The sequence below is a fragment of the Ranitomeya imitator genome, chromosome 2, assembly GCF_032444005.1.
Source record: "Ranitomeya imitator isolate aRanImi1 chromosome 2, aRanImi1.pri, whole genome shotgun sequence".
Lineage (NCBI taxonomy): Eukaryota > Metazoa > Chordata > Amphibia > Anura > Dendrobatidae > Ranitomeya > Ranitomeya imitator.
In genome coordinates, this window is record NC_091283.1 from 21,326,236 (window position 1) to 21,470,414 (window position 144,179).

General features: G+C 45.6%; 1 protein-coding gene across 3 annotated transcripts; it reads left to right on the top strand.

The window, feature by feature from the left end:
- Nucleotides 1-16,407: 16,407 nt before the first annotated feature.
- RPS6KA6 (ribosomal protein S6 kinase A6) lies at nt 16,408-75,678 on the top strand. Of its 3 annotated transcripts, none has more exons than XM_069746119.1 (22): nt 16,408-16,691; nt 30,629-30,688; nt 36,020-36,136; nt 36,472-36,553; nt 38,594-38,674; nt 38,788-38,867; nt 50,082-50,188; nt 50,434-50,471; nt 55,031-55,173; nt 59,177-59,247; nt 66,766-66,854; nt 67,496-67,560; nt 68,067-68,169; nt 69,764-69,888; nt 69,969-70,094; nt 70,196-70,285; nt 70,374-70,535; nt 70,755-70,916; nt 71,370-71,446; nt 71,660-71,777; nt 71,857-71,997; nt 72,955-75,678. In XM_069746119.1, the coding sequence occupies exons 1-22, from the start codon at nt 16,620-16,622 to the stop codon at nt 73,078-73,080; spliced, it is 2,235 nt and encodes a 744-aa protein (XP_069602220.1). In that variant the 5' UTR covers nt 16,408-16,619; the 3' UTR covers nt 73,081-75,678. The 3 variants fall into 3 exon arrangements, with proteins under 3 accessions (XP_069602220.1, XP_069602221.1, XP_069602222.1); XM_069746120.1 differs by having other exon boundaries at nt 69,764-69,882; XM_069746121.1 differs by lacking the exon at nt 16,408-16,691 and adding an exon at nt 24,421-24,482.
- Nucleotides 75,679-144,179: the final 68,501 nt, after the last annotated feature.

Here is a 144,179-nt window from a genome sequence, read left to right on the forward strand (position 1 = left end):
CCTTAAAAACATCTTATTGAAATGGCCAAAATTGACTGTATGCCCACTTTGATGCCAGTTCTGATGCCCAGAACCCATTTGGGCCAGGCTGGAGATAACTGGTTTTGATGTGGGGCGCCCTGTTCTATATATCTGCAGTGTGAGATCAGTGGCTCAAAGGTATTTAAAGGGAACCTGTCACCCCCAAAATCGAAGATAAGCTAAGCCCACCAGCATCAGGGGCTTATCTACAGAATTCTGTAATGCATTCTGTAGATAAACCCCTGATGTATCCTGAAAGATGAGAAAAAGAGGTTAGATTATACTCACCCAGGGGAGGTCCGATGCGGTCTGGTCCGATGGGCGTTGCGGTCCGGCGTCTCCCATCTTCTTACGATGACTTCCTCTTCTTGTCTTCACGCTGCAGCTCCGGCGCAGGTGTACTTTGTCTCCCTGTTGAGCGCAGAGCAAAGTACTGCAGTGCACAGGCGTCGGGAAAGGTCAGAGGGCCAGCGCCTGTGCACTGCAGTACTTTGCTCTGCCCTCAACGGGGAGACAAAGTACACCTGTGCCGGAGCCACAGCATGAAGACAAGAAGAGGACGTCATCGTAGAAAGATGGGAGGCCCCGGACCGCTATGCCCATCTGACCAGGACCGGACCGGGACCACTCCTGGGTGGGTATAATCTAACCTCTTTTTCTCATCTTTCAGGATACATCGGGGGCTTATCTACAACATTACGGAATGCATTACACAATGCTGTAGATAAGCCCCTGATGCCGGTGGGCTTAGCTCACCTTCCATTTTGGGGGTGACAGGTTCCCTTTAACCCTTTCTTCAACGCTCTTTGGTGCCCACTTTGATGCCCATTTTTGTGCCAGTTTTATTGTTTTGAAGCTGTTTTTAATTGTATTCACATCAGGGCACCTCGCTGCATTGTAGGTTATTATTGTGATGATTATTTTTTGTTGTTAAACCTATAAAAAACAGAAAAGAAAAAATTGCTGAATAAGAAACTGAACTAATCAGAAACCAACTTCAGCCTCGCGTTTGGGTGATTTTCCGGTGTATTAGTATTATATATAGTGTGAGGTGATATTTCGGGTGTATTAGCAGTATATATAGTGTGAGGTGATATTTCGGGTGTATTAGCGGTATATAAACTTACGGGTGAGATTTTGTGGTGTTTTAGCAGTATATATAGTGTGAGGTGATATTTTGGGCGTATTAGCGGTATATATACTTACGGGTGAGATTTCGGGTGTATTAGCAGTATATTTGTAGATTGTGAGCCTTCGCGGGCAGGGTCCTCATTCCTCCTGTACCAGTTATGACTTGTATTGTTTAAGATTATTGTACTTGTTTTTATGTATACCCCTCCTCACATGTAAAGCGCCAAGGAATAAATGGCGCTATAACAATAAATAATAATAATAATATATAGTGTGAGGTGATATTTCTGGGTGTATTAGTGGTGTATATACTTACGGGTGAGATTTTGGGTGTATTAGTATTATATATAGTGTGATGTGATATTTTTGGGTGTATTAGCGGTATATATACTTACGGGTGAGATTTCGGGTGTATTAGCAGTATATATAGTGTGAGGTGATATTTCTGGGTGTATTAGCGGTATATATACTTACGGGTGAGATTTTGTGGTGTATTAGCAGTATATATAGTAGTGTGAGGTGATATTTTTGGGTGTATTAGTGGTATATATACTTACGGGTGAAATTGTGGGGTTTATTAGCAGTATATATAGTAGTGTGAGGTGATATTTTTGGGTGTATTAGCGGTATATATACTTACAGGTGAGATTTCGGGTGTATTAGCGGTATATATACTTACAGGTGAGATTTCGGGTGTATTAGCGGTATATAAACTTACGGGTTATATTTCTGGGTGTATTAGTATTATATATAGTGTGAGGCATACCTCCCAACCGTCCCTCATTGTGCGGGACTGCCCCGGATTTGATGCTTGCCCCGGCTGTCCTGCACGGGACGCAGAGCTTCCCGCAGACAGAACAGTTGAAGCTGCTGTCACACGCCCCCTTTTGTTAGGCCACTCCCCTTCCCCGTCGGTATGTTCCTGAGTCTTCCAGTGTGCCTCACAGTTCAGAGAGAGAGGGGACACCTGAGGTGAACATAACAGCCGAACACAGCCTGGGTGCCGGCGGCAATGTAAGCAGCAGACCATGAGTGGACTGGAGGCTGCTAATGGGACAGATGCAGATCAGTGAGTAGTGGATGTCACAGAGATGATTCACTCCGTCCAGTGCATTGTGGAGGAGGAGCAGCTGCAGCTCCCTGGGAGAGAGTGACAACACTAATCAATGTGGCTGCTTTATTTTCCCAGGCATAAAAGGGTTAAGCCTAAACCCCTATGACAGTCAGTCACTGTATCATCATGTGCTAATTACAAGCTGCAGCTCCGCTCGGTACACACACACGCGGCTAAGGCTCCGCTCAGTACACTTCGTACACAGACACACACACGCGGCTCCACTCGGTGCACCTCGTACACACACGCGGCTCCGCTCAGTGCACCTCATACACGCACGCGGCTCCGCTCAGTGCACCTCGTACTGTGAAAGGTGTACGGAGCGGAGTCGTGTGTAAGAGGTGTACGGAGCCATGTGTACGAGGTGTACGGAGCACAGCCGCGTGTGTACGGAGCACAGCCGCGTGTGTACAAGGTGTACAGAGCACAGCCGCGTGTGTACGAGGCAGGGTGGATAAAAATCAATGTTTTTTTAAAAAAAATAAAAATTAAAAAAATCGGATTTTTTTAATTTAAATTGGATTTTTTTTATTTAAATCGGATTTTTTTGATTTAAATCGGATTTTTTTGTATTTAAATCGGATTTTTTTTTCAATAAACTGCTTTTTGATGAAAATATTTTACCATCCAAAGGTTCTTCCATCATGAGATAAAGCTGAGTTGTTCAACTCAGTAGAATAAAGGCTGTATATGTGTAACATTCACAATGCCATGCTCTTCCAGAGGTTTCTGTAGGATTAGTGGGCAGTTTCTCTCCTATATTATCACAGACGCTCGCTTTACTTATGCAGTTCTCAAAACTGAATTTGACTCCGCAGAGGTCCCAGCCTCTTCTTCACGGCAAAAATGTTACAACATGAACAGAGTTGAGAAAAAGACCTTAATCCTATTGTTTTACAAACCTATGAATACAGAATCAACCCCTTCAGTGCCAAGTCCAAGAAGTTAGACAATATGTTTCTGATTGTTTGGAGTGGAATAGATCTGCACAACACAAGAAGAATGTGAATCTAAGTGTGAGGAGGAGGAAGGGCAAGCAGACAAGAAAATGAAAGTGAAACTTTGAGCACAATACTGCAGCATAGCCACAGACAGACAAGTCTGGATCTGTTTGTGTGTACGATCTGAGGTTTATTACATTCTTTCCTTATAATGGCAGCAGGCCGTAAAAGAGACCCAGTTTGGGAATATTTTAATGAAGCTCCTTCGCCTATCGGTAAGGCAGGCATGCGTGCAAAATGCAAACGATGCAACAAAGAGATGCAAGGCCTGGTGGCGCGAATGAGGCAACATCATGAGAAGTGCGGTGATGAAGATGACCAAAGAAACACTTCTGAACAGGCAGGATCTTCAGGTTGGTAAACATTTTTATTGAATCCTATTTCTAAAGACTGAACTGTCATGTGTGAGAAAAATTATATTTCTTATTATTACTGCATGTTACTGTCATTTGGTACAGTTATGAAGAAAAACAAATATTCCTTTTGGGGCAGGGGCAGTGATGTGTTGTGTACAATAAGCAGAAATTGTATAAAAAATAAAATAACAGCATTGACTTTTTTGTTTAGGGGAATTCATGGATTCTGGAAACTATCCACCTCCAAGATCACCATCATCCTGTTCTACAGTTTCAGAGTTATCCATCCAGGATAGTGCTTCATTAGCAGCAGCATCATCATCAGACACCCACAGCCACATATCACCATCACCCAAAAGGAAGAAAAAACCTTTACCTCCTGGAACCACCATAGATAGGTTTGTGATAAGAACTAGCAGATTAGAAAAAGTTGATTGATGAAAAAATTACCCAGTTTATTTATGCAACGAAATCTTCTTTCCGTCTGACTGAGAACCCACATTTCATTAATATGGTTCAGTCACTGAGACCAGGATACAGTCCACCCAGCAGAGCTGATGTTGCAGGGAAACTGCTGCATCAAGTGTATGACAGAGAAATGGAGCAATGTGCAACAGCTCTGGAGGGTAAAATTGTTAACCTAAGTATTGATGGGTGGAGTAATGTCCACAATGTTCCTATTGTATGTGCTTGTATAACAACAGAAGAAGGTAAAGTCTTCCTTGCACAAACAACTGATACGTCAGGAAATGCACACACAGCAGAATACTTACAAGTGGCAGTAAAAGCTATAACGACATGTGAACAAAAATTCAAATGTCTAGTACGCAGTTTGGTCACTGACAATGCTGCAAACGTATCCAAGATGAGAAGAGATTTAGAAGAGCAGGGAGGGAATACAAAGCTGCTAATAACATATGGTTGCAGTGCTCATTTGCTGCACCTCTTAGCCAAAGACTTAAGTGTTCCAGAAATAAAGGCTAATGTTGTTGAAATTGCTAAATACTTCCGTAATAATCATTTTGCTGCAGCAGCTCTGAAAAGGATGGGTGGAACCAAGCTAACGCTCCCACAAGATGTTAGATGGAACTCTGTGGTGGACTGTTTTGAGCAGTATATCAAAAACTGGCCTATTCTGATGACACTTTGTGAAGAAAATCGAGATAAAATAGATGGCACTGTCACGGCCAAAATCCTCAACATTGGGCTTAAGAGAAATGTTGAACATATGCTGAGCTTCCTGAAACCCATCTCTCAAGCTTTAAACAAAATACAGAAAAATAGCTGTTTTATTGCGGATGCTGTTGAAATTTGGAAGGAACTGAGTGAACACTTAAAAACAGAACTACACATGGACAGAATTAAATTACAAGCAGTAAACAAACGAATGGGACAAGCACTGACTCCAGCTCATTTTTGGCAAATATTGTCAATATCCAATATCAGGGTCAAAACCTAAGTGCTGAGGAAGAGGAGTTAGCTATGACATGGGTATCCAGCAATCATCCATCTTTAATGCCAACTATAATAAACTTCAGAGCTAAGGGGGAACCATTCAAGAAATATATGTTTGCTGAAGATATTTTAAGGAAGGTCACACCAGTAAACTGGTGGAAGTCACTTAAGCGCTTGGATTTAGAGACTGTTCAAGTAATGATTTCACTTTTAACAGCAGTAGCTTCTTCTGCAGGCGTTGAAAGAATATTCTCTTCCTTTGGACTCATTCATTCTAAATTGAGAAATCGGTTGGGACCCAATAAAGCAGGAAAGCTTGTTTTTCTTTTCCAGATTATGAATAGGAACAAAGAAGAAGATGATGATGAAGATGACGACAAGTGAGCTACAGAGGACAGCAGGGACAGTAGTATTTAAGTTTTTCATGTGTCGGCTGGGCTGACAGTCTAAGTTTCTTATAATATATATATATTTTGTTTAGCCAAATTAGTTAACAAACATGGATGTTTGTTTAAGCAAATAACTTATGCTGTAATGTTGTTATTGTTTCAGTTGAATAAATCTATTTAAATTGTTATTAAGGTCAGGATTATTTTTCTCCTTCCTAAGTACAACAGAACAGTGGTGTCCAAATATGAATAATTAACCCATTAAACTGGGGAGAAAAAAGTAATATAAAAAGTGATTCTAAAAATCTTCATCTACTTGCATGTTAAAGTAGCAAGAACTAGTTTAGGTAGAAATTTTGATTTAAATCAAGCCTTACTGACTAGTGATTTAAATCGTGATTTAAATCAGTTAGATTTAAATCAAATCCACCCTGGTACGAGGTGTACGGAGCGGAGCAGTATGTGAAAGGTGTACGGAGCGGAGTCGCGTGTGTACGAGGTGTACGGAGCGGAGCAGCATGTGAAAGGTGTACGGAGTGGAGTCGTGTGTAAGAGGTATACGGAGCCGTGTGTACGAGGTGTACGGAGCACAGCCGCGTGTGTACGAGGTGTACGGAGCACAGCCGCATGTGTACGAGGTGTACGGAGCACAGCCGCGTGTGTACGAGGTGTACGGAGCACAGCCGCGTGTGTACGAGGTGTACGGAGCACAGCCGCGTGTGTACGAGGTGTACGGAGCACAGCCGCGTGTGTACGAGGTGTACGGAGCACAGCCGCATGTGTACGAGGTGTACGGAGCACAGCCGCGTGTGTACGAGGTGTACGGAGCACAGCCGCGTGTGTACGAGGTGTACGGAGCACAGCCGCGTGTGTACGAGGTGTACGGAGCACAGCCGCGTGTGTACGAGGTGTACGGAGCACAGCCGCGTGTGTACGAGGTGTACGGAGCACAGCCGCGTGTGTACGAGGTGTACGGAGCACAGCCGCGTGTGTACGAGGTGTACGGAGCACAGCCGCGTGTGTACGAGGTGTACGGAGCACAGCCGCGTGTGTACGAGGTGTACGGAGCGGAGCAGCATGTGAAAGGTGTACGGAGAGGAGTCGTGTGTACGAGGTGTACGGAGCACAGCCGCGTGTGTACGAGGTGTACGGAGCGGAGCAGCATGTGAAAGGTATACGGAGCGGAGTCATGTTTAAGAGGTGTACGGAGCCGTGTGTACGGAGCACAGCCGTGTGTGTACGAGGTGTACGGAGTAGAGCCGTGTGTGTACGAGATGTATGGAGAGGAGCCGTATGTGTATGAGGTGTACGCAGCAGAGCCGTGTGTGTGCAAGGTATACGGAGCAGCGTGTGCAATGTGTATAGAGCGGAGCCGTGTGTGTACAAGGTGTACAGCAGCGCCACGCGTGTATGAGGTGTGTGGAGCAGAGCCATGCGTGCACAAAGTATACGGAGCGTGTGCAATGTGTATAGGGCGGAGTGTACACGCTCTACTGAGTGTGTACGGGGGTGTACGAGATGTATGGAGAGGAGCCGTATGTGTATGAGGTGTACGCAGCAGAGCCGTGTGCGCAAGGTATACGGAGCGGAGCAGCGTGTGCAATGTGTATGGAGCGGAGCGGTGTGTGTACGAGGTGTACGGAGTAGTGCCGTGTGTGTATGAGGTGTATGGAGCGGATCGGTGTGTGTACGAGGTGTACGGAGTAGTGCCGTGTGTACGAGATGTATGGAGCGGAGCCGTGTGTGTATGAGGTGTATGGAGCGGAGCCGTGTATGAGGTGTATGGAGCTGAGCTGAATGTGTACAAGGTGTATGGAGCGGAGCTGAATGTGTACGAGGTGTACGGAGCGGAGCCATGTGTGTATGAAATGTATGGAGTGGAGCCGTGTGTACGGAGCCGAATGTGTGTGCAAAGTGTACGGAACGCAGCCGCGTGTGTAGGAGTAGCTATGTGTGGCCATTATATGGTACGAAGTATCACGTGCGGTCATTATACAGTATGGAGCATCATGTGTGGTCATTATACAGTATGGAGCATCATGTGTGGCCATCATACAGTATGGAGCATCATGTGTGGCCATCATACAGTATGGAGCATCATGTTTGGTCATTATACAGTATGGAGCATCATGTTTGGTCATTATACAGTATGGAGCATCATGTGTGGTCATTATACAGTATGAAGCATCATGTGCGGCCATTATACAGTATGGAGCATCATGTGCAGCCATTATACAGTATGGAGCATCATGTGCGGTCATTATACAGTATGGAGCATCATGTGTGGTCATTATACAGTATGGAGCATCATGTGTGGTCATTATACAGTATGGAGCATCATGTGCGGCCAATATACAGTATGGAGCATCATGTGTGGTCATTATACAGTATGGAGCATCATGTGCGGCCAATATACAGTATGGAGCATCATGTGTGATCATTATACAATATGGAGCATCATGTGTGGTCATTATACAGTATGGAGCATCATGTGCGGTCATGATACAGTATGGAGCATCATGTGCGGTCATGATACAGTATGGAGCATCATGTGCGGTCATTAAACAGTATGGAGCATCATGTGCGGTCATTATACAGTATGGAGCATCATGTGCGGCTATTATACAGTATGGAGCATCATGTGTGGCCATTATGCAGTATGGAGCATCATGTGTGGTCATTATGCAGTATGGAGCATCATGTGTGGCCATTATGCAGTATGGAGCATCATGTGTGGCCATTATGCAGTATGGAGCATCATGTGTGGTCATTATACAGTATGGAGCATCATGTGCGGCCATTATACAGTATGGAGCATCATGTGCGGCCATTATACAGTATGGAGCATCATGTGCGGCCATTATACAGTATGGAGCATCATGTGTGGTCATTATACAGTATGGAGCATCATGTGCGGCCATTATACAGTATGGAGCATCATGTGCGCCAATTATACAGTATGGAGCATCATGTGGGGTCATTATACAGTATTGAGCATCATGTGGGGCCATTGTACAGTATGGAGCATCATGTGGGGCCATTCTACAGTATGGAGCACTGTGTGGCCATTACACAGTATGGAGCATCATGTGTGGTCATTATACAGTATGGAGCACTGTGCGGCCATTATACAGTATGGAGCACTGTGTGGCCATTATACAGTATGGAGCATCATGTGTGGTCATTATACAGTATGGAGCATTGTGGAGCCATTATACAGTATGGAGCATCATGTGGGGCCATTGTAAAGTATGGAGCATCATGTGTGGTCATTATACAGTATGGAGCATCATGTGGGGGCATTATACAGTATGGAGCACTGTGTGGCCATATTTTTTTGTTTATAATTATTCTTTATGAACAGTGTGATCAGCAGTCCTAAATGGGTGTGGTTGGGACGTGGATATGGGTGTGACTAGAAAATGGGTGTGGTCAGAGGCGTGGCCTAAAATTTGCCGCGCCGCAAACTTTGTCCCTCTTTCCCAGCTTCAAAAGTTGGGAGGTATGTGTGAGGTGATATTTCGGGTGTATTAGCAGTATATATAGTGTGAGGTGATATTTCGGGTGTATTAGCAGTATATATAGTGTGAGGTGATATTTCGGGTGTATTAGCGGTATATATACTTACGGGTGAGCTTTAGGGGTGTATTAGCAGTATATATAGTGTGAGGTGATATTTCGGGTGTATTAGCAGTATATATTTTTGGGTGTATTAGCAGTATATATAGTGTGAGGTGATATTTCGGGTGTATTAGCGGTATATATACTTGCGGGTGATATTTCTGGGTGTATTAGCAGTATATATAGTGTGGGTGAGATTTTGGGGTGTATTAGGCCGGCGTCACACTAGCAGTATTTTACATCAGTATTTCTCAGCCAAAATCAGGAGTGGAACAAAGAGAGGAAAAGTATAACAGAAACATATGCACAACTTCTGGATTTATCACCCACTCCTGGTTTTGGATGAGAAATACTGATGTAAAATACTGACCAAACACTGAGGCCGGCTTCACACTCAGCGTATGAAAATACGGTCCGTTTTTTGCGCATGGCATCCTCCGTATGTAATCCGTATGGCATCCGTACTGCGTGGTTTTCTCGCAGGCTTGCAAAACCAACATACCGCTATAGAAATGATCCATGTGTCCCAAAAAGAAAAAAAAATATATATATACTGTATATATATATATATATATATATATATATATATATGTCAGTAGACACATATATGTATATATATTACTATTTTTTCCAGCGCTATACAGCTTGAAAGCCGGTAATTCAATTACCGGCTTTTTCTTTCTCCTGGGAGCTTTCTAGGAAATTTCCCACGATCTATGAACATCCAGCAGAGGGCGCCTCACCGCAAATGAAGCTAAATATAGCTCATTGATCTATATTTAGACTCATTCCCCGGGGTTTTGCAGTGAGGAGCAGCCTGCATTAGCGGAACTCCTTGCTGCAAAATGTTTTAACCCCTTCAGAAGGATTTACATCGTTGGACGTTACAGATCTGCGGAGGGTAAGTATATTGTTGGTTTATTATGTTTTTTCTTTCACAGAACGAGGGTCTTCAGTGACTGGATTGGGCGTAGAATAAAATACTCCAACAACCATTGTTTTTATTTCATTAAAATAATTTTAAATAATGTGTTTGTGTTTTATTTAACCCTTTACTACAATTGGATTAATAATGGATAGGTGTCATAATTGACGCCTCTCCATTATTAATTAGGCTTAATGTCACCTTACAATAGCAAGGTGGCATTAACCCTTCATTACCCCATATCCCACCGCTACATGGGAATGGGAAGAGAGTGGCCAAGTGCCAGAATAGGCGCATCTTCCAGATGTGCCTTTTCTGGGGTGGCTGGGGGCAGATATTTTTAGCCAGGGGGGGGCCAATAACCATGGACCCTCTCCAGGCTATTAATATCTGCCCTCAGTCACTGGCTTTACTACTCTGGCGGAGAAAATTGCGCGGGAGCCCACGCCAATTTTTTCCGCCATTTAACCCTTTATTTTAAGTGCTAGAACGGCCAAATTTTGCAGATACACACTACTGACATTAGTAGTGTGGAATCTGCAAAAAAAATGGAGAGAAGACATGGTTTACTGTATGTAAACCATGTCTCAAATCATGTCGGGTTTTAGGAAGGAGAAAGAAAAAGCCGGTAATTGAATTACCGGCTTTCAAGCTGTATAGCGCTGGAATAAATATTAATATATATACATATATGTGTCTCACTGACATATATATATATACCTATTCTATGTGTACACATTTATTCTACCTATTCTACTGTAAGCTGTCAGTGTGATTTTACTGTACACCGCACTGAATTGCCGGCTTTTCTCTCTAACAGCGCTGCGTATTTCTCGCAAGTCACACTGCTTGTCCGTGTGTAATCCGTATTTTTCACGCTTCCATAGACTTTCATTGGCGTATTTCTTGCGCAGTACGGTGACAAACGCAGCATGCTGCGATTTTGTACGGCCGTAGAAAGCCGTATAATACTGATCAGTAAAATACGGCAGATAGGAGCAAAGGCATAGAGAATAATTGTGCCGTATTTTTTGCGAGTTTTACGGACGTAGTTTCTGCGCTCTTAGGTCCGTAAAACTCGCAAGTGTGAAGCCGGCCTGATAGTGTGACGGCAGCCTTAGCGGTATATATAGTGTGAGGTGATAATATATTTCAGGTGTATTACTGGTGTATATACTTACGGGTGATATTTCTGGGTGTATTAGCAGTGTATATAGTAGTGTGAGGTGATATTTCCTCTGTATTAGCGGTATATATAGTGTGAGGTGAGATTTCGGGGTGTATTAGCAGTATATATAGCGTGAGGTGATATTTCGGGTGTATTAGCGGTATATATACTTACGGGTGATATTTTGGGGTGTATTAGCAGTATATATAGTGTGAGGTGATATTTCGGGTGTATTAGCGGTATATATACTTACGGGTGATAGTTCAGGGTGTATTAGCAGTATATATAGTGTGAGGTGATATTTCGGGTGTATTACTGGTATATATACTTACGGGTGATATTTATGGGTGTATTAGCAGTGTATATAGTAGTGTGAGGTGATTTTCCGGTGTATTAGCAGTATATATAGTGTGAGGTGATATTTCTGGGTGTATTAGCAGTATATATAGTGTGAGGTGATATTTCGGGTGTATTAGCAGTATATATAGTGTGAGGTGATATTTCGGGTGTATTAGCGGTATATATACTTACGGGTGATATTTCGGGTGTATTAGCAGTATATATAGTGTGAGGTGATATTTCGGGTGTATTACTGGTGTATATACTTACGGGTGATATTTCGGGGTGTATTAGCAGTATATATAGCGTGAGGTGATATTTCGGGTGTATTACTGGTGTATATACTTACGGGTGATATTTCGGGGTGTATTAGCAGTATATATAGTGTGAGGTGAGATTTCGGGTGTATTACTGGTGTATATACTTACGGGTGATATTTCGGGGTGTATTAGCAGTATATATAGTGTGAGGTGATATTTCGGGTGTATTACTGGTGTATATACTTACGGGTGATATTTTGGGGTGTATTAGCAGTATATATAGCGTGAGGTGATATTTTGGGTGTATTACTGGTGTATATACTTACGGGTGATATTTCGGGGTGTATTAGCAGTATATATAGTGTGAGGTGAGATTTCGGGTGTATTACTGGTGTATATACTTACGGGTGATATTTCTGGGTGTATTAGCAGTATATATAGCGTGAGGTGATATTTCGGGTGTATTACTGGTGTATATACTTACGGGTGATATTTCGGGGTGTATTAGCAGTATATATAGTGTGAGGTGATATTTCGGGTGTATTACTGGTGTATATACTTACGGGTGATATTTCGGGGTGTATTAGCAGTATATATAGCGTGAGGTGATATTTCGGGTGTATTACTGGTGTATATACTTACGGGTGATATTTCGGGGTGTATTAGCAGTATATATAGTGTGAGGTGAGATTTCGGGTGTATTACTGGTGTATATACTTACGGGTGATATTTCGGGTGTATTAGCGGTATATATACTTACGGGTGACATTTCGGGTGTATTACTGGTGTATATACTTACGGGTGATATTTCGGGGTGTATTAGCAGTATATATAGTGTGAGGTGATATTTCGGGTGTATTACTGGTGTATATACTTACGGGTGAGATTTCGGGGTGTATTAGCAGTATATATAGCGTGAGGTGATATTTTGGGTGTATTAGCGGTATATATACTTACGGGTGATATTTCGGGGTGTATTAGCAGTATATATAGTGTGAGGTGATATTTCGGGTGTATTACTGGTGTATATACTTACGGGTGATATTTCTGGGTGTATTAGCAGTATATATAGTGTGAGGTGAGATTTCGGGTGTATTAGTGGTATATATAGTGTGAGGTGATATTTCTGGGTGTATTAGCAGTATATATAGTGTGAGGTGATATTTCGGGTGTATTACTGGTGTATATATACTTACGGGTGATATTTCGGGGTGTATTAGCAGTATATATAGTGTGAGGTGATATTTCGGGTGTATTACTGGTGTATATACTTACGGGTGATATTTCAGGGTGTATTAGCAGTATATATAGTGTGAGGTGAGATTTCGGGTGTATTAGTGGTATATATAGTGTGAGGTGATATTTCTGGGTGTATTAGCAGTATATATAGTGTGAGGTGATATTTCTGGGTGTATTAGCGGTATATATACTTACGGGTGATATTTCGGGTGTATTAGCAGTATATATAGTGTGAGGTGATATTTCGGGTGTATTAGCGGTATATATACTTACGGGTGATATTTCGGGGTGTATTAGCAGTATGCACGGTGGCGCAGTGGTTAGCACAGCAGCCTTGCAGCGCTGGAGTCCTGGGTTCAAACCCCGCCAAGGACAACATCTGCAAAGAGTTTGTATGTTCTCTCCGTGTTTGCGTGGGTTTCCTCCGGGCACTCCGGTTTCCTCCCACATTCCAAAGACATACTGATAGGAAATCTAGATTGTGAGCCCCATCGGGGACAGTGATGATAATGTGTGCAAAAATGTAAAGCGCTGCGGAATATGTTAGCGCTATATAAAAAAAATAAAGATTATTATTATATAGCGTGAGGTGATATTTCGGGTGTATTAGCAGTATATATAGTGTGAGGTGATATTTCGGGTGTATTAGCAGTATATATAGTGTGAGGTGATATTTCGGGTGTATTAGCAGTATATATAGTGTGAGGTGAGATTTCGGGTGTATTACTGGTGTATATACTTACGGGTGATATTTCGGGTGTATTAGCAGTATATATAGTGTGAGGTGATATTTCGGGGTGTATTAGCAGTATATATAGTGTGAGGTGATATTTCGGGTGTATTAGCAGTATATATAGTGTGAGGTGAGATTTCGGGTGTATTACTGGTGTATATACTGACGGGTGATATTTCGGGTGTATTACTGGTGTATATACTTACGGGTGAGATTTCGGGTGTATTACTGGTGTGTATACTTACGGGTGATATTTCGGGTGTATTACTGGTGTATATACTTATGGGTGAGATTTCGGGTGTATTACTGGTGTATATACTTACGGGTGAGATTTCGTGTGTATACTTACGGGTGAGATTTCGGGTGTATTACTGGTGTGTATACTTACGGGTGATATTTCGGGTGTATTACTGGTGTGTATACTTATGGGTGATATTTCGGGTGTATTACTGGTGTGTATACTTACGGGTGATATTTCGGGTGTATTACTGGTGTGTATACTTACGGGTGATATTTCGGGTGTATTACTGGTGTATATACTTACGGGTGAGATTTCGGGGTGTATTACTGGTGTATATACTTACGGGTGATATTTCGGGTGTATTACTGGTGTGTATACTTACGGGTGATATTTCGGGTGTATTACTGGTGTATATACTTACGGGTGATATTTCGGGTGTATTACTGGTGTATATACTTACGGGTGATATTTCGGGTGTATTACTGGTGTATATACTTACGGGTGATATTTCGGGTGTATTACTGGTGTATATACTTACGGGTGAGATTTCGGGTGTATTACTGGTGTATATACTTACGGGTGATATTTCGGGTGTATTACTGGTGTATATACTTACGGGTGATATTTCGGGTGTATTACTGGTGTATATACTTACGGGTGAGATTTCGGGTGTATTACTGGTGTATATACTTACGGGTGAGATTTCGGGTGTATTACTGGTGTATATACTTACGGGTAATATTTCGGGTGTATTACTGGTGTATATACTTACGGGTGATATTTCGGGTGTATTACTGGTGTGTATACTTACGGGTGATATTTCGGGTATATTACTGGTGTGTATACTTACGGGTGATATTTCGGGTGTATTACTGGTGTATATACTTACGGGTGAGATTTCGGGTGTATTACTGGTGTATATACTTACGGGTGATATTTCGGGTGTATTACTGGTGTATATACTTACGGGTGATATTTCGGGTGTATTACTGGTGTATATACTTACGGGTGATATTTCGGGTGTATTACTGGTGTATATACTTACGGGTGATATTTCGGGTGTATTACTGGTGTATATACTTACGGATGATATTTCGGGTGTATTACTGGTGTATATACTTACGGGTGATATTTCGGGTGTATTACTGGTGTATATACTTACGGGTGATATTTCGGGTGTATTACTGGTGTATATACTTACGGGTGATATTTCGGGTGTATTACTGGTGTATATACTTACGGGTGATATTTCGGGTGTATTACTGGTGTATATACTTACGGGTGAGATTTCGGGTGTATTACTGGTGTATATACTTACGGGTGATATTTCGGGTGTATTACTGGTGTATATACTTACGGGTGAGATTTCGGGTGTATTACTGGTGTATATACTTACGGGTGATATTTCGGGTGTATTACTGGTGTATATACTTACGGGTGAGATTTCGGGTGTATTACTGGTGTATATACTTACGGGTGATATTTCGGGTGTATTACTGGTGTATATACTTACGGGTGATATTTCGGGTGTATTACTGGTGTATATACTTACGGGTGATATTTCGGGTGTATTACTGGTGTATATACTTACGGGTGAGATTTCGGGGTGTATTACTGGTGTATATACTTACGGGTGATATTTCGGGTGTATTACTGGTGTATATACTTACGGGTGAGATTTCGGGTGTATTACTGGTGTATATACTTACGGGTGATATTTCGGGTGTATTACTGGTGTATATACTTACGGGTGAGATTTCGGGTGTATTACTGGTGTGTATACTTACGGGTGATATTTCGGGTATATTACTGGTGTGTATACTTACGGGTGATATTTCGGGTGTATTACTGGTGTATATACTTACGGGTGATATTTCGGGTGTATTACTGGTGTATATACTTACGGGTGATATTTCGGGTGTATTACTGGTGTATATACTTACGGGTGATATTTCGGGTGTATTACTGGTGTATATACTTACGGGTGAGATTTCGGGTGTATTACTGGTGTATATACTTACGGGTGAGATTTCGGGTGTATTACTGGTGTATATACTTACGGGTGATATTTCGGGTGTATTACTGGTGTGTATACTTACGGGTGATATTTCGGGTGTATTACTGGTGTATATACTTACGGGTGAGATTTCGGGTGTATTACTGGTGTATATACTTACGGGTGATATTTCGGGTGTATTACTGGTGTATATACTTACGGGTGATATTTCGGGTGTATTACTGGTGTATATACTTACGGGTGAGATTTCGGGCGCAGTCCTGTCAGTGAAGTTCCCGCCATTCTCGCGCACGCAGTTCCCGCCCTTCAGATTCCTTAGGCCACGCCCGATCATTTGCATCAGACGCGCGCCCGCCTGTGGACACGCCTGCTTGATTTGCATGCGCGCCCTCGCCGCGGTCGCCAGGCTGGGGATCTCCTCGGTGACGTCACGGTGACGCTGCTCCCCGGTTTCCATGCTGCACAGGTGACGGCGGCCGCCATATTGGCGGAGCCTGTGGCGGCTGCTGGGACCGGGAACAGGCGGCTCCGGAGGGGGGTATTCTCACCTCTCCGCTCCCCCTTTAGGAGCTGGCGGGGGGCGCGTGGACCGAGCCGCCCGGGAGGGGGATGCCGCAGCGGCTCAGCCATCTGGAGGATCCGGGGATGAACATGGAGGTGTACGGGACCGGCGGCAGTGAGGTGTGTCTGCTGCCGTGTGTCGCCGTCCTCGGCCCCCAGTGCCCCCGGCCCCTGTGACACCGGCCCCGCCTCCTCCGTGCTCCCCGGGCTCTCGTACCTCCCCGGGCCCCTGTCTGCCCCTCATCTCCCGGCCCTGGGCCCACACGCATCGCCCTGGTCCCCGGAGCCCCCTCTCTCTCTCACACACTGATTCTTCTTGTGCCCCCTTGTCCCCGTGTGACCGTCTCCCCGTCCCCTCGCAGCCCCCTCTCGCCATTCGTCCCTCATCTGCCCCCGATCCCCCTGTGCCCCAGTCTTCCCTGCTCTCTGGGTTTCTCCCTGGTCCTCTGTCTCCCCTGCCCCCTTGTGGCTCCGTCTCACCTCACTCCCCACCTACCCTGCCCCGGTCTCCCCTGTTCAAGGGCGTCCACTTGTGCCCTCCCCGATCTACCCTGCCCCGTATCCCCAAATCACCCCCATGTCCCAGTCTCTACTGTTCCCATGCGTCCACTTGTGGCCTTGTCTCCCTGTGCGTCCCCCATCTACTCTGCCCTCTTGTCTCTGCACCCTGCCTCCTTGCGGCCCCGGCTCACCTTGCTTCCCCTATCTACACTGCCCTGGTCTCCCCTGTCCTCATGCGTCCACTTGTGGCCCCATCTCCCCTTGCGTCCCCCGTCTACCCTGCCCTCAAGTTGCCCCTGCGTCCTGTCTCCCTTTTTCCCATGCGGTCACTTGCGCCCCTTGCATCCTCGTCTCCCCGTGCATCCCCTTGTGTCTCCCCTGCTCTCTAGTCCCATTGTGCCTGTGTCCCTGTTCCCGTGGGTCCACTTGCACTTATCTACCCTGCCCTCAGGTCCCCCTGCTGCTCTGTCTCCCCTGTTCCCGTGGGTCCACTTGCACTTATCTACCCTGCCCTCAGGTCCCCGTGCTGCTCTGTCTCCCCTGTTCCCGTGGGTCCACTTGTACTTATCTACCCTGCCCTCAGGTCCCCGTGCTGCTCTGTCTCCCCTGTTCCCGTGGGTCCACTTGCACTTATCTACCCTGCCCTCAGGTCCCCCTGCTGCTCTGTCTCCCCTGTTCCCGTGGGTCCACTTGCACTTATCTACCCTGCCCTCAGGTCCCCCTGCTGCTCTGTCTCCCCTGTTCCCGTGGGTCCACTTGCACTTATCTACCCTGCCCTCAGGTCCCCGTGCTGCTCTGTCTCCCCTGTTCCCGTGGGTCCACTTGCACTTATCTACCCTGCCCTCAGGTCCCCCTGCTGCTCTGTCTCCCCTGTTTCCGTGGGTCCACTTGTACTTATCTACCCTGCCCTCAGGTCCCCCTGCTGCTCTGTCTCCCCTGTTCCCGTGGGTCCACTTGCACTTATCTACCCTGCCCTCAGGTCCCCCTGCTGCTCTGTCTCCCCTGTTCCCATGGGTCCACTTGCACTTATCTACCCTGCCCTCAGGTCCCCCTGCTGCTCTGTCTCCCCTGTTTCCGTGGGTCCACTTGTACTTATCTACCCTGCCCTCAGGTCCCCCTGCTGCTCTGTCTCCCCTGTTCCCGTGGGTCCACTTGCACTTATCTACCCTGCCCTCAGGTCCCCCTGCTGCTCTGTCTCCCCTGTTCCCATGGGTCCACTTGCACTTATCTACCCTGCCCTCAGGTCCCCCTGCTGCTCTGTCTCCCCTGTTCCCGTGGGTCCACTTGCACTTATCTACCCTGCCCTCAGGTCCCCCTGCTGCTCTGTCTCCCCTGTTCCCGTGGGTCCACTTGCACTTATCTACCCTGCCCTCAGGTCCCCCTGCTGCTCTGTCTCCCCTGTTCCCGTGGGTCCACTTGCACTTATCTACCCTGCCCTCAGGTCCCCCTGCTGCTCTGTCTCCCCTGTTCCCATGGGTCCACTTGCACTTATCTACCCTGCCCTCAGGTCCCCCTGCTGCTCTGTCTCCCCTGTTCCCATGGGTCCACTTGCACTTATCTACCCTGCCCTCAGGTCCCCCTGCTGCTCTGTCTCCCCTGTTCCCATGGGTCCACTTGCACTTATCTACCCTGCCCTCAGGTCCCCCTGCTGCTCTGTATCCCCTGTTCCCTTGGGTCCACTTGAGCCCTCGTTTCTCCTGCCCCCTTGCAGCCCCGTCTCCCCATCTACCCTGTTCCCCTTGTGTCCCTTTTCCCCTGCCCCTAAGTCCTTGTGCGCCCTGCTAGGTCCCCATCTTCCCTGCCACTGTCTCCCCAAGTCACCCATGTGTCCCAGTCTCTGTTCCCGTGCGTCCTCTTGTCCTTGTCTCCCCTCTCGTCTCGGAGTGTGTCCCTTTTTACCCTGCCCCCAAGTCTCCCCTGTTCGTCCATGTGTCAATTTGTGCCCTTGCCTCTCCGTCCATCCCATTGTGCCGGTCTCCCCTTCCCCCTAGTCCCCGTTTCCACTGTTCCTGTGCGTCCCCCTCCTACCCTGGTCCCCGTGTGTCCCCTTGTGCCTTTCTCCCCTGCCCCTAGCGCCCCGCTGGGTCCCCTTCTCCCTGCCCATGTGTGACCCTCCACCTTACATGCCTCTCATGTTCTCGCCATCTCCTTTTCCAAACAAACTTTATAAAATTTTTATTAACATACAATAAATGGGATAGGAAAGGAAGTTAGTTTATTTGTTCCCTGTTCCTTTTCCCTCGCCATCTCCTGTGCTAATATAATGCCACTCGGTTGTGAATGTTTTTTTTTTTTATTCTTTTCATTGGTTTCCGCTTTCACAAATGCATAAACCCCAGGATGCAGTTTTTATTTTCTTTGTGGTTATGTTTGCTCTGTACTTGTATAATGTGTGTTGTTACCTGCTATAACTGGTGCGGACATCGCCAGACCCTGCGCCACAAAAAGGGGAAACCGCTATCAGGGGGCCAGAAACGTGAGCGAATCCTAAGGCTTTAGGAATTTACGCCAGATGTTTCTGCACCTAAAGTCCTGTCTCCTGGCAGGAAAAACACTGAAAGAACTGACACATGGCAGATATGAAACTGCTTCAAATCTACCAGGAACAACATAGGCAGAAATCCCAATCACTTTGCTGGTACAGGAAAACATATATCTTTTTTGATGGAAAAAACATGCAAAGAAATTCTCTTGGAATGAGAAGTGCTGCAGCCGCCGATTTAAGTTGCTTCACCCGCTACTTGTGAATGAATGGACGCCGCTCGTCTCTGCAGCGTCTCCTGTGCATCCGGAGCGCAGTTTTTTCTTTGTATTATTGTATAATGGAAAGTTCTGCAACTTCCTGATACAATTTATCTTTCAATCCCTCTTTGTTTTGGGGAGATCTGGTGCCTGTCGATGCAGTGTCCTGGCCCAGTCCTGCATTATGACGAGTGGTTACAATGTTTCTTTGCCTCCGAACCAATACAGTATTGCAAATTGTCTAGACTTGATGCAGTGTAACAGACAGTAAATTGACAGCAGGCAGATCTCAATCTAGAGACATTCCAAGGTGAAGACTATTAGAGAGTCGCAGAAGATTTTTTATTATACAATAATTACGTTTAATTTACAGAAATGGCGTTAAACAGTAATTACATTCTCTTCCCTAATCTTTTTGTATGTGTCTCTTCCTCTGGGAGTCATGTGGCCTGGTAACGAGGGTCATTAGCCAACCTTTCCAACTTCAGCGGGCTATTGATTTGCCTGTTGAAATATTGTGATCTTGGAGTTGGAGGAGACCCCCCTTACACCGTGCCTGGATGCAGGGGGCATCCCTGACACAGAATTCAACAGGTTGGTCTTCGGCAGTGGCTTTTCTCCTCTCACATGCGTGTCTTGGGGTGGTGATGGCGGTCTCGTCTTTATGGGCCCATAACACTGGACATTGCTGCAGCATTTTATCTTGTCACTTATGAAATGCCAGACCTGACCTAAGAGTGTGGGGCTCGTGGCCGGTCGCTCTGCACATTAACGTTTTCTAGCTGCAGCACGCTATAGTCCTGGTTTGTGCCGTCTCTCACTCTGCAACGTTACTCTTCATTACTGCAGGAAAGCCTATGACCTATTCCTCTTCTTGATGCACGTATAGCCGGTGTGAATTTGATTGATTTCCAGCAAACTTTTCCGTCCTATCCCATTTGGATCCACTTTTTTTTTTTAAGCAATTCAGGAAGTTGCTTAAATGGGTTTTCAAACTTTGGAGACTTTATATGTCTGAAAATGATAAAATCGTCCTTTTTCGCTGCCAGTCTTTGACACGCGGCAGTGGTCACGTTACCTCTAGAGCACATGACTGCTGCTGCCAATCAGTGTGCTTCACTGACGGAGACTGGCTGTATCGGCGGGGGGGGGGGATAGGTATTGATGATCTTTGTACTTTCTTACGCATTGAGCCTATGGACAATTAAAGATTGAAATTCGATTTGACTATTAAGCTGCGGTCTCTTGCGATATCGGAAGAGTTGCTGCAGAGATCTCTGCAGCACATCTGCTATTCTGAACGTCCCCTATAGGTTTTGTATACCGAGGCAGTCTGCTCCATCCGTGTCACCCGCCTAATATCCGGTCATTGGGTTGTGGAGGATTCGGAGCCCCATGACCAGTGGGTCCATCCAAAGAATGCAAGTCGCTGTGTGTGGTCTATAGAGAAGCAGATACAGACTGTCCTATAAGGCCGGGGTCACACTGGCGTTTTAAACGGCCAAGTGCAATGCGATAAAAAATTGCATTACACTCGGACCAATGTTAAGCTACTATGGGGCAGCTCCCTCCAGCCAACTTTTTGTCGGCCGTTTTCCTCAGTCAGCATGCTGCGATTGTCTCGGACCAAGGAAAACTCTCGGCTCACTCGCTCCCATATAATCCTATGGGTGCAAGTGAGACGGCGCACACCACTCGGATATCATCCGAGTGCTGTGCATTATAATCGGACCCCAGCAATGGAGGAGATGGAGAAATTCATTTCTCCGCCTCCTCCGCCGCTGTGCTCCGATCCTCCCTGTGCAAGAGAATCGGAGCACAGACGCATGACACACGGCTCCTGCTCTGCTGCGAGCAGGAGCCGAGGGTCATTAGCATATCGCATCCGATGCTCTCGCATCGGATGCGATACGCCAGTGTGACGCCGGCCTTATAGTCGAGGTCACTGACAGCAGCTGAAAGTTCTATTCGCAGGAGATCTTCTGATAATAGACTCTTTAGGCAATTGCTTTTCTTGCCGGTGTTGTGATGAATAATCCGGGTGGGAGGTTTTGGAGAGCGCTGCAGTGACTGCGAGCTGCCGCCTCTCATGCGTTCTCGCTGGTTTGGTGTCGACGTTATGTTTTGAGCTGTGGATCTTGGGGCACTCTCTTTGATTGAAATAAAAATCAGTGTTCGGTGTATTTAAGATAAGGAATTGGTCGGCTGCCCGGCCATGTTGAGGCCAAGATCCGTTACTTTTCCTATTTCTCTTTCTCATTACTGCAGGTTTTATTCTCTCGTTGCTAAGGTAATGGTTGTGACACGGGTTGTGCGTCTTCATTACGGCTCGTCGTGATCGTTTAGCCTCATTCCAGGTCACACTTGTGTTTGTTGCATACAACTCTGGGGGGGAAAAAAAAAAGCAAAGACTAACTTTCGCCATCTGAGAAGAGGTTAATTGAATTAAAGGACCAACGTTCGCTCTTGTTAGACATTCTGGACCTCATAGATTTTGGGGACAATTTACAATTCGGATCACTTTTTGCGCTTACATTTTGTTGCAACATTCATTAAAAAATATTTTTTGGGGTGCATGTTGTTCCATAAATTTCACAAGATCAGTAAACTAATAAGTAACAGTGTAAAATATTATTCTCATAATAACTGTACCCACATTTTTTAAACGAAAAAGAGGGGAGGAATGATCCAGCAATAGGGCATGGATGAATAAAAAATTAGTCTTTATTATTCCATAATTAAAATATAAAACCACATATGTCAATTGTCGAGAGCACAGCCACTGTGTACAGAGCTACACGTTTCGAAATAAGTCTTTCAAGATCTTGAAAAACTTACGTCGAAACGTGTAGCTCTGTACACAGTGGCTGTGCTTGACAATTGACATATGGATTGATATTTTAAATATGTAATAATTAAAGACTAATTTTTTTATTCATCCACGCCCTATTGCTGGATCATTCCTCTTTTTTTCGTTTACTGTTATACATTGGACTGCTCCTCCAGAGCCGTGCAAGGCGGCGGCTGATATATTGGAATCATCAAAAGGCTTGGTAAGCTGACTATATTTGTTTTGTCACATTTTTTTAAAAACTTTCAATTGATAAATTTGCAGAGATTCCTCAGCCAAAATAAAAGGGATGTAAGGTGCAAATGATCAGAGAAATATTGCAAAAACCTGTCCTGGTCCAATCACAAGTCTGGTGGACTTGGTAAGGCATGTTCACGCAGTGCTTTTTTTTTTTTTTTTGCACATTCAGTCACATGGGTATAAAAACACAGCAAATATGCTGAAATAATTGTCATGCCGTGTTTAAAATAATAAAAAAAAGTCCCTGCAGTTGAAGAAAAAACACTAACCTCATTTTTTTTTCTGCTGCTGTAAAATGCTTGTTTTTTGTCCCCACACGGTAAAGCACAAGAAAAATGCTGCATGTAAATAAGTCCTTAGTTTTTTATTTTTGGTAATACTGTGAGCAAAGCGCAGCACGAATCTGATCCACTGTAAGGTCGTGTGCACACTATCCGGCAGTGGCAGCGCTTTGGATACAGACCATGTCCGCTGCCGTCTGTTGAACGCAGGTGAGTCCTCTGTGCTCAATGAACTGTGTGGATTCGCCGCGTCCAATACATTCTGTGGGTGAAATGTCTCATCTAGAGAAATTTACATACTATGGTCTGGATAAACGCGCCGCATCTCCATCTCCGCAGGTTGAGCCGTGGGTGTCTCTGGACGCATAAGGGGAGTTCTGGAAATCCCAACCGCTATCCTGTAACATCTGGACGCTGTAGGTTTGATGCTGTGAAGTACGCAGCGTCCCACCCGTGGCCCTTACTGATCATGTGCACATGGCCTTACATACATCAGCTGTGTGTGGAGTTATGGATGCAGCTGTTGAATATACATCGTGGGTATCTTTTTAGAGGTGGTCACCAGGTCACGTGGGGCTGTTGTGACGGCCAGGCTTTCCAGTGTAGTGCATGGAGCCCAGCGGTGGCGGAGAGCCTGCCCCGGGGCACTCTTGAGGGTCACATGTATAATCATTTTCCTTCATACGCCGTCCTTACTGATAATGAGACCAGCCTGCACTGGTTAGTAGGGTTTTTCTCTCTGTTATCAGTTTTTGTTTTTTGTGCTGTTGTCAAAATCAGGTGTCAGCAATTTTTTACATAAACTTCCCTTCCCTTTCAGCTTTTCCCTTAGTCACCTTGTCCCAGGAACTTGTCATTGCGCTTTGGGTGTGGGTTTCCAAATGAGTTTAGTATTAGAAGCAGGAGGAGCACAGAACATGAGCTGTACAGGCCCCATCACCGCTGGTCGTTCAGGTGTGTTCTCCTCCTCTGCAGGACCTGCTGAGATGTGAGGGTGCGATGTAGCAGAGGGCAGCGGGGTGAATATAAAGGAGCCGTCCCAGGGAGGAGACGCCACGGCTGATTATTCAGGTGGGTTCTCCTCTGTAGGACCTATGGAGATGTGAGGGTGCGATGTGGCAGAGGGCAGCGGGGTAAATATAAAGGACCCGTCCTGGGGAGACGCCGCCGCTGATCATTCAGGTGGGTTCTCCTCTGTAGGACCTATGGAGATGTGAGGGTGCAATGTGGCAGAGGGCAGCGGGGTGAATATAAAGGAGCCGTCCCAGGGAGGAGACGCCACGGCTGATTATTCAGGTGGGTTCTCTGTAGGACCTATGGAGATGTGAGGGTGCGATGTGGCAGAGGGCAGCGGGGTAAATATAAAGGACCCGTCCTGGGGAGACGCCGCCGCTGATCATTCAGGTGGGTTCTCCTCTGTAGGACCTATGGAGATGTGAGGGTGCAATGTGGCAGAGGGCAGCGGGGTAAATATAAAGGACCCGTCCTGGGGAGACGCCGCCGCTGATTATTCAGGTGGGTTCTCCTCTGTAGGACCTACAGAGATGTGAGGGTGCGATGTGGCAGAGGGCAGCGGGGTAAATATAAAGGACCCGTCCTGGGGAGACGCCGCCGCTGATCATTCAGGTGGGTTCTCCTCTGTAGGACCTATGGAGATGTGAGGGTGCAATGTGGCAGAGGGCAGCGGGGTAAATATAAAGGACCCGTCCTGGGGAGACGCCGCCGCTGATTATTCAGGTGGGTTCTCCTCTGTAGGACCTACAGAGATGTGAGGGTGCGATGTGGCAGAGGGCAGCGGGGTAAATATAAAGGACCCGTCCTGGGGAGACGCCGCCGCTGATTATTCAGGTGGGTTCTCCTCTGTAGGACCTATGGAGATGTGAGGGTGCGATGTGGCAGAGGGCAGCGGGGTAAATGTACAGGACCTGTCCTGGGGAGACGCCATGGCTGATTATTCAGGTGGGTTCCCCTCTGCAGGACCTACTGAGATGTGAGGGTGCGGTGTGGCAGAGGGCAGCGGGGTAAATATAAAGGACCCGTCCTGGGGAGCTGCCGCCGCTGATTATTCAGGTGGGTTCTCCTCTGTAGGACCTACAGAGATGTGAGGGTGCGATGTGGCAGAGGGCAGCGGGGTAGTTGTATACGACCTGTGTCGGGAGACCCCACTAATGATTCAGGTGCGTTCTTTACTGCAGCACCTGCTGAGCCGTGAGGGTGCAATGTGGCAGAGAGCAGCGGGGTAACTGTACAGGACCTGTCCCTGGAGACGCCGCTGATCGTTCAGGTGTATTGATCATGTATTTCCCCCCTCGGATTAGACACCACCTACAAGAGAATTGGAATGGAGATATTTGCGTTCAGATGGGGGTTCGGTTCCAGAAAGGATGGAGCTAGGAGCCCTGCAAGTTTGCAGCGCCTCCATGAATGGATGATATGAGATGTCCAAAGAGCCGGAATAGGCAGCCTTCAGCACTCGAGATGGTGTTACACTACAACTCCCAGCATGCTGGCTGTCAGGTCATGCTTGCATTTAAGGTTTAGCAGTTAAAGATGAGGACCCTGTGGCCAGTCCGGCAGCCCCATTATTGGCCACTGGTCGTCCGTGTCGTCCATGTGGGCACTCCAGTGTGGGGACGGAGCGGTATAGATTGGGGTCCCCCTCTCTATTGGGCTGTAAAGCTGCTCTAGTCTGGCACTGATGATGGGGGGCGGATTATCGGATTTTCTCCTTGCCTTGATATTGCACGTTGTGTCCGGGATCTGTGCTGCTTATTGGACGCATTGCTCTGGAGATCTGATTACATCTCATTATTCTCTGCAGATTATTGTGTTTCGTTCCTGCTCCGGGGTGCAGTCGGGTTTTCCTGGATTTTGGGCAGCAGCCTGGTGCTCGGCTCTGACAGCTCAGCTCCTTAGCGTTTCTCGCCGTCTGTGTCAGTGGGTGGAGGTCACCGGGATAATTGCTATCTCTCACAGCACAGTAATTCCTGCAGGAAAATCCCATCCAGCAGGTCGGCTTCACCCTCTGTGCGTAAATCCTAGTACCTTTTAATTAGTGGCTTCCTCTTCAGGCAGAGACACGTAGATCTGTCAGGCTATGTGCACACGTTGTGGAATGGGGTGCAGAATTTTCTGCACAAAATCCGCATCTCCTGGTGTAAACCGCAGGTGCAGATTTGTCGCGGATTTTGTGCGGTTTTTATACGGAATTGATACGGATTTTGTGCGGTTTTTACCACTGCGGATTTCTATAATGGAAGGGTGCAGAAACGCTGCAGATCCGCGCGAAAGAAGTGACATGCACTTCTCTTAAATCCGCAGCGTTTCCGCGTGGATTTTTCCGCACCATCTGCACAGCTTTTTTCTTTTTTTTTTTTTTTTTTTCAATTGATTTGCATTGTACCCAAAATCACAGTGCGGATCTGCAGCGTTTCTGCTCGGAAAAATCCGCTGCGGATCCGCACTAAATCTGCATCGTGTGCACATAGCCTCACACTTCCAGCCCGCAGTCAGCTACGTGAGCTGCACGGACAGTCCAGGATCTGGCCCATCAGTGATGACGGCTGTTGGGGACCCCACATGGTACCCTGGTACCATTCAATGCGGGACACCCACTAATGCGGCAGTGTTCAGCATGCGCCTCCTGGTTCATGACTAGATGTAAGACTGACCCAGACAGAGCGGAAAAGCATGCTGGGAGTTGTAGCCTTACATTCACTTTAGTGTCACAGATTGAAGACCACCACAGCGTCCGCATCCACATTTCCGTCTTGGCACAGAGGTCTGGCCGGCACTCGCTCTTCTGTGACACCACAACTCCCAGCATTTCCTTCCAGCTGCCTCTGGCTCGTGATCAGGAACATACTGGTGCATGAATACAATGTGAAAACTACAGTGAAAACTGACAACCAAGGCAGCAAAGGTGTATACAGCCTCGTACTACAACGCAGGGTTTGTAAAGTGTGACAGCCCCTTTCACACATGTAATTTCCCCTCCCGGATAACGTTTCCAAATAAGAAAAGCCTCTAAATGATTTTACTGGAGTTTCCCTTTAAGTCGGCAGCGTTCAGTCTCCGGCTGCTGCGTCCTCTGCATTAGTCATTACAGGTAAGATCATTGTCGTCTTACGCACAGACATTTTTGCCATCTACCGGTAATTGATTATTGAATCTTTGTGTTCCATCGATTATCGGGGCAGGAGATGGTCTGTGACGTTTCTTCTGCGTTCCTCAATCTCTGCAGTATGAGATCATCTCTCTGCCTCCAGATCATTGCATAATCCTCAAAAGATGAGCAGGAAAGGGGAATGACCAGATCCGTAACTATCCCGTGCCCCCCACAGCTTCTGTGCTGGCAGCCATGTCACCTGTAATTACCCCCGAAACAGTTATCTATAATATCCATCAACTCAGGTCACCAATATGTATCTGCAGTCTATTACATTACTGATCCTGAGTTACATCCAGCATTATACTCCAGAGCTGCACTCACTATTCTGCTGGTGCAGTCACTGTGTACATACATTACATTACTGATCCTGAGTTACATCCTGTATTATACTCCAGAGCTGCACTCACTATTCTGCTGGTGCAGTCACTGTGTACATACATTACATTACTGATCCTGAGTTACATCCAGCATTATACTCCAGAGCTGCACTCACTATTCTGCTGGTGCAGTCACTGTGTACATACATTACATTACTGATCCTGAGTTACATCCAGCATTATACTCCAGAGCTGCACTCACTATTCTGCTGGTGCAGTCACTGTGTACATACATTACTGATCCTGAGTTACATCCTGTATTATACCCCAGAGCTGCACTCACTATTCTGCTGGTGCAGTCACTGTGTACATACATTACATTACTGATCCTGAGTTACATCCTGTATTATACTCCAGAGCTGCACTCACTATTCTGTTGGTGCAGTCACTGTGTACATACATTACATTACTGATCCTGAGTTACATCCTGTATTATACTCCAGAGCTGCACTCACTATTCTGTTGGTGCAGTCACTGTGTACATACATTACATTACTGATCCTGAGTTACATCCTGTATTATACCCCAGAGCTGCACTCATTATTCTGCTGGTGCAATCACTGTGTACATACATTACATTACTGATCCTGAGTTACATCCTGTATTATACCCCAGAGCTGCACTCACTATTCTGCTGGTGCAGTCAGTGTACATACATTACATTACTGATCCTGAGCTACCTCCTGTATTATACCCCAGAGCTGCACTCACTATTCTGTTGGTGCAGTCACTGTGTACATACATTATATTACTGATCCTGAGTTACATCCTGTATTATACCCCAGAGCTGCACTCACTATTCTGCTGGTGCAGTCACTGTGTACATACATTATATTACTGATCCTGAGTTACATCCTGTATTATACCCCAGAGCTGCACTCACTATTCTGCTGGTGCAGTCACTGTGTACATACATTACATTACTGATCATGCGTTACATGCTGTATTATACTCCAGAGCTGCACTCACTATTCTGCTGGTGCAGTCACTGTGTACATACATTACATTACTGATCCTGAGTTACATCCTGTATTATACCCCAGAGCTGCACTCACTATTCTGCTGGTGCAGTCACTGTGTACATACATTACATTACTGATCCTGAGTTACATCCTGTATTATACCCCAGAGCTGCACTCATTATTCTGCTGGTGCAATCACTGTGTACATACATTACATTACTGATCCTGAGTTACATCCTGTATTATACCCCAGAGCTGCACTCACTATTCTGCTGGTGCAGTCAGTGTACATACATTACATTACTGATCCTGAGTTACCTCCTGTATTATACCCCAGAGCTGCACTCACTATTCTGCTGGTGCAGTCACTGTGTACATACATTACATTACTGATCCTGAGTTACATCCTGTATTATACTCCAGAGCTGCACTCACTATTCTGCTGGTGCAGTCACTGTGTATATACATTACATTACTGATCCTGAGTTACATCCTGTATTATACTCCAGAGCTGCACTCACTATTCTGCTGGTGCAGTCACTGTGTACATACATTACATTACTGATCATGCGTTACATGCTGTATTATACTCCAGAGCTGCACTCACTATTCTGCTGGTGCAGTCACTGTGTACATACATTACATTACTGATCCTCAGTTACATCCTGTATTATACCCCAGAGCTGCACTCACTATTCTGCTGGTGCAGTCACTGTGTACATACATTACATTACTGATCCTGAGTTACCTCCTGTATTATACCCCAGAGCTGCACTCACTATTCTGCTGGTGCAGTCACTGTGTACATACATTACATTACTGATCATGCGTTACATGCTGTATTATACTCCAGAGCTGCACTCACTATTCTGCTGGTGCAGTCACTGTGTACATACATTACATTACTGATCCTCAGTTACATCCTGTATTATACCCCAGAGCTGCACTCACTATTCTGCTGGTGCAGTCACTGTGTACATACATTACATTACTGATCATGCGTTACATGCTGTATTATACTCCAGAGCTGCACTCACTATTCTGCTGGTGCAGTCACTGTGTACATACATTACATTACTGATCATGCGTTACATGCTGTATTATACTCCAGAGCTGCACAGCTCATCAAAAATATCTGCCTGTATCCACCACTTTGGGGACCATCGGTGGTTGAGTCCCTTGTGTTGTAAATCAGGGATTTATGTATTTTTCACATTAGGTCAGTGCAGCGTGCCGGTGATGAGTGTTGCATTGTGGCGCTTCAACGTTGATCTGTCAGCAGATTTTACAATAAAAGCTTAATACATTGATAAATAGATCTCAGACTTAATATTACTGGAGTACTTACTTTGATAATCGCTGACCAGCTGTATAATTCTGATATTAAGGTGATAATTCTATGCATCCTGCTCGACTCATAAAATATTTGGTTTGATATTGAAAAAGGAAAAACTTTCCAAAATGGGTTATTCAGCCATTGTGACATGGATTATAACTGTAAGTGCACCAGTGTCATCTGGTCTAAGATCTATTTTTTAATTATACTTGTTGTGTGTGATAGATGCGGGTCCCATCTCTGAGACTGTCCCTTATCTGTCGCTCTCGTCTGATGGTCAGTCGGGCACTGCACCTTGTGGGAACATATATAATACTGAATGTATAGTGGATGGAGGGGACTGGCAGGTCGGGAGCGAGACTGCAGGACCAGACTGCCGCCGAGACATATTGTTTTGCTGGAGACGATGAACAGCTTTTTTTGTGAACTTTTTAAGATCGGTTGTGAATAATCCGCCGATGATATTTGCAGTTCAGTAGTCGCCGTTTTTTCGCCGGATATGACCGGCATCGCTCGCTCACCTCTGTTTTTGGATACTTTGTGGTTTCTTCTGCTTATTCAGTAATTTTGCTTTTTTTTCTGTATTTGTTTTGCAGATAAATGGTATGAAGATGGTGGACGAGCCGATGGATGAAGGGGAATCCTTATTACCTTATGTGAGTGGTACAACCCCGGCTCGTATGCCTCATTACCTTACGTCGTTGTCTCAGCAGAGTATTCCCCATTCCAGCCAGGACAGTTCTGGCGGCTCCAGCTCTCCGACCCGGAAAACCTTCGTGACTAGACTCCATTCTATTCTACATTTCTTTGTGGGGGAGTCACATTGTTATTTCCACAGCAATCGGAGCTAATCGTGGGGGGTCCTACGGTGATCTGCCAACTTCTAGCAGTAGCCCTTTAATTCTGATACACTGTTATTAGACTTTGATTCCCCACAATTCTATTATCTGTGCTTGCTTCAAATGAATAGAAACAGGTTCATGAACTTTCGCGTGTGGCATCATTTGCATAATGTTGCCAAAATATTAACCTTTTAAATGGGTATTCCTATCTCCAAGATCCTATTATTATTATTATTATTATTATTATTATTATTGATTATTATAGCGCCATTTATTCCATGGCGCTTTACATGTAAGGAGGGGTATACATAATAAAAAACAAGTGCAATAATCTTGAACAATACAAGTCACAGCTGGTACAGGAGGAGAGAGGACCCTGCCCGCGAGGGCTCACAATCTACAACGGATGGGTGAGGATACAGGAGGAAAGAGGACCCTGCCCGCGAGGGTTCACAATCTACAAGGGATGGGTGAGAATACAGTAGGTGAGGGTAGAGCTGGTCATGCAGCGGTTTGGTCGATCGGTGGTTACTGCAGGTTGTAGGCTTGTCGGAAGAGGTGGGTCTTCAGGTTATTTTTGAAGGTTTCGATGGTAGGTGAGAGTCTGATATGTTGTGGTAGAGGGTTCCAGAGTAGGGGTGATACGCGAGAGAAATCTTGTATACAATTGTGGGAAGAGGAGATAAGAGGGGAGTAGAGAAGGAGATCTTGTGAGGATCGGAGGTTGCGTGTAGGTAAGTACCGGGAGACGAGGTCGCAGATGTATGGAGGAGACAGGTTGTGGATGGCTTTGTACGTCATGGTTAGGGTTTTGTACTGGAGTCTCTGGGTAATGGGGAGCCAGTGAAGGGATTGACAGGGGAGAGGCCAGGGAATAGCGGGGGGACAGGTGGATTAGTCGGGCAGCAGAGTTTAGAATAGATTGGAGGGGTGCGAGAGTGTTAGAGGGGAGGCCACAGAGCAGGAGGTTACAGTAGTCGAGGCGAGAGATGATGAGGGCATGGACTAGGGTTTTTGCAGATTCTTGGTTGAGGAATGCACAGATCCGGGAAATATTTTTGAGTTGAAGTCGGCAGGAAGTGGAAAGGGCTTGGATATGTGGTTTGAAGGAGAGATCAGCGTCAAGGATTACCCCGAGGCAGCGAGCTTGTGGGACTGGGGAGAGTGGGCAGCCATTTACTGTAATGGATAGGTCTGTTGGAGGGGTCACTTGAGATTGGGGAAAGACGATTAATTCTGTTTTGTCCATGTTAAGTTTTAGAAATCTAGTGGAGAAGAAGGATGAAATAGTGGACAGACATTGAGGGATTCTGGTTAGTAGGGAGGTGATATCTGGTCCAGAGATGTAGATCTGTGTGTCATCAGCATAGAGATGATACTGAAAGCCGTGATATTCTATGAGCTGTCCCAGGCCAAAGGTGTAAATGGAGAAGAACCGGGGCCCTAGGACTGAACCTTGTGGGACTCCGACAGGGAGCGAGGTGAGGAGGTGGTGTGTGAGTGGGAGACGCTGAATGTCCGGTCTGTTAGGTATGACGAGATCCAACATAGGGCCAAGTCTGTGATGCCAAGAGATGAGTTTCTGTAATAGGGAATGGCCCACTGTTTCAAAGGCAGAGGACAGGTCCAGGAGGAGGAGGTCAGAGTAGTTTCTCTTGGATTTGGCGGTTAGTAGGTCATTGGTTAGTTTAGTCAGGGCAGTTTCAGTGGAGTGATGCATTCGGAAGCCAGATTGTAAGCGGTCGCAGAGGGAGCAAGAAGAGAGGTGGGAGGACAGTTCAAGATGGACGTGGTGTTCCAGTAGTTTTGAGGCTTAGGGGAGAAGGGCGCGATAGCTAGATACAGAGGATGGGTCAAGAGAGGGCTTTTTGAGGCTGGGTTTGATTCAGGCATGCTTGAAGCATGAGAGGAACAAAAACAGTTGTTAGTGACAGGTTGGAAAGATGGGTTAGGGTTGTGATGAAGACTGGTGAGGTGTGGGATTAAGGTCAGGTCAAGTGCACAAGTGGTGAGTGGAAGGTGGTCACCTGTATTGGTGGAGTAGTTGATTTTGGAGTACGAGGGCTGAGCAGTTAGGAAGAGAGGTTGTGGGGGATGTAGGCAAAAGCTTTCTCCGATGTAATCAAGAATGAGGCAAAGTCTTCAGCTGAGTGGACAGAGAGGAGGTGCTGGGGGACGGAGGAGAGAATTGAAAGTGTTGAATAATTGTGTAGGGTTGTGAGACAGGGAGGATATAAGAGATAAGTAGGTTTGTTTTGCTGTGGCGAGTGTGGCCTTGAAAGTAGTGAGGGACTGTTTGAATGCAATGAAGTTCTTGTTGGAGTGGGATCTTTTCCATCTCTGCTCAGCAGCCCTGGGAGCTCGGCTCAGTTCTTTGGTCAGGCTGGTGTGCAAGGGTTGTCTATTGATTTTGCGAGCTTTGGTATTTGTGAGGGGTGAGACAGATTTCAGAGCTGCAGCTATTGTGGTGTTATATAAAGTGGCAGCGGCATCTGCATTGTTTAAGGAACTTATTTCTAGGAGAAAGGATTCGGAGAGTGTGTGGATTGAGGTGTTTGATTTCTACGACGGTGTCCAAGTTTGTGGACAAGGAGAGGGAAGAGAATGTGAGAAAGTTGTCAGAAAGAGGGAGCTGCGGGTTACAGAAGTTAGATAGGGAGCAGAAGCTGGTGAAGATGAGGTCCAGTGTGTGGCCATCTTTGTGAGTGGCTGCAGAAGACCATTGAGTGAGGCCGAAGGAGGAAGTGAGAGAAGCTTAGTGGCAGCTGAGAGGGAAGTGTCAATGGGGATGTTGAAATCACCCATGTTAGTGGGCTGGCCCTGGGGGCAGTAAATGATAGTCGGTTGGAGGGGGAGTAGATGAGCACACTGTGCACCTAAAAGGGAGGGAGGGTACCAGAGGGAGGCAGTGGAATTTTGGTGAAGGAACAGGTATCTGACAGGAGAAATCCAACTCCTCCGCCATACTTGCTGCTGGGGGGGGAGCGGGAGAGGCTGTGTCAGAGGGGGTGAGCCAGGTTTCGGTGATGGCGAGGAAGGAAAGTTTGTTAATACTGAAAAGATCATGGATGTAGGAAAGTTTGTTGCAATCAGAGCGAGCGTTCCATAGCGCTCCTGATAGATGGACTGGGGAAGCGGGGGCCTGGCGAATGGGTATAAGGTTAGAGAGGTTAGGGAAATTTGTGATAGAGCGTGGATGGGAGGTAGAACTGACTGTGGGGATGTGGTGAGGAGGACCAGGATTGGGAGAAATATCACTGACGGTGAGGAGAAGCAGAGAAAGTGTTAGCAGGTGGGAGCAGGAGAGGGCATGAGGGGGCTGTCTGTGTCTGGAGACAGTGGATTGTATGTAGAGGAACAGTTCTGAGGAGGAGGTGAGATGGATGGAGGGAGAGATGACCAGTCATTACTAGGTGTAGGGAATAGGGGGGTAAGTAGAAAGTGAAGGATTATAGGAGTGAGAGTGAAAACAAATGGAAACATTGTTTACAGTGACTGTATCCAGTTACCTTCAGTTCCATTTCTGGGTTAATTCATTGCTCCACACTTCTATGATGCGCTCATATGGTGCTGACTGACCTCTTTGCAGACATATGGTATGTAACATATTTGCTAGAAATGCATTCAGGTGTGGAGCGGAGGGGAGAGGTCTGTGCTCATCTTGGTCCGATAATTAAGAGTGAGCCAGATGTATATGATCAAGGCAAAGTAAACAAGGAGGTCATAAATAACATTGGGGGTATAGCAGGGGTTAGTTGAAAAACATACCAAGTGATTGCAATGAGCAGAGGTAGGGAAAGTCAGTGTGGAAAGCTGGATGACGTACCGAGTGATCCTATTCCAATATGTAGTAGGTGTAATAATAATATTAGCAAATACCTCCAGAAATGTTGTATAGTTCTTCTGATTAGCTATGTTGCTTACCTCATGTGCAGGGCATTGCAGTAGCTTAGGTATCCAGGGTTACGACCACTTGACAGTTGTGACATTTAGTGGTCGTAACCATGGAAAACAAAGCTACTGAAGTGCCTTCACATTGGGCAAGCGACAAAGTGAATCAGAAGAACTATACTACATTTCTAATTGGAGGTATGTGCTAATATTATCATTACACCTACTACATATTGGGATAGGATATTGGATGTGAGAATACCCTTTTAATGACAAAACATTGTTGTTTTTTTTTTATTATTGTTGCGTTTTAATTTTTTCCTGCCCTTTTTTTTAAATTTTTTTTTTATTCCCCAACAGCCATAATGTATCATTTTTCTACAGACATCGCCGTATGAGGTTTTGTTTTTTTGCAGGGTGTTTACATTTTTTTGAAAGGCATCATCCACTTTTCCATGTAATGTGCTAAAAAAAAAAAGGTAAAAACCTCCGAGAAATGGTGGTAACCTCCCAGACACCACAACTCTGCATTTTTTTTCAGCTGTTAGGATGTTGACTGTCCAGTTTGAATGACCCGGAGTCATGATTTTTCAGGTCTGACTAATGACAGAGATGCAATGTGACATTTTTTTTCTATACGTGGTTTAAAAAAAAATTATTAACTTTTGTTTAGAAAAAAAATAGTAATTTGGTTTGACGCTATTTTGTGAGACCCATGATGGTTTTTATTTTTCTGGCATTGGGGCTGTGTGACTGCTCGTGTTTTGCGCACTTAACTTGAGTTTTTAATGATCCCATTTTCAGGTAAATAAGACGTTTTGATTAAGTTTTACATCAATTTTAATATTGATTTTTACAATGTGATTAATTTATTTAATATTTTGATTGGACGTTTACATATGTGGTAATACCGAATATGCTTATTTCTTTTATTTTTTTTTAGCTCCCCCTATGTATGTGTTCTATAGTTCTAATCACGGTCTCCTACGAAGCCCCGCCTGGCCTGTGTCTGGGCTTCACAGGAGTACCAACATGGCAGCCGTGGGTTCTTTAGGAGCCCCTTCCTGCCATGGCCGCACATCCACACCCTGCAGTGATGTCAGATCGGGTGGAGGGATAAATTGATTCTCTGACCGGTCTCCATCTCGTGTTAATGGTCGGTAGATATGCGTGAGATGTTGAGGATCGGTCGGCTGTGAATCAACGCATTCCTTATAAATTATGTAATTCAGACAATGGCTTCTGTCTTCCCAGGACGAAGGAAACGTCAAAGAGATTCCCATCACGCACCATGTGAAGGAGGGATGCGAGAAGGCCGACCCCGCACAGTTCGAGCTGCTGAAGGTCCTGGGACAGGGGTCTTTTGGAAAGGTAAGCCCCTGCTAATGATCACTAACAGCGCCTGCATTTCTGGCCATTCTTATATATTCCAGGGTCCGCGTAGGAGGGAAGAGACCCTCTAATTCTGCTCATGTTTCCATTGTGACTGCTTCCCTTTATTTGTTTGCTAACATTATGGGGTCTGTATCGAGGGTGGTCCCTCGTCTGGTCCACACAGACCGGACCTGTCCTGCTCCGCTTCTATGGGAGGTCTCACAATGCGCCACTCTGATGGCAGCGATATAGGCGATGGCGGTCCTGAGAGTCCTGAACACAGCAGCCGGCAGGTAATTGCATCATTTATGCTTTCTTTCCTTCCCTTTTAGGTTTTCCTTGTGCGGAAGATGGTGGGACCGGATGCCGAGCAGCTGTATGCGATGAAAGTGTTAAAAAAGGCGTCTTTGAAAGGTGAGAGGTGAAGAACGGGACCAATATGTGACGCCCCGTGACTGAGATCCGGCACAGTGTGTCCTGTCATGCGGCAGGGTTATCTCAGTGGTTCATGCAGTTTGATAAATCTAAGGGCTTGTTCACACCTTGCGGTTTACTGCAGTTCTTCTGCACGTTTTTGCTGCATAAAAAAAGCAGCGTTTTCGGGTTTGTGCACACGTACTGTATTTGCAACTGATTCCTCTGCTGCAAATACTGCTGGAAAAACGCTGCGGAAGATACACACCTTTTTTTTTGTGTGCATTTTTTCCATTGAAGTGAACGGGTGAAAAATGATGCAAAAACACTGAAATAATTGATGCTGCAGATTTATAAAAAGATTTCGCAGGTTCTAATCCCCAAGGTAGAAATAAACGGTGAGTACAGGAGGCGTCAGAAATCTCATTCACACGGCGTAGATGAAAGAAAGCTACAGAAACACAACCTACGAACGAGCCCTGATGGGACCAATAAAGGGAACGAGACCTTAGTGTCGCACACGTTGCTTATTTATTGCTTTCAGATTTGAACCATCAAAGTGTTCTTTTCTAGTGTGCTGCGGGTCGTTTCCTTCTGAGCTTTTCAAGAGTTTTTCATACATTCAAATGAATGGGAAAAGGAAGCGTCAAAATTATGCAGTTTTCTATCCTCCATAAGGGTTTTTGGTGGTGAAAAAAAAATCAGCTATTAAAAAGCATCTTTTGAATATAACACGAGGCTGTCTACTCTAAGTTCAGACAACGGAGTAGGTGTAGTAGTAGCTTACTGTGTCGGAAGTGTGGTCCAAGTCATGACAGATCGTTTTTCTTCTTCCCTCCCCACAAAAGTTTCCACAGTTCTGACACGGCTTTAATGATCTCTAATGTTATCACACCGGAGGGTACGGGAGATTAGATTGTGAGCTCCAGCTGTCAGGGTGATATATTGTGAGCTCCTGGTGTCCGGGATGATGAGGGTGATACACTGTGAGCTCCTGGTGTCGGGGATGATGAGGGTGATACACTGTGAGCTCCTGGTGTCGGGGATGATGAGGGTGATACACTGAGCTCCTGGTGTCAGGGATGATGAGGGTGATACACTGTGAGCTCCTGGTGTCGGGGATGATGAGGGTGATACACCGTGAGCTCCTGGTGTCGGGGATGATGAGGGTGATACACCGTGAGCTCCTGGTGTCGGGGATGATGAGGGTGATGCACTGTGAGCTCCTGGTGTCGGGGATGATGAGGGTGATGCACTGTGAGCGCCTGGTGTCGGGGATGATGAGGGTGATACACTGAGCTCCTGGTGTCAGGGATGATGAGGGTGATACACTGTGAGCTCCTGGTGTCGGGGATGATGAGGGTGATACACTGTGAGCTCCTGGTGTCGGGGATGATGAGGGTGATACTGTGAGCTCCTGGTGTCGGGGATGATGAGGGTGATACACTGTGAGCTCCTGGTGTCGGGGATGATGAGGGTGATACACTGTGAGCTCCTGGTGTCGGGGATGATGAGGGTGATACTGTGAGCTCCTGGTGTCGGGGATGATGAGGGTGATACACCGTGAGCTCCTGGTGTCGGGGATGATGAGGGTGATACACTGAGCTCCTGGTGTCAGGGATGATGAGGGTGATACACTGTGAGCTCCTGGTGTCGGGGATGATGAGGGTGATAAACTGTGAGCTCCTGGTGTCGGGGATGATGAGGGTGATACACTGAGCTCCTGGTGTCGGGGATGATGAGGGTGATACACTGTGAGCTCCTGGTGTCGGGGATGATGAGGGTGATACTGTGAGCTCCTGGTGTCGGGGATGATGAGGGTGATACACTGTGAGCTCCTGGTGTCGGGGATGATGAGGGTGATACACTCTGAGCTCCTGGTGTCGGGGATGATGAGGGTGATACACTGTGAGCTCCTGGTGTCGGGGATGATGAGGGTGATATATTGTGAAACATAGAGATTAGATTGTAAGCTCCGGGGTTCAGGGATTCTGACTTTTATGTTTTTATGTTTATTTTTCTTCTCTTTTCCGCTTCCAGTAAGAGACAGAGTCCGTACAAAGATGGAGCGCGACATCCTGGTGGAGGTGAACCATCCGTTTATTGTCAAGTTGCACTATGGTAGGTGTCGGGCGGTAATAAATTACCTGATCACAGTGGCCGCTATATGATGCTGTGTGACCAGGCGCTCGGTGTAATGGGGTCATTAACTCGCCCCTGTCCTTCTATTTCAGCCTTCCAGACAGAAGGTAAATTATACCTAATCCTGGATTTTCTCAGGGGAGGCGACGTCTTCACACGATTATCCAAAGAGGTAACTATCTGCTTTTAAACCATTTTCCTTGTTCTCCGATTTTTTCACATGATGCCAGGAACAGATGCATGGACAAGAGCGTGCACCTTAAGTGCCGCAGCCATTGTTTGACTGCAGCATTCAAGAGGTTAACGGCAGCGATCAGAGATCGGTTCCAATCGCTGCTGCTAATGGCATATTCTGGCTTCATGATGAGTACATCAGTCACAAAGCAGTGAAGATGTTGTCCGGATAAAGAGGCGCTGCATACCTGGGCAGTCTGAATCTGTAAAAAATAAAGAAAAAAAAAAGTCCTGCTTGTTGCTGTCACACTCCTGGATCTAGAGCAAGCCGCCCCGTGATCTGTGCCGAACCCAGAAGTGATGGGGTCATCATTCAACCAGCGCGAGGACGGCTGAGACTTGTGATTGGCTGCGGCAGTCAGGTGACGTAATCCACGTGTCACTGGATATTTATCTGATGACACGCGGTTCATCTGTCAGCGCAAACCTCTCTGCGCTGGACCCAGTGGATGTCAGCAGGTAGTAGCACTTAGTCATGTCTGAAGTGTTGACACCCTTGAAATTGTTCTAAAAAAAAATTAAGTATTTCTCCCAGAAAATTATTTCAATTAGACGTTTTGCTATACACACGTTTATTTCTTGTGTCTGTAGGACCAACACAAAAAAAAGCAGGAAAAAAGGCAAATCCAGCATAATTTTACACAAAAACCCCAAGAAGGGCCGGACAAAATTGTTGGCATCTTTCCAAAATTGTGGGTAATCAAGTTTGTTTCCAGCATATGATGCTCATTCACACTCACATATGGCAAGTAACAGGTGTGGGAAATATGAAAATCACACCTGAAACCAGATATAAAGGGGGGAAGATGACTCAATCTTTGCATTGTGTTGTCTGTATGTGCCACACTAAGCATGATGAACAGAAAGAGGAGAAGAGAACTGTCTGAGGACTTGAGAACCAAAATTGTTGAAAAATATTAACAATCTCAAGGTTACAAATCAATCTCAAGAGATTTTGATGAGAAATTGCTGAAAGGTTGTAACACAGGATAGTCTGAATGGGTGGATAAGCAGCCCTAGTCAAGATCCAAAGAAGTTCAAGCGGTCCTGCAGGCTCAGAGTGCATCAGTGACAGCGCCAACTATCCGTCCACATGTGAATGAAATAAAACGCGATGGCACAAGCAAAAAAAAAAGCTAGAGTTAGCCAGAATGTGTAAGAGTAAGCCAAAAAAAGGGTCTTGCGGACAGATGAGACCAAGATAGAGCTTTTTGGTAAAGCACATCATTCTACTGTTTACTGAAAACAGAATGAGGCCTATAAGGAAAAGAACACAGCACCTACAGTCAAATATGGTGGAGTGCCAGAAATGTATTGTGGTTGTTTTGCTGCCTCTGGCACTGGGTGCATTGACTGTGTGCAAGGCATCATGAAATCTGAAGATTCCAAAGGATTTTGGGTGGCAATGTAGTGGCCAGTGTCAGAAAGCTGGGCTTGTGTCCTAGGTCATGGAAGCTTGTGATGTTATAGGAGCGATTGATCGCAGGTATTTATTCCAAAGGGTGCAACCAAATAGTAAGGAGGGCGCCAACAATTGTGTCCGGCCCATTTTTGAGGCTTTGTGTGAAATTATGTCCAATTTGCCTTTTTTCTCTGTTATTTTTGTTGTTCCAATACACAGGAAGGAAATAACCATGTGTATAACAAAACATGAGGAATTGTGATAATGTTCTGGGAGAAATACTTAATTTTTAGGATTAATTTCAGGTTGCCAACACTTTCGGCCATGACTGTATATTGTTTTTTACTGAATCTGACCTCCAGGTATCAAGCACTTTTTGCCTGGACAACCCCCTTTAATCCCTTTACGATCTATGACATATAGGTGTGTCATAGTTCCCCTCCCCCGTTCGCTGCAGGCTCCGGCGATGAACCTGCAACTTTTCCAGCACGTCAGCTGATTTCATGAGCTGTCATGTGCCCCTAACAGCCGCGGGTGGAATCACGATCCACACGCGGCTGTTAACAGGTTACATGCACGTTACAGCATTTAACATGATCGCACCAGATGCTCGTCACCAACCTCTCCCATGGACGTCCTTGTTACATGACCATGGGTTGCCGATGGGTTGGCATGACAACCTGGGGTCTGCAGGAGACCCCTGTGGTTGTCATCGCCGAACTGCCGTGAGCGCCGCCGTGTGCAGCACAAACTATCAGAACGCAGCTTCTAGTCTCCCATGCAGACTATTGAAGTAAGTAAAAAGTAATATATATATATATATATATATATATATATATATATATATATATATATATATATATATATATATATATATATATATATATACACACAAAAAGAAATTAACGAGATAAGTTTAACCTCTTAACGACCAGAGGTATTTTCAGTTTTTGTTTTTCGCTCCCCTCCTTCCCAGAGCCATAACTTTTTTTTTTCTGTCAATATGGCCATGTGAGGGCTTATTTTTTGCGGTACAAGTTGTACTTTTGAAGAACTCCAATGATTTTTACCATGTCGTGTACTCGAAAACGGGGAAAAAAATTCCAAGTGCGGTAAAATTGCAAAAAAAAAAGTGCAATCCCACACTTGTTTTTTGTTTGGCTTTTTTACTAGGTTCACTAAATACTAAAACTGCCCTGCCATTATCATTCTCCAGGTCATTACGAGTTCATAGACGCCTAACATGTCTAGGTTATTTTTTTTATCTAAGTGGTGAAAGAAAAATTCCAAACTTTGTTAAAAAAATAAAATAAAATTGTGCAATTTTCCGATACCCGTAGCGTCTCCATTTTTTGTGATCTGGTTTGGGTGAGGGCTTATTTTTTGCGTGCCGAGCTGATGTTTTTAATGATACTATTTTGGTGCAGGTACGATCTTTTGATCGCCCGTTATTGCATTATAATGCAATGTCGTGGCGACCCAAAAAAATAATTCTGGCGTTTTTACTTTTTTTTTCTTGCTACGCTGTTTAACGATTAGGTTGATCCTTTTGTTATTGATGGATCGGGAGATTCTGATCGCGGCGATACCAAATATGTGTATGTTTGATTTTTTTGTTTTTATTATTATTTTCAATGGGGCCAAAGGGGGGTGTTTGGAACTTCTAGTTTTTTTATATTTTTTAAAAACATTTTTTTTTCTCTTTTGGCATGCTTCAATAGTTTCCATAGGAATGTAGAAGCTGCCACAACCTGATCGGCTCTGCTGCATACAGGCGATGATCAGATCACCTCTGTGTAGCAGAAATGCTGACTTGCCATGAGCACCGACCTCTGGGCAGCACTCATGGCAATCTGGCAGTGACAACCGTAGCGGTCTGCAGGAGACTTCTGGTTGTCATGCCGATCCATCGGTGACCCTTGATCGTGTGACCGGGGGTCACTGATGGGCGGATTTCCAGCACGATTGCCGGAAGCGCTTGTTAAACGCCACTGTCAGCGTTTGACAGCAGCATTTAATGGATTAATAGCCTCCGGAGGATTGCGATTCCACCCACGGCTGTTCCAGGCACATGTCAGCTGTTGTAAACAGCTGACATGTGCCGGGAAGGATGCGGTTTCACCGCCAGAGCCCACATCAAAGGGAGGGAGTCCAACATCGGTGTAAATTTACAAAAAATGCACACATTTGGTATTGCCGTGTTCAGAATTGCCCAATCTGTCAATATAAAAAAGAATCCATAGGGTAAACGGTGTAACGAGAAAAAAAAAATAAAGCCATCAGAATTGTTTTTTTGGTAGCTGCAACACTGCATTAAAACGCAATAACGGGCGATAAAAACATCATATCTATTCCAAAATCGTCTAAATAAAAACGTCAGGTCTGTGATCAAAAAATAAGCCCTCACCCAGATGACGAAAAATGGGTCTCTGAAAATGGCGACCTTTTTTTTTTTTTTTTTTTACAAATTTTGTTTTGCTTTTTTTCACCACTTACCGTAAATAAAAAAAAAGATCCTAGACATGTTTTGGTGTCTACGAACTCGTAATGACCCTGAGAATCACAATGGCCGGTCAGTTTTAGCACTTAGCAAATTGTTTAATTGCACTTTTGTTGCAATTTCACTGCACTTAGATTTTTGTTTGAACTTTTTCCAGTACACTATATGGTAAAATCAATGGAGTCGTTCAAAAGTACAACTCGTCCCACAAAAAAAACAAGCCCTCACATGGCCATATTGATGAAAAATAAAAAAAAAGTTACGGCTCTGGGAAGTGGAGCCAAAAATGGAAAATCCCAAGGTGGTGAAGGGGTTAAGCAGTGATCTAATCCGTTTTTTACGGCTGGTTCAGATCAGCGTATTTTAAGTCCGGATGTGAAACCAGCAGCGTAGAGCGATGGGAGTCACATGCGGGTCACATGAACGGTTTTACACACTGTCTGATGTTTTTTGGTTCCTTTGCAATGACATAGAACGCTTTATTATTTATCCTTTTGTTAATTTTTAAGCTGTTAATGTATCAGACAACTTACAGATGAAAATCAAACGATTTTTGTTTGCGGCTGTTAACCATTTAGATGCTGTCAGTCTCTAAAAGATAACGCACACTGGTGCTGGATCATGACTGACCAGTTGGTTTACTAGCCGCGGCATGCATAAGACCCCCTTACCGCTGCCGTTTTGGTGCTCCGGTGAAGCCACTGGCTGAGCTCGATAATAGATCCTGATTATCACTATATACTGCAGTATTTCTGTATAAGTGATTGGATGATCGCAGGCAGGTTGAAGTCCTCTAAGAAAATGAAAAAAAAAAAAATGGAGAAAATGAAAAAAGTTTTTTAAAAATACAGAAAATCTTTAAAAAATCCCCTTTTCCCCCCATTAAAAAAAGAAAAATAAAACACGTGATGTCAATGCGTCCGAGAGTCTTTTATCAAAATATAGAAATATCCACTAACGTAAAGAGCAAGACCCCAAAAATGCTTTTGCAAGAGAAACTATTTATTTTTTGTTCACTTTTGTTTTCAGCTTCTTTTTTCCAAGAGCAATAACTTTATTTTTACGTCGACATTGCTGTGTGAGGGCGGCTTTGTTTGAGACAAGTTACAGTTTTAAAAAAATAAAATAAAATAAAAAATAAACTATATGCGCTAGTGACATGAGGAATAGGTCCTCATAAAGGAGGTGGTATAGAGTGCGATTAACTGCAGATTTCTGGGGAGGTGTCCGGACCCCAATTAGTGCTGATAAAAGGAGCTGATCTCTCCTCTCCCTCAGGTCACCGCTGCAGGCGATCCTTTCCCTTCTGCCTCCTCTTCTGTAATACGGATGTCGCTGGAGCAGGAAGTACAGATGAGCGCGCGTCGCCGTCTGTCTACATACACTAATTACTTAAATTAATTGGTAAATGGACTGAAAAGCAAGCGGCGCTGCTTACCTGTAATTCAATTACCATTAAAACGAGTAATGGAAGCAAACGGTTATTACATTAGGAGACAATGAAATGTGCAGGAAGCGGCAGCACTTGATGCCGCGGGGGTGAGGGGCAGCGAGACAGGAGCCACATGTAATGTCGTATCGGGGCGCAGGGCTGTGGAGTCGGTAAGCCAAACCTCCGACTCAATTTCCCCAACTCCACAGCCCCGGTCACTACTGAGCACGGACATAAAGTGCAGCACAGATTCATCTCCACTTAGGCTACATTCACATTAGCGTTGCGCGCCGGTGCGTCGGCGACGCAACGCGCGACGCACCAAAAACGCGCGCAAAAACGCTGCGTTTTGCGACGCGTGCGTCGTTTTTTGACGAAAATCGGACGCACGAAAAATGCAACTTGTTGCATTTTCTTGCGTCCGACGCTAGCGTCGGAAACGACACGTGTCGAAAAACGCTAACAAAAAAACGCACGCGTCCCCTATGTTAAACATAGGGGCGCGTCGCCGCTGCGTCGCCGACGCAACAGCGACGCACATTAGCGTAACGCTAATGTGAACGTAGCCTTACAGCCGAGATCTTGAGATCAGGAAAAGAACAGACATTTATAGGACATTTCATAGCTTTCCCAAATTCTTATGTAAAAATATTCGGCTCATCCTGCACTGAACTACTGCACCCAATGTGTTATATGTTAGGAGTCAGTCCATTTTATACCAACTCCACAGCCCTGGTCACGGTACTGGTCAGACTCTATCAGCGGAGAGGTACTATAACCAGAAAATGCTCCCGTGTAATTGGAGCGCCCCCAGTAGGGCAATGGGGTACTCGGTACCGGGCCCTTCGGTTCTTGAGGGGGATGTCACGGTGGCTGACCTGGTCTGTGGCCCTAGGGGCGTCCGTTGTAAATTGGGGGGGAAAGGTCTTTAAAGTTTATGTTCATGATGCCACCTGTGTTGTTCGGTCAGGGTGACCGACGCTGCTTAGGGGTCAATTGGGGTGATGTTATGGCAGCTGGATGGTATACCTTCCCACAGGTAAAGTGTGTCCCCAGAGCTTCCCAGTGTGTAGATGGTGCATGGTGAGAGGTGCAGTAAAGAACGAGGACACAAGGTTGCAGTCTCTTTACCTTTACTGGAGGCTTCAGAATCCACAGTCCAGAGCACCAGATCACAGGGCAGGCAGAGTCCAGCCGGTCTGAAGGCAAATCCAGAGTCCCGTTATCCAGGTGGAAATCAGTAGCCTTCCTCTAGCGCAGGGGTCCCCAACCTTCCTTATCTTGAGAGCCATATTCCGCTATGAAAGCTGGTTGAGAGCCACAATGCATACGCGGTCGGAAATGGCGGACACATTACATGTAACGTTTTTTGCAGCCGACGGTCCGCCGCAACCGTCGCACGACGGTTGCGACGTGTGGCAAAGGCTACTTTCACGCTAGCATCGGATTCGGCCCTAGCGTTTGATGCGCCGCACAACGGGTGCAGCGGATGCATTTCTCCGGCGCATCCGCTGCCCCATTGTGAGGTGCGGGGAAGTGGGGGCGGAGTTCCGTCGGCAGCAAGAAACGTTACATTTAACGTTTTTTGCTCCCTGCGGTCCGCCAAAACACGGCGCAACCGTCGCACGACAGTTGCGACGTGTGGCAATGCGTCGCAATGCGTCGCTAATGTTAATCTATGGGGCAAAAACGCATCCTGCAAACAACTTTGCAGGATGCGTTTTTTGCCATAAACGACGCATTGCGACGTATTGTAAAAAACACCAGCGTGAAAGTAGCCAAAGCGTCGCTAATATTAGTCAATGGAGAAAAAACGCATCCTGCAAGCAATTTTGCAGGATGCGTTTTTTCTCCTAAACGACTCATAGCGATGTGCAGTGCACGACGCTAGTGTGAAAGTAGCCTAATACGCGATTCAGCACTGGATATTGGGGGGTGATGGGGGTGATGAGATTATATGAAATGCAGACGTCTTGTCTGTGATCCCGGAATCCTACTGGACAGGTAATGTCATTATATTTACATCCAACTAAACTACCGGTGACCCTGCGCCATAAACTAATATTGTGCGACTGGCGGTCATGTGACAGGCTCCAGAGATAATGAGGCTCCCTGTACATTTGGAGGCCAGCGCACATAATATGGAGTCCAGGAGCATGTGAAGTACCGGTATCTGAATGTCACACAGACCCGGACATTGCAGCGATTAATGGTACAGGAACCCGGCCAGTCCAGTACAAAGTCTTGCGAGATTTGTGAAGTCTCGCGAGACTTTGTGCGACTAACAGATCACAGTGACCCGCTCCACTGCGCAGGAGTGAATGCAGTCGCTGACGCAGGACGGGGCAGGTATTGCCGCACATCGGGCAGGCGCAGCTCCGTGGACCCTCGTCCTCCGCAGACCTCAGTCTGCATCTGGCTCCCTCTCTCTCCAGCCAGCTTCTCTCTTCTTCCTATCCAGTTTTACCTAGTTGTGAGGAGTGCCCTAATAGATAGAAGCATGGCTCCCCCTGGAGGCCTGGTGTGTGAAGTGTTGTGTGGTTTGTGATACCTGGTAGGGTGATCTCCTTTTTTGCCTTCAGACGTAACACCACTCCCCCTGGTGGAAGAATAACATTACTGCAACGACCAGAACCCTGGGGCGCTGCATAATCAGTGCAGCTCTTGAGTATAATACAGGAGGTATCTCAGGATCAGTAATGTAATGTATGTACACAGTGTCTGCACCAGCAGAATAGTGAGTGCAGCTCTGGGGTATAATACAGGAGGTAACTCAGGATCAGTAATGTAATGTATGTACACAGTGACTGCACCAGCAGAATAGTGTGTGCAGCTCTGGGGTATAATACAGGATGTAACTCAGGATCAGTAATGTAATGTATGTACACAGTGACTGCACCAGCAGAATAGTGTGTGCAGCTCTGGGGTATAATACAGGATGTAACTCAGGATCAGTAATGTAATGTATGTACACAGTGACTGCACCAGCAGAATAGTGTGTGCAGCTCTGGAGTATAATACAGGATGTAACTCAGGATCAGTAATGTAATGTATGTACACAGTGTCTGCACCAGCAGAATTGTGAGTGCAGCTCTGGAGTATAATACAGGAGGTATCTCAGGATCAGTAATGTAATGTATGTACACAGTGACTGCACCAGCAGAATAGTGAGTGCAGCTCTGGAGTATAATACAGGAGATAACTCAGGATCAGTAATGTATGTACACAGTGTCTGCACCAGCAGAATAGTGAGTGCAGCTCTGGAGTATAATACAGGATGTAACTCAGGATCAGTAATGTATGTACACAGTGACTGCACCAGCAGAATAGTGAGTGCAGCTCTGGGGTATAATGCAGGATGTAACTCAGGATCAGTAATGTAATGTATGTACACAGTGACTGCACCAGCAGAATAGTGAGTGCAGCTCTGGGGTATAATACAGGATGTAACTCAGGATCAGTAATGTAATGTATGTACACAGTGACTGCACCAGCAGAATAGTGAGTGCAGCTCTGGGGTATAATACAGGATGTAACTCAGGATCAGTAATGTATGTGCACAGTGACTGCACCAGCAGAATAGTGAGTGCAGCTCTGGGGTATAATACAGGAGGTAACTCAGGATCAGTAATGTAATGTATGTACACAGTGACTGCACCAGCAGAATAGTGAGTGCAGCTCTGGAGTATAATACAGGATGTAACTCAGGATCAGTAATGTATGTACACAGTGACTGCACCAGCAGAATAGTGAGTGCAGCTCTGGGGTATAATGCAGGATGTAACTCAGGATCAGTAATGTAATGTATGTACACAGTGACTGCACCAGCAGAATAGTGAGTGCAGCTCTGGGGTATAATACAGGATGTAACTCAGGATCAGTAATGTAATGTATGTACACAGTGACTGCACCAGCAGAATAGTGAGTGCAGCTCTGGGGTATAATACAGGATGTAACTCAGGATCAGTAATGTAATGTATGTGCACAGTGACTGCACCAGCAGAATAGTGAGTGCAGCTCTGGGGTATAATACAGGAGGTAACTCAGGATCAGTAATGTAATGTATGTACACAGTGACTGCACCAGCAGAATAGTGAGTGCAGCTCCGGAGTATAATACAGGATGTAACTCAGGATCAGTAATGTAATGTATGTACACAGTGACTGCACCAGCAGAATAGTGAGTGCAGCTCTGGAGTATAATACAGCAGGTAACGTGTGATCCTTCATGTAGAGGTAAGTGATGAGTTGCTTCAGTATTTTTCCCTGAATTGCAGTAATTCCATATTTCATGGTCTGAGCATCGTCCTGACTTTGCACAGAGCTGGAGAAATGTTTTTTTTGCCGACATGTCTCCATTCTCCTTGTGGGGAACATCTTCAGCCGCCCACGTCCCTCCTCTCAGAAAGCGGTGGAGACTGTGTGATTCATGCATTATGTGTAATGAGGACAGGGGGATTTCATCCTGCTCTCACTTCCTCGCTGCCTGCTCTGTTTTGCTGCAGAACATTTGATCTGCTGCAACCTCGTACACATCTCCCATCTTACATCTCCACTCACAGCCGAAGCTGCAGTCTTATCATTCACCGGGCGGCTGCCTCTCCTGCTTCCACCGTACACTCGATCACTGCTCTGTTCTCCGAGGCTCTGCAGAATTGTGATTGCAGCTCTTGATATAGAATAAAAGTGTTCTTTGCTCTTTGTTGCTCTGGCGGACTGCAGTAGTGGGGCGAAAGCTGCAGTTTTCTTGCCGTGGACTTGATTCCAGGCTGTTTCACGTTCCCAGCACGCCTTGCCTCTGGCGTTAGCCGCGAGGAACTCGCTCTTTCCAGAACTCGCTTCTTATTCTAACATGTAAATGTTTGCAGGATTTGGTTTCTGAAATGTTTTGCTTTGAAAAGGTCGCAGCCTCGCGGGGCATAATTGAATTATTTACCGTGAGATTGTAACCAGCGGGGGGCGCCGTTCTCACTGCCGTCTCCGCTGAGATCTCGTTACTCAGTTTCAGCCCGTGTTATTGGTTGTATATATTGACGCGCCGTGAGTATTTATAGACGTTGGAGAAGAATGAATCACGACCGTGCGTTGTTGACCTTTATAGAGGAGAGTGCGAGGGTCGGCACCACTTTCCGAAATCATGGATGGTACTCCATGGGAATTCCTGGCAGGCGGAGGCCTCATCAGACCCATCCGGCTGATCACCTGGATGCAGCGAGCCTGGCCCCCCGGCATCAGAAGCCGGCCATAGCCTGTAATACATGGCGGGGTCTAAAGCCCTAGATCAGAGGAGTCCCTGATCCCGGCCAAAAAAGTGTGAAAAAGTCCTGTGAACCACGACCCTTGGAAAATACTATAAAAACTAGCACTAAATAAAAAGGTCCAGAAAGGTTTCAAAAATGGAAAAAAAAAAAACCATGGAGCTCGCACAGCAAAAGCAAAAGCTTATCTCCAGAAATGGAGGAAATATGAGCTGGAAACTCACAGGTCAAATGGCGTTTCTAGAATGATCAATGTGTTAGTTTCCAGTCTCAGACACTCAGTATATTTGTAATTTCTCTCCCGATGCATTCTTGTTGTTTTGCCCCCCTCCTAGTTGTTTTGCCCCCCCTCCTAGTTGTTTTGCCCCCCTCCTAGTTGTTTTGCCCCCCTCCTAGTTGTTTTGCCCCCCTCCTAGTTGTTTTGCCACCCTTCCTCGTTGCCATTTCCCATGTTTTGCATAGAGCGGGTGTAGTGGTTGGGGAGGGGGGCATTCTTGTCTTATCTGGGTGATGTTTTCCGTCCTGATAGAACATAAAGTAAATCTATACAGTTCTTATTAGGTTATGTTTACAGAGGAAGATGTGAAATTCTACTTGGCAGAGCTGGCCCTGGCGCTCGATCACCTGCACAGCCTGGGAATCGTCTACAGAGACCTAAAGCCAGAAAAGTAAAGTAAAACTTTCCAAGTTCAGATATCATCTAGTCTGTGTCCTGTGTCTGTGTTCTGAGACCATTGTCTCCGTCTTTGCATGTTGTTGCACCCTCTGGTACTTGGGGTACTGAGTTCTCCAGGGTTAGTGCAAAGTTCTGTTTCTGAATTCTCCTGGTTACTTTGTGTCTTTATTTCTTATTTCTGTGACCTTTTCTACCAAATCCTGTTATGTGTTGGTGAATGTACATTTTAATTTTCAGCATTTTGCTTGATGAAGCAGGACATATCAAGTTAACAGGTAGGTGACAATTCTCCAGCGGAGCATTTCATTCATCTCATTTGTGCGTAATGGTGGCCTGTCCACGTCTTCTTTCTGAATTTGCAGTTTGCTCTTTTTTTTTTTTTTTTTGCCTGCTCCTTGTCCCCTCTGCCTGTAATGTGGCATCATTATCTGGTGGTCTGTGACTATACGTGGGAGAATATGCAGCTCCTGATCGCCCCATCTTTTTATTCCTAGCCTCATCTCTGGATGCTAATGTCAGGCGGATGTGTTCAATGTCACGTGCGTCATAAAATCACAGGAACACAGCACCTCCACCGTGTCTGGGGGATAATTCGGCCATTATGGTGTAGCTTTTTATATTATCTAATCATGATTGTGCCACAGCCTCCTCGTCCCAGTCATTGCATAGTCCCAGGATGGAGCTGGCTGTAGCTATTAACATCCCATCAGCCAGCCCCCTTCACACATTGCTCTCGTCACGGCCAACATAGAAAATGCTTTCATGGGTCAAGCACCAGACTGAGAGGGAAGTAAAGCGCCCAGACTGGGGGGCCATCCAAAGATTGTGTCCCTGGAACAATTAAACCTAATTAGGAAGTTTTTTGTTAGGAAGGAAACTGTACCCCTCAGGTGATGATTGTAACATTGTCTCTGAGCTTAGAGAAAAATTAAAAATCCATAAGACATCTCTAGAGTTGGGAACATATCACCCTCACATTGAACACATGGGATTAATTATAGCTAGGGAAGAGAGAAAACAAATTATAAGTAGGGAAGTGAGAGAGCTGACACTTCCATTTCCATTGAAGTAGGGGCCTCATACAGTGACCAGGTAATTACAACAGGGAGATTTGCTGGGAAAATGACAAAAAGTCTAAGATTAGTTTACACTAATCTTACAAGCAAAGCAAACAGCTTCCCCTGATCAAAGCACTGCTTCCTAGACCTTTTGGAGCCAGTGGACATTGATGATAATTGGGATCTGCAACAATCTGATATTTATGGGAGATATATTTTCAGAGCGAAGGGACAAATATAACACATTCACTCACATCACTGTAACTCCTCCAACTTAATAACGGTTTAATGGATGATGCTATCCAGACCATGTTTCATCTCGATAGAAATGTAAAATCGTGATAAGAAACATGATGACAATATCTACAGCCTTTGACCTTCAGGGGCGAAGATATCCTGCAAGTTGGGGATGTCATAAATTACTGAAAGACCTAGCACACCCCACAGCCCCCACATGAGCTCATCAAGAGGAGGTATGTAGGCATAACCTTGATCTGATAAAAAGCAGAAATTGAGTTTTGTCCTATGTCAGTCCTGGAAGGTGCAGCTTGTTGTAGTTCTGCCCATTTTCCTAATGAGTACTTCCCTCCACTAAGCTCTGAGCCATTCTCGTGATATCAGATTTAGTACTTTACTTTTATCCTCCCTTTTATTTTGTTATTATTTATATATTGTATTGTGTTGTTAGAATTTTGTATCATCTTGTATATTCTTATAAGCACTCCCTGTCGTCCTGTTCCTCTTGCTCTGTAAACCGCACCTCTAAAGCCATATGCTAACTGAAGGGTGTCCAATCGACCTGTCAATGGTTGGTGGAGGCAGCTAGTTGTTCGATTTTTTTTTTTTTTATTTATTTATTTATTTTTATCATGGAGCTGGCAGTGGTCATACTGGTGTGTGTGTGTATGTATATATGCATGTGTAAATATATATATATATATATATATATATATATATATATATATATATATATATATATATATATATATATATATATATATATATATATACACATATATACATATACACTAGATGGTGGCCCGATTCTAACGCGTCGGGTATTTCTAGAATATGTATGTATATAGCACAGCCCATGTAACACAGACAGCCACGTGGTGTATAGGAGCCACGTAGTATATAGCACAGCCACGTAGCGTATAGCACAGCCACGTAGCGTATAGCACAGCCCACGTAGCGTATAGCACAGCCCACGTAGCGTATAGCACAGCCTACATAGCGTATAGCACAGCCAACGTAGCGTATAGCACAGCCAACGTAGCGTATAGCACAGCCTACATAGCGTATAGCACAGCCACGTAGCGTATAGCACTGCCCACGTAGCGTATAGCGCAGCCCACGTAGCGTATAGCGCAGCCACGGTGCGTATAGCACAGCCACGTAGCGTATAGCACAGCCACGTAGCGTATAGCACAGCCACGTAGCGTATAGCACAGCCACGTAGCGTATAGCACAGCCACGTAGCGTATAGCACAGCCACGTAGCGTATAGCACAGCCCACGTAGCGTATAGCACTGCCCACGTAGCGTATAGCACTGCCCACGTAGCGTATAGCACTGCCACGTAGCGTATAGCACAGCCACGTAGCGTATAGCACTAGCCACGTAGCGCGTAGCACTAGCCACGTAGCGCGTAGCACTGCCCACGTAGCGCGTAGCACTGCCCACGTAGCGCGTAGCACTGCCCACGTAGCGCGTAGCACTGCCCACGTAGCGTATAGCAGTGTGGGCACCATATCTCCATTAAAAAAAATAAATAAATTAAAATAAAAAATAGTTAAATACTCACCCTCCGTCGGCCCCCTGAATCCAGGCGAGGCGTTTAGCGATGATCCTCATGACGCTCTGGTCCCAAGAATGCATTGCAGTCTCGCGAGACCGCTATGTCATCATCTCGCAAGACCGCAATGCATGGACCGGAGCATCGTGAGGAACGGGAAAGGCGCCGGAAGGTGAGAATAGTAGGTTTTTTTATTTTCTTTATTATTTTTAACATTAGATCTTTTTAATATTGATGCTGCATAGGCAGCATCAATAGTAAAAAGTTGGTCACACGGTTAATAGCAGCGTTAACGGAGTGCGTTACACCGCATTATGCCGCGGTGTAACGGACTGCTACAACGCTAGGTGGGCGGCGGGCGCTGACTGGGGGGGAGTATGGAGGGGGCAATGACAGCAGGGGAGTAGGGAGCGGCCACTTCGCGGCCGAACTGTGCCCGTCGCTGATTGGTCGCGGCCAGCTGACCGCGCCCAATCAGCGACTTGGGATTTCCATGACAGAAAGACGGAAGTGCCCCTTAGACAATTCTATGGTAGATAATATTATTTATTTTTTCACAAGTTGGAATGGGAGGTGTATGTGCCATATGCTGACTGTGAGTTGCCCAGTAGTAGAAGCGGCCTCGTCCATAACTCGTCAGTCAATTGTGTAATTGTCCTTACGATCGGAGGCAGCGGTGTTGCGTTCTCTAACAACTGGTGGGATCTGGGTGATCTGTCCAGTGTCATCTGTGACATAATGGAAACACTGGTTGGATCTGCACAACCCGCCACCCTTCCCCCGCTGTGTATCCATGACACTTACCATCACTGTGGCTCCTCGCACCCAGGGGCCACAGTGTGCGCTTTCTGCCCGTTGTCAGATCCGGCGTATTCTAACATTACCTGGATCACCTTGGCGGTTCCTTTAAAGCAGGAAGTGGATCCAACAGGAAGATGAAGCGTTTCCCACAAATTCCCATTTTCTTTCACATTTGCTCCTGGCTGGATCTAAAAGTGCCGCAAAAATAGCGCAAGTGATTCCAGCCTTACAGGATTAAAGAACATGGCCCCTTTTTCCCATGAATAGCGCCACTCCCGTTTACAGGGATCCACTGCAGTACCGCTGACCACCTGAAGGCAGACGGGGGCTTCCCTAATCCTAGACCAGACCTGTATGGGGAATCCCATCATTGTCTTATAATGACATTCTGCAGCCTTCTCCTAGATTTAGCACTTTCTTTCCTTACTGTTTTCAGGATCTTTGCTGTCAGTGAATAGATTTATTCTCATTTTATTGTCAGTGCCTTTATTAAAGGGGTTGTTCCAAGTATTTATTCTCTCCTTTTGATTGCTGGGTGTGTGACTGCTGAGACCCCCTCACCGCAGAGCCCTGTTTTGATGGAGCAAAGGTCAAGCATTCGCCTCTCCGCTCCAGTCCTTCTCTATGGGGCTCGGAGTGCTGTACCTGGCTGTCTCCGGCAGTCCCGTAGCGGAGGACTGGAGGGGAGATGAGCATGCTCGACTTGGGCTCCATTCAGACTGGGCCCTGCAGAGCCCAATACTCAGGAACAGCACTCGGACCCTCTGCAATCAATAAATGATCATTTATCCTGTTGATCAGGAATAACTTCTATTCTTGGTACGACCCCTTTAAGTCTTCGAGCTGAGCGTTCTGGCACATTGCTACAATGTATCCGTGCAGGTAAAGTATCGGTTTCGATACAGTTGCGGTTGATGGATCTTTGTTTGCAAAGTAGATGCGGGAGAAGTCGTCCTTCCCTCCGTGAACCCCTCCATCACTTCACACCTCTTCATTCGTCGTGTGAACATGAGCACAGACCAATAATGTGGTGTAGACAGACCCTAATGACCCCCCTGAAGGTGGCGACCACCCCCCGTTATAGGGATGTGGCAGTGATGCCCATAGTCACCTGTGACGCGGTCAGGACTCAGTGATGTTACGATAGGGGGCACTTTTGCATTTCTTTTGTTTTCCAGACTTTGGCCTCAGCAAGGAGTCGGTGGACCATGAAAAAAAGGCGTACTCCTTCTGTGGAACCGTGGAGTACATGGCCCCGGAAGTGGTGAACCGGCGGGGCCACACACAGAGCGCCGACTGGTGGTCCTTCGGCGTCCTCATGGTAAGTTCCTTGTGGCACAAGTGCGGCTGTGATATTTGGGCTGTTGTCCACGTTCTCGCCTGTGATGTCGCCTCGATGTAACGCAGGATACAGAGCAGGGAAAGATGGTGACATGTGAAGCAACCAGGGAATACGCGCAGGTTCACACTGGAGGGTTTTGTACCAAACACTGAATATTAGCAAAATAGCAAAAAAAAAAAAAAAAAGAATCAGTTTCACTAGGAGAAATTTGAGAGCTGCAGTCACAATTATGAAGCATCAGAGCAGAATTCCCCTCGAATCCCTGCTTGTTTAATATCTGCAACAAACCAAAGTTCCTCTGATCATTTACATTCTTCAAAATGTCATAATTACACAAAGATCCATATGATCCTCTCATGTAATAATAAATGATTATGTAGCAAAAACGGACTACACCCCCTGTGTTATGGGAGCTCAGCTAAACGGTGTTGAGGTCTTAATCAGCTGAATAGTGAATGCAGCTCTGGAGTATAATACAGGATGTAACTCAGGATCAGTAATGTAATGTATGTACACAGTGACTGCACCAGCAGAATAGTGAGTGCAGCTCTGGGGTATAATACAGGATGTAACTCAGGATCAGTAATGTAATGTATGTACACTGTGACTGCACCAGCAGAATAGTGAGTGCAGCTCTGGGGTATAATACAGGAGGTAACTCAGGATCAGTAATGTATGTACACAGTGACTGCACCAGCAGAATAGTGAGTGCAGCTCTGGGGTATAATACAGGATATAACTCAGGATCAGTAATGTAATGTATGTACATAGTGACTGCACCAGCAGAATAGTGAGTGCAGCTCTGGGGTATAATACAGGATATAACTCAGGATCAGTAATGTAATGTATGTACACAGTGACTGCACCAGCAGAATAGTGAGTGCAGCTCTGGGGTATAATACAGGATATAACTCAGGATCAGTAATGTAATGTATGTACACAGTGACTGCACCAGCAGAATAGTGAGTGCAGCTCTGGAGTATAATACAGGATGTAACTCAGGATCAGTAATGTAATGTATGTACATAGTGACTGCACCAGCAGAATAGTGAGTGCAGCTCTGGAGTATAATACAGGATGTAACTCAGGATCAGTAATGTAATGTATGTACACAGTGACTGCACCAGCAGAATAGTGAGTGCAGCTCTGGAGTATAATACAGGATATAACTCAGGATCAGTAATGTAATGTATGTACACAGTGACTGCACCAGCAGAATAGTGAGTGCAGCTCTGGGGTATAATACAGGAGGTAACTCAGGATCAGTAATGTATGTACACAGTGACTGCACCAGCAGAATAGTGAGTGCAGCTCTGGGGTATAATACAGGATATAACTCAGGATCAGTAATGTATGTACACAGTGACTGCACCAGCAGAATAGTGAGTGCAGCTCTGGAGTATAATACAGGATGTAACTCATGATCAGTAATGTAATGTATGTGCACAGTGACTGCACCAGCAGAATAGTGAGTGCAGCTCTGGGGTATAATACAGGAGGTAACTCAGGATCAGTAATGTAATGTATGTATACAGTGACTGCACCAGCAGAATAGTGAGTGCAGCTCTGGGGTATATTACAGGATGTAACTCAAGATCAGTAATGTAATGTATGTACACAGTGACTGCACCAGCAGAATAGTGAGTGCAGCTCTGGGGTATAATACAGGATATAACTCAGGATCAGTAATGTATGTACACAGTGACTGCACCAGCTGAATAGTGAGTGCAGCTCTGGAGTATAATACAGGATGTAACTCATGATCAGTAATGTAATGTATGTGCACAGTGACTGCACCAGCAGAATAGTGAGTGCAGCTCTGGGGTATAATACAGGAGGTAACTCAGGATCAGTAATGTAATGTATGTATACAGTGACTGCACCAGCAGAATAGTGAGTGCAGCTCTGGGGTATATTACAGGATGTAACTCAAGATCAGTAATGTAATGTATGTACACAGTGACTGCTACAGCAGAATAGTGAGTGCAGCTCTGGAGTATAATACAGCATGTAACTCAGGATCAGTAATGTAATGTATGTACACAGTGACTCCACCAGCAGAATAGTGAGTGCAGCTCTGGGGTATAATACAGGAGGTAACTCAGGATCAGTAATGTAATGTATGTACACAGTGACTGCACCAGCAGAATAGTGAGTGCAGCTCTGGAGTATAATACAGGATGTAACTCAGGATCAGTAATGTATGTACACAGTGACTGCACCAGCAGAATAGTGAGTGCAGCTCTGGGGTATAATACAGGATGTAACTCAGGATCAGTAATGTAATGTATGTACACAGTGACTGCACCAGCAGAATAGTGAGTGCAGCTCTGGAGTATAAAACAGGATGTAACTGAGGATCAGTAATGTATGTACACAGTGACTGCACCAGCAGAATAGTGAGCGTAGCTCTGGAGTATAATACAGGAGGTAACTCAGGATCAGTAATGTATGTACACAATGACTGCACCAGCAGAATAGTGAGTGCAGCTCTGGGGTATAATACAGGATGTAACTCAGGATCAGTAAGGTAATGTATAAACACAGTGACTGCACCAGCAGAATAGTGAGTGCAGCTCTGGGGTATAATACAGGAGGTAACTCAGGATCAGTAATATTATATATGTACACAGTAACTGCACCAGCAGAATAGTGAGTGCAGCTCTGGAGTATAATACAGGATGTAACTCAGGATCAGTAATGTAATGTATGTACACAGTGACTGCACCAGCAGAATAGTGAGTGCAGCTCTGGGGTATAATACAGGATGTAACTCAGGATCAGTAATGTATGTACACAGTGACTGCACCAGCAGAATAGTGGGTGCAGCTCTGGGGTATAATACAGGATGTATCTCAGGATCAGTAATGTAATGTATGTACACAGTGACTGCACCAGCAGAATAGTGAGTGCAGCTCTGGGGTATAATACAGGATGTAACTCAGGATCAGTAATGTAATGTATGTACACTGACTGCACCAGCAGAATAGTGAGTGCAGCTCTGGGGTATAATACAGGAGGTAACTCAGGATCAGTAATGTATGTACACAGTGACTGCACCAGCAGAATAGTGAGTGCAGCTCTGGGGTATAATACAGGATATAACTCAGGATCAGTAATGTACTGTATGTACACAGTGACTGCACCAGCAGAATAGTGAGCGTAGCTCTGTAGTATAATACAGGAGGTAACTCAGGATCAGTAATGTATGTACACAGTGACTGCAGCAGCAGAATAGTGAGTGCAGCTCTAGAGTATAATACAGGAGGTAACTCCGGATCAGTAATGTATGTACACAGTGACTGCACCAGCAGAATAGTGAGTGCAGCTCTGGGGTATAATACAGGATGTAACTCAGGATCAGTAAGGTAATGTATGAACACAGTGACTGCACCAGCAGAATAGTGAGTGCAGCTCTGGGGTATAATACAGAATATAACTCAGGATCAGTAAGGTAATGTATGTACACAGTGACTGCACCAGCAGAATAGTGAGTGCAGCTCTGGAATATAATACAGGATGTAACTCAGGATCAGTAATGTAATGTATGTACACAGTGACTGCACCAGCCAGCAGAATAGTGAGTGCAGCTCTGGGGTATAATACAGGAGGTAACTCAGGATCAGTAATATTATATATGTACACAGTGACTGCACCAGCAGAATAGTGAGTGCAGCTCTGGGGTATAATACAGGATGTAACTCCGGATCAGTAATGTAATGTATGTACACAGTGACTGCACCAGTAGAATAGTGAGCGCAGCTCTGGAGTATAATGCAGGATGTGACTGGGGATCACTTGTACGTTCTGTGTGGAGTTTGTGTTGCTGGACTTTGTTTCGTCTTTCTTCTGTCGTGTAGAGCTCTGCTTTTTGTCTTTTGTTATAATGTAATATTTCTGCAATTTTCTGTTCTCAGAATCTGTGATGTAAAATGAGATTTATTAACAACTTCAGACACCTTTTTCCTGTTTGTGTTTCCAGTTTGAGATGCTGACGGGGACGCTGCCGTTTCAAGGAAAAGACCGGAATGAAACGATGAACATGATACTGAAGTAAGTGCTCCCTCTGCGCTGTGATTCCTAGAGGATCGGACACAAGACCTTTCTATGTTTTATTAATCTTGCTGAATCTGCATCTTATGTAGCAAATCCTCTCCACTATTTACAGCAGCTGCACAAATCTCTTGCTACAATGTATCAGTGCAGGTCAGAGCAGTCGGCCTCAAGTCCAGGTCAAAAGAAAATTGTCGCTTCTCTCGGTCGTGCTCTTATAGATGATTGCCTGCTCTGATACATTGCAACAAACCTAATCACTCTGAGCTGAACATTCCTGTCTGACAGTCTTGTTGATATGGATACATTGTAACAATGACACAAAGTTTTTGTTACCACTCCCTAGTTTCGTGTCTGTGTCCTATAAATGGTGGCAATGAGCCAAAGAAATCCTCAAGGTGTCAGGAATATAACTATTCTCATGGAATTCTCTCCATCAGTGCAATAAGCCGTCAATACACATTATTCATTAATTCCTGACGAAAGATGATAGGACTTGAATAACCGATAAAGTATGAGTGGACTAAAAAAGAATAGGATATAATCTCCGCGCTAACTACATGAAATGGAGGGTACAACAGACCTAAAAAATGCCAAAAAGAATAGGTATATACAAAAATTATATATAGAAGGGAATAAGATATGATGTACCGTACTCACTTGTTATAGAATATTTGCCGAGTTGGGCAGCTATATGGGAGCTTTGATGCTTGAAAAAGGAGAGTATATGTACAATATGCTGGAAAATAATAAAATGATATTAATACCGTGACTATAAATTATATATAATGTGCTGAGGATAATGAGGGGTACTTACTGGCAGACAATGCTGCATGAGAAATTGAGTGAATCCTCAGTGTAAAGTGGGCATAGGCTAGATAGATGGCCAGTACACGGAGACTGGTTATAGTAGAGAAATACACTGGAACAATGTATTGCGGAGCTACTGCCGTATATAAAAAGGAAATATTGAAAATATATAGCAGGGTAACAAATGCAGTGCCCCAGGGGACAATAAAATTGAGATGCACACTTACTAGTGAATATGCTCCAGCTGGATCCAGAGGCAACAGGATGGTGGTGCCGGAGTACGGAACTGTGGACAGCTAGCGATGGAACAAGGTGCTAGTGCAGATAGCAGGTAGATGAAAAACCTCTGGAAGGAGGCACACTAGTGAGCAGGTGGGCTGGGCAGGACCCAATGATAGCGGCGATCCGGTGCCGAAGAGCAGAGCCGAGGCTGGCCGCCAATGGGTAAAGGTGCCACCACAGAGAGCGGCTAGGTGGGGAGCCGCTGAGAGCAGAATCGCGGTCGTGTCAGGCGCGCTCCGGCCGAGAGCAGCGCTGAGACGCAGCGCGAAGGGTGGGCGGGGCTAAGATGTGACGTCACAAAGTAGCTAGGACGGAGGCCCAGAAGGGATTTGACCAACGCGTATCGAGAGGTGTCTCCTCTCTTCGTCAGGGTTATCCCCATACCCAGCTGCCCACCTATATAAATACCTTTTGTTCTCAATAATTACAGGCGGCCAATAGGTGCACAAATTTAATCTGAATCCATATGCCTCACAGTTGGAGACTGCATATATGCTCGATTAAAGAAAAGGACCGATGAATAATGTGGAATATTATAAGCAATAACAATATCGATATGGTGTTGAAATACGTGCAGATATGAGTCTGTGGGGCTATGCTAAAGTTTAAAAAAACATATATCCATACTTACAATTTTATTAATATAAAAAAAAAAAAAAGGGAAAAATGGAAAAAGGGGGAAAATAAAAATACATATACGTGGTATATATATATGTAGTGGTGAGAAGAAAAATTACATTGCACACCTGAGTATAAAAAAAGTGTGCTGCTAAAATTCTAAAAAAAATTGAAAGTATAAAAACGAAATCCCCACAAAATATACGATGAAAAAGTACTGGAGTGGAGAAGGCAAATAATTGCCTCTAGGTCCCCTAGTGCAGGGTTAATAAACTAAAAATCTAAAAAGCATACAGCTCAATCTCTTGATTGAGACCATTGGGGGCCATGCTGTCGAGAGTAAATATCCATTTGGACTCCACTCTGGACATAGCTTTGAGATAATCGCCCCCCCTAGGGTTCGGTGGAACCACTTGTATGCCAGAAAAAATGATTCCCTGACAGGAACGGTTATGGTACTGAGAAAAATGCCGTGATAGTGGGTGTTTATCGTACCCTTTATTAATATTATCTAAGTGTTCTTTGATTCTATCTTGCAATCGTCTTTTAGTTCTTCCTACATATATTTTATCACAAGGACATATTAGAATATAAATAACTCCCTTAGTGTGGCATGAAATGTTGGTTTTGATTTGATAATGATTTGATTTAAAGGTGTTAGTAAAGGAGGTATATAGTTTAATTTCTAATTTTGTACGCCTGCAACAAGAGCATAGACCACATGGCAGAAAACCGCCTTTCTTTGTTGGAGGTTGTTTGTTGATAGTAGTAGAAACTATTTTGGTTGTAGGGGCCAGTAAAAGGCCCACATTTTGGGCCTTTTTGTATATGAATTTGGGGTGTGATGATAATAGGTCTCCAATACATTTGTCACCCTGCAATATCGGCCAATGTTTACGGATAATATTCTTAAATTTTCTATGCCCTACATGGAACTGGGTGATGATAGGAAGCTGGCTTATTTGTTCCTTGATGGTGAGAGGATTATCAATGACCTGGGTTTTGAATAGTAAAGACTCTCTGGGCATAGCCTCCACCTCTAATTTGGCCTGAGTTAAGGACTGTGAATTGTACCCTTTTTCCTCGAATTGAGTGGTTAGATATGGAGTTTCTATGTGGTAATCCTCCATTTTGGTACAGTTTCTTCTTATCCTCATGTATTGACCCTTTGGAATATTTGTTAGCCATATAGGGAGATGACAGCTACTAGTATGGATGAAACTATTAGAGTCCACATCTTTATGGTATCCTTTTGTGATTAGTACATTATTCTCCACACAAATGGTTAAGTCTAGAAAGTTGATACTAGATTGACTGTATGAAGCTGTGAATTCTAGACCATAGTTGTTAGTATTAAGACCTGATATGAAGTTTTAAAACAGGCAAACTTACAACTTCACACAGTAGGACTATAGCAGCCAACAACTACAAAAAAGCCCCATATAGAACTTCAGGTACTACCAGCACCACAGTGAGGAACATTCATCATAACACTAATAAGAAAATTATAGGTTCTAAAATCCATGTACCCATCAACAAAAAAATTTTTCGGGTACAAACCGCAAAACCAAAAGAGGTAAGAGGGGGAGGGGGGCACTCTCCAAAAAGGAAGTAATATCCCAAGCAACGACCTCCAATAACCCACAAAAAAATTTCAATCTTAGTTCCCATCAACTGTCCCTCAACGAGCAACTCTTACTCCAAAAAGGTCTCAAATTTGCACCCACGGCTGCAGCCAAACCTTTTGATCTGTATATTAGTCTCAAAACATTTTTACGCAACCTAGCCCTAAAAAAATATTTTTTAAAAAAGGGTGAATCTCACCATAATACTATATACACAACCCAAAACCCTATATTATCTGAATACATTCGTACTGATCTCTCTCAACCATCCACTTTTAATCCTCTGAATGAGTATTCCAATTCATTTAGAGCTTTCGAAACACTAGTTACTGCAGATATCAAAAAAATGCGTTTTAATAGATCTAGTTACACACGAGAATCTGAGTTACGGAGAAAGAAACGCCATAATTAAACTTCAGGAGAATCACAACATTATCATCCGTCCGGCTGATAAGGGGGGTGCCATAGTGGTCCTTGACCACAGTATGTATCACAATGAGTCTATGAGACTACTAGGAGATCCAGTGACCTATAGAAAACTAACCTTTAACCCCACTGCCAATTACACCAAAAAACTCAATGTATTGGCATCTAAAGGCAAATTTTCAGGTATTCTTACTCAGAATGAATTTCAGTTTATTAATAACAAAACACCCTCTACAGCCATGTTTTACCACATCCCAAAAATACACAAAGATCAATCAAATCCCCCCGGTAGACCAATCATTTCAGGTATAAATTGCCTCACAGCCAATTTATCACGTTACGTAGATACACACCTACAGAAGTGTATGAAACTAATTCCCGCGTACCTCAAAGACACCACTCATGCCTTACAAATTCTTAACCAAGTCAAATGGAAAAATAACTTTATATTAGGGACCTTAGATATCAAATCTCTCTATACAGTTATCGACCCTAAGCTAGGTTGTCAAGCTACAAACTTTTTTCTTCAAACATTGGGTAGCTACAAACCACCCCAGATTCAGATCATTATCGACAGCATTGATTTCATCTTGAAACATAATTATTTCATGTATGAAAATCAGTATTTTTTGCAAATCCACGGGACCGCAATGGGTACTCGCTTTGCGCCCAGTTTCGCAAATATTTATGTAGGCCAATGGGAGAGAGATCACATTTATAATAATAATCACCTTCGTACAGGCCTTAAATTATGGCGTCGGTTTATTGATGATGTCCTGTTTATCTGGGAAGGCACCATCATAGACCTGCAGGCCTTCATATCAGGTCTTAATACTAACAACTATGGTCTAGAATTCACAGCTTCATACAGTCAATCTAGTATCAACTTTCTAGACTTAACCATTTGTGTGGAGAATAATGTACTAATCACAAAAGGATACCATAAAGATGTGGACTCTAATAGTTTCATCCATACTAGTAGCTGTCATCTCCCTATATGGCTAACAAATATTCCAAAGGGTCAATACATGAGGATAAGAAGAAACTGTACCAAAATGGAGGATTACCACATAGAAACTCCATATCTAACCACTCAATTCGAGGAAAAAGGGTACAATTCACAGTCCTTAACTCAGGCCAAATTAGAGGTGGAGGCTATGCCCAGAGAGTCTTTACTATTCAAAACCCAGGTCATTGATAATCCTCTCACCATCAAGGAACAAATAAGCCAGCTTCCTATCATCACCCAGTTCCATGTAGGGCATAGAAAATTTAAGAATATTATCCGTAAACATTGGCCGATATTGCAGGGTGACAAATGTATTGGAGACCTATTATCATCACACCCCAAATTCATATACAAAAAGGCCCAAAATGTGGGCCTTTTACTGGCCCCTACAACCAAAATAGTTTCTACTACTATCAACAAACAACCTCCAACCAAGAAAGGCGGTTTTCTGCCATGTGGTCTATGCTCTTGTTGCAGGCGTACAAAATTAGAAATTAAACTATATACCTCCTTTACTAACACCTTTAAATCAAATCATTATCAAATCAAAACCAACATTTCATGCCACACTAAGGGAGTTATTTATATTCTAATATGTCCTTGTGATAAAATATATGTAGGAAGAACTAAAAGACGATTGCAAGATAGAATCAAAGAACACTTAGATAATATTAATAAAGGGTACGATAAACACCCACTATCACGGCATTTTTCTCAGTACCATAACCGTTCCTGTCAGGGAATCATTTTTTCTGGCATACAAGTGGTTCCACCGAACCCTAGGGGGGGCGATTATCTCAAAGCTATGTCCAGAGTGGAGTCCAAATGGATATTTACTCTCGACAGCATGGCCCCCAATGGTCTCAATCAAGAGATTGAGCTGTATGCTTTTTAGATTTTTAGTTTATTAACCCTGCACTAGGGGACCTAGAGGCAATTATTTGCCTTCTCCACTCCAGTACTTTTTCATCGTATATTTTGTGGGGATTTCGTTTTTATACTTTCAATTTTTTTTAGAATTTTAGCAGCACACTTTTTTTATACTCAGGTGTGCAATGTAATTTTTCTTCTCACCACTACATATATATATACCACGTATATGTATTTTTATTTTCCCCCTTTTTCCATTTTTCCCTTTTTTTTTTATTTTTTTTTTTTTATATTAATAAAATTGTAAGTATGGATATATGTTTTTTTAAACTTTAGCATAGCCCCACAGACTCATATCTGCACGTATTTCAACACCATATCGATATTGTTATTGCTTATAATATTCCACATTATTCATCGGTCCTTTTCTTTAATCGAGCATATATGCAGTCTCCAACTGTGAGGCATATGGATTCAGATTAAATTTGTGCACCTATTGGCCGCCTGTAATTATTGAGAACAAAAGGTATTTATATAGGTGGGCAGCTGGGTATGGGGATAACCCTGACGAAGAGAGGAGACACCTCTCGATACGCGTTGGTCAAATCCCTTCTGGGCCTCCGTCCTAGCTACTTTGACGTCACATCTTAGCCCCGCCCACCCTTCGCGCTGCGTCTCAGCGCTGCTCTCGGCCGGAGCGCGCCTGACACGACCGATTCTGCTCTCAGCGGCTCCCCACCTAGCCGCTCTCTGTGGTGGCACCTTTACCCATTGGCGGCCAGCCTCGGCTCTGCTCTTCGGCACCGGATCGCCGCTATCATTGGGTCCTGCCCAGCCCACCTGCTCACTAGTGTGCCTCCTTCCAGAGGTTTTTCATCTACCTGCTATCTGCACTAGCACCTTGTTCCATCGCTAGCTGTCCACAGTTCCGTACTCCGGCACCACCATCCTGTTGCCTCTGGATCCAGCTGGAGCATATTCACTAGTAAGTGTGCATCTCAATTTTATTGTCCCCTGGGGCACTGCATTTGTTACCCTGCTATATATTTTCAATATTTCCTTTTTATATACGGCAGTAGCTCCGCAATACATTGTTCCAGTGTATTTCTCTACTATAACCAGTCTCCGTGTACTGGCCATCTATCTAGCCTATGCCCACTTTACACTGAGGATTCACTCAATTTCTCATGCAGCATTGTCTGCCAGTAAGTACCCCTCATTATCCTCAGCACATTATATATAATTTATAGTCACGGTATTAATATCATTTTATTATTTTCCAGCATATTGTACATATACTCTCCTTTTTCAAGCATCAAAGCTCCCATATAGCTGCCCAACTCGGCAAATATTCTATAACAAGTGAGTACGGTACATCATATCTTATTCCCTTCTATATATAATTTTTGTATATACCTATTCTTTTTGGCATTTTTTAGGTCTGTTGTACCCTCCATGTAGTTAGCGCGGAGATTATATCCTATTCTTTTTTAGTCCACTCATCCTTTGCAGGTATACGCACAGAGCCTGCTTATATCTCCAGCGGCTTCTGCATTTCCACTTCACCCCTGTCGCTAGTGGTAAGCGCCAGTGGTATCTTTCTGTTCTAACCGATAAAGTATGTTAGTGCGATAAGTGATAGTAAAGGAGGAAGATGTGCGGATCTCGCCCATTTCATGTCATCCGGGTCACGTCCATATGGGTAGAAGCCTCCCTCTCTCTCGCTGTCGTGTGTGTATATATATATATATATATATATATATATATATATATATATATATATATATATATATATATATATATATATATATATATATATATATATATATATGTGTGTGTGTTTTTTAATATAATATATAACTTCTCTGACCTCCACAGATCAAAGCTCGGGATGCCGCAGTTTTTAAGTCCCGAAGCTCAAAGTCTCCTCCGAATGTTGTTCAAGCGGAATCCTCTAAACCGATTAGGTGAGTTTCCCTGTGATCATCACTGCTTGTGCTCGGCCTCATTTCTGGCCTTCAGGGGTCTCTCCCCTGATTATGGGGTGTAAAGACTTTCTCTGACCTCCTAATAATCCAGAGCGCTTGTTTATCCAGCAGCGAACAGCTGATATTGATGCCGGACTATATATATATATAATCTCCTAATTGGCATAATTAACTCCTCCTACTGTCAGCCCCACCCCTGAGGAACAGGTCCGGTCTGGTTAGCCTTGCCGTATCATCACTCGCCGGCCTCATCCAGGACCCCTCCAGTAATTTCCCTGTGGATAAGTGGGCATCCGTGTCCTGAGACCCCTCGAGTCACTCATGCCAAGGGAGAGACATGCTCAAGAAGAGCGAGTGGTGTACAGACCTGAGCGCCTACACTGCTCTGCTTAGTGCTGCCGCCCTGAGCTCTAGGGTCCTACACTGATGAACACCACTTAAAGGGGTTCTTAAAGGGGTTGTCCACTACTTGGAGGGGAGTTTAAGGGTTCATTTTTTCAATGCGGTCGAGCATGGAGAATGAGAAGAGTTGCCCGAGTAGCGGACAGCCCCTTTACGTCGGACGTGCAGCAGAATTTGCCATCGGTCCCAGTGTTTAATGTATGTTTCTTTGCTTCTAGGGGCCGGCCTGGACAGGGTGGAAGAAATCAAACGGCATCCGTTTTTTGCTACCATTGACTGGAACGTAAGTCGTCGTCTGTCCGGGAAACTTTGTGCTTCACATTCTCACCATTGTTAAGATCTCTGGTTTCTGTCAGCAAAAGGATAAAAGCTGAACACTTTAAGGGTTGTTCCTAATAAGCAAGTACCCTCTCTCCATGGTAACCTGCTGGTCACTGGAGACCCCACCGCTGAGACCACCAGGGATCCTGAGATCGGGGCTCGGTAGCAAATAGTGCGGAGATGTGCATGCTCAGCCTTTGCTTCATTTCAAGATGGACGTGATCTTGGGACCCCCATATGTCCCAGTGGTTGGCCCCCCAACGATTTGGGAATAACCTTTTACCCGGCCTTCTCACAGCTGATTGGTTGTTGCAGTGTGTCAGTGTTGGTAAAAGCTAGCCTCCCAGTTTATAAAGGCAGGAGAGAGAGGAGTGCCGCTGACACTGTAACAATCCATCAGCTGCGCGAGCCAGAAAGTCTCATTATTCAGATGTCTACTGATATTTCACTCTTCTGTCCGGTCCCTAGAAACTGTACAGACGGGAAATTCAGCCTCCGTTTAAACCGGCGTCCGGGAAGCCTGAAGACACGTTCTGCTTCGATCCTGAGTTTACAGCAAAAACGCCAAAAGGTGAGAAGCTCTGGGATCCCAAACGAGACATAGTGCTGAATGTGGGGGATCCCAAACGAGACATAGTGCTGAATGTGGGGGATCCCAAACGAGACATAGTGCTGAATGTGGGGGATCCCAAACGAGACATAGTGCTGAATGTGGGGGATCCCAAACGAGACATAGTGCTGAATGTGGGGGATCCCAAACGAGACAGTGCTGAATGTGGGGGATCCCAGGACGAGATGTAATGGTGGTGGTGAATGTGGGGGATCCCAGGATGAGACATACTGCTGAATGTGGGGGATCCCCGGATGAGACATACTGCTGAATGTGGGGGATCCCAGGACGAGACATAGTGCTGAATGTGTGGGATCCCAGGACCAGACATACTGCTGAATGTGGGGGATCCCAGGACCAGACATACTGCTGAATGTGGGGGATCCCAGGACCAGATATACTGCTGAATGTGGGGGATCCCACCTTACCCTTCGTGCTGTGTCCCCTCCTGTTCCGCAGTCAGTGCTGATCATAGCGACGGCTGATTCTTATACTGACACTCTGGGTCTATAGGGGAGATGTTGGGGTGCAGCTCGAGGATCCCCATGTACCGGAGCTGTGCACTGTCTGAGCACTTTATATTGGCATAGACAGAAATAGTGAAATGCCCCCAATATATTGATACCCGTCCCCCAACATCTGATCACATAGAGCCAGTCTGAGGAGGCCATTGTATTAAACCGCTGCAAATTAAAGAGTCAGAAAAGGGAATCTGCATCTCCTACGGGAGAAGAGGATTTCCAACAATATTTCTGAAATTTTAACCGCATTAAGTTTAAAAAAAATCTGTTTTTTGTTGTTTTTTTTTCTTGTTTAAGCTTAAATGCATTAATTTTAGGCCAAAAATAATTTCTCTAATTGAGTTTCATTAACAATGTAGTGCCATGTTAGCTTTTCGGGCTGTTTATTTTTCCCTGCTTATTTCTGGCTGCAGAATGAGTTAACTGAGGATCCATCATTGAGCTCGCTCTCTTATCTGTCTTCTCCCGAGCTCCTCTCAGTGCTGCTGATGTTTTTCACATTCTCTAATGTTATTTAGTTTTTGGATAACCAAGGACAAAGGAGAATTGTCTCGTTTTTCAGTTTCAAGAATTAGTTTTGCTTTTTTTCCTGATTTTTGGGCGTCTGACCCACTCTTCCCCTTTGGACTTTACGCAGACGGAGGTTTTTGAGGTGGGCGAAGTTTTTTCAAGTGGAAACTGTTTCGTCCTTGTGTGAGGACTTTTTGGGGAAGTTTTGTTTCCTGGAGTGTTTTGCAGCCTTCTGATTGGACAGTGACAAACTGTGGAGCAGATTCCATTCGGATCCATTTCATAGAAGTGGCCGCATTGTATTTCTTCTCCACCAGATGTTTCACAACCTAAAATGGGGGAAAAACCCTCTGACAACTCTGCACACACGAGCGGCGGGGAAGTGTTACTATAAGTGACTTTTCAGCCGTTCTCCCCACCCCCTGTCTGCACGCCGCCGTAGGGGTAGCACTGTCAGATCCAGACCTGTGTCACTCTGCTGCTCCTCCTGGCAGACACTTCTGACCTCTCATCTCGTCCTACAGATTCTCCGGGGGTCCCACCCAGCGCCAACGCTCACCAGCTCTTCAAAGGCTTCAGCTTCGTGGCTCCTTCTTCCATCGAGGAGCATAAAATCTCTTCTGTGACGAGCGTCCTGCCGATGGTACAGGTGACGGCGGGGGTGAGGCCGGTCCGTGCGGTCACCGGCGCCTCGGTTGAGGGTTTACTCTACCTTTACTTTTATCACAGCACTTTCACGGGAGCCGCGCGCAATTCACAGACATCTACGACCTGAAGGAAGACATCGGGGTCGGCTCCTACTCCATCTGCAAACGGTGTATTCATAGGGCCACGAACATGGAGTACGCCGTCAAGGTACAGAGGGGGCAAACACTTACTGCAGAGGATGATGTGTAATAGCCGGACACTGCTGTCCTCTGTTATCAGCGTCTTAAGCTTTCTCCTGTCTCTTTCAGATCATAGACAAAAGCAAGCGGGATCCATCGGAAGAGATCGAGATCCTGATGCGATACGGACAACATCCGAACATCATCACCCTGAAGGATGTAAGTGCCGCGCGCCGCGCCGTCCCCCCGCGCACCGCACCATCCCCCGTGCATCGTCCAGCTGACACCTTGTTGTGACATGGGGCAGGTGTATGACGATGACGGACGCTATGTCTACCTGGTTACGGAGCTGATGAAGGGGGGAGAGCTGCTGGATCGAATACTGAGACAGAAGTTCTTCTCTGAGCGGGAGGCCGGCGCCGTCCTGTACACCATCACCAAAACTGTGGACTACCTGCACTGCCAAGGGGTACGAGCCGCAACAAATCTTCCTCAACGTTACATACAGCGCTGTGCAAAATTGTTAGGCAGGCGTGGAAGCAATGCTGCAGAGTAAGAAGCTTCATCTATAGACGACCGCCTGCGTGTGAAGCCTCTTACTCTGCCGCATTTCTTACACGCCCGCCTCAGACTTTTGCACAGCGCTGTGTCCTTCCCCTTCTTCACGTCTTCATACTTCTTTCTGCAGGTGGTTCACCGGGACCTGAAGCCCAGTAACATCCTGTACATGGACGACTCCAGTAACGCCGACTCCATCCGGATATGTGACTTTGGTTTTGCCAAGCAGCTGAGGGGAGACAACGGCCTCCTCCTGACTCCATGTTATACGGCGAACTTTGTGGCCCCGGAGGTATAAAAATCCGCAACCACAGAGGACACAATAATGCCACGTATACGCACCGTCTCACTGAGCCGCCTGATTGTGGCCGCACCACTGATCGGCTCACATAAAGCCTGGCTTTGGTCAGAACTCGAAATGTCAGTGTAAAGCATGGGGGACAGATATAGCGTCGTTTTCCTATTACTCTACACTGAAGTTCACCGTGTAATATCGATGATGAACTGAGCGGCTCTTTACATAACGTCCATTGCCGACAGTGATCTCTACAAAGGGCTGCTTATACCAATGATAACGGCGCATCCCCAGCCTGAAATGGCTGACAACAGGGAACAGCACCTGCGGGGATCCTACCAAGTAAATGGCGAGATGGCCCCAGGGGGTCAGTGTGATGTGCGGGTGTATTATGAAGGTCGGGATTACTTTCTGGCTCTGGATGATGAGATTTCGTATTTATGTTTGCAGGTTCTGATGAGGCAGGGGTACGACGCGGCCTGTGACATCTGGAGCCTCGGTGTCCTCCTCTACACCATGCTCGCGGGGTAAGATTGGTGTCATACGGTAACCCGGGGGAGCCGGGCTGTGTCTGATAACGGGGGACATATGGAATAAAGTGATGAGGAAATTCTTGTAGTACAGATGAATGACCACTGGAGAGCGCCAGTAATGTGTGAAGTGCATGAGATATTTGTGCGGCGTTGTGGGTGCGCTCTTATATTTACTCCCCTGTTATAAGCTCCTTGTGCTTCTTACAGGTACACACCTTTTGCGAATGGCCCTAATGACACTCCGGAGGAAATCCTATTGCGAATAGGAAGCGGGAATTTCTCCCTGAGCGGCGGGAATTGGGATACTGTGTCTGATGCGGCAAAAGTAAGTGCGCCCCATGAATGGTAAATGCGTGGTTTGTTATTTTTCTGAGTGACCTGAATCGTTTCCTTCCTGATGTAAGGACCTGTTGTCGCACATGCTCCACGTGGATCCGCATCAGCGATACACCGCCGAGAAGGTGTTAAAGCATTCCTGGATCGCCTGCCGGGACCAGCTCCCCCATTACCAGCTCAACCGACAGGACGCCCCCCACCTTGTCAAGGTAACGGCTGAGCACGCGATGGGGGACGCAGGACTGACGCTGCGTGCCAGAGTGAAAGTTATAATAAAAAAATATGCCCTATGAGGAACAAAATAAACCAAAAAAATTAGGGACCAGGTGGGGGGGGGGGAAAACGTGTGCTACAGGCTCAGAAGAAAAGTATACACTTACCATCTTACAATTCCTCTGGCGCCGCCCTGCCTCCCGCCGCTCTCTGGCGCCTCCCGCCGCTCTCTGGCGCCTCCCACCGCTCTCTGGCGCCGCCCGGCCTGCCGCCGCTCTCTGGCGCCGCCCGGCCTGCCGCCGCTCTCTGGCGCCGCCCGGCCTCCCACCTCTCTCTCGCGCGGCCTGACCTCCCGCCGCTCTCTGGCGCGGACAGGCCTCCCGCCGCTCTCTGGCGCCCCCCGGCTTCCCGTAAAAATGGCACAAAACGTCGCTAAGAGAATTGGGCGGACTTGCCCCTCCAATGATTGGCTAAGACGGGGCAAGGTAGAAGGGGATTGGTGAGGAGAGTATTGCCGCTTTTGTTTCTTATCCATTTTGAGCCACGGGTGACATTTTTTACCTTGTGTACATCCCCTTTAATAGCATAAAATAAGCATAAAATAAGTTTTTAGAAGTTTCTCCGACACTAGGAGACTATAGCTAAAATTGTCCCGGTGATGAAGGCCCCCAAAAAACGCACGGCACCATCTACCTGTTCAATTCCAAGAGGTTAAATCTGGTGTTTGGAAGCCTCCATGTTCACATCGAGGTTAGTGGTGCAATTATAGAGGGAGATCAGCGACATGTCCACACAGGAGGAGAGGAGAGACTGGTCGGAAAGCTCGTTCAGTCTTTCCCAAGGGTCCTCTTCTCTAGGTCGTGTTTGCGGGAACTTGAAGCTTCCGGAGTTGCCCTCTTGTTTGTGGAGGACCGTCCCCGACCTCGCTGTAACTTTCTTCTTTCCCGTTCCAGGGAGCCATGGCCGCCACATACTCTGCGCTGAACCACAAGACTTTTCAGCCTCTCCTGGAGCCGGTCGCTGCCTCTAATCTCGCCCAGAGACGCAGCATGAAAAAGCGAACGTCGACAGACATGTAGAGCAGCAGGAGCCGTGGAGGAGGGACGAGGATCCCAATTACTTGAATATTCTGTACAGGTCTCCAGGGAGGATCATACTGTGCTTCATTATTACTTCATTATCAGGGTACGACACCGGGCCACGCTGACAACTCCTCACCTAACAACTACACATTCATCAAGATGCTGTAAATTCTGCGTTTATTCCAAGCCGGACCGCGCACATGTGAAGGATCGGGGCCAGAGGTCGCCCGTTATCTGGTAATATGGAGTCTGTCGCCTGGAGGTGACTTGGATCAGTGTTCAGCAGATGACACGGGGACGTTAGTATTCACAACCCATCAATCCTGTACTGTGAGGGACGGGCACGGTCCGGACTCTATAACTTATTCTATTGGCTATCACTGTGTTCACCTTGTCGCTGTAGTCGTTAGGAAATCCTGGGGCGGTGGTCGCTGCCGGTCACCGGAACAAGTGCTTTACTCCCTGCTATAAAGGCCTGCACTGCTGGTAGTCACCGGGCCGCCTGCCACCACCTGGACTCTGCCGTGGATTTGCTGTGCATTAATTTATCTTGGGTTGTATATAAGTCGTGCGTCGCGTTCAATTGTACAAATTTCTGTTTTTTTATGTTATTTTATTTTCTCGGTACCGGGAGATGATTTTACCCTCGATGGTAAAGTTTATATTTTTGTAGAATCAAGAACCAAAATAATAAAGATGGGAGGAAGCAGGAGGACGGCGAGGACCTCGGCCAAATGTCAGCAGAGGAGGGAGGCGCTGCGGGGGTAAGGGGAGGAATAACACAGGGGGGATCGGATGGGGGAGGTCCAGGAAATCGCATCTGTCGTTTTTAAAAATGGAACTGCAGATGGAAGAGGTAGAGAAACACTTAACAGAGCGGCTGATGTGCACTATGTATTATATCCTGTGCGAGGTTCGCGTCTTATTCTTAGTCTTTGCCTTGTTCTTCGATGCGTTGTCGGTGTGCAGTGCCCGGGGTTGGCTGTTCTACCCACAAGTCACCGGATTGTGCCAATAGTTTTGCCTGGAGTGGTTTGGGCCATTCTTTTTCTTTTCTATGTACCTGTTGGGCGGTCCTCTTTCACGTTAGGGCCAGTTAGCCCCACACATGAGTCGCTGGACCCCAGTCGGTCTTTTAGGATTTTTTCAAAAAAGGAGACTAACATTTATGCCATTGCCCACACAGCTGATGACCTCGTCACAGTGTAGCCGTGTGGGTAACGGCCATTAAACCGCATCACTGCTGTGCGACACTTTTGTAATGGTGTCTATACTGTTGGGCGAATCAGAAGTGAAGGCGGTGTGGCTCCGTTTTCAGCGCCACAACCCCTCACACTGGTATTTAATGATCTCCCAAACTAGCAAAACTGATTTTAATTAACTTTTATGGTCGTTCTCGGGGCTTAGTCCCGATGATAATCACCCTGTGGTGCAGTTTTCACTCCCTTGTTCCACAAAAAAAGCACTAAAAACCTTCTGCCCAGGAGGGCGCTCCGTGCTCCGCTCCAGCCCCTCAGTCACGGCGGCGCACACTCTCCCTGCACATTGATTGCATCCCTTGAGCAAGCATTGCCTGAGCGAATACCCAGCCGTGCACACTGACACTGCAGGAGCCGAGTCGGCATGTACACCCGGTCAGTGCTGGTGCCCGATCATCCTTGTCACCAGCCACCGCTTACTACATGGACACACCCAGAAATAGAGAAATGAGTGCGCCCCTGCAGTGTCAGTGTGCAGGGACTGCGTATCCGTTCCAGAAACTAGCTGTTAACGTGAGGAGTGGCTCGGTAATTGATTTGCATCAGCAGCTAAGAAAGTAAAAACTACACTACAAGGATGATTTTACAGGATGGAAGTTCTGTACGTGACTAAGGCGTGACACTCCCTTTTAATAGTGGAGTTTCCCTTTAAGTGACAAACTCCCCACAATCTCTGCTCCAGATAAAGATGCAGCTACCGTACCCCGGTCACCACTGCACTGTCCAGATTTAGATTCCAATGTTTGGCGCTGCCCCTTTAAGAGCCAAAATCTCCTGTTACATTTGTTACTTTTGATACTTGAACGTTGATACATTAAGGGCTGTTTCTGTCTGTAGGTTTGTTCTGTGTAGGGAAGTTGTGGCGCCTTCCGATACTGTGAGTAGCAGCGTTTCGTGTAGTGAAATGGCGTCCGTCTGTCCTCCGTGCTGTCGGCGGTGAGCGCCATTTCTTCACTGTTCTGTATCTTCCCCCGGTGACCGGCCTCCTGTGCAGTAGATTCCTGCGTGTAGTCTGTAGACGCTCGGTGTTGGGCGCGCAGCGTTGCTGCCTGCACCGTGGCGGCCATCGCTTTACCTTACTGGCTGGAAATGAGATGGCGGGACAGAGCGCTAGTGTCCGCGCTTATTAGAGACGGTCACTCTCCCGTGACGCCGGCGGCCCCCACTTGTGCCATGTTTGTATAAAGACGTCTTGTGATAGAGCAGTCAGGACACCCGTGCCTGTGTTTTTTTATTTTATTTTATGGCCTTTTTCGTGCATGAGGCAGGAAAATCCAACGCAACATAAATTATTTTTGTAAAAAAAAAATTAAATTAAAAAACTGAAAAAAAAAAATACCCTGACGTCTGTATTATTGTGTATTAATACTGAGTAACAAACGTCCTGATGCTCGCGAGTAGTGTTGAGCATTCCGATACCACAAGTATCGGGTATCGGCCGATATTTGCGGTATCGGAATTCCAATACCGAGTTCTGATACTTTCAGTATATCTGATACTGGAATCGGAAGTTCCCATAATTCAAACAGCCAGAATTCAGCCAATGAGGAATGATTAGAAGTGTGGGCACATCCTGTTCTGCATGGTACCATGTAACTACTGGCATGGCTGTGATTGGCTGCTGAAATGATGTCATGATGCACTATAAAAGTCACTGCTGCCATTTTGGGTTCACTCTCCTGTGAATTCAGTTAGGGACAGGATGCTGTGTTCTGACTGAGGGCCAGTTTAGAGATAGCGATTTGCTTCATTGTACTTTGCCCAGGCTAATTTAGCAACCGCTGTGTGAGAACCTTGTTTTTGCCTTGCAGCGCTGTTCACAGGTGTCTGCAAGGTGTCTGTGTGAGAGCAGCTCACTCTGTAGTCTGGTCTGCAGCCACCGCTGGTTGTAGTCAGCTCAGGGTGCATCACTGCCTCATACCGTTCCATTGTCCGTTTTTCAATTAGTGCAGCCTACTGCACATTTGTTCAAATTTATCCTATTAGTGGCTTCCCATCCGTATACAGCTAGATTGTGGGAAAACACTATAGAATTGCATAGAGATGCTTTTTTTGGCCTTGCAGCGCCGTTCACGGCGGTCTGCCTGATCTCTGTGTGAATGCAGCTCACTCTGTAGTCTGTTCTACCGCCACAGCCGGTTGTAGTCAGCTCAGGGTGCATCACTGTCTCATACCTTTCCATTGTCCGTTTTTCAATTAGTGCAGCCTACTGCACATTTGTTCAAATGTATCCTATTAGTGGCTTTCCATCCGTATCCTGCTAGATTGTGGAAAAACACTATATAGGAGTACATAGAGGAGCTTGGTTTGGCTTTGCAGCGCCGTTCATGGCTGTCTGCACGGTCTGTGTGTGAGTGCAGCTCACTCTGTAGTCTGTTCTGCGAAAAGAAATTAATACAGTTCACCAAACACACCACTTTACAGTTGTGTAGGCCACATTAGCTCATATAAAAGTCTAGTCCACACTTTATAAAATTAGTGTTTCTTATACCTGTTAGCAGCTGTTCAGGAATAAGCACACTAAGCCCTTAGTACTTTTCTGCTTATCTTTATCAGTCTACCAAGATGAAGAAGGCAGGGAGTAAGGCACGTGGGCGTGGAGCAGGGAGAGGATGTGGGGATTATGTGCCTGCTGCGGGCACCGGTGACTCATCATCACCCAGTTTCAGCAGGGAACAGTCCTTCATGCGCAGCTTTGTCGGAGAGCGCCGTACACCGCTGCTGCGGGAAGAACAAATTGAAGCCATTGTCGGATGGATGGCAGCTAACACATCGACTTCAATTAGTGCCACATCCTCTCAGGCACAGAGCACTGGAGAGCACCCATCTGTCTCTTCACCATCTGCCAAATTGCCCAGGCAGTCAGAGAGCCCAGGACAGGAGCATCTCTACTTCTGTTCTCTGAATCTCTTGGCTTGGAAAGAGGGGGCCAGCCAAGCAGCATTGGAGAAATGGAAGGAGAGGGAGTGTGCAGTGATGCCCAACAGCTTTGTCTCTGGCTCTGAAGAGGCGGGAGGGCCAGTGCCTCCAGTCAGCACAGCTCAGTACGCATCTGATGATGAGACTCAGGTGTCACTTTCAGGTGCGTACTGTGCTGCCGAGACTACCCAGGAGAAGCAGTTGGTGGCAGAGGGTAGTGTAGATGATGAGGTCCTTGACCCATCATGGCGTGAGGTACAGGAAGGTGGTGGGAGCAGCTCTGCGGCAGAGATTCCCCGAACGGCCCAAAGAGGGAGGGGGAAGACTGCGGTGCCTGTAGCCTCCACTTCGGCACCCGTTAGGAGCTTGCCTCTTCCAAAAGCCAAAACGTGCGCTCCCAAGACTTGCAGTGCCTGGTCCTTTTTTGACATAGTTGCAGATGACATTTGCTTAGTCAAATGCAAGCTGTGTAATCAGAAAGTCAAGAGGGAAAAGTGTCAGAAACCTCAATACCACAAATATGTGGAAACATGTGCGGACCAAGCACGCGGTGGAGTTACAAAAACACACTGAAGACCTAGGCCAACCAACAGCGGCAGCTACCACCTCTTCAGCTCGTGTTGCCTCTTCCTCCAGCTCACACACAGCTGGTTCAGCTTCCTCACAGGATCGCCATGGAAGAACCTCTGGCACTGTTGTCCAGAGACCCAGTATAATTCCACCCACAGTACCACGTTCCCAGTCATCCTCACACTCCCAGCCCACTCTACAGCCATCGGTAGCACAGGTATGGGAGAAAAGGCGGCCATTCTCGGCAAACCACCCACGAGCACAGGCTCTGAATGCAGGCATTGCCAAACTTCTGTCCTGGAAATGCTCTCATTCAGGCTGGTGGAGACTGACACCTTCCATAACTTGATGGCATTGGCAGTCCCACAATACGTGCCCAGCCGCTTTTTTCAGCAGGCAAGCCGTCCCTGCCCTGCACAAGCATGTGGAGGGAAACATTAAACATGCGCTACTAAACGCCATCAGTAGCAAGGTCCACCGATGCTTTGACCAGTCACCATGGACATGGACGATACCTTTCCCTCACTGCCCATTGGGTCAATGTTGTGGAGCCGGGTATAGATCTTGCGAGTGCCGCTGTACGTGTTCTGCCAACTCCAAGGATTGCAGGAATCCAGTCTGTACACCTCATACTCCAGTTCCTCAGAAACATCGCTGCAGGAGCCGTCACGGTCTACCCTGCACCTTGACCCATTACCTGTTAGGACCGATATGAGCAAAGCCGTGGCCAAACGTCAACAGGCCCTACTGAAATTAATTTCTTTGGGGAATCGAAGCCACACAGCGCAGGAGCTCTGGAATGCCATCAAGCAGGAGAGCGACGTGTGGTTTGTGCCAGCGAATCACCAGCCAGGCATGGTAGTGTGTGACAATGGCCGAAATCTGGTGGCAGCTCTGGCCCTAGGCAACCTCACTCACATCCCATGTCTGGCACATGTGCTCAACTTGGTCGTGCAGAGTTTTTTGAGGGACTATCCGAATCTTGATGCACTACTGCACAAGGTCCGCCTAGAGTGTCCTCACTTGCGGCGTTCCAGCATGGCAAGATCACGCATTGCAGCGCCGATTCCGCCTTCCGGAACATCGCATCATATGTGACCTACCCACCAGGTGGAATTAAACATTACATATGTTGGAGCGGTTGTGTGAGCAGCAGCCAGCAGTAATGGAGTACCAGCTGCATTAGGCGCAAAGAAGTCGCACTGCGCGCCGTTCAGACTTCACAACCACTGAGTGGGCCACTATGAAGGACGTCTGCCAGGTTTTGCGTGTCTTTGATGATTGCACGCAGATGGCGAGTGCAGATGATGCACTAGTCAGCATGACTGTCCCCCTTATCTGCCTGCTTGAAAGAACACTGCCAAGCGCTAAGGGATGATGTTGTGGAAGAGGTGGAGGATGAGGAGTCACAAATGCCATCTGCTTCTGGACAGTCAGCGCCACGTGGTTCCTCACAAAGGCCTGGGCAGGGGACACTTTGTGAGGTGGAAGAGGAGAAGTCAATGGAGGAGGAAGACATCCGTCCAGAGGAGGGAGTTACACAATTCTCCAGTAGTCAGTATGTAAAGCGAGGGTGGGGTGATGCAGAGCAGGCAGACATCACGCCTCAAGCAGGGGACAGCGTTTCTTGGCCAGTTGGCAGGCTGCAGCACATGGTTGATTTCATGCTGCAGTGCCTGAGAAACGACCGCCGCATCGCCCACATTCTCAACACGGCTGATTATTGGGTGTACACCCGCCTAGATCCTCGCTACCGGGACAACTTTCAAAGCCTCATAACACCGTTGAACCGGGAGCGTAAAATGCAGGAGTACCAAGGCACACTGGTGCAGTCCATCATCTTCTCCAGTCCAAGTGAGAGCAGTGCTGCTAGTGCTTTACAAAGCAGCTCTGTGCATCGAGGCAGTGGAGGAAGCTCTGCACAAAGAGGGAGCAGAAGCAGTGCCTCAGCACAAGGCAAGACCAGTATGGCCCAACAGTTGCAAAGTTTTGTGTGCTCGCCACAAATGTCTACACCATCACAGACGGCTCCAGTCAGCAGGAGGCAGCGTTTCCGTCAGATGGTGACTGACTACATGGCTTGCCCTCTCAGTGTACTCCCAGACGGCTACATGGCCACAGCTGCCTTAGACAGTATGCATTGGAGGAGCTGGCTTGCCCGGCTGCTAGTGTATTATTGGAACACGTCTTTAGTGCCGCAGGTGCTGTACTAACAGACCGTCGCATGTGACTATCCTCCGATAACGTTGACTGACTTTTCTGAAAATGAACAAGGCCTGGACCTCGCAGGAATTTGCCACTCCTCTTCCAGATTAAATAATTGGTTGGCAACAGTATCCAGGTCTCCTGTTGTGTTCATGTTTCTACCACCTGAACTGTAAGGGTATGTGCACACATCAGGATTTTCTAGCAGAAATTTCCTGACAAAAACTGGACATTTCTGCCAGAAATCCGCATGCGTTTTTTTCACGTTTTTGGCGCTTTTTTGCACGTTTTTGATGCGGTTTTTCCCAATGCATAGAACAGCGGGAAAAAGGCAAAAAATCCGCAAAATTAATGAACATGCTGCTTTTTTTACCGCAATGCGTTCTTTTTGCGGAAAAAAACGCATCATGTGCAAAAAAATTGCAGAATGCATTCTAAATGATAGGATGCATATGTCTGCAGTTTGTAATGCGTTTTTATCGCGGAAAAACCTGAACGTGGGCACATACCCTAATCCCTGGGCTCCAACACCGCCAGTTGCTGCTCAGAAGTGCCATCTGCACAGTCAACACATGACCCAGTGTTATTGGGTTTCAGTAACGTCAGCTGTTTCCCTGCTGTGTGTGCGGCAATAACTAAAGTCTGCTCCTCCTGCTTTCCCTGGGCTTCAACACCGCCAGTTGTTGCCCGGAATTGCTGTCTGCACAGTCAACAGTTGCTCCTCTGTTATTGGGGTTCAGTAACGTCAGCTGTTCCCCTGCTGTGTGTGCGGCAATAACTAAAGTCTGCTCCTCCTGCTTTCCTTGGGCACAAACACCGCCAGTTGTTGCCCGGAATTGCTGTCTGCACAGTCAACAGTTGCTCCTCTGTTATTGGGGTTCAGTAACGTCAGCTGTTCCCCTGCTGTGTGTGCGGCAATAACTAAAGTCTGCTCCTCCTGCTTTCCTTGGGCACAAACACCGCGAGTTGTTGCTCGGAAGTGCTGGCTGCACAGAGAAAAACACACGCTCATGTGTCAGTGGGGTTCAGTAACTCCAGCTGCTCCCCTGCTGTGTATCCAGCAACGTGTCCTGCGACCGCCACACTGGCACAACAATAGACATTAAACTGCCTCCCGTGCAGGCCTCGGTCTACACTCTGCTCCTCCTGGATTCCCTGGGCACAAACACCGCCAGTTGGTGCCCGGAAGTGCTGGCTGCAGAGAAAAACACTCGCTCATGTGTTAGTGGGGTTCAGTAACTTCAGCTGCTCCCCTGCTGTGTATCCGGCAAAGTGTCCTGCGACCGCCACGCTGACGCAACAACAGACATTAAACTGCCTCGAGTGCAGGCTTCGGCCTACACTCTGCTCTTCCTGCTGTCCCTGGGCTCCAACACCGCCAGTTGACTGGAAGTGCTGTCTGCACAGTCAACACTAGCTGCCGTGTTATTGGGGTTCAGTAACGTCAGCTGTTCCCCCTGCTGTGTATCCGGCAATGTGTCCTGCAACCACCACACTGACACAACAACAGATATTAAACTGCCTCAAGTGCAGGCTTCAGCCTACACTCTGCTCCTCCTGCTGGCCCTGGGCTCCAACACCGCCAGTTGCTGCTCAGAAGTGTCTTTGGCACGGGTACTCCCTCCTGCCCAGCCCGGTTCCAGTACCGTCAGCTGATTCCGGGCAGAGCCTTTGGCTTAGGTGCCTCCTTCTGGGTATCTGAGTTCCACCAATGTCAGGTGGTCCTTAGTAGTGCTTTCTGGCACGGGTACCTCCTGCTTAGTAACCGGGTTCCAGTAACGTCAGCTGGTCCTCGGTTGTTCCATTGGCTCTTGTACCTTCGGCTAGCCATCCGGGTTCCAGTACCGTCAGCTGGTTCTCGGCGGGTCTTTTGCTCTTGTACCTTCTGCTACATTTCCAAATCAAAGACCCCAAAGATGACGACCCTGAAGACCGAGAAGCAGAAGAACAAGAAGCTGCAGAACAAAAAGCAGAATAACATTAAGCATAAGACTAAAAATCAGAGCAAAAGATATTATCTAAATTCTAAGCAGAAGAAGACTAAGCAGTGTATGGGGGTGAGTCCGTTCTTCCTCGTGGTGCCCCTGGAAAAAACCTGCTGCTGCAGGCCAAACTGAACGCGGACAAATCCTGTTGTAAATCTTTTGTGACAGGCAGAACAGAAGGTGTAATCTTCAAACTTTTATAGATAACAACTACAGGAAGGCCTGGCTGTCACAAATAAGAATATGATGATGAAGAAGAAGAATATGAAGAAGTTGATTATGAAAAAGAATAATGGTTGAATAAAAAGAATACGAAGAATGTAAAAAAAAAATAATACGAAGAAGGTGAAGAAGATGAATAAGGTGAAGGAGAAGTTGATGGAAAAGATGATGCTGCTGAGGATGATGAATAAGAAAGTGTGGGAGAAGTTAAAAAGAAGGTGAACAGCATGAAGTAGTGAAACATAAATATCTGACAAAATATAAAAAATCTTAACATAGTCAAAATCTTTGTAACTCCGAACGTCTTAAAATAAAAATTTAATTCCTGCTATTCCATTTGATTGGGCTAAACCTCTGCATTTAATGTCTCCGCCACCTCCCCAAATACATCCTACATTATTCTTAGTTGTTTTCCTTCATGTAGAATTAACCTACAAGGAAGGAAAGGGTTAATTTTAATTCCGATATTTTTATCCCATTGACTTGCATTGGTATCGGGTATCGGTATTGGCGATATCTGATATTTTTTGAATATCGGCCGATACAATCCGATACCGATACTTATGGATATCGGAAAGTATCGCTCAACACTACTCCCGAGTCTCCATCTCTGCGGCTCAAGTTATAGGACTCGCAGCAAATCTTCACCCCTCCTGTAAACCACGTATAAATGGACAAGAGGTAAGAAATGTGACGTGCAGTCTGTATGTGATGGGTAGGACGTGGAAAAGCGGTAATATGCAAGGGAATCTGTCAGCAGGTTTTTTTGGGTAACAAAACCCTAAACTGAGCATATACAAAGCATGGTTTACCTGGAGCTGCGGTGCCACCACCCCAACGTGCGTTTCGGCTGCAGTGCCTTCTGGGGGAGCGGAATCACCAAGGTGTAGTTATTACAAATAGTTTTCAAGAATCATTAGATGAAGGTGACACGAAAATAGTAAGTGCACCTCTGCTGTGATGCCGTTCCCCCGGAAGAAGGCACTGCAGCCGAAACGCGCGTTGGGGTGGTGGCACCACAGCTCCAGGTAAACCAGGTATTATTCTCCAGAGCTGCACTCACTATTCTGTTGGATATCAGAAGCAGCAGGGTTACTGCTCTATATATTACTGGGGGTAGTAGTGCGCTTTCTTTCATCTGATGGTTGTACAGTGTCTTCGGATAAAGGTGACACTCTGCACAACAAGTCTCAGCATACCCTGTGTGGAGTGACTTTGCTGTGTGATTAGCTGCAGATCTGTACATTATTAGATAGTTTTGTCTGACTTGCTCTTAGGCGATATTCACATGTTCTGCATTTATCACCCACTCCAGGTTTTGGCTACACACACTGATGTAAAATACTGAGTGTGTGACCGTGCTCTTATTTCAGATGGTGATGGTGCGAGGGGACAACTGCCTATCATGGAAGGTAGAGGTTGGCGGAACCTGGAGGACCAGTGGGCGGGGCTCAGCTTGGTCCTATAATAAATGTTACTACATTACCAACCTAACAAAATAGGAGGACGCGGAGTACATAAGTGCATATAAAAATTTTGTCATTTTATTTGTCTATCAAAAGATATGTATAAAAAAACATTACAATACAAAAACACATTCAGAGAAACAGATATTAACCCCTTAACCCCCAAGGGTGGTTTGCACGTTAATGACCGGGCCAATTTTTACAATTCTGACCACTGTCCCTTTATGAGGTTATAACTCTGGAACGCTTCAACGGATCCTGATGATTCTGACATTGTTTTCTCGTGACATATTGTACTTCATGATAGTGGTAAAATTTCTTGGATATAACCTGTGTTTATTTGTGAAAAAAATGGAAATTTGGTGAAAAATTTGAAACTGTCGCAATTTTCCAACTTAGTGACGGAGACAAATTTTTAAAATCTGACCAGTGTCACTTTGTTGTAATAACTATGGAACGCGTCAACAAATCCCAGTGATTTTGAGATTTTTTTTTTTTTCGTGACACATTATACTTTATGATCATGATAAATTTAGGTCAATATGTTTTGTGTTTATTTATAATAAATATCAGAAATTTGAGAAAAATGTTAAAAAAATTAGCAATTTTCAAACTTTCAATGATTATCCCTTTAACCCCTTCAAGACCCAGCCTATTTTGACCTTAAAGACCTTGCCGTTTTTTGCAATTCTGACCAGTGTCCCTTTATGAGGTAATAACTCAGGAACGCTTCAACGGATCCTAGCGGTTCTGAGATTGTTTTTTCGTGACATATTGGGCTTCATGTTAGTGGTAAATTTAGGTCAATAAATTCTGCATTTATTTGTGATAAACACGGAAATTTGGCGAAAATTTTGAAAATTTCGCAATTTTCTTATTTTGAATTTTTATTCTGTTAAACCAGAGAGATATGTGACACAAAATAGTTAATAAATAACATTTCCCACATGTTTACTTTACATCAGCACAATTTTGGAAACAAAATTTTTTTTTGTTAGGAAGTTATAAGGGTTAAAATTCGACCAGCGATTTTTCATTTTTACAACGAAATTTACAAAACCATTTTTTTTAGGGACCACCTCACATTTGAAGTCAGTTTGAGGGGTCTATATGGCTGAAAATACCCAAAAGTGACACCATTCTAAAAACTGCACCCCTCAAGGTACTCAAAACCACATTCAAGAAGTTTATTAACCTTTCAGGTGCTTCACAGCAGCAGAAGCAACATGGAAGGAAAAAAATGAACATTTAACTTTTTAGTCACAAAAATTATCTTTTAGCAACAATTTTTTTATTTTCCCAATGGTAAAAGGAGAAACTGAACCACGAAAGTTGTTGTCCAATTTGTCCTGAGTACGCTGATACCTCATATGTGGGGGTAAACCACTGTTTGGGCGCACGGCAGGGCTTGGAAGGGAAGGAGCGCCATTTGACTTTTTGAATCAAAAATTGGCTCCACTCTTTAGCGGACACCATGTCACGTTTGGAGAGCCCCCGTGTGCCTAAAAATTGGAGCTCCCCCACAAGTGACCCCATTTTGGAAACTAGACGCCCCAAGGAACTTATCTAGATGCATAGTGAGCACTTTGAACCCCCAGGTGCTTCACAAATTGATCCGTAAAAATGAAAAAGTACTTTTTTTTCACAAAAAAATTCTTTTAGCCTCAATTTTTTCATTTTCACATGGGCAACAGGATAAAATGGATCCTAAAATGTGTTGGGCAATTTCTCCTGAGTACACCAATACCTCACATGTGGAGGTAAACCACTGTTTGGGCACATGGTAAGGCTCGGAAGGGAAGGAGCGCCATTTGACTTTTTGAATGAAAAATTATTTCCATCATTAGCGGACACCATGTCGCGTTTGGATAGCTCCTGTGTGCCTAAACATTGGCGCTCCCCCACAAGTGACCCCATTTTGGAAACTAGACCCCCCAAGGAACTAATTTAGATGCCTAGTGAGCACTTTAAACCCTCAGGTGCTTCACAAATTGATCTGTAAAAATGAAAAAGTAATTTTTTTTCACAAAAAAATTCTTTTCGCCTCAATTTTTTCATTTTCACATGGGCAGTAGGATAAAATGGATCATAAAATTTGTTGGGCAATTTCTCCCGAGTACGCCGATACCTCATATGTGGGGGTAAACCACTGTTTGGGCACTCGGCAGGGCTCGGAAGAGAAGGCGCGCCATTTGACTTTTTGAATGGAAAATTAGCTCCAATTGTTAGCGGACACCATGTCGCGTTTGGAGAGCCCCTGTGTGCCTAAACATTGGAGCTCCCGCACAAGTGACCCCATTTTGGAAACTAGACCCCCCAAGGAACTTATCTAGATGCATATTGAGCACTTTAAACCCCCAGGTGCTTCACAGAAGTTTATAACGCAGAGCCATGAAAATAAAAAATAATTTTTCTTTCCTCAAAAATGATTTTTTAGCCTGGAATTTCCTATTTTGCCAAGGATAATAGGAGAAATTGGACCCCAAATATTGTTGTCCAGTTTGTCCTGAGTACGCTGATACCCCATATGTGGGGGTAAACCACTGTTTGGGCGCACGGCAGGGCTCGGAAGGGATGGCACGCCATTTGGCTTTTTAAATGGAAAATTAGCTCCAATCATTAGCTGACACCATGTCACGTTTGGAGAGCCCCTGTGTGCCTAAACATTGGAGATCCCCCAGAAATGACACCATTTTAGAAACTAGACCCCCAAAGGAACTAATCTAGATGTGTGGTGAGGACTTTGAACCCCCAAGTGCTTCACAGAAGTTTATAACGCAGAGCCATGAAAATAAAAAAAAAAATTATTTTCTCAAAAATGATCTTTTAGCCTGCAATTTTTTATTTTCCCAAGGGTAACAGGAGAAATTTGACCCCAAAAGTTGTTGTCCAGTTTCTCCTGAGTACGCTGATACCCCATATGTGGGGGTAAATCACTGTTTGGGCACATGCCGGGGCTCGGAAGTGAAGTAGTGACGTTTTGAAATGCAGACTTTGATGGAATGCTCTGTGGGCGTCACGTTGCGTTTGCAGAGCCCCTGATGTGGCTTAACAGTAGAAACCCCCCACAAGTGACCCCATTTTGGAAACTAGACCCCCAAAGGAACTTATCTAGATGTGTGGTGAGCACTTTGAACCCCCAAGTGCTTCATAGAAGTTTATAATGCAGAGCCGTGAAAATAATAAATACGTTTTCTTTCCTCAAAAATAATTATTTAGCCCAGAATTTTTTAATTTTCCCAAGGGTAACAGGAGAAATTTGACCCCAATATTTGTTGTCCAGTTTCTCCTGAGTACGCTGATACCCCATATGTGGGGGTAAACTACTGTTTGGGCACATGCCGGGGCTTGGAATTGAAGTAGTGACGTTTTGAAATGCAGACTTTGATGGAATGCTCTGCGGGCGTCACGTTGCGTTTGCAGAGCCCCTGATGTGCCTAAACAGTAGAAACCCCCCACAAGTGACCCCATTTTGGAAACTAGACCCTGAAAGGAACTTATCTAGATGTGTGGTGAGCACTTTGAACCCCCAAGTGCTTCATAGAAGTTTATAATGCAGAGCCGTGAAAATAATAAATACGTTTTCTTTCCTCAAAAATAATTATTTAGCCCAGAATTTTTTATTTTCCCAAGGGTTACAGGAGAAATTGGACCCCAAAAGTTGTCCAGTTTCTCCTGAGTACGCTGATACCCCATATGTGGGGGTAAACCACTGTTTGGGCACACGTCGGGGCTCAGAAGGGAAGTAGTGACTTTTGAAATGCAGACTTTGATGGAATGGTCTGCGGGTGTCACATTGCGTTTGCAGAGCCCCTGGTGTGCCTAAACAGTAGAAACCCCCCACAAGTGACCCCATTTTAGAAACTAGACCCCCCAAGGAACTTATCTAGATATGTGGTGAGCACTTTGAACCCCCAAGTGCTTCACAGACGTTTACAACGCAGAGCCGTGAAAATAAAAAATCATTTTTCTTTCCTCAAAAATGATGTTTTAGCAAGCATTTTTTTAGATTCACAAGGGTAACAGGAGAAATTGGACCCCAGTAATTGTTGCGCAGTTTGTCCTGAGTATGCTGGTACCCCATATGTGGGGGTAAACCACTGTTTGGGCACACGTCAGGGCTCGGAAGTGAGGGAGCACCATTTGACTTTTTGAATACGAGATTGGCTGGAATCAATGGTGGCGCCATGTTGCGTTTGGAGACCCCTGATGTGCCTAAACAGTGGTAACCCCTCAATTCTAACTCCAACACTAACCCCAACACACCCCTAACCCTAATCCCAACTGTAGCCATAATCCTAATCACAACCCTAACCCCAACACACCCCTAACCACAACACTAACCCCAACACACCCCTAACCATAACCACAACCCTAATTCCAACCCAACCCTAAGGTTATGTGCCCACGTTGCGGATTCGTGTGAGATATTTCCGCACCATTTTTGAAAAATCTGCGGGTAAAAGGCACTGTGTTTTACCTGCGGATTTTCCGCGGATTTCCAGTGTTTTTTGTGCGGATTTCACCTGCGGATTCCTATTGAGGAACAGGTGTAAAACGCTGCGGAATCCGCACAAAGAATTGACATGCTGCGGAAAATACAACGCAGCGTTCCCGCGCGGTATTTTCCGCACCATGGGCACAGCGGATTTGGTTTTTCATATGTTTACATGGTACTGTAAACCTGATGGAACACTGCTGCGAATCCGCAGCCAAATCAGCACCGTGTGCACATAGCCTAATTCTAAAGGTATGTGCACACGCTGCGGAAAACGCTGCGGATCCGCAGCAGTTTCCCATGAGTGTACAGTTCAATGTAAACCTATGGGAAACAAAAATCGCTGTACACATGCTGCGGAAAAACTGCACGGAAACGCAGCGGTTTACATTCCGCAGCATGTCACTTCTTTGTGCGGATTCCGCAGCGGTTTTACAACTGCTCCAATAGAAAATCGCAATTGTAAAACCGCAGTGAAATGCGCAGAAAAAAACGGGGTAAATCCGCCATAAATCCGCAGCGGTTTAGCACTGCGGATTTATCAAATCCGCAGCGGAAAAATCCGCAGAGGACCAGAATACGTGTGCACATTCCTAACCCTAACCCTAGCCCTAACCCTAGCCCTAACCCTACCCCTAACCCTAACCCTACCCCTAACCCTACCCCTAACCCTAGCCCTAACCCTACCCCTAACCCTAACCCTATTCTAACATTAGTGGAAAAAAAAAATTTCTTTATTTTTTTATTGTCCCTACCTATGGGGGTGACAAAGGGGGGGGGGGGTCATTTATTATTTTTTTTTATTTTGATCACTGTGATAGATTATATCTCAGTGATCAAAATGCACTTTGGAACGAATCTGCCGGCCGGCAGATTCGGCGGGCGCACTGCGCATGCGCCCGCCATTTTGGAAGATGGCGGCGCCCGGGAGAAGACGGTAAGTATGATAGGGTGGGGGGGGACCATGGGGGGGGGGATCGGAGCATGGGGGGGAGCGGAGCACTGGACGGAGGGGAGCCGGAGCAGTGTACCGGACAGATCGGTGGGGTGGGGGCACACTAGTATTTCCAGCCATGGCCGATGATATTTCAGCATCGGCCATGGCTGGATTGTAATATTTCACCCGTTATAATGGGTGAAATATTACAAATCGCTCTGATTGGCAGTTTCACTTTCAACAGCCAATCAGAGCGATCGTAGCCACGAGGGGGTGAAGCCACCCCCCCTGGGCTAAACTACCACTCCCCCTGTCCCTGCAGATCGGGTGAAATGGGAGTTAACCCTTTCACCCGGTCTGCAGGGACGCGATCTTTCCATGACGCCGCATAGGCGTCATGGGTCGGATTGGCACCGACTTTCATGACGCCTACGTGGCGTCAAAGGTCGGGAAGGGGTTAATCCAGAGAGTCATACCACAGCACGACATTAATAAATAACATTTCCTACATGCCTGTTTTACATCGGCATCATTTGTAAAATGTTATTTTATTTTGTTAGCATTTTAGGTGGTTTAAAAATGGAGCAGGAATTTTTCATTTTTTCAAGGAAATTTACAAAATATATTTTTTTTAGGGACTCATCCATGTTTGAAGTGACTTTAGGTGTACCATATATTGGGAGACCCCCAAAAGTTATACCGTTTTAAAAACAGCACCCCCTGGCATATTGAAAACTGCAGTCAGGTAGTTTATTAACCCTTCAGGTGCTTTTCAGGAATTAATACAAAGTAGCATAACAGAAATGAAAATTTTGTATTTTTACCACCTAAATGCCTCTAACTTCTGAACAGGTTACAACAGCCGTCAGACTCTTAGGCCGCTATTTGGTCATGAATTGCCACGGCAAACATCAGGACCACACAATCATGATCTGAGGGCACCAATTGGGATAAAGAGGAAACCCCCACACTCTGTTAACCATTTATAATGATGTAGTCACTATTGACAGCAGCATCTAAGGGGTTAAACAGATTTGGACGGTGCAAACACTGATCGTGGCTGATACAGCAAGTTGTCAGCTATAGTGTAAAGCTAGTCTCTTATATCTCAGGTCAGTTAAAAGGCGTATTGGTGGTCATTAAGGGGTTAAATCACAGAGATCTGTCACACAAAATACTTAATAAGTAACATTTCCCACATGTCTACTTTACATCAGCACAATTTTGGAACCAACATTTTTTTTTGTTAGGGAGTTATAAGGGTTAAAAGTTGACCAGCAATTTCTCATTTTTACAACGCCATTTTATTTTAGGGACCACATCTCATTTGAAGTCATTTTGAGGGGTCTATATGATAGAAAATAACGAAGTGTGACACCATTCTAAAAACTGCACCCCTCAGGGTGCTCAAAACCACATTCAAGAAGTTTATTAACCCTTCAGGTGTTTCACAGGAATTTTTGGAATGTTTAAAAAAAAAAAAAAATGAACATTTAACTTTTTTTTTCACAAAAAAAATTATTCAGCTCCAATTTGTTTTATTTTACCAAGGGTAACAGGAGAAATTGGACCCCAAAAGTTGTACAATTTGTCCTGAGTACGCCGATACCCCATATGTGGGGGTAAACCACTGTTTGGGCGCATGGGAGAGCTCGGAAGGGAAGGAGCGCCATTTGACTTTTCAATGCAAAATTGACTGGAATCGAGATGGGACACCATGTTGCGTTTGGAGAGCCACTGATGTTCCTAAACAGTGGAAACCCCCCACAAGTGACAGCATTTTGGAAAGTAGACGCCCTAAGGAACTTATCTAGATGTGTGGTGAGCACTTTGACCCACCAAGTGCTTCACAGAAGTTTATAATGTAGAGCCAGAAAAATAAAAAATATTTTTTCACGAAAAAGATCTTTTCGCCCCCAATTTTTTATTTTGCCAAAAGTAACAGAAGAAATTGGACCCCAAAAGTTGTTGCCCAATTTGTCCTGAGTACACTGATACCCCATATGTGGGGGAAAACCACTGTTTGGGCGGAAGGGAAAGGGTGCCATTTGGAATGCAGACTTAGATAGAATGGTCTGCAGGCGTCACATTGCGTTTGCAGAGCCCCTAATGTACCTAAACAGTAGAAACCCCCCAAAAGTGACACCATACTGGAAACTAGACCCCCCAAGGAACTTATCTAGATGTGTTGTGAGAACTTTGAACCCCCAAGTGTTTCACTACAGTTTATAACGCAGAGCCGTGAAAATAAAATAATTTTTTTTAGCCCCAACCCTAACTTTAGCCCCAACCCTAACCCTAATGGGAAAATGGAAATAAATACATTTTTTTATTTTACTATTTTTCCCTAACTAAGGGGGTGATGAAGGGGGGTTTGATTTACTTTTATAGCAGTTTTTTAGCGGATTTTTATGATTGGCAGCCGTCACACACTGAAAGACGCTTTTTATTGCAAAAAATAGTTTTTGCGTCTCCACATTTTGAGACCTATAATTTTTCCATATTTTGGTCCACAGAGTCATGTGAGGTCTTGTTTTTTGCAGCATGAGTTGACAGTTTTATTGGTAACATTTTTGGGCACGTGACATTTTTTGATCGCTTTTTATTCCAATTTTTGTGAGGCAGAATGACCAAGAGCCAGCTATTCGTGAATTTCTTTTGGGGGGAAGGTGTTTATACCGTTCTGCGTTTGATAAAATTGATAAAGCAGTTTTATTCTTTGGGTCAGTACGATTACAGCGATACCTCATTTATATCAGTTTTTATGTTTTGGCGCTTTTATACGATAAAAACTATGTTATATAAAAAATAGAGGCGGGGCTGAAAACCTCTCACATGTATGGTTGTCAGTAGGGTTGAGCGAAACGGATCGTTCATTTTCAAAAGTCGCCGACATTTGGCAAAGTCGGGTTTCACGAAACCCGACCCGATCCCTGTGTGGGGTCGGCATGCGGTATGCGACTTTCGCGCCAAAGTCGCATTTCAATGACGCGAAAAGCGCCATTTCTCAGCCAATGAAGGTGGATGCAGAGTGTGGGCAGCGTGATGACATAGATCTCGGTCCCCACCATCTTAGAGAAGGGCATTGCAGTGATTGGCTTGCTGTCCGCGGCGTCACAGGGGCTATAAAGGGGCGTTCCCGCCGACCGCCATCTTACTGCTGCTGATCTGAGCATAGGGAGAGGTTGCTGCCGCTTCGTCAGAAGCAGGGATAGCGTTAGGCAGGGTCCATTAACCCCCAAACCGCTTGTGCTGTAGCGATTTCCACTGTCCAACACCACCTTTTGTTTGCAGGGACAGTGGAAGCTACATTTTTTTTTCCTCAGCGCTGTAGCTCATTGGGCTGCCCTAGAAGGCTCCCTGATAGCTGCATTGCTGTGTGTACGCCGCTGTGCAAACCAACTGCTTTTTTCAAAGCACAAATCTTGTTGTTCCTTCCTTTCTGCACAGCTATCTTTTTTGTTTGTCCACACTTCTGATTTAATTTGTGCAGCAGTCCACTGCTTATTGCTGCCTGCCATACCTGGCTGAGATTACTGCAGGGAGATAGTAATTGTAGGACAGTCCCCTTTTTTTTTTATTTTTATTCTCCCTAAAAAAATAAGTTGTGGGAGATTAATATTGGCATTTCTTGCTAGAGTGCCAGTCCTGTGTGTGCCATCTCTCTTAAATAGTGGGCCATAGACAGCCTAGTGTTTTTTTTTTTAATTTGGTATCTAAATTCTCCCTGAAAAATAAAAAAATCAGTGGGAGATTAATATTGGCCTTTCTGCTTGTGTGCCAGTCCTGAGTGTGCCATCTCTCTTAAATAGTGGGCCATAGAAAGCCTAGTGTTTTTTTTTTAAATTTGGTATCTAAATTCTCCCTGAAAAATAAAAAACAGTGGGAGATTAATATTGGCCTTTCTGCTTGTGTGCCAGTCCTGAGTGTGCCATCTCTCTTAAATAGTGGGCCATAGAAAGCCTAGTGTTTTTTTTTTATTTGGTATCTAAATTCTCCCTGAAAAATAAAAAAATCAGTGGGAGATTAATATTGGCCTTTCTGCTTGTGTGCCAGTCCTGAGTGTGCCATCTCTCTTAAATAGTGGGCAATAGAAAGCCCATTTTTTTTTTTAATTTGGTATCTAAATTCTCCCTGAAAAATAAAAAAAACTGTGGGAGATTAATATTGGCCTTTCTGCTTGTGTGCCAGTCCTGAGTGTGCCATCTCTCTTAAATAGTGGGCCATAGAAAGCCTAGTGTTTTTTTTAAATTTGGTATCTAAATTCTCCCTGAAAATTAAAAAAATCAGTGGGAGATTAATATTAGCCTTTCTGCTTGTGTGCCCGTCCTGAGTGTGCCATCTCTCTTAAATAGTGGGCCATAGAAAGCCTAGTGTTTGTTTTTTTTTTAAATTTGGTATCTAAATTCTCCCTGAAAAATAAAAAAATCAGTGGGAGATTAATATTGGCCTTTCTGCTTGTGTGCCAGTCCTGAGTGTGCCATCTCTCTTAAATAGTGGGCCATAGAAAGCCCTTTTTTTTAAATTTGGTATCTAAATTCTCCCTAGAAAAAAAAAACAGTGGGAGATTAATATTGGCCTTTCTGCTTGTGTGCCAGTCCTGAGTGTGCCATCTCTCTTAAATAGTGGGCCATAGAATGCCTAGTGTGTTTTTTTAAAATTTGGTATCTAAATTCTCCCTGAAAAATAAAAAAACAGTGGGAGATTAATATTGGCCTTTCTGCTTGTGTGCCAGTCCTGAGTGTGCCATCTCTCTTAAATAGTGGGCCATAGAAAGCCTAGTGTTTTGTTTTTTTAAATTTGGTATCTAAATTCGCCCTGAAAAATAAAAAAAATCAGTGGGAGATTAATATTGGCCTTTCTGCTTGTGTGCCAGTCCTGAGTGTGCCATCTCTCTTAAATAGTGGGCCATAGAAAGCCTAGTGTTTTTTTTTAAATTTGGTATCTAAATTCTCCCTGAAAAATAAAAAAATCAGTGGGAGATTAATATTGGCCTTTCTGCTTGTGTGCCAGTCCTGAGTGTGCCATCTCTCTTAAATAGTGGGCCATAGAAAGCCTAGTGTTTGTTTGTTTTTTTAAATTTGGTATCTAAATTCTCCCTGAAAAAAAAAAAAAACAGTGGGAGATTAATATTGGCCTTTCTGCTTGAGTGACAGTCCTGCGTGTGTGGCATCTCTCTCATTTGGTGCCACAGAAAACAGAGTGTGTAACATTGTGCCTGATTTTCCTTGCGGTCTCACCCACCTATAAAGGGATATCTAAATCATACAGAAGTTAGAGTTCACCTTGTAAGTTGTTTGTCAGTAACAAATACCGTTAGTTTGGTGACGTTTTTAAAACAATGAGGAAGTCTGGTGGAAGAGGTCGTGGCCGTGGGCGTTCATTGCCAGCTGGTAATGATGGTAGTGGAGCATCGGGTGGTCGTGGGAAAAACAATATAACACCTAAGTCTCGAGCTGTGGAGCCTGGTTCGTCATCTGGCTACACAAGGCCTCGAACGCTCCCTTTTCTGGGAGTAGGAAAACCGCTTTTAAAGCCGGAGCAGCAAGAGCAAGTTTTGGCTTACCTTGCTGACTCAGCCTCTAGCTCTTTTGCCTCCTCTTCTGAAACTGGTAAATGTAAAAGCAGTGCGTCGTTAGTGGATGTTCACGGTCAGGGACAAGTCGCTTCCTTGTCCTCTTCAGCAAAAACAGCAACAGAGAAGGATGCAGCAGGCGACACAACGGGTTACTCCATGGAGCTCTTTACACATACCGTCCCTGGCTTAGAAAGTGAAACAGTTAACAGGCCATGCCCATTACAAGTTGAATCTGACATGGAGTGCACTGATGCACAGCCACAGCCAGACTACTATGCTGGTCCTTTGACTCAGACCACAACATTGCCCTCGCAGGGTACTGATCCAGAATCAGACCCTGATGAGACTATGGTGCCCCGTCACGAACGCTATACCACCGACTTACACGGTGACACAGATGTAGTTGCACACGAGCTACAAGAAGAGGAGGTTATAGATGACCCAGTTGTTGACCCCGATTGGCAGCCATTGGGGGAACAGTGTGCAGGCGGCAGTAGTCCTGATGCGGAGGAGGAGGGGCCGCAGCAGGCATCAACATCGCAACAGGTTCCATCTGCCGGGCCCGTATCTGGCCCAAAATGCGTGGCAAAGCCAAAACCTGTTGGAGGACAGCGTGGCCATCCGGTTAAAGCTCAGTCTGCAATGCCTGAAAAGGGATCCGATGCTAGAAAGAGTGCAGTCTGGCATTTTTTTAAACAACATCCAATTGATCAGCGCAAAGTCATCTGTCAAAAATGTTCAACTACCTTAAGCAGAGGTCAGAATCTGAAAAGTCTAAATACAAGTTGCATGCATAGACATTTAACCACCATGCATTTGCAAGCTTGGACTAACTGCCAAACGTCCCTTAAGGTTGTAGCACCCTCGGCCAATGAAGCTAGTCAGCAACGCTACATCCCTTCCGGCAGTGTAAGGCCTCCATTTTCCGCACCACCTGCAGTATCTGTGCAGGTTTCTTTGCCAGGCCAAAGCAGTCAGGGTCAGGGAATCACCAGTTTCATAGTAGGAAACACTGCATCTAGGGCACCGGCGGCAACAATACCGTCTCCCACCGTCTCTCAGTCTGCCATGTCCACTGGCACCTCCGCTAGTTCCACGATCTCCAGCTCTCAAGTCCAGCTCACCCTACATGAGACTATGGTTAGAAAAAGGAAGTACTTAGCCTCGCATCCGCGTACACAGGGTTTGAACGCCCACTTAGCTAGACTAATCTCATTAGAGATGATGCCCTACCGGTTAGTTGAAAGCAAAGCTTTCAAAGCCCTGATGGACTACGCTGTACCACGCTACGAGCTACCCAGTCGACACTTCTTTTCGAGAAAAGCCATCCCAGCCCTCCACCAGCATGTTAAAGAGCGCATCGTCCATGCACTCAGGCAATCTGTGAGTACAAAGGTGCACCTGACAACAGATGCATGGACCAGTAGGCATGGCCAGGGATGTTACGTGTCCATCACGGCACACTGGGTGAATGTGGTGGATGCAGGGTCCACAGGGGACAGCAATTTTGGGACAGTTGTGCCTAGCCCACGGTCTAGGAAACAGTTGGCTGTAGCCGTTCGCACCCCCTCCTCCTCCTCCTCGTCCTCCTGCAGAAGCGAGAGCTCGTCCACAGACCGCAGTCGCCCAACCACTCCATCCGCAGCTGCCACTGTTGCACACCAGGTGTCCCTTTATGGGGCAGCTACTGGCAAGCGTCAGCAGGCTGTATTGGCTATGAAGTGTTTGGGCGACAACAGACACACCGCGGAAGTTCTGTCCGAGTTCTTGCAGAAAGAAACGCAGTCGTGGCTGGGCACTGTAGATCTTGAGGCAGGCAAGGTAGTGAGTGATAACGGAAAAAATTTCATGGCTGCCATCTCCCTTTCCCAACTGAAACACATTCCTTGCCTGGCTCACACCTTAAACCTGGTGGTGCAGTGCTTCCTGAAAAGTTATCCGGGGTTATCCGACCTGCTCCTCAAAGTGCGCGGACTTTGCTCGCATATCCGCCGTTCGCCCGTACACTCCAGCCGTATGCAGACCTATCAGCGGTCTTTGAACCTTCCCCAGCATCGCCTAATCATAGACGTTGCAACAAGGTGGAACTCAACACTGCACATGCTTCAGAGACTGTGCGAACAGAGGCGTGCTGTTATGTATTTATGGGAGGATACACATACACGGGCAGGCAGTAGGAGGGCAGACATGGAGTTGTCAGGTGCGCAGTGGTCGAAGATACAAGACATGTGTCAAGTCCTTCAGTGTTTTGAGGAATGCACACGGCTGGCTAGTGCAGACAACGCCATAATAAGCATGAGCATCCCCCTAATGCGTCTGCTGATGCAAAGTTTGACGCACATAAAGGAGCAGGCGTCTGCAGCAGAGGAAGAGGAAAGCCTTGATGACAGTCAGCCATTGTCTGGCCAGGGCAGTGTACAGGACGAGGTAGCGGGCGAACAGGTGGAGGAGGACGAGGAGGATGATGGGGATGAGTATTTTTTTTAATGAGGAAGCTTTTCCGGGGACACTGGAAATTGGTGGCGTGGCAAGGCCGGGTTCTGGGTTTTTGAGGGACACAAGTGACGTAGATTTGCCTGAAACTGCCCCTCAACCCAGCACAACCGCAGATTTGAGAACTGGAACTTTGGCCCACATGGAGTGTCCTATCAGAAAGAGTATTCAGTGCTGCAGGTTCAATACTAACAGAAAAAAGGACTCGTCTGGCTACCCAAAATGTAGATGATCTAACCTTCATTAAAATGAACCACTCATGGATTTCGAATTCTTTTGCCCCACCTTGCCCGGCTGACACCTAGCTTTCCTATGAAAAGGTCTTGCTTGTGGACTACTCTGACTGACTTTTCAAATCGCGTAATTTGCAGCAGCTGATTGTCCAGCATACGACATGTTTACACCTCCCTAAATGGCCAAACTCCCCACACGGGGCCGTGGTCTCGCCACTTGGCGCAAGCACCCGTGAGAGTACCGTTTGTCTGAAGAGGTGGGTGTGCACACTTTTGGTCGACGGCACTGCCACTGGGTCCCTCATAGTACAATAAAGTGTCTCTGGCGGTGGTGGTGCGCAACCAACGTCAGACACACTGTTGTAACATGAGGGGCCCTGGGCCTGTACCGCCGGCCACAAGACAGTTCCCCCCCCCCCAGCTCAAACATTGCTCTACCACTTGCATAATTATCTCTCACAGTTCCACCAATGTTTAGTCTATACGCTGACATCCGTAAATTCCTGCCACTGACAATACCATTGTGTTGACATGTATGATGGTACTTAACATAGTCAGGGGCAGTGTCCTATATTTACACCATTAAATAATTAGCGACAAATTACTAGGTCTAAAACTCAGTAGAGGAGCCCACCCCTGTGCCTAAGTATTCCACCCTTTTGTGTTTTGGTTTTGTTGAAATGTGAGACATTAACATCTATTTATTTTTTTGGACTACTAACTGGCAGACACTCATTACAATCAGCCTCCGCTGACAACACCAATGCTGCCTGTGTACCCCTGCAAGAGAATTGCAAGTGCCTACAGCCGAATTTTGTTATGTTAGGCCTACTACGCCTGTCTGCGGTCCCTCTTTCCACTAGTCCTCCACTGACCAGACCACTGCTGCCCGTGTACCCCTGGAACCAATTTTAAAGTGCCTACAGCCAAATTTTGTTATGTTAGGCCTACTACGCCTGTCTGCGGTCCCTCCTTCCACTAGGCCTCCACTGACCTGTCCACTGCTGCCCATGTACCCCTGGAACCAATTTTAAAGTGCCTACAGCCAAATTTTGTTATGTTAGGCCTACTACGCCTGTCTGCGGTCCCTCCTTCCACTAGTCCTCCACTGACCAGACCACTGCTGCCCGTGTACCCCTGGAACCAATTTTAAAGTGCCTACAGCCAAATTTTGTTATGTTAGGCCTACTACGCCTGTCTGAGGTCCCTCCTTCCACTAGTCCTCCAGTGACCTGTCCACTGCTGCCCGTGTATCCCTGGAACCAATTTTAAAGTGCCTACAGCCAAATTTTGTTATGTTAGGCCTACTACGCCTGTCTGCGGTCCCTCCTTCCACTAGTCCTCCACTGACCTGTCTACTGCTGCCCGTGTACCCCTGGAACCAATTTAAAAGTGCCTACAGCCAAATTTTGTTATGTTAGGCCTACTACGCCTGTCTGCGGTCCCTCCTTCGACTAGTCCTCCACTGACCAGACCACTGCTGCCCGTGTACCCCTGGAATCTATTTTAAAGTGCATACAGCCTACTTTTTTTCTTTATTTTATAATTATAAAGCCCAGATGGACTACGCTGTACCACGGTAAGAGCTACCCAGTCGTCACTTCTTTTGTGAGAAAAGCCATCCCAGCCCTCCACCATCATGTAAAAATCCGCATTGTCCATGCTCTCAGGCAATCTAATAGTAGAAAGGTGCACCTGACAACAGATGCATGGACCAGTAGGCATGTCCACGGAAGGTTGCATGTCCACTACGGGCCACTGGGTTAATGTGGTGGATGCATGGTCCACAGGGGACAGCCTACTAAGTCTGTCTGCAGTCCCAAATAGAAATTGTCCTCCGCTTACCACACCAATGGTGCCTGTGTACCACTGGAACATTTTATAAACTGCATTGAGCCAAATTTTTGGTTTAAGGCCTACTACCAGTGTCTGCCGCTCCAAGGTGTTCCCCAGGTTGCCTTTCCTGAGCTTTGATCTTCAGGCTCTCGTTAAATAGTTTTTAAATCAAACTGCAGTGGGGCTAGTACTTGGGTTGGGGCCTACTACCAGTGTCTGCCGCTCCTTGCTGTTCTCCTGGTTTCCTGTCCTGAAATTCCATTTTCAGGCGCTCGTTAAGTAGTTGTTAATGTTAGACTGCATTTGGCCTACTAGTTGGGTTGGGGCCTACTATCGGTGTCTGCCACTCCTTGCTCTTCTCCTCCACTGAACAAAGCTGTGCCGCCTGTTTACTACTGTTGCCAATTTTGAACTGCATTTCGACTACTTACTGATTTGGGCCTACTCTCTGTGTCAGCCTCTCATTACAGTTGTCCTCCACTGAACAAAGCAATGCCCCCTGGTTAGTCCTGTTACCAATTTTGAACTGCATTTAGCCCACTTTATTCTTTGGGCCTATATCTGTGTTTCCTCCTCATCCTGCCCATTGCCCAGCCAGTGATAGATGAGTCTGCTGGTACATTGACCCATAACGCAACATTCCCCGTGCATGCTACACTGCAAGATTGTGACCCTGCTGAAAGTCAGGTTCCTCTTCCCGCATACCATACCACCTTACACGGGGACAAAGAGGAAGGTGCAGATGAAAGTGCAGGTTCCTTCATCAGGTGGGGGGAGGAATACTCGTTGGCGACGTCACTGGCACAGGGCCTCTCATAGTACGCAAAAGTGTCGCTGCCGGTGGGATGCGCCCCCGCCGTGCAAACACACCGCTGTACTTTGAGGGGCCCTGTGCCAATGCCAATGCCAACGAGTGGGCCCCCCCTGCTTGCTCAGGATCACAGCACTTGCAAAGTTTAAATACTTACCTCTCTCTGCTCCACTGCCGTGACGTGGTCCAGATTTCCTGGGCCCACTAATTACTTGAACCAGCCCTACCCCACACAACTTTAGCCAAATGACCCCCAATTTCAAATGCCTTCCAATTATTATAAGGTAAATTACGCTTGACAAGCTTCATTAAGAAGAATGGATGGTTTTGCCATTAAAATGGGCACTCTCTGTGTTTTCCTGGCCCCCACTCACTGCCGACTATGCTGCCCCATTGACTTGCATTGGGTTTCGTGTTTCGGTCGATCCCCGACTTTACGACATAATCGGCCGATTTCACTCGACTCGACTTTTGAGATAGTCGGGTTTTGCGAAACCCGACTCGACTCTAAAAAAGTCAAGGTCGCTCAACCCTAGTTGTCAGCAGTGATGGATGATGAGCTTGTGCTGTAGTATACGGGAACGTCTAATTATGAGAGGAGGCAGCAGAAATATAAAACAAGCTATAAATCACATTTACTTTCTGGACCTGGACAATCTTCTGAGATAAAGACTGGAAACATTTTGTATTTTTCAGACTTTCCTTTTTTTTTTTTTTCCTATAAGAATACTTTTCTGCGCGGTACCACAAATAATTTGTTATTGTTGTACATCTTCCATAAGAACGAATGGTTACAAAATGATGACTGTAGTTTTCCTTTTGGCCACTGGAGGGCAGTGCTGTCTTGTGTATCCGCTGCTGTAGGTGCAGTGTTCCTGTGCTGACACACTGTGCAGCATTCTATCAGCAGCTCCAGTGTTTGGGGTTATATAATATATATGGTGCGGTGTTTTCTATCTTGATTATGGCATAATCTCTGGATAAATGCCTTGTATATCAGCACGGAGCGAAGGAGAACAGATGAGCCGATGTGTCCCAGGGATCATTATCAGGAGGGTAGTGTGCGACCAGAGACCCCAGGAAAGGACCGGTCTCCATATTATATGGGACTTTGTCACTTACACGGACTGTTAGCTAGAAATGTCATATGTCTTGTGTGGTGATATCATTGAAAGAAAAAAAATAAAGCATACTGGTATAGAAAGCCGCCACATGGACGCTGTGAATGATGTTACCCAGAACTTGCTACAATTGGATCCAGTGTAAAGAATCCTCTGTGAGCCGAGCAGCCTGATACACAGCACTGAGCTGATACATTGTAACAAAAATGCTTTATTTTTTTCCTCTTTAACTTAATTAGCTCCGGCTCCCTCTTGTGGAGAGTGTGGATACTGCGGCAGGGTGTATAACATCAGCAGTTCTCTGCAGCATTGCCATGTAGGGGACCAGGGACAGACAGAGACCAGGACCGCGGGGTAATAACAGGACTATGGCTTCGGTTCTGCAGGAGACGGTCATGAGGCCGCTGTGATGTGCGTGTCCCAAAATGGGGCACAATCCCGTCACCGCCTCTCTACAGGCCGATGTATCGCTATTGTGCCGCCATGATGTAACTGTCCGTATCGGGGGCTTCGCCGGAGCTCCACGACTTTCTGCATCCAAAGAATTTGGAAAGTCGAAATGTCGCTCAGGAATCATCACCCGAGAATTACTGGAGTAAACATATTAAACCGCCAGCGGCCAAATTAATATCTCGCAGGCGTCGTGTTTGACTTTCCTGCACAAACAGCGCTCCCCGGAGCCCGAGGGTGGAAGAAATTGAATTTTCTCAATACTTTAATTATCTTTAAAGTCAATTTTAAACAAATGAAGTGAGTCCGGAGGTGACTGATTAATGTGGGGCGGAATTAAAGGAGCCCTCGCTTGTCCTTTTCTCCGATGCCGGGATTCTGTGGTCACAGGAATCCAATCCATATCCGCACCGTCCAGGGAGCGTCCATGTTATGGAGGACACAGGGCCACTGCTCACTAACATGTCAGATTACAGCTGCCTATTGAAGCCGAGGGGAAGAGGAGCAGCCTCAGAGGCCCATGATGCTTTCCAGTGATTGCTTTACATTACCACAGTGTTTGATTCACTGCTACACTGCTCAGTACCACTGTTTAATGTTCTCCATGCTGCTGCTCTCTAGTAACAGTTTTATCTCCCCACAGTGTTGTATTCATGGCTACATTGATCAGTATTACTGTATAATGTCATTATTTATGCTGTTTTTTCTAGTGCTTTTTTCACATTGGTGATGGATTCACAGCTACACTGATCATGACTGCTATATAATGTAATTAAAATGGGGCCCCATGCTACATACTGTGTAACGGCTGTGTCTGACCATGTAAAAACATGGTTGGCACTTGCCACGATTGCAGACCAGGGCAGGAAGCATAAGTGAACATTCTGACCACACATCAGGGGCTCTCTGTGAGAACATTTCCCTGTGTGTTTTATCACAGGAGAAAGTATTTTTGCTTTGACTGTCAGCAGCCTGGTGAGCTCCTCATAAGTCAAGACAGCAAGTTACAAGCTTGTAAGGCACTGACGAGCTCACAGAAAGAAGCAGCGTTGTGCCCCTGCTGTGTGATCAGCATGTTTACTTTTGCTTCCATCCCTGGCCAGGAGATATTCATATAATTAGACCATGTTCCTATACGGTCAGGCAGCCATTGCATTGGGGCACATTTCTACGATTATCTCAGCACAGGAATATTTTCTAAACACATCCAATTATGAAACGTATTATTCAAAGATCTATTGATTAAAATGTTAAACCTTGCAGTTTCTAATAAAAGTCTGTCTCATCTCAGTGCTGGACTCACAGCTTTACGGCTCGGTACTGCTGCATAATGCTTCCATGCTGCTGTTTTCTAGTGAGTGTTTTATCTCACCCAAGTGCTGGATTCACATCTACCCTGCTCAGTGCTGCTGCATGTTGTCTTCCATGATGTTGCTTCTGGATATGTGCTACATAGAGACAGCTGAGCAGTAATCCCTCATGTCTGTGTGTGCTTTTTACGGGGGATATCAAAGCTCCTCTCCATCCACCAGCTCAGAGATGACTGGACATTGAGATAAAGCCTACGGAGGGGAAAAATGCAGGATGCGCGTCACACAAAGGCCATAAATAGTGTTATTCCTCATATACGCAGAGGAGCTTATTCTGGACCAGTCACTGCACTGACCCAATAAATAGCGCAGGTTTATATGTGGGGAAAGCGGAGCCGCAATCTGTTATGCTGCCCCGATTGGAGAGCAAGGCTATGTGCACACTTTGCGGATTCCACTGCGGAATTCCAAAATCTGCAGTGAAAACCCGTTGCGGTTTTTACTGCGGATTTATCGCGGTTTTTACTGCGGTTTCTACTGCGGATTTTCATCTGCATTTTCCTATTGGAGCAGGTAAAAATCCGCAGAAAAGAAGTGACATGCTGCGGAATGTAATCCGCTGCGTTTCCGCTCGTTTTTTTTCCGCAGCATGTGCACAGCGTTTTTTTGTTTCCCATAGGTTTACATTGTACTGTAAACTCATGGGAAACTGCTGCAGATCCGCAGCGGTCAAATCTGCAAAAAAGTGTGCACATAGCCTAAATCTGAATGAGACGACGTTTTCTGTGTCAATCCGCCGTCGCCCCGTCCTATCCTACGCGCCCCGCGAGCAGACAGACGTGGCGGCCGGTGCTGAGCAGATAAGTGGTGTGACGGATTTGTCCTTCTATTACACACGCCATTAGCCCGGCTACATAAACTTTCGCGCTTCACCTTTTCCTGTCTGCGCCATCGTCCTTCCAGCTCATCACTTCTCCGACCATCTGTCGTAACCACGGAGCAGAACCTGTCCCCGTCCACCCGGCTGTGCTGAAGTATCGAGCCTTTATACGGTGCTTATAATGGGTGACATGAGAGACTTACAGGTCGGATCATTCGTCATGTTCAATCACACCAAGAGCTGCACTCATAATTCTGCTGCTTCCATGTAAAGCTATAGGGGCTCCCATGTGTGCGCTGCCCCGGATCGGTGACTGTGCTGCATTATAGGAGATGCCATACGAGCACCGGGCGTTACGGGGTACCGGGGCCACGTTTCATGATCACAATTATTTTAGCTGTCATCGTGCACAGTCTGAGGTTCATCACCACATGAATGTAGCATCGTCCATGTCTGACGGCAACCCCCGCCTATAATAAAAACCGCGGCGGCGGGGCCGTGGGCTCATCATATCTCCGAGATGGGGAGGCGGACGGGGGATAGACATATGGCCGCCTGCCGCCCGCACCCCTCCACCTGCATCCGAATTGTCTAATTAACAAGTCAAGGATCAGAAAACACAGATTGTGACTATGGAAGGAAAGCGCCATGTGCCGCCCCTCGTACCGGGAAAATCCTAACGAGTTCATTTAGATATTTACCCCGATCCTGCCTGGAAAGCTAACAACATAATCAGCCGCTAATTAAAATTGGCAAAACAATTTCCACCGTGTTACGCGACGCTGAAAGGGCCGGCGGGGCTTATAATTGGGGGAGGCTGAAGGACGGCGCGTCCGGAGACGGCGGAGGCAGGTGCTGCATTACGTGCAGACGGGAAAAGTTCTGAAAGTCCAGAACTAAAATCCTGCAGCAGAGACATGAGATCCGTGAGCAGCGGAAGTATCAGCGGCTTTACCAAAAGCTACAACGTGTGGGAAATGTATCCAATCCCGGAGGAAACCTCACCGGTCTGTGCATCTTCTAAGGCTTTGTGCACATGGAGCTTTTTGAGGAGGTCAAAAAACGACGAGGCTTCAGGAAATGTTCCTTCTATGTGGAATTTTTACTTTCCAGAAGAGTTTTTGCAGCCGTCTGATTGGACAGTGCGTAATTTAGAGCGGATTCCATCAAGAGTCCATATAAAAAGGTGAAGTGATTTTTTTTTCCCCACAGATGTTTTCAAAATCTTTCAAGTCTTTTTTTAAAACAATTTTTCAAACTTTTTGTTTTAGATCTTGTGCACAGACCCGGAGCGGAGCGTGGCCAACACTTCATTCTCACTGGACCTTTCAGAGCGCTGTTCCCCGGATCAGATGGATCCCAGAGGAACCTCAAGTGATCAACAAATCATCACTTATCTTGAAGAATAAACAACTAGCAAAGTGCTGTCTCCTAAACCCGGGTCCATGAATATATAACATTTCCCCTATGTGAATATCTAAATAAACTTTCACCCAGAAGCCAGTTATTTGGGTCACCATGTTTCTTAATACAGTCATGGCCAAAAGCTTTGGCACCCTTGAAATCCTTCTAGAAAATGAAGTATTTCAAGCAGAATGTTATATTAATTACACATACTTATTTCCTTTTGTGCGTATTAGAAAACACCCCAAAAAGAGGAAAAAAAAGGCAAATTGTACATAGTTTTACACAAACTCCATGGAAAAAATTGTTGACACCCCACAAAAATTGTGGGTAAACAACTTTCTATCAAGCATGTGATGCTTATTCAAACTTACCTATGGCAAGTAACAGGTGTGGGTAGGGTTGAGCTAAACGGATCGGTCATTTTCATAAGTTGCCGACTTTTGGCAAAGTCGGGTTTCATGAAACCCGACCCGATCCCAGCGTGGGATCGGCCATGCGGTCGGCGATCTTTGCGCCAAAGTCACATTTCACATGACGCGTTCAGCTCCATTTCTCAGCCAATGAAGGAGGATGCAGAGTGTGGGCAGCGTGATGACATAGGTCCTGGTCCCCACCATCTTAGAGAAGGGCATTGCAGTGATTGGCTTGCTGTCCGCGGCGTCACAGGGGCTATAAAGGGGCGTTCCTGCCGACCGCCATGTTACTGCCGCTGATCTGAGCATAGGGAGAGGTTGCTGCCGCTTCGTCAGAAGCAGGGATAGCGTTAGGCAGGGTCCATTAACCCTAAAACCGCTTGTGCTGTAGCGATTTCCACTGTCCAACGCCACCTTTTGTTTGCAGGGACAGTGGAGGCTACATTTTTTTTCCTCAGCGCTGTAGCTCATTGGGCTGCCCTAGAAGGCTCCCTGATAGCTGCATTGCTGTGTGTACGCCGCTGTGCAAACCAACTGCTTTTCTCAAAGCAAAAATCCTGTTGCTCCTTCCTTTCTGCACAGCTATCTTGTTTGTTGTCCACACTTTTGTGTGCAGCAGTCCTTTTTATTGCTGCCTGCCATACTTTTCTGAGATTATTGTAGGGAGATAGTAATTGTAGCACAGTTCCTTTTTTTTTTTTCTTGATATATCTTCAAGCCACTTTCTGCCCCTGAAACTGTGTAGTGTAAAACAGTGGGCCTGTATTTTTCTGCACTGTCCCACACCTAAAAAGGAGATTTATATTGCCAATCTGTGCATCTGTGCCAGTCCTGTCTGTGGTATCTGTCAGTCATTTTCTGCCACAGAAACTATACTATAATACAGTGGGTGAGATTTATTCACTAGTCTCCATTATAAAAAAAAGGGGAGATTAATATTGGCAAATCTGTGCATCTGTGCCAGTCCTGTCTGTGGTATCTGTCAGTCATTTTCTGCCACAGAAACTACTGTAATACAGTGGGCCTGATTTATTCACTAGTCTCCCATATAAAAAAAGGGGAGAATAATATTGCCTAATCTGTGCATCTGCGCCAATCCTGTCTGTAGTATCTGTGGTAGCGGTGTCTGCCACTCCAAGGTGTTCTCCAGGTTGCCTTTCCTTAGCTTCAATCTTCAGGCTCTTGTTAAGTAGTTGTTAATATAACACTGCATTAGGCCTACAAGTTGGGTTGGGTTCTAGAAACGGTGTCTGCCACTCCAAGGTGTTCTCCAGGTTGCCTTTCCTGAGCTTCTATCTTCAGGCTCTCGTTAAATAGTTTTTAATCTAACAACTGCATTGGGGCTACTAGTTTGGTTGGGGCCTACTACCAGTGTATGCCGCTCCAAGGTGTTCTCCAGGTTGCCTTTCCTGAGCACACACAGGAAATAAACCTGTGTATAACAAAACATGTAATTGTGATAATATTCTGGGGGAGATACTTCATTTTCTGGAACAATTTCAAGTCACCAACACTTTTGGCCATGACGGAAGACGATGACAATTCTCCAAATACTGCTGTGGCACCTGGCGAGGGGCACATGTCCTGCAAACCTCAGGGGTCAGTGGATACAACAATCTGGACTTTGCTGTTTGTGGTGCACTTCCCCTTTAAGGAACATAAGCTGCCCAGCGCCGCATTCTGCAGCTTTACCTAAGACGCTGTGAACAGTTTAAGAAAATAAAGGCGGCGCGCTGGTGGCCCGAGCTCCTTGGCACATCTCATAATCTGGCTCTGTGTTCGACGTGAAAAGCCCCCTTGTGATAGGACGCAAACGGAGCTAAATAAATACATTATCCATAACGGACTGTTTGTCTGGGCAGCAAACGGGAAATCTGCTTAACCCCTTCATGCTGGTCAACAAGGAAGGAATCAATGGCAAAAAAATACCAAAAATCAACATCCTTCCCCAACCTTCACTGGTGATGCTAAAGAAATACAATGTATCAGTATCACTACAGTGACCACCACGGCCTAATGACAACACAACACGGAGAATCCTCAGAATTCAGACATGTTTCAGAAAGTTACAAAAAACACCTGAAATCTGTGAAATTCCATGAATGTCCGTAAATGACCCAAGCGACGATATTCAAAGGATATTAAATAAGTTTGGCCTACTATTTTGTATCACACATATGATGCAAATTACTATAATACTGCCCCTATGTACAAGAATATGACTACTATAATACTGCCCCTATGTACAAGAATATAACTACTATAATACTGCTCCTATGTACAAGAATATAACTACTATAATACTGCTCCTATGTACAAGAATATAACTACTATAATACTGCTCCTATGTACAAGTATATAACTACTATAATACTGCCCCTATGTACAGGAATATAACTACTATAATACTGCTCCTATGTACAAGAATATAACTGCTATAATACTGCCCCTATGTACAGGAATATAACTACTATAATACTGCCCCTATGTACAAGAATATAACTACTATAATACTGCTCCTATGTACAAGAATATAACTACTATAATACTGCCCCTATGTACAAGAATATAACTACTATAATACTGCCCCTATGTACAGGAATATAACTACTATAATACTGCCCCTATATACAAGAATATAACTACTATAATACTGCCCCTATGTACAGGAATATAACTACTATAATACTGCCCCTATGTACAAGAATATAACTACTATAATACTGCTCCTATGTACAAGAATATAACTGCTATACTACTGCCCCCTATGTACTAGAATATAACTACTATAATACTGCTCCTATGTACAAGAATATAACTACTATAATACTGCTCCTATGTACAAGAATATAACTACTATAATACTGCCCCTATGTACAAGTATATAACTACTATAATACTGCCCCTATGTACAGGAATATAACTACTATAATACTGCCCCTATATACAAGAATATAACTACTATAATACTGCTCCTATGTACAAGAATATAACTGCTATACTACTGCCCCCTATGTACAAGAATATAACTACTATAATACTGCTCCTATGTACAAGAATATAACTACTATAATACTGATCCTATGTACAAGAATATAACTACTAAAATACAGCCCTTGTGTACAAGAATATAACTACTATAATACTGCCCCTATATACAAGAATATAACTACTATAATACTGCTACTATGTACAAGAATATAACTGCTATAATACTGCCCCTATATACAAGAATATAACTACTATAATACTGCCCCCTATATACAAGAATATAACTACTATAATACTGCCCCTATGTGCAAGAATATAACTACTATAATACTGCCCCTATGTACAAGAATATAACTACTATAATACTGCCCCTATGTAAATGAATATAACTACTATAATACTGCTCCTATGTACAAGAATATAACTACTATAATACTGCCCCTATGTAAAGGAATATAACTACTATAATACTGCCCCTATGTAAAGGAATATAACTACTATAATACTGCTCCTATGTACAAGAATATAACTACTATAATACTGCTCCTATGTACAAGAATATAACTGCTATAATACTGCCCCTATGTACAAGTATATAACTACTATAATACTGCCCCTATGTACAGGAATATAACTACTATAATACTGCCCCTATATACAAGAATATAACTACTATAATACTGCTCCTATGTACAAGAATATAACTGCTATACTACTGCCCCCTATGTACAAGAATATAACTACTATAATACTGCTCCTATGTACAAGAATATAACTACTATAATACTGATCCTATGTACAAGAATATAACTACTAAAATACAGCCCTTGTGTACAAGAATATAACTACTATAATACTGCCCCTATATACAAGAATATAACTACTATAATACTGCTACTATGTACAAGAATATAACTGCTATAATACTGCCCCTATATACAAGAATATAACTACTATAATACTGCCCCCTATATACAAGAATATAACTACTATAATACTGCCCCTATGTGCAAGAATATAACTACTATAATACTGCCCCTATGTACAAGAATATAACTACTATAATACTGCCCCTATGTAAATGAATATAACTACTATAATACTGCTCCTATGTACAAGAATATAACTACTATAATACTGCCCCTATGTAAAGGAATATAACTACTATAATACTGCCCCTATGTAAAGGAATATAACTACTATAATTCTGCTTCTATGTACAAAAATATAACTACTAAAATACAGCCCTTATATACAAGAATATAACTACTATAATACTGCTCCTATGTACAAGAATATAACTATTATTATTATTATTATTTATTATTATAGCGCCATTTATTCCATGGCGCTTTACATGTGAGGAGGGGTATACATAATGAAAACAGGTACAATAATCTTAAACAATACAAGTCATAACTGGTACAGGAGGAGAGAGGACCCTGCCCGCGAGGGCTCACAATCTACAAGGGATGGGTGAGGATACAGAAGGTAGGGTAGAGCTGGTCATGCAGCGGTTTGGTCGATCGGTGGTTACTGCAGGTTGTAGGCTTGTCGGAAGAGGTGAGTCTTCAGGTTCTTTTTTGAAGGTTTCGATGGTAGGTGAGAGTCTGATGTGCTGTGGTAGAGGGTTCCAGAATAGGGGTGATACGCGAGAGTAATCTTGTATGTGATTGTGGGAAGAGGAGATAAGAGGGGAGTAGAGAAAGAGATCTTGTGAGGATTGGAGGTTGCACGCAGGAAAGTATCGGGAGACGAGGTCACAGATGTATGGAGGAGACAGGTTGTGGATGGCTTTGTACGTCATGGTTAGGGTTTTGTAGTGGAGTCTCTGGGCAATGGGGAGCCAGTGAAGGGATTGACAGAGGGGAGAATCCGGGGAATAGCGGGGGGACAGGTGGATTAGTCGGGCAGCAGAGTTTAGAATAGATTGGAGGGGTGCGAGAGTGTTAGAGGGGAGGCCACACAGCAGGAGGTTGCAGTAGTCGAGGCGGGAGATGATGAGGGCATGGACTAGGGTATTTGCAGATTCTTGGTTGAGGAATGTACGGATCCGTGAAATATTTTTGAGTTGAAGTCGGCAGGAAGTGGAAAGGGCTTGGATATGTGGTTTGAAGGAGAGATCAGTGTCAAGGATTACCCCGAGGCAGCGAGCTTGTGGGACTGGAGAGAGTGGGCAGCCATTTACTGTAATGGATAGGTTCGTTGGGGGGGTCATGTGAGATGGGGGAAAGATGATGAATTCTGTTTTGTCCATGTTAAGTTTCAGGAATCTAGCGGAGAAGAAGGATGAAATAGTGGACAGACATTGAGGGATTCTGGTTAGTAGGGAGGTGATATCTGGTCCAGAGATGTAGATCTGTGGGTCATCAACATAGAGATGATACTGAAAGCCGTGATATTCTATGAGGTGTCCCAGGCCAAAGGTGTAAATGGAGAAGAGCAGGGGCCCCAGGACTGAACCTTGTGGGACTCCGACAGACAAGGGGCGAGGTGAGGAGGTGGTGTGTGAGTGGGAGACGCTGAATGTCCGGTCTGTTAGGTATGATGAGATCCAGGATAGGGCCAAGTCTGTGATGCCAAGGGATGAGAGGGTCTGTAATAATAGGGAATGGTCCACTGTGTCAAAGGCAGAGGACAGGTCCAGGAGGAGGAGGACAGAGTAATATAGAAGGTAGAGGACAGGTCCAGGAGGAGGAGGACAGAGTAGTGTCGCTTGCTCTTGGCGATTAATAGGTCATTGGTGAGCTTAGTTAGGGCAGTTTCAGTGGAATGGTGTGACCGGAAGCCTGATTGTAAGCGGTCGAAGAGGGAGCAAGAAGAGAGATGGGAGGACAGTTCAAGGTAGACGTGTTGTTCAGTGACGTAGGAAGGGAGGTGCGGGGGGGGGGGGGCGGGCTGCCCCGGGCGGCACAATGCAGGGGGCGGGTCACCGGGCCGCAGCCGGCGCAGCAGGATGAGGAAGAAAAAAAAAAGAGACGCGGGCCCTTTAAATCTGCGGGCGGCGCCGTCCGCCGCCACGACCAGGGCCCCCCCACCCCTGTGCCAGCGCTGGCATCGGGCCCCCGGGGCCCCCGTTCTATAATACTCACCTCTCCTGGTTCTTCGGCTGCATGGTAGCTGCAGCGTCTTCAGCGCCCTCTGACTCTGCGACGTCTCAGTGCAGAGGGCACGATGACGTCATCACTGTGCGCGCCGCTCAGCCTCTCTGTCCTGAGCGTTGCAGAGCCGGAGAGACGCTGAGTGCACCGGACCTGCGCTGGGAACAGGAGAGGTTTTTTCTTTACGTCTGACTCTGTCTGTCTGGGGGCAATGCTGGACACACTAGAGCAATGCTGGAGACCCTTGGGCAGATTTCTGGACACACTGGGGCAGATTTCTGGACATACTGGGGAAATGCTGGAGACCCTGGGGCAGATTTCTGGACACTGGGGCAATGCTGGAGACTGGGGCAGATTGCTGGACACGCTGGGGCACTGCTGGACACGCTGGGGCAATGCTGGACACTGGGGAAGATTGCTGGACACACTGGGGGCAATGCTAGACACACTGGGGGCAATGCTGGACACACTGGGGCAACGCTGGGCACACTGAGGCAGATTGCTGGGCACACTGGGGGCAATGTTGGACAATTGGACATACTGGGGCAGATTGCTGGACACACTGGGGGCAGTGCTGGACATACTGGGGCAGACTGCTGGACACACTGGGGGTAATATGCTGGACACGCTGGGGCAGATTGCTAGACACACTGGGGGTAATATGCTGGACACACTGGGGGCAATGCTGGGCACACTGGGGCAGATTGCTGGGCACACTGGGGCAGATTGCTGGGGGCAATGCTGGACAATTGGACATACTGGGGCAGATTGCTGGACACACTGGGGGCAGTGCTGGACATATTGGGCCAGATTACTGGACACACTGGGGTAATATGCTGGACACACGGGGGCAGATTGCTGGACACACTGGGGTTAATATGCTGGACACACTGGGGCAGATTGCTGGACACACTGTCCAGGGGCAATACTGGACACACTGGGGCAATATGCTTGACATACTGCGGCAGATTGCTGGACACACTGTCTGGGGGCAATGCTGGACACACTAGGGCAGATTGCTGGACACTGGGGCAATATGCTGGACATACTGGGGCTGGTTGCTGGACACACTGGGGGTAATATGCTGGACACACTAGGGGTAATATGCTGGACACACTGGGGCAGATTGCTGGATACACTGGGGGCAGGACTTGAGGCATGGGCAGAATGTAGATACGGGGCATGATTGGAGACACGGGGCAGAATGAAAGACATGGGGCAGGATTGGATCATGGGGCAGGATTGGATCATGGGGCAGGATGGATACGATGGAGACAGATGGGGCAGGATGGGGAGATCATATGGGGTAGAATGGATACTCATGAGGGCAGGATGCGAGAACATATGGCTGGAGCCAGGAATGAGATAAACGGGGCCAGGATGGGGAATATTATTACCATAGGGGCTAATTAAGGCTACGTTCACATTAGCGTTGCGCGCCGGTGCGTCGCTCGACGCACAAAAAACGCGTGCAAAAACGCTGCGTTTTGCGACGCGTGCGTCGTTTTTTGACGAAAATCGGACGCAAGAAAAATGCAATTTGTTGCATTTTCTTGCGTCCGACGCTAGCGTCGGAAACGACGCACGTGTCGAAAAACGCAACCAAAAAAACGCACGCGTCCCCTATGTTAAACATAGGGGCGCGTCGCCGCTGCGTCGCCGCTGCGTCGCCGACGCAACAGCGACGCACATTAGCGGAACGCTAATGTGAACTTAGCCTAAGGGATATTATTACTGCAGTGATGTATTTATTTTATTTTTTGAGTATACTGTTTTAAATGGGGGGGGGGGGGCGGTCCTGTTACTGTGCAGAGTGACACTATATCACCTTTTTTTCTTCATGTGGTGTAATGTAGAAGTTGTGAAAAATTAAGTAATGTGTTCTGCAAGTGGAGCTCGAGATAACTGTGTTATTTCCTGCAGAGACGAGTCCTGGCTGGAAGAAATGATGGCGGTCTGTGCTGGATGAAAGATGAAAGACTTCACCTAGAGACGTCACTGGTGAGTCAGTGTTACCTATACACTGACACTATACACTGTATACTATATACAGAGGTCCTGTGTACAATGTCACCAGTGATCACTGTATTACCTATACATTATGGAGCGCCCCCAGACACAGGGCCACAGGTTACTCAGTACTGGTCCTCTCTGTCTCAGTTCTGGGGTTGTCACGGTGGTGGGACCCGGTCCGTGACCCTGCTAAAGGGCGTCCAATGAAAGGGTTGATGGTAGTTTGTCAAGGGTTCGTGACGCCACCTGTGGTGTTCGGTCAGGGCGACCGACGCTGCTTCGGGGTCCACTGGGGTGATGGAATGGCAGCTAGATGGTATACCTTCCCACAGGTGAAGTATATCCCCAGGTCTTCCCAGTAGTGTAGGTGGCGATGGTGTGAGGCGCAGTTAATAACGAGGACACAAGGTTGCAGTCTCTTTACCTCTTTACTGGTGACTTCAGGATCCTCAATCCAGAGCACTGTTAACAGGGCTGTCTGAGTCCGGCCGGTCTGAAGGCACATCCAGAGTTCCCAGGTGGAAATCAGTGCCTACCAACTAGCGCCTGTGTGTTGCAGTCCTTCCCTGCTGAGCATTCGGGATAGTCCTCACAACTGTCGTTTCTATTCTGATGTTCTGCTTCGTCCCCCTGTTTGTTATGGCTAGGACGCACCCGAATGACGGGAAGGCTCGCAGCTATTCTGGGACCCTAGAGACGCCCCTCTCCACGCTTGCCCCCTATGTCTTCTTAGGTGATGTATGTTAGACAGCCAACCTATAATTAACTGTCCTGCCTCTGTTTGAAGTCATGCTTGGAGTCAGTTACTTCCTCGACGTTCTGGCCACCGGCTACACGCCTCAGTAGGATGTTGCCGATCTCGGGGCACGACTCCTACTGGCTCTCCTTTGTGCTTTGATCTCGTTTCTCACTTCTCCACAATATACTTCGCTTTGTGTCCTTTCTTTAGATGCCGCCGCAAGTTAGTGCAGGCGCGGTTCTGTAACGATCTATCCTTGTCGCTAAGTCACTGCCAGGTTCCCACGCCTGACAGGGACCCCTCTGAATCTTCCCCACAACACCCCCTGCCACGGGATGTTGCCTGGACAAAACCCAGCCAGCTTCTGACTAACTTCTTATCCAACCCCCAGTTTTACCAAAGTGTGATGAGTGGCCTAATAAATAGAACCTTTTGGTCCTGGTGGCCGGAGTGTGAAATGTAGTGTGTGACTGTGATACCTGGTCAGGTGAACTCCTTTAGTGCCATCAGATGTACCATAACTCCCCTTAGTGGCAGAGCGACATTACTGCAACGACCAGGTCTCTGGGGCGCTGCACATTATATACAGAGCTCCTGTGTATAATACCACCAGTGATCTCTGTATTACCTCTACACAGACACTGCATACTAAGTACAGATCTCCTGTGAATACTGGCACTTATGGTGATAGTATTGTGGTTTTTTGTTTGTTTTTTTTTACTGATCAGTATTGTAGTATTCAGTCACTATGTGGTGGTAATATGTGGTCTGGTCATGGTGTTGTGGTATTTGTCCCTTGTATGTGGTATTTGGTCACCAAGTGGTGGTAATATATGGTCTTGACATGGTCCGGTGGTATTTGTTCCTTGTATGTGATATTATTCGATCACTGTGGTTGTAATTTGTGGTCTGGTCATGGTTCGGTGGTATTTGTTCCTTGTATGTGATATTATTGGTCAAAATATACCTAAATTGTATTGCAGATTTTAACAAATATTTAATAGGTTACAGTAGAGTAGGGCCCGGCCATTTTTCTGGAATAATCTGGTTCGGATATATCATGACCCCGTCACATGACCCCCGTCACATGACCGGGGGGGCCCACAGTGTCTGAACAGCCCGGGGCCCTGGCTACCCTTAATCCACCCCTGGAGAGGAGTAAGAAGCTTGTGGATGGTTATAAGAAGCAATTGATTGCAGGTATTTATTCCAAAGGGCGCAACCAAATAGTAACCTAAGGGTGCCAACAAATATGTCCGGCCCATTTTGGGGGTTTTGTGTGAAATTATGTCCAATTTGCATTTGTTTCTCTATTTTTTTGAACAATACACACAAAGGAAACAGACCTGTGTATAACAATGTGTAATTGTGAAACTTTTCTGGGAGAAATACTTAATTTCCCGGAACAATTTCAAGGGTGCCAACAGCCCCTGCCGCTGCTGATGCCGCCCTCTCCCTATGGTGGTTGCACAGAGTAGTGCCCCCCCATCGTGCTGCTGGCTGTGGTGGGGGGCAGACATTGCGGAGTCCCAGAGGTGTTTTTGGTTTGGGTCTTTGTGGTGGGTTCATCACGGCACGGACTCTTCTTTGTGTTCCTCTGTGACGATGAATAACGTTACAGCTGTGTCATTTATATTCATTGCTGGATACAATCGCTTCTTCTGCTCCACTTATAAAAGGTCAGCTCCCCTCCCCCACACTGCGGCGATATAAATCACCCGTGAAGTGGTGCGTGACCAGTAGAGCGCGCCGGACGACGATCCAACATGGATCTCTCCACGCACCGCCCCGATCCGCTATTCACCGCTGCATCGGGAATGGACATATACAGGGCACGCACAGTTAATAAAAGGTTCACAGATTCGGAGTTTCGATTTCCCGCTTTTTCAAAGTCCCTGCTTGCTGTCAGTGAATGGAAACTTTCCTATTTATACCCTGAAATGTAAAACTGATCCTGCCATCGTCATCACTCTGATATTAGGTTGCACTTGTCACAGCAGAGTGGCGCTAAACCTCTGCCCGTCTAGAATGGCAACCACAAAATGCTGCTTTGATTGTGACTAGAGTAAGAAATAACATAAGAGCCGAATTCGGAATGCAGCTCTGGTGTGACAAAAGTCTAAAATGACATGGATTCCAAACTGTGTAAAAAAGTCATAAAGGAGAAACTAAAGTTTTCTTGAAAAAAAAAAATAATAATATTGTCCAGCCTGAAAAGTTATGAAACTTTGGAGTACTGCTGCTGGCAGTGAAAGTGTCGGCTCCTGCAGAGGGAAGCTGATCGTTGCTGACCCGACCGTCACTGCCATCATCGGTACTCCACATGACAAGAACGTTCTGATACCAATGCAGCTGCAGGCAGGGAACAGACTGGGGGAAATCAGGGTCTAGAAGCAGATTATATAACATTTATTTGCAGAAATGAAAACAATTGCAGTATAAATGTCATTTACAAACTTTCCTAAGTTTTTATGAAGGACAAAATTGTAACAAAAAAAAAATGAAAGTTTAAATACTCTCTTACTGTAGAATTGTGAATGCAGCTCTGGATGTGATAGGAGAATAAAAATGATAGAACTGCAAATAGGTGAATGCAGCTCTGGATGTGATTGGAGTACAAGACATTAAATAACTTAATGGAACAAGATAAGTAAATTAGGAATTTATGTGCAGAATTATATGAAGATCCGTGCAGCTCCGGCTATTTGTGATGGCGTTTCCCTGTGCTTGTGGAGCGCCCCCAGACACAGGGCCACGAGTTCTCGATACCGGGCCTCTCTGATTCGGTTCTGAGGCTGTCACGGTGGCTAGACCCGGTCCGTGACCCTGCTAAGGGGCGTCCAATAAAAGGTGATAGGAGTCTGTCAGGGATTCGTGACGCCACCTGTGGTGTTCGGTCAGGGTGACCGACGCTGCTGTGGGGTCCGCTGGGGTGATGGAATGGCAGCTGGATGGTATACCTTCCCACAGGTGAAGTATGTCCCCAGGGCTTCCCAGTAGTGTAGATGGTGATGGTGTGAGGTGCAGTCAATAACGAGGACACTACCGCCTGTGTGTTGTAGTGCTACCCTGCTGAGCATTCGGAATAGTCCTCACAACTTCTGTTTTCGTTCGTTCTTTCTAATTCTCTCTCGCTTGTTCCAGATGTTACTAGTTTCTCGTCCACCAGTATGTTATAGCTAGGACGCACCCGTATGACGGGAAGGCTCGGAGCTCTTCCGGGACCCTAGAGACGCCCCTCTCCACGCGTTGCCCCCTATGTCTTCGTAGGAAATTTAAGGTAGACAGCCAACCTATAATTAACTGTCCTGCGGAGTTCGAAGTAAGGCCTAGAGTCAGTTACTTCCTCGGTGTTCCGGCCACCGGCTATGCGCCTCAGTAGGATGTTGCCTCGGTCTCACGGCACGACTCCTACTGGTTCTCCTTTGTGCTTGATCTCGTTTCTCACTGTTCCACAATATCCTTCCTTTCGTGTCTCATTCTTAGGATACCGCCGCGGGGTGTGCAGGCACGGTTCCATAATGTTCTGCTCTGTTCGCTAGGCACCTGCCAGGTTCCCACGCCTGACAGGGACCCCCCTGTGTCTTCTCCCTGCAATACCCCCTGCCACGGGATGTTGCCTGAATCCAACCCAGTCAGCTTCTGACTAACTTCCTATCCAACCCCTAGTTTTACCAGTGTGAGAAGTGGCCCAATAAATAAAGCCTTTTGCTCCCCCTAGTGGCCGCAGTGTGAAGTGTAATGTGTTCTGGTGATACCTGGTCAGTAGAATTCCTTCAATGCCATCAGATGTACCATCACTCCCCTTAGTGGCAGAGTGTCATACTGCAACGACCAGATCTCTGGGGCGCTGCAATCCCCCCCGGTTAAATCCAGTACTCCTGGACTGGGAAGAAGAATAACAATACACTTCAGCAAAAGACATACAAAATTTTTGAAATGCTTAAAACAAGTAAATAGAACAATGCTTCCCTTTATGGGAGGTGAGGTCACTTGAACGTTACAAACAAAAACAGGATTAAATATTTTTAAATAACATTATGACTATAAATAACTCTCAGTACCCAGCCGGGTATTCTACCAAGTGCAAACTCTGAACAATAAGTTAACTTTTCCTTTAAGGGCGTATAAGCTGAACCCACTAAAGGCTTACTATAAAATACTATGAAATAACTCAACTTGTCTTTCCTTTCTAGCTTCACCAATGCAGGACCGCTTAGCTCCCGGGCCAGGCCTACTGTCATTGTCACTCTTTCAGCAACCAACTGTCGTTCTACGGTTCTCAGGAGGACTCTCTCTAACCCCTATGGGTTCACTTTCAATCTTTCATGTCCTCAATCTCTATCAACATTATCAAACTATTCTAAATTTCAACATTATCAACATTTCAACTTTTCCTAAGGCAACATTATAACTTCAGTGCAACATGTGAACATTCCCTTTAAGAGGGAGCCGAGTCTCTAGGAGGTAGTGCAGATTCTCTCTGTCTGCAAGTCCAATGAAAGCAAGACCTTCTGCGTCATGTCCAGAAGCATTATCTTCGCAAAGTCTTCTTTCTTTTGTAAAACCAGTAGGGAGCACCTTTAAGAAGGTGCAAACTATATACAAAACAGTTTTGGTATCATTCACTGTTCATGATCCGGCAGTCTTTTAAACAATGATGAACTTGTGCAAAAATAGAAAAAGAAATGAAAACAATAGGAATCCCGGGTCAACAAAGGGATCCCTTTAAGAAATAACCCTGGACGGGTTTAAAGCAGCAACAGCAGGAAACAGTTAACTATTTACATTTGCCGGGGTTTCGAGGTTTATTGCTGCGACGGTGGGTTGCATGGCACCAGTCGGAAACGCACACTTCCTGACCGGGGAAGGTTTGTATCCGAATTCTCATCTGATGCCGTATCACCGCGGTGGGACTCACGTCTAACGGTTCGCCCATCAATATCGGTAGCGGGGCAATATCCCCTTCATGGCGTACAGGGTTGTCACCCCAATCTCGGTAACGGGAGGCTGGTCACAGCTGGGACGGGGAGTGGTCACCGGAGCTGGATCGGTCGGCGGGGCAGGGTCGCTTTTGGTACCTGCATCTGATGTGGTTCCACCGATGTCGATCGGCTCCGCTGACGAGGACGCTGGAGTCTGCGGCAGCTCTGACCACGGCGCTCCCTGTGCGATCTTCTTGCACAGCTCCGACTTCCATTTCTTCGCCGTCGCCGACCCCTCGCCTGGAGTCGGGTGGTTCGATGCCTCCTCTGGCAATTCCAGGGGATCCGGATCCCCCTGTGGCGGTAAGCCCTGGTCCGGCTCCGCTGGGTTGCAGTGATCCTGGGTCACTTCATCGTCGTTCAGGCACTCGCTGGTCGCCGTCTCCTCTCCTGGCCCTGCGGCAGCACACACACGAGGCTCCTCCATTTTCTGGGGTTTGAGCTCCTCCATTCCTGAGCTCGTCATCCAGCAGCCGTAGTCGGAGGGGGCGGTCGCTACTTTTCGCGCCGTTTTCTCGATCTCCTCCCATGACACGCCCTCCTCCTTCTCCTGCGCTCCTCGTGGCGCAGCAATGGCGGTGGTTTTGGCGGGAATCATGCGACAATCAGCAATACACAGTCTTTGCAATAAATCACAGTTCAAACACGTTTCAATCACAGTTCCAAGGCACACATGACCTGCTTCTCAGGCTTAAGTACCATCCTGTTCGTGACGCCAGGTTGGAGCGCCCCCAGACACAGGGCCACGAGTTCTCGATACCGGTCATTTCTGCTCGGTTATGCGGTTGTCACGGTGGCTAGACCCGGTCCGTGACCCTGCTAAGGGGCGTCCAATAAAAGGTGATAGGAGTCTGTCAAGGTTTCGTGACGCAACCTGTAGTGTTCGGTCAGGGTGACCGACGCTGCTGTGGGGTCCGCTGGGGTGATGGAATGGCAGCTGGATGGTATACCTTCCCACAGGTGAAGTATGTCCCCAGGGCTTCCCAGTAAGGTGGATGGTGATGGTGTGAGGTGCAGTCAATAACGAGGACACAGGGTTGCAGTCTCTTTACCGAAGACTTCAGGATCCTCAATCCAGAGCACGGCTAACAGGGCTATCAGAGACCGGCCGGTCCGATGGGCACTTCCAGAGTTCTCTTTGCAGGTGGAAATCAGTGCCTACCACTAGCGCCTGTGTGTTGTAGTGCTACCCTGCTGCTCATTCGGAATAGTCCTCACAACTTCTGTTCTCGTTCGTTCGTTCTTTCTAATTATCTCTCTCTTGTACCAGATGTTGCTAGTTTCTCGTCCCCCAGGTATATTTTGGCTAGGACGCACCCGTATGACGGGAAGGCCTGGAGGTCTTTCGGGACCCTAGAGACGCCCCTCTCCACGCGTTGCCCCCTATGTCTTCTTAGGAAATTTAAGGTAGACAGCCAACCTATAATTAACTGTCCTGCGGAGTTTGAAGTAAGGCCTAGAGTCAGTTACTCCCGCGGTGTTCCGGCCACCGGCTACGCGCCTCAGTAGGATGTTGCCTCAGTCTCACGGCACGACTCCTACTGGCTCTCCTTTGTGCTGATCTCGTTTCTCACTGTTCCACAATATCCTTCCTTTCGTGTCTCTTTCTTAGGATACCGCCGCGGGGTGTGCAGGTGCGGTTCCGTAACGTTCTGCTCTGTTCGCTAGGCACCTGCCAGGTTCCCATGCCTGACAGGGACCCCCCTGTGTCTTCTCCCTGCAACACCCCCTGCCACGGGATGTTGCCTGAATCCAACCCAGTCAGCTTCTGACTAACTTCCTATCCAACCCCTAGTTTTACCAGTGTGAGGAGTGGCCCAATAAATAAAGCCTTTTGCTCCCCCTAGTGGCCGGAGTGTGAAGTGTAATGTGTGCTGGTGATACCTGGTCAGTAGAATTCCTCAAGTGCCATCAGACGTACCATCACTCCCCTTAGTGACAGAGTGTCATACTGCAACGACCAGATCTCTGGGGCGCTGCACTTGTTCCTTCCTATGGTGATGATGGGAGTTGTTACTCCTATCCCATAGGGCGAGTATTAATCCTGTAGCGGTTCGGTCCGGTGTTGGGGGTGGGCTGGCACCGCGCTCTGCCACGGGGTTAAGGTGTTTAACATGCGCTCTGATCGCAGGTGTAATGTGTCTCTTTTATGGCGAGATGTAGCCGCTCACGGAGGCGGCGGTAATTAGGTGTCTCCATCTGTGCGCTTTTCTTGTCGAGACACAACACACAATAAATTATTGTTAGGGCTCCACTTTGCAGCCGTAAAGATAAAACAAAACAGCAAATTTTCTTTCCATTTTTCTGCATTTTAATTGCTCGCCATATTTCAGGGTTTTTTATGGGGATTTTATGTCTATTTATGTTGCAGCCTCCCTGCGCTGTGGAGGAGCAGGACGAGCGGCAGCCCCGAAACGCTGACATATTCAGGAATCTTCATGTTTATGGGGCAAGTTTGGAGGAAAAAAAATCTAAGAACAGCAGCCAAAGTTTATGGATTCTGATGCTGATGCTTTTATATGACTGCAACAATCTAGTAAAATGTCACAAAATCCAACCCGAGCGAAGGCGGCCGTGGGATGTAACAAAGGCACGATCAAGCCCTTAAAGGGATTTCCCACATGCAAATGAGCAATATTTAATCAGCAGCCCGGGCTCTCCACCACATTTACACATCGTAGTCCACTCACTTGTAAGTCAAGGTCCTTTCCACACTGCCGGGGCTCCTTTTCTTTTAACACTGCACAATGATAGTCAGAGTCCAAGCTCATCTTCAACAAAACTATTTTACTCGGCTCATCCAGTTTAGTCACAGAAACAGCACAAGACTCTTTGAAGAATATCACCATTCCGTTCCCTGTACTGTCCCTCACTCCTCCAGGACTGGTCAGACTAACCTGCTTCAGGAGTTCCCCGCCCGCTTCCCTCTCCGAAGGTGAAGTCGAAGGATGGCTCTTCCATTACTTGCTAGGCCGTAGGCCTCGAGCATTAAGGGTTGTTCCATGAAGTTAGCTGCTACCATTCTTATGCTGCCCTGATATTCCTCCACCAATGTGTGACTGTGAGCTCTTAGGCCCTGGACTGCTGGGCTCCTCTGCTTAAATGTTCCCCCAGACATGACTGTCCTGTCCTTGCTCCTGGCTCACACACTAATTAACTCCAGGAAGCTCCCCCAACTACTCTATCTTAGCCCCTCCAAGCCAGACAAATCCTATTAGTCTAATTAATCCCTATCCTATTGTACTCCCCCTACTGGTCCTACACTATCCCTATATCTTTGCAACACATTAAACATAGGTACAATGCATTGTGCAATATATCAACATTACACAACATATGGAATATACCGATTTTACCAGGAACAAATGCCAGGGTTGCAGGGCATTAAACTGCCCCCCCTCCCCCGCACCTCTTACAACGGCTCCACGAGATGATAAAACTGAGACCAGACACATCAACTCAATGACGAAAGAGAACTACACTCTCCACAAATAACAGGACACATTTACACTTTCTGTTTAACAAAGGAACTAAACAGCCATCTGTAACAACAGAAACAACACAGGGAGCAGTATTATTGCAGTTATATTCTTGTACATAGGAGCAGTATTACAGTAGTTATATTCTTGTACATAGGGGCCATATTATAGTAGTTATATTCTTGTACATAGGAGCAGTATTATGGTAGTTATATTCTTGTACATAGGGGCAGTATTATAGTATTTATATTATTGTACATAGGAGCAGTATTATAGTAGTTATATTCTTGTACATAGGAGCAGTATTATAGTAGTTACCGTATATACTCGAGTATAAGCCGACCCGAGTATAAGCCGACCCCCCTAATTTTGCCACAAAAAACTGGGAAAACCTATTGACTCAAGTATAAGCCTAAGGTGAAAATGCAGCATTTACCGGTGAATTTCAAAAAAAAAAATACATCATTATTTCCCCATAGCTGTGCTATATAGTGCTCTGCACCGTTCATTATTTCCCCATAGCTGTGCCGTATAGTGCTCTGCACCGTTCATTATTGCCCCATAGCTGTGCCATATAGTGCTCTGCACCGTTCATATTTCCCCATAGCTGTGCCATATAGTGCTGTGCACCATTCATACTGTCCCATATCTGTGCTATATAGTGCTGTGCACCATTCATACTGTCCCATATCTGTGCCATATAGTGCTGTGCACCGTTCATACTGTCCCATATCTGTGCCCCATATAGTGCTCTGCACCGTTCATACTGCCCCATATCTGTGCCCCATATAGTGCTCTGCGCCGTTCATACTGTCCCATATCTGTGCCCCATATAGTGCTCTGCACCGTTCATACTGTCCCATATCTGTGTCATATAGTGCTGTGCACCATTCATACTGTCCCATATCTGTGCCATATAGTGCTGTGCACCGTTCATACTGTCCCATATCTGTGCCCCATATAGTGCTCTGCACCGTTCATACTGTCCCATATCTGTGCCCCATATAGTGCTCTGCACCGTTCATACTGCCCCATATCTGATTCATTAGTCCTTGCCAGTTGTCCATGGTTGTTGGGAGGTTTTAGACCTCTGTCTGGTTCCTCCTGCCTTGCTGCCAAATCAGCAAAGATAAGTGTCTGGTTTTGTTTCTGTGGCACACAGGCTGTGTGCTTGATAATTCAGTGCTATTCATTAGTTTTTTCTTGTCCAGCTTAGATTGTGTCAGTATTTTCTCAGTCTTGTTGGATTCTCAGGAGTTGCAGATATACGTTCCACGTCTTTAGTTAGATGGTGGAATTTTTTGTATTATCTGCTGTGGATATTTTTGGAAGGGTTTTAATACTGACCGCTTAGTATTCTGTCCTATCCTTTCCTTTTTAGCTAGAGTGGCCTCTTTTGCTAAATCCTGTTTTCTGCCTGCGTGTGTCTTTCCTCTCCTCACAGTCAATATTTGTGGGGGGCTGCCTATCCTTTGGGGTTCTGCTCTGAGGCAAGGTAGAATTCCTATTTCCATCTATAGGGGTATTTAGTCCTCCGGCTGTGTTGAGGTGTCTAGGGTTTGTTAGGCACACCCCACGGCTACTTCTAGTTGCGGTGTCAGTTCAAGATTTGCAGTCAGTACAGGCTCCACCTAATCCAGAGAAAGTTTCATGCGGCTACAAGGTCACCGGATCATAACAGTACAACTGGCCAATAATGAGTTAAATGCATCTCAGAAGAAGGGAAGAAGGGTGTTGAGCCATTTTTTTTTCTGGAGTCTGCTTTGTCTATTCTTCCCTCTTTTTCTCTGGGTGGCTGAGGAGTCTTGTGCTAGCATGGATGTTCAGGAATTAGCTTCTCGTGTAGACCAGCTTGCTGCTAGGGTACAGGGTATTTCTTATTATATTGTTCAGACTCCTGTTTTAGAGCTGAAGATTCCTACTCCTGATTTGTTTTTTGGTGACAGGTCCAAATTTTTGAGTTTTAAAAACAACTGTAAACTGTTTTTTGCTCTGAGACCTCGATCCTCCGGTGATTCCATTCAGCAGGTTAAAATCGTCATCTCCCTGCTGTTGTGAATTCCGCTCTTGGGCTCCCTCCGGTGGTTGTAAGTGGCACTTTTGTGAGTTCTGCTCTTGGGCTCCCTCTTGTGGTTTCTAGTGGTATGGCTGCTCCTTGGAGTTAGCTGTCATCAGCTGCCTCCACTTATCGTCCGCTATTTAAGTCTGGCTCTTTCTTCAGCCTGCGCCACTTGTCAATGTTTCCTGGCTGGATTCACATCTCTGCTTGGATTCTCCTGGTTTCCTGACCAGTTCTGCAAAGATAAGTTCTGGCTTTGCTCATTTCAGTCCACATGTTGTGGACTTATTGTTCTGTGCATTCTATATTTGTCCAGCTTGTCAGTATGGATTTTTTCTGTTAGCTGGAAGCTCTGGAAAGCAGATTTACCCTTCACACCTTTAGTCAGGTGTGGAGATTTTGTAAACTCTGTGTGGATTGTTTTGTAGTTTTTATACTGACCGCACAGTATCCTTTCCTGTCCTATCTATCAAGCTAGACTGGCCTCCTATGCTAAAATCTGATTTCATTTCTGCGTATGTTATTTTCCCCTCCTCTCACCGTCAATATTTGTGGGGGGCTATCTTTCCTTTGGGGATTTTCTCTGAGGCAAGATAGGTTTCCTGTTTCCATCTTTAGGGGAAGTTAGATCTTAGGCTGTGCCGAGGGGTCTAGGGAGCGTCAGGTACCCCCCACGGCTATTTTTAGTTGCGCTGCTAGGTTCAGGGTTTGCGGTCAGTACAGATACCACCTCCTTCAGAGCTTGTCTCATGTTGTTCCTAAACCACCAGATCATAACAGTACAAGTGGCCAAAAATGAATTAAATGTATCTCAAAAGAAGGAAAAGAAAGTTCTGAACCATTTTTTTTCTGTGCTTTGGTTTGTCTTTTTTTTTTTCCTCTTGATATCTGGGTGGTTATGGATATATGTTTTGGCATGGAATGAAGAGGCTCTGGCTGCTATTTTCAGAAAAGGTCTTTCTGAAACCCTTAAAGATGTTATGGTGGGCTTTCCTACGCCTGCCGGTTTGAGCGAATCTATGTCTCTAGCCATTCAGATTGATCGGCATCTGCGCGAGCGCAAAGCTGTGCACCATATGGCAGTATCCTCTGAGCATAGTCCTGAACCTATGCAATGTGATAGGATTTTGACTAGAATAGCATGGCAGGAATTCAGACGTCAGAATAGGCTGTGTTTTTACTGTGGTGATTCGGCTCATGTTATCTCTGATTGCCCTAAGCGTACTAAGAGAGTCGCTAGGTCTGTTACCATTAGTGCTATACAGCCTAAATTTCTCTTATCTGTGACCCTGATTTGCTCATTGTCGTCCTTTTCTGTCATGGCATTTGTGGATTCAGGCGCTGCCCTGAACTTAATGGACTTAGAATTCGCCAGGCGCTGTGGTTTTTCCTTGCAGCCTTTGCAGAGCCCTATTCCTTTGAGGGGCATTGATGCTACACCCTTGGCCAAGGATAAACCTCAGTACTGGACATAGATGACTATGTACATGGCTCCTGCACATCAGGAAGATTGCCGTTTTCTGGTGTTGCATAACCTGCATGATGTTGTTGTGCTGGGATTTCCATGGTTACAGGAACATAATCCGGTGCTGGATTGGAAAACCATGTCGGTGACTAGTTGGGGTTGTCGAGGAGTACATAGTGACGTTCCTTTGATGTCAATTTCCTCTTCCCCCTCTTCTGAGGTCCCTGAGTTTTTGTCGGATTTCCAGGATGTATTTGATGAGCCCAAGTCCAGTTCCCTTCCTCCGCACAGGGACTGTGATTGTGCCATTAACTTGATTCCTGGTTGTAAGTTCCCTAAGGGCTGACTTTTCAATCTGTCTGTGCCAGAGCATACCGCCATGCGGAGTTATGTTAAGGAATCTTTGGAGAAAGGACATATTCGGCCGTCTTCGTCACCATTGGGAGCGGGTTTCTTTTTTGTTGCTAAGAAGGATGGCTCCTTGAGACCCTGTATTGATTATCGTCTTCTAAATAAGATCACGGTCAAATTCCAATACCCCTTGCCTTTGCTTTCTGATTTGTTTGCTCAGATTAAAGAGGCTAGTTGGTTTACTAAGATTGACCTCCGAGGGGCATATAATCTTGTTCGTATTAAACAGGGTGACGAATGGAAAACTGCATTTAATACGCCCGAAGGCCATTTTGAATACCTTGTGATGCCATTTGGGCTCTCTAATGCTCCATCTGTGTTCCAGTCTTTCATGCATGATATTTTCCGCAATTATCTTGATAAATTCATGGTCGTATATTTGGATTATATTTGGATTTTTTCCAATGATTGGGAGTCTCATGTGAAGCAGGTCAGGATGGTGTTACAGATCCTTTGTGATAATGCTTTATTTGTGAAGGGGTCTAAGTGCCTATTCGGAGTTCAGAAGGTCTCTTTTTTGGGTTTTATTTTTTCTCCCTCGTCTATAGAAATGGATCCTGTTAAGGTCCAAGCTATTCATGACTGGATCCAACCCACATCTGTGAAGGGACTTCAAAAATTTTGGGGCTTTGCTAATTTCTATCGCCGTTTCATTGCCAACTTTTCCAGTGTGGTTAAGCCCCTTACTGATTTGACGAAGAAAGGCGCTGATGTGACGAATTGGTCCTCTGAGGCTGTTGAGGCCTTTCAGGAGCTTAAACGCCGATTTACTTCTGCCCCTGTGTTGCGTCAACCGGATTTTTCTCTTCCTTTTCAGGTTGAGGTTGACGCTTCTGAGATTGGGGCAGGGGCCGTTTTGTCTCAGAGGGAGTCTGATGGTTCTTTGATGAAACCGTGTGCTTTTTTTTCCAGAAAGTTTTCGCCTGCGGAACGCAATTATGATGTCGGCAATCGGGAGTTGTTGGCTATGAAGTGGGCGTTTGAGGAGTGGCGACATTGGCTTGAGGGAGCTAAACACCGTGTTGTGGTCCTGACCGATCATAAGAATCTGATTTACCTCGAGTCGGCCAAGCCGCTGAATCCTAGACAGGCTCGATGGTCCCTGTTTTTCTCCCGTTTTGATTTTGTGGTCTCGTATCTTCCGGGATCTAAGAATGTTAAGGCGGATGCCCTCTCTAGGAGTTTTTCGCCTGATTCTCCTGGAGTCCTGGAGCCGGTTGGCATTCTTAAGGAGGGGGTGATTCTTTCTGCTATCTCCCCTGATTTGCGGCGGGTGCTTCAGGAATTTCAGGCTGATAGGCCTGACCGCTGTCCAGTGGGGAAGCTGTTTGTTCCTGATAGATGGACAAGTAAGGTAATTTCTGAGGTTCTTTGTTCAGTGTTGGCTGGTCATCCTGGGATTTTTGGTACCAGAGATTTGGTTGCTAGGTCCTTTTGGTGGCCTTCCTTGTCTCGCGATGTACGTGCTTTTGTGCAGTCCTGTGGGACTTGCGCCCGGGCCAAGCCTTGCTGTTCCCGCGCTAGTGGGTTGCTTTTGCCTTTGCCGGTCCCTGAGAGGCCCTGGACGCATATTTCCATGGATTTTATTTCGGATCTTCCTGTTTCCCAGAAGATGTCTGTTATCTGGGTTGTTTGTGACCGTTTCTCTAAAATGGTCCATCTGGTACCTTTGCCTAAGTTGCCTTCCCCCTCAGATCTGGTTCCATTGTTTTTTCAGCATGTGGTTCGTTTGCATGGCATTCCGGAGAATATTGTGTCTGACAGAGGTTCTCAGTTTGTCTCTAGGTTTTGGCGGGCCTTTTGTGCTAGGATGGGCATTGATTTATCTTTTTCTTCGGCGTTTCATCCTCAGACTAATGGCCAAACTGAGTGAACTAATCAGACCTTGGAGACCTATTTGAGATGCTTTGTGTCTGCTGATCAGGATGATTGGGTGTCTTTCTTGCCGTTGGCCGAGTTTGCCCTTAATAATCGGGCTAGTTCGGCTACTTTGGTTTCACCTTTCTTTTGTAATTTTGGTTTTCATCCTCGTTTTTCTTCTGGGCAGGTTGAGCCTTCTGATTGTCCTGGTGTTAATTCTGTGGTGGACAGGCTGCAGCAGATTTGGACTCATGTGGTGGACAATTTGACGTTGTCTCAGGAAAGGGCTCAACGTTTTGCTAACCGCCGTCGGCGTTTTGGTCCCCGGCTTCGTGTGGGGGATTTGGTTTGGTTGTCTTCTCGTCATGTTCCTATGAAGGTTTCTTCTCCTAAGTTTAAGCCTCGGTTTATTGGTCCTTATAAAATTTCTGAAATTATTAATCCGGTGTCTTTTCGTTTGGCTCTTCCTTCCTCTTTTGCCATTCATAATGTTTTCCATAGATCTTTGTTGCGGAGATATGTGGTGCCCGTTGTTCCCTCGGTTGACCCTCCTGCCCCGGTGTTGGTTGAGGGAGAGTTGGAATATGAGGTTGAGAAGATTTTGGATTCTCGTTTTTCGAGGCGGAGGCTTCAGTATCTTGTCAAGTGGAAGGGTTATGGATAATTCTTGAGTTGTTGCCTCCGATGTCCATGCTACCGATTTGGTTTGTGCTTTTCCCTTGGCTCGTCCTGATCGGCCTGGGGGCTCTGGTGAGGGTTCGGTGACCCCTCCTCAAGGGGGGGTACTGTTGTGAATTCCGCTCTTGGGCTCCCTCCGGTGGTTGTAAGTGGCACTTTTGTGAGTTCTGCTCTTGGGCTCCCTCTTGTGGTTTCTAGTGGTATGACTGCTCCTTGGAGTTAGCTGTCATCAGCTGCCTCCACTTATCGTCCGCTATTTAAGTCTGGCTCTTTCTTCAGCCTGTGCCACTTGTCAATGTTTCATGGCTGGATTCACATCTCTGCTTGGATTCTCCTGGTTTCCTGACCAGTTCTGCAAAGATAAGTTCTGGCTTTGCTCATTTCAGTCCACATGTTGTGGACTTATTGTTCTGTGCATTCTATATTTTGTCCAGCTTGTCAGTATGAATTAATTCTGTCTTGCTGGAAGCTCTGGGAAGCAGATTTACCCTCCACACCTTTAGTCAGATGTAGAGATTTTGTAAACTCTGTGTGGATTGTTTTGTAGTTTTTATATTGACCGCACAGTATCATTTCCTGTCCTATCTATCAAGCTAGACTGGCCTCCTATGCTAAAATCTGATTTCATTTCTGCGTATGTTATTTTCCCCTCCTCTCACCGTCAATACTTGTGGGGGGCTATCTTTCCTTTGGGGATTTTCTCTGAGGCAAGATAGGTTTCCTGTTTCCATCTTTAGGGGAAGTTAGATCTTAGGCTGTGCCGAGGGGTCTAGGGAGCGTCAGGTACCCCCCACGGCTATTTTTAGTTGCGCTGCTAGGTTCAGGGTTTGCTGTCAGTACAGATACCACCTACTTCAGAGCTTGTCTCATGTTGTTCCTAAACCACCAGATCATAACACCTGCTGCGTGGCGATCCACAGGATTGGGCATTTCCCCTGGAATCTGGGAATCCGGCTTTGCTTAATGTAGACTCCTTTTTTCAGGCTTTAGGATTATTATATAATACATACAAATATCCTCATAATGTCAATAAGACCCCTCCATCAGTATATAATGGGCATAAATAGAGAAAGAAATGAAGAGACTGGATCAAAGGTAAATATAACCATAAAAACAATCTATTTATTAATTAACAACAAGATAAAAACAGCTTTACATAGCACCAATAATAAAGTGAGAAACAGTCACATGAACTGGTGTTTTTACCATTTTTATCATGTCTATGTGGGTTGTTTAATGTTTGCTAATTATTATCTGCATTCTACCCTAGTATTGTAACAGCGACTATTGACCATTGGCATATCTGGTGGATGATGCTTACTTCATCAGCTATAGTTCTCTTCTGGAGGTGAACACTTTAATCATCTCTACACGTGCAACAATGATGAAGATATACCTATGACCGCCAGACGTATGCATACTGGACAGAAACCAAACATGTTCTTTTCTGTTGTTATTATATTCTGCAGTATGTACACACCTCTTTATACCTATGAGAGGTTGCTGTTACCTAGGAATCCCACATTGTTATATGTTTCTTTTTGTATTTTGGTCTTTTGGTGGGCTGTGTAATTCTTAGTAATATATTTGGGATGTTGTTGTATATTATATTTATTGGGGCGTTCTTATATCTGCCCCTTATTTCTGAGCAGTGGATATGCCATAATCGCGGCAATATAGACGGTAACGCTTTGATACTTACATCCTGCCGGTCTGTGTGTGGGCGCATGACGCGCATGCGCTGCGCCGCCGCTGTGGGGAGGCGCTCTATAGTTGCGACGCGTCGTCTTGGTTACTTGCCGGGTCACGTGACCCGGGCATGTGACCGGATGACGCGCGCATTGAGCGCCGTCTCTCTCAGCGGCGGCGCATCATGACGTCGCTGCGCCGCCTTCCACACATGCCGGGGATCTAGGTAGATAGGTCCACTATATAAAGACCGAGGCAGCACTTAGACTCCACCTCCTGACGAAGCCGGTTGCCCGGCGAAACGCGCGTCGAGGTGCACTCTGGGCTGTGTGACCCCCCTCTTTTTCGGCTGTACAACATGACTGCAGGTATTATAACCTTTTTCATCTTTACCGCATGTGTAGCCTTGGCTATTTAACCGGCATCTGACCGATGTAGGATGAGCATATATACTTAGCAAGGTTTAGATTACCTATATATTTGATGTTACTATCTATGAGATTAGATCTGTGGTGTTCTCCTATAGTATGCCGTGCATATACAGTTAGGCTAGCCGTGCCTTGATTGGCAGATACTTGTACTAGGGGGAGGTTATTTCAGTCTCTGGCTCTGTAGTGACTCCGTTCATGTGACTGTTTCTCACTTTATTATTGGTGCTATGTAAAGCTGTTTTTATCTTGTTGTTAATTAATAAATAGATTGCTTTTATGGTTATATTTACCTTTGATCCAGTCTCTTCATTTAGGATTATTATATGATGAACCGAATTCTGTGGAACAAGCGGAGAAGACCTTGTTGGCCCTGTCTCATGGTCAAGAGGCGGCAGAATTGTATTGTCAGAAATTTAGAAAATGGTCTGTGTTGATTAAATGGAATGATGATGCTTTGGCGGCAATTTTCAGAAAGGGTCCTTCTGAATCCGTTAAAGATGTTATGGTGGGGTTTCCCACGCCTTTCGGTCTGAGTGATTCTATGTCTCTGGCCATTCAGATTGACCGGCGCTTGCGGGAGCGCAGAACTGTGCGCGCTGTGGCGTTGTCCTCAGAGCAGATTCCTGAGCCTATGCAGTGTGATAGGATTCTGTCTAGAACGGAACGACAAGGATTCAGACGTCAGAATAGGTTGTGTTATTATTGTGGCGACGCTTCTCATGTCATTTCAGTCTGCCCTAAGCGGTCAAAGAGGATCGCTAGTTCATTTACCATCAGTACTGTACAACCTAAATTTCTGTTATCTGTGTCCTTGATCTGCTCATTGTCATCATTTTCTGTCATGGCGTTTGTGGATTCAGGCGCCGCCTTGAACTTAATGGACTTTGAGTTTGCAAGGTGTTGTGGTTTTCCCTTGCAGCCTTTGCAGAACCCTATTCCTTTAAGGGGCATTGATGCTACACATTTGGCTAAAAATAAGCCCCAGTTTTGGACACAGGTGACCATGCGCATGGCGCCAGCCCACCAGGAAGATTGTCGATTTCTGGTGTTGCATAATTTGCATGATGTTATCGTGCTGGGTTTTCCGTGGTTGCAGGTACATAATCCTGTGTTGGATTGGAAGTCCATGTCTGTGACTAGTTGGAGTTGTCAGGGGGTTCATAATGATGTTCCTTTGATGTCAATCTCCTCTTCTTCCTCTCCTGAAATTCCAGAGTTTTAATCTGATTTTCAGGATGTATTCGATGAGCCCAAGTCCAGTTCCCTTCCACCGTACAGGGACTGCGATTGTGCTATTGACTTAATTCCAGGCTGTAAGTTTCCTAAGGGTCGACTTTTCAACCTGTCTGTGCCTGAACATACCTCCATGCGGAGTTATGTTAAAGAGTCTTTGGAGAAAGGGCATATTCGGCCATCTTCTTCACCGTTGGGAGCGGGATTTTTTTATGTTGCTAAGAAGGATGGCTCCTTGAGACCCTGTATTGATTATCACCTCTTGAATAAGATCACGGTCAAGTTTCAATACCCTTTACCTTTGCTTTCCGATTTGTTTGCTAGGATTAAGGGGGCTAGTTGGTTTACAAAGATTGACCTTCGGGGGGCATATAATCTTATTCGTATTAAGCAGTGTGATGAATGGAAAACTGCGTTTAATACGCCCGAAGGTCATTTTGAATACCTTGTGATGCTATTCGGACTCTCTAATGCTCCATCTGTTTTTCAGTCCTTCATGCATGATATCTTCCGGACTTATATTGATAAATTCCTGATTGTATATCTGGACGATATTTTGATTTTTTCCGATGATTGGGAGTCTCATGTGGAACAGGTCAGGATGGTATTTCAGATCCTTCGTGACAATGCCCTGTTTGTGAAAGGGTCTAAGTGTCTCTTTGGGGTGCAGAAGGTTTCTTTTTTTGGGCTTAATTTTTTCTCCCTCATCTATGGAGATGGATCCGGTTAAGGTTCAGGCCATTCATGATTGGATTCAACCCACATCCGTGAAGTGCCTTCAGAAATTTTTGGGTTTTGCTAACTTCTCCAGCGTGGTTAAACCCTTGACCGATTTGACGAAGAAAGGCGCTGATGTGGCGAATTGGTCCTCTACGGCTGTCTCTGCCTTTCAGGAGCTTAAACGCCGACTTACTTCTGCTCCGGTGTTGCGCCAACCGGATGTTTCTCTTCCGTTTCAGGTTGAGATTGACTCTTCTGAGATTGGGACAGGGGCCGTTTTGTCTCAGAGGGATCCTGTTGGTTCCTTAATGAAACCGTGTGCCTTCTTTTCCCGTAAGTTTTCGCCTGCTGAACGCAATTATGATGTCGGCAATCGGGAGTTGTTGGCTATGAAGTGGGCGTTTGATGAGTGTCGACATTGGCTTGAGGGAGCTAAGCACAGTATTGTGGTCTTGACCGATCATAAGAATCTGATTTACCTCGAGTCGGCCAAACGACTGAATCCTAGACAGGCTCGATGGTCCTTGTTTTTTTCCCGTTTTGATTTCGTGGTCTCGTATCTTCCGGGTTCTAAGAATATTAAGGCTGATGCCCTCTCTAGGAGTTTTTTGCCTGAATCTCCTGAGGTCCTTGAACCGGTCGGCATTCTGAAAGAAGGGGTGGTCTTTTCTGCCATTTCCCCTGATTTACGACGGGTTCTTCAGGAATTTCAGGCTGACAGACCTGACCGCTGTCCAGTGGGGAAACTGTTTGTTCCTGACAGATGGACTAGTAGAGTGATTTCTGAGGTTCACTGTTCTGTGTTGGCTGGTCATCCTGGTATTTTTGGTACCAGAGACTTGGTTGGTAGGTCCTTTTGGTGGCCTTCTTTGTCACGTGATGTGCGTTCTTTTGTGCAGTCCTGTGGGACTTGTGCGCGGGCCAAGCCTTGTTGTTCCCGTGCTAGTGGGTTGCTTTTGCCATTGCCGGTCCCTGAGAGGCCCTGGATGCATATTTCTATGGATTTTATTTCTGATCTTCCAGAGGATGTCGGTTATCTGGGTTGTTTGTGACCGGTTCTCTAAGATGGTTCATTTGGTGCCTTTGCCTAAATTGCCTTCCTCTTCAGATTTGGTTCCGTTGTTTTTTCAGCATGTGGTTCGTTTGCATGGTATTCTGGAGAATATTGTGTCCGACAGAGGTTCCCAGTTTGTTCAGTGCTAAGCTGGGCATTGATTTGTCTTTTTCTTCTGCATTTCATCCTCAGACAAATGGCCAGACCGAGCGAACTAATCAGACTTTGGAAACTTATTTGAGATGCTTTGTGTCTGCTGATCAGGATGATTGGGTGGCCTTCTTGCCATTGGCCGAGTTTGCCCTTAGTAATCGGGCTAGTTCAGCTACTTTGGTTTCGCCTTTTTTTGTAATTTTGGTTTTCATCCTCGTTTTTCTTCTGGGCAGGTTGAGCCTTCTGACTGTCCTGGTGTGGATTCTGTGGTTGACAGGTTGCAGCAGATTTGGGCTCATGTGGTGGACAATTTGGTGTTGTCTCAGGAGGAGGCTCAACATTTTGCTAATCATCGTCGGTGTGTTGGTTCCCGGCTTCGGGTTGGGGATCTGGTCTGGTTGTCTTCCCGTCATGTTCCTATGAAGGTTTCTTCCCCTAAGTTTAAGCCTCGGTTTATTGGTCCTTATAGGATTTCTGGGATTATTAATCCGGTGTCTTTTCGATTGGTGCTTCTGGCCTCTTTTGCTATCCATAATGTCTTCCATAGATCTTTGTTGCGGAAATATGTGGTGCCCGTTGTTCCCTCTGTTGATCCTCCGGCCCCTGTGTTGGTTGATGGGGAGTTGGAGTATGTGGTTGAGAAGATTTTGGATTCTCATTTTTCGAGGCGGAGGCTTCAGTACCTTGTCAAATGGAAGGGGTATGGCCAGGAGGATAATTCTTGGGTTTTTGCCTCTGATGTCCATGCTGCTGATTTGGTTCGTGCCTTTCATCTGGCTCGTCCTGATCGGCCTGGGGGCTCTGGTGAGGGTTCGGTGACCCCTCCTCAAGGGGGGGCTACTGTTGTGAATTCTGCTTTTGGGCTCCCTCCGGTGGTTGTAGGTGTTAATGCAGTTGTCCCTGGATTGCAGTCCTGGTCAGGTGTACCTGCTGATTGCAGTTCTGACTGGGGTATTTAGGTTTGCAGGATTCATTAGTCCTTGCCAGTTGTCCATGGTTGTTGGGAGGTTTGAAACCTCTGTCTGGTTCCTCCTGCCTTGCTGCCAATTCAGCAAAGATAAGTGTCTGGTTTTGTTTCTGTGGCACACAGGCTGTGTGCTTGATAATTCAGTGCTATTCATTTGTTTTTCTTGTCCAGCTTAGATTGTGTCAGTATTTTCTCAGTCTTGTTGGATTCTCAGGAGTTGCAGATATACGTTCCACGTCTTTAGTTAGATGGTGGAATTTTTTGTATTATCTGCTGTGGATATTTTTGGAAGGGTTTTAATACTGACCGCTTAGTATTCTGTCCTATCCTTTCAGTTTTAGCTAGAGTGGCCTCTTTTGCTAAATCCTGTTTTCTGCCTGCGTGTGTCTTTCCTCTCCTCACAGTCAATATTTGTGGGGGGCTGCCTATCCTTTGGGGTTCTGCTCTGAGGCAAGGTAGAATTCCTATTTCCATCTATAGGGGTATTTAGTACTCCGGCTGTGTCGAGGTGTCTAGGGTTTGTTAGGCACACCCCACGGCTACTTCTAGTTGCGATGTCAGTTCAGGATTTGTGGTCAGTACAGGTTCCACCTACTCCAGAGAAAGTTTCATGCGGCTCCAAGGTCACCGGATCATAACAAGTATTATAGTAGTTATATTCTTGTACATATGAGCAGTATTATAGTAGTTATAGTCTTGTACATATGAGCAGTATTATAGTAGCTATATTCTTGTACATAGGAGCAGTATTATAGTAGTTATATTCTTGTACATAGGGGCAGTATTATAGTAGTTATATTCTTCTACATAGGAGCAGTTTTATAGTAGTTATATTCTTGTACATGGGGGCAGTATTATAGTAGTTATATTCTTGTACATATGAGCAGTATTATAGTAGTTATAGTCTTGTACATAGGAGCAGTATTATAGTAGTTATATTCTTGTACATAGGAGCAGTATTACAGTAGTTATATTCTTATACATCGGGGCCGTATTATAGTAGTTATATTCTTGTACATAGGAGCAGTATCATAGTAGTTATATTCTTGTACATAGGGGGCAGTATTATAGTAGTTATATTCTTGTACATAGGGGGCAGTATTATAGTAGTTATATTCTTGTACATACGGGGCAGTATTATAGTAGTTATATTCTTGGACATATGAGCAGTATTATAGTAGTTATAGTCTTGCACATAGGAGCCGTATTATAGTAGTTATATTCTTGTACATAGGAGCAGTATTATAGTAGTTATATTCTTGTACATAGGAGCAGTATTATAGTAGTTAGATTCTTGTACATACGGGGCAGTATTATAGTAGTTATATTCTTGGACATAAGGGGCAGTATTATAGTTGTTATATTCTTGTACATAGGGGCAGTATTATAGTAGTTATATTCTTGTACATAGGAGCAGTATTATAGTAGTTAGATTCTTGTACATACGGGGCAGTATTATAGTAGTTATATTCTTGGACATAAGGGGCAGTATTATAGTAATTTTATTTTTGTACATAGGAGCAGTATTATTGCAGTTATAGTCTTGTACATAGGGGGCAGTATTATAGTAGTTATATTCTTCTACATAGGAGCAGTATTATAGTAGTTTATTCTTGTACATAGGGGGCAGTATTATAGTAGTTATATTCTTGTACATATGAGCAGTATTATAGTAGTTATATTCTTGTACATAAGAGCAGTATTATAGTAGTTATCTTCTTGTACATAGGAGTAGTATTGTAGTAGTTATATTCTTGTACATACGGGGCAGTATTATAGTAGTTATATTCTTGTACATAAGGAGCAGTATTATAGTATAGTATAATATATACTACTACTATATACTATATATAGTATATATACTATATATACTATACTATATATAGTATAGTATAATATAGTAGTATGGAGGAGAGAAGGTTTTTCCACCAACATAGAAGAGGATTCTTTACTGTTAGGGCAGTGAGAATCTGGAATTGCTTGCCTGAGGAGGTGGTGATGGCGAACTCAGTCGAGGGGTTCAAGAGAGGCCTGGATGTCTTCCTGGAGCAGAACAATATTGTATCATACAATTAGGTTCTGTAGAAGGACGTAGATCTGGGGATTTATTATGATGGAATATAGGCTGAACTGGATGGACAAATGTCTTTTTTCGGCCTTACTAACTATGTTACTATGTTATAGTAGTTATATTCCTGTACATAGGGGCAGTATTATAGTAGTTATATTCTTGTACATACGGGGCAGTATTATAGTAGTTATATTCTTGGACATAAGGGGCAGTATTATAGTAGTTTTATTCTTGTACATAGGAGCAGTATTATAGTAGTTATATTCTTGTACATAGGAGCAGTATTATAGTAGTTATATTCTTGTACATAAGGGGCAGTATTATAGTAGTTATATTCTTGTACATAGGAGCAGTATTATATTAGTTATATTCTTAAACATAGGGGCAGTATTATAGTAGTTATATTTTTGTACATAGGGGCAGTATTATAGTAGTTATATTCTTGTACATAAGGGGCAGTATTATAGTAGTTCTATTCTTGTACATATGAGCAGTATTATAGTAGTTATATTCTTGTACATAGGGGCAGTATTATAGTAGTTATATTTTTGTACATAGGGGCAGTATTATAGTATTTATATTCTTGTACATACGGGGCAGTATTATAGTAGTTATATTCTTGGACATAAGGGGCAGTATTATAGTAGTTATATTCTTGTACATAGGGGGAAGTATTATAGTAGTTATATTCTTGTACATAGGGGCAGTATTATAGTAGTTATATTCTTGCACATAGGGGCAGTATTATAGTAGTTATATTCTTGTACATAGGGAGCAGCATTATAGAAAAAGGAAAAAGCAGAAGTCCAGCGCGGGTGATGTCCTTAAAAAATACCTTTTATTCCATTTTCATTAAAAGCACATAAGTCCAAAATCCATCTTTATATGCAAAGACACAAAATCGGGTGATTCATACCAGTGACAGTCACAGGCTTAAAGTGCATTAAAATTAAATGCGTTTCAACGATCGTGCCGCCTTAGTCATTGTGATAGAAATAAAATGAAAGACGGCTGCTATATAGGACTATGTCTTGGTTCACATTGCGTTAGGTCAGTCCGTTTAGCGAATAGCGCTACGGACTGTGCTAATGCAATGTCCCCAAAGGGATTGCGTTTGCTGATCCCGCTAGCGCAGATCCCCGATCTGCGCTAGCGAGGAATGGACCGCGAACGCTGCTTGCAGCGTTCGCAGTCCGTTACTCAAATGACGTCACATCGCTAGCGCACGCCCAATGTGGGCATGCGCTAGCGTTGCGTTCGCCATTACAGGCTATGGCGGCGTTAACGGACTACGTTACACCGCGTTATGCCACGGTGTAACGTAGTCCGTTAAACGGGTTCACATAACGTAATGTGAACCTAGCCTAAGCCCATTGGCTTACACCCTCTGATCTTTCTTTTCTGATATTTAGTGCGATCTTGCTCCCCTCTCAAATATAATGTTCCATCATAATATACTGAACAAGGCACACCATCTGATATCAGCCCCACAGTCCTGTACTGTTATCTCTCCACAGGGTCAGTGAATAATGTTGTTTGCTAAGGGTACGTTCACACTAGCGTTGCGCCGCCCTGCGTCGGCGACGCAACGCGCGACGCATCGAAAAACGCGCGCAAACGCGCGCAAAAACGCGCGCGTTTTGCGACGCGTGCGTCGTTTTTGACCAAAATCGGACGCACAGAAAATGCAACTTGTAGCGTTTTCGTGCGTCCGACGCCAGCGTCGGAAACGACGCACGTGGCGAAAAACGCAACCAAAAAGACGCACGCGTCCCCTATGTTAAACATAGGGGCGCGTCGCTGCTGCGTCGCCGCTGCGTCGCCGACGCAACAGCGGCGCAACGCTAATGTGAACTTAGACTAATATGCTAATGACATATTGAACTAGCTTGTTGAAACAATGAGCCCCTGCGCCCACCCCCCTGTCCTGTGAATAAGGAGGGAGACTTGTAAAAATCAGAGACACAGATCAGTCCTGTGTGGAATGATGATGTGAGCACCATCTTTCTTTTTCTTTATTTCTTTCTTTCTCTTTCTTTTTTCTTTCTTTCTTTTTCTTTTTTTCTTTCTTTCTTTTTTTTTTTCTTCCTTTCTTTCTTTCTCTTTCTTTCTTTCTTTCTTTCTTCCTTTCTTCAGCTTAGACTATAAAGTTCATTACCAGATACAATATTATTATTATTATTATCTTTCTTTCCTTCCTTTCTTTCTTTCTTTCTTTCTTTCTTTCCTTCTTTCTTTCTCTCTTTCTTTTTTTCTTTCTTTCTTTCTTTTTCTTTCTTTCTTTCTTTCTCTTTCTTTTTTTCTTTCTTTCTTTTTCTTTTTTTCTTTCTTTCTTTTTTTTCTTTCTTCCTTTCTTTCTCTTTCTTTCTTTCTTTTTCTTTATTTCTTTCTTTCTCTTTCTTTTTTTATTTCTTTCTTTTTCTTTTTTTCTTTCTTTCTTTTTTTTTTTCTTCCTTTCTTTCTTTCTTTCTTTCTTTCTTTCTTTCTTTCTTTCTTTCTTTCTTTCTTTTTTTCTTCCTTCCTTCCTTTCTTTCTTTCTTTCTTTCTTTCTTTCTTCCTTTCTTTCTTTTTCTTTCTTTCTTTCTCTTCTTTCTTTCTCTCTTTCTTTCTTCCTCCATCTCATGCCTTTTTGTCCTCTGTTCCCGTGTTATTACTGATGTTACCACCTCTGACTCCAGCATCTTTGGAAATCACAAACCACAATATGGGAGCGTCCATCCACCTGTATGTATAGGACTCATGGAGGAGGGTGGTGTGGGTTGGGGGGCTCCTTTCCTCCCCCTGCGTTCCCCTCACTCCACCCGCTCAGGACGCCCCCTTCAGGGTGAGATCTGAATTTTTTTTATCCCCAGATGTTCATTTGCCACCTTGATATTTGTTAGCGAGTTCGGATCTCTGCAATGATTGTGCTTTATATTTGCATAAATCTAGTGAATCCAAATATGTAAAAATATTAGAGATCAATTCCTTTGTATGAGAGTGATAATTATGTGTCCATGCTCCTCCCAGGAACTTTTTGATATTTTCCCCCATAGTCGCTAGTTTTGTAACCTTCTCATATATTTTCATGAGGTGAGTAAATTACTTAGAGTTAGGGAAGGGGACTGTTTGCGATTGTACTTGTGCATTGCGGCTGATTGGTCTCTGTGATTCCTGCCCTCGCGGGGCACAAATTATACCATAATCTCTGCACTTGGATTACTATGAACTCTACAGCGACACCCAGTGGACAAAAGCGGAGTTTCAGTCTCTTTTAGTTTTCAGGTTACCGCTGCCTCTGAAATCCACTCAAAATGTCCAGCAATTTCACCATTTTTTGGCAGCCCCCCCACATTCTTAGGCTACTTTCACACTAGCGTTGGTACGGGGCTTTCGCCATGCGAAAATAATGAACAACGGGGGCAGCGGATGCAGTTTTACAACGCGTCCGCTGCCCCATTGTAAGGTCCGGGGAGGAGGGGGCGGAGTTTCGGCTGCGCATGCGCGGTCGGAAATGGCGGACTCGACGCACAAAAAAACGTTACATGCAACTTTTTTTGTGATGACGGTGCGCCAAAACACGACGCATCCGTCGCACGACGGATGCGACGTGTGGCCATACGTCGCAATGCGTCACTAATGCAAGTCTATGGAGAAAAAACGCATCCTGTGGGCACATTTGCAGGATGCGTTTTTTTCTCCAAAACGACGCATTGCTACGTACAGCAAACAACGCTAGTGTGAAAGTCGCCTTAGCGGTAAAGTCACATGATGGCGATTTGCCACCACTGCTGGCTCCTAGAGGTGCGAGACTATGGTGGTGAGAGGTCCATGGTCTTCAGGGCAGTGACTCCGGCTCCAGGATCCACATCACTCTCCCCCACGTCTTCCGTGGTATCTCTGATATTTCTGAAGCTGCATGTTGGGGGTAACGCACGCTCAGGTGTAATCTATTTACATCAATTAATTTCGGTCCCTGATGTAAACCAATTAGTATTCAGCATTTAATGGAGTCATTAGCTGTCAGATTAGCTTCTCGAAATGCTTGTCACCGCTACAGGACCGAGCGCGGAGAGCGGCCTAATAAAACCACAAAATTAATGGCCTGAGCAGCACAGATAATGAGTTAATGTGGAACGTACAGAATCTGATCCGCCGCTTAACTACTGCGAAGACGAGAGGAAATCTAATGACCAAAACCTGAGAAATGCAGAGAACCAGGGCCAGCAATGTCTGTACGGTGGGGGCGGGGGTCTCCTGGGAGTTGTAGTCCTGCAGCTTCTTACTATTCTGAAAATTAAAAAAAACAAAAATAGAAAAATGAGAACAATGAGGGTGATGATATTGGGGCAGGGAGTAGATCGTAAGCTCTTTAGTGCAAGACCCATGTTCACAGTGGAGTGAAATTTACAACACTAATATGCATGTCCAGACACCTATCTATCAAAGCTGCGACCCTCTTCGTCTCCTGACACCGCTCTATCATAGCTGTGATGCTCTGCGTCTCCTGACACCGCTCTATCATAGTTGCGATGCTCTGTGGGTCCTGATCTGTTTCAATCATAGCTGCGATGTTCTACATGTCCTGACCCTTTTCTATCATAGCTGTGATGCTCTGCCTTTCCTGACCTCTTACAATCATAGTTGCAATGCTCTGCCTGTCCTGACACCTTCCTATCTCAGCTGCTATGCTCTGTGTGTCCTGACCCCTTTCTATTATAGCTGTAATGCTCTGCGTGTCCTGATATTTTTCTATCATAGCTGTGATGCTCTGTGTCTCCTGATCTGTTTCTATCGTAGCTGCGATGCTCTGTGTGTCCTGACACCTTTCTATCATAGCTGCGATGCTCTGTGTGTCCTGATCTCTTTCTATGATAACTGTGATGCTCTGCCTGTCTTGACCCCTTTCTATCGTAGCTGCGATGCTCTGCCTGTCCTGACCTCTTTCTATCATAGCTGCGATGCTCTGTGTAACCTGACCACTTTTTATCATAGCTGCGATGCTCTGCCTGTTCTGACCTTTCTATCATAGCTGTGATGCTCTGCATGTCCTGATCTCTTTCTATCATAGCTGCGATGCTCTGCGTAATCTAGCCTCTTTCTATTATAGCTGCAATGCTCTTCCTGTTCTGACCCCTTTTTATCATAGCTGCGATGCTGTGCATGTTTTCATCTCTTTCTATCATAGCTACGATGCTCTGCATGTCCCAACCTCTTTCTATCATAGGTGTGATGTTCTGACCCCTTTCTATCATAGCTGCGATGCTGTGCATTTTCTCATCTCTTTCTATCATAACTGCGATGCTCTGTGTGTCCTGATCTCTTTCTATCATAGCTGCGATGCTCTGCCTGTCCTGACCCCTTTCTATCGTAGCTGCGATGCTCTGCCTGTCCTGACCTCTTTCTATCATAGCTGCGATGCTGTGCGTAATCTCACCTCTTTCTATCATAGCTGCAATTCTCTGCCTGTTCTGACCCCTTTTTTTCATAGCTGCGATGCTGTGCATGTTTTCATCTCTTTCTATCATAGCTGCAATGCTCTGCATGTCCTGATCTCATTCTATCATAGCTGCAATGCTCTGCCTGTTCTGACCTCTTTCTATCATAGCTGTGATGTTCTGCGTGTCCTGACCCCTTTCTATCATAGCTGCGATGCTGTGCATTTTCTCATTTCTTTCTATCATAACTGCAATGCTCTGTGTGTCCTGATCTCTTTCTATCATAGCCACGATACTCTGCCTGTCCTGACCACTTTTTATCATAGCTGCGATGCTCTGTGTATCATGACCCCTTTCTATCATAGCTGCGATGCTCTGCATGTCCTGATCTTGTTCTATCACAGCTGTGATGCTCTGCCTGTCCTGACCCCTTTCTATCATAGCTGCAATGCTCTGTGTCCTGACCAATTTCTATCATAGCTGCGATGCTCTGTGTGTCCTGACCACTTTTTGTATCATAGCTGCGATGCAGTGCGTGTCCTGACCTCTTTCTATCATAGCAGTGATGCTCTGCGTGTCCTGACCCCTTTCTTTCATGGCTGCAATGCTCTGTGGGGCCTGATCTCTTTCTATCATAGCTGTGATGCTCTGTGTGTCCTGACCTCTTTCTATCATAGCTGCGATGCTCTTCATGTCCTGACCTCTTTCTATCACAGCTGTGATGCTCTGCCTGTCCTGACCCCTTTCTATCATAGCTGTGATGCTCTGTGTGTCCTGACCTCTTTCTATCATAGCTGCGATGCTCTTCATGTCCTGACCTCTTTCTATCACAGCTGTGATGCTCTGCCTGTCCTGACCCCTTTCTATCATAGCTGCAATGCTCTGTGTCCTGACCAATTTCTATCATAGCTGCGATGCTCTGTGTCCTGACCCCTTTCTATCATAGCTGCGATGCTCTGCGTGTCCTGACACCTTTCTATCATAGAT

What these genes read in the sequence shown, in the direction of transcription:
- RPS6KA6 (XM_069746119.1), top strand. Translation starts at nt 16,620, where the DNA reads ATGCCGCAGCGGCTCAGCCATCTGGAGGATCCGGGGATGAACATGGAG. An exon ending in ACATGGAGTACGCCGTCAAG is followed by an intron (nt 70,095 to 70,195) that starts GTACAGAGGGGG and finishes TGTCTCTTTCAG; the next exon opens with ATCATAGACAAAAGCAAGCG. An exon ending in CTGTGTCTGATGCGGCAAAA is followed by an intron (nt 71,778 to 71,856) that starts GTAAGTGCGCCC and finishes TCCTGATGTAAG; the next exon opens with GACCTGTTGTCGCACATGCT.